Source organism: Monodelphis domestica, chromosome 8 (genome assembly GCF_027887165.1).
Source record: "Monodelphis domestica isolate mMonDom1 chromosome 8, mMonDom1.pri, whole genome shotgun sequence".
In the NCBI taxonomy this organism is placed as follows: Eukaryota; Metazoa; Chordata; class Mammalia; order Didelphimorphia; family Didelphidae; genus Monodelphis; species Monodelphis domestica.
The window spans coordinates 16988766-17132944 of NC_077234.1; the positions used below are offsets into that span (position 1 = coordinate 16988766).

General features: G+C 42.7%; 1 protein-coding gene across 1 annotated transcript; it reads left to right on the plus strand.

The window, feature by feature from the left end:
* Nucleotides 1–32193: 32193 nt before the first annotated feature.
* On the plus strand, nt 32194–109667 carry GMPS (guanine monophosphate synthase). Its single transcript, XM_056807588.1, has 16 exons — nt 32194–32370; nt 58517–58698; nt 75670–75784; nt 81733–81830; nt 83772–83875; nt 85935–86128; nt 87650–87815; nt 90459–90610; nt 91880–92053; nt 95479–95584; nt 96328–96443; nt 96981–97106; nt 99245–99360; nt 102682–102812; nt 104466–104638; nt 104837–109667. Exons 1-16 carry the CDS (start codon nt 32344–32346, stop codon nt 104936–104938), a joined length of 2082 nt encoding a protein of 693 aa, XP_056663566.1. The 5' UTR covers nt 32194–32343; the 3' UTR covers nt 104939–109667.
* The last annotated feature ends 34512 nt before the right edge of the window (nt 109668–144179 follow it).

Sequence of the window (144179 nt, forward strand, 5' to 3'; positions counted from 1 at the left end):
CTTAAATTCTCCATTTTAGTATCATTGTCCCCCATTTTCAATTTCATTATTGTTTAGGCTATATTCTTCATTAATTTCTTTTATCATACATTCATTAGGACTGGCTATTAAATTTATATTACAATGTTCTTTCTCTGTACAATTATTTACACCAACTATATCCTCCTTTGATTCAATTAATTCATTTGTATTACCACCTATATTATTTTCATTACTCCCATTTTCATTTATCCTCAGCTCATTTGCGGTTATATCACACTCATTCCTTGATTCATTCTCATGTGTTCCCTGAGTAAACCTTCATAAGTCACTATTTTATTCTGGTCCTCCTTTACAACCTGGCTATATTTAGGCCTTGCTCCAGCATTTACCCAAGACTGCATAGTATTTAAGTCAGGTGCTTGTTGTCCCTGGCAACAGACATTTTGACATTGATTGGTATACCTAGTTTGATTATTGTTATTATTTACATTCCATCTGTTATTATTATAATTATTACTATTCCAGTTATTGTTTCTATTATATCCATTATATAATTGTCTCCTAACCTGATTCCTAAATAGGCAGTATCTGTGCAGGTGTCCTATACGATCACACAGAAAACACCGTCTGAGTCCTAATCTCCTTTCATTTGGTTTATAAGTATTATTAGTATACCTTGGGCTGTACAGATCTTAATGCAGCCACAGCTTTTATTTCTTTGATTTCACTCTCTCTAGCCTTTGATTCAGCTTCCTTCAATTTTCTCTTTAAGTCCTCAACAATAGTATCCCTATCATCATTCCTTTCCTCCGAGTCTGTAATCAAATATGTGGCCTTCCTCTGTAGATCATCCAACTCTAATTCCTCCCAGTCTGGGTAACTTGTTTTTAAAAATTGCCTGATCTTTGGGACAGTATTTTTAACAAAGACCCTCTTAATATGTGCAATTGAGTTCTCTTCCAAGGGATCCATTCCCAATAAAGTTTCAACCGTCTCCGTTATCCTTTCCAGAAAAATCGCAGGAGCTTCAGAGGCCTTCTGTTTGATTGCTTCAAATTTTGACCATGAATTGGGCCTTTTGGTATACCTTCCCATTATCTCCAGAATTGCCTCTACTAATGTCTCATAACCTCCCCCTTCAGATGTATCTAACTTCAAATCCTCTGGCCAGGATTGCAATAACAGATCTGTTCTAGTCTCCTGAATAAATTTGGTTTTCTCTCTTAGTCAAGAGTCAAGTCTCTTCATCAGTAGGGCAAAATCATTGAAGTCTGGATCGTACAAATCAATTGCCCTATGCATCTCCTTAATCACCCTATTAGGTTCATCATTAAAAAGTGGTGTTCTCTTCATGATGAACTCAAGGTCTTCTGGGGAAAATTTCTTATGTATTTTCACTTTATGGACTTCATTTTGTTTTACCACTGGCATATGTCTTAAGTGGGCACAAAGAAATTATTCCTGCTGCTTCTTCTTTATCTAGTCTATTTACGTTTTTCCCATTGTTGTTTACTCTGTTGGTATCTTATGCAAAGCCTTGAGTTATATTCAGGTTTATTAAGTGCTTGAGGGTATCAAGTTGGAATTTCATTTGCATAACCATCATCTCCGTGTCATCCCTTCTAAACCAGGTCACCAGATATTTTAGATGCTTAACACATAGGCACACAGAGACACGAGACTTTATAGACCACACAGGCACAGATTACAGCCAGGGGTACATAAGCCATAATGTCACATAGCTTAACATCCATTAGGGGTTTCAGACAGTCCATAGTAAACACACAAGGATCTCTTATACAATGGGGAATTCTTACCTAATTCTTACCACTGGACTTGTGTGACTGTGAAAGAAAGAGTGAGATGAAGACTATGCATTTCTTCCTCACTTCAATCTAATTTATCCTCTAGTCACAATATCACCAGTGAAGTAATTGGACACCTTCATAAATAAAGGTTGAACAACAACTATTTCTATGAATTTTTAGTGATAATTTTGAGTAGTCTATAAAAACCAAAGCATCTCTGAACATGCCCGCACTATCTTCCTAGTCTTAATATATTTACTCTCTCATATTTTCCTTCTGCAGCAAATTTATGTTATCTTCTCTTACTATTATGTTTTAGTGGCCTGCAAGAAGTCATGGAACCTCTTTTTTAAGTTGAGAGAGATTATGAGAGGCAAGTTATCTTTTTTCAAGGAAACAAATGAATACCAGGCTTTTCATTGTAGGCTTGAGCTTGCCACCAACAAATTTTATTAATTTTTCATTAATCCAAACATTGTTCTTCTCTGAAAAATATCCAAATGAGTGTCCTCATGCCCTTGGATATCTCCTCGAACAAGTTTTATTCTGAACTTAACAGATATGAACCAAAGTATTAATTTACGTTTCCATAACAGGCCAGAAAAAGAAGGTTGAACATAAAACTATGGATCCCTGTTACATGTAGCTAGTTTTTAAGTACAGAGTGTCCCAAAAGTCTTAGTTCAGTTTTAAGTCATTAGTCACTAAGTCTTTTGGGCCTCTCTGTTTATAAGTTTACATTATAGTTTCCATACTGGAACTATTTATCTACAGTTATTTCTGGCCTTTCTCTTTTCTTCTTTGCATTAAAAAAAAAAGTTGCTTCAATGATCTCTCTTTTCTTATCTCTTTTTCTTGTTTGCTCCTTTATCTCCGCTCACCCCCACATTATAAAGAAAAAAAAACCATTCATTGAACTAAGGCAGTGAAGTGTCATATTTGCATTGTCAAGCAAAATAAATTCCCATATTGGCTAGGTCCAAAAATGTATTTCTCAATTTTTGATGTTTTGAGTCTATCGCCTCTCGGCCAAGAGCTGGAGAGTATGTGTCATTATTAGTCTTCTGGACTCATAGCCAATTGTTTCTTTGATTAAAGTTCTGAAGTCCTTAAAACTTTTTTTAAAAACATAATGTTATTGTTTAGGTTGTTTTGCTTCTACTCACTTCATTGTGCATCAATTGTAATGGTGTTCCCAGGTTTCTCTGAAACTGTCTATTTTATCAGTTCTTAATGGCACAATAATACTCTATTCACATGCCATAATTTGTTTAGTCTTTCCCCAGGACATAAATGCCTTTTTGATTTACAGTTCTTTGCCACTACAAAAAAAGCTGCTATGTTGTAGTCATTCATCTCTTCCCTTTTTCTTTGATCTTCTGTGGCTTAGGCTAGTGGTACTGTTGAGGTGAATCCTGGCGGTTTCAGAAGGGTACCTTTTGCAAGGATGCAAGACAGCTTAAAAATAAAAAGAGAAATGTATTCATTTAGAAGGTAATGTTGAATCTGCCCAGGAGGACAGTATAGGTGGAAGACTGCCTCCTAGGTGGAACAGCATGGGTGGAAAGCTGTTTCCAGATGACATCAATTCTAGGGCCTTTATACTCTTTACAACAGTAAAGATGTGACTCTGTGCCACATTGAAGAAATGACTCTAGAGTGATATGCACTGAGGTATGGGCAGGGGGAAGGTTTGCCTAAAGACATAGGAGGTGACCCTCATAGTTGAGAGGACAGATGGATGTCTGAGATACAACTTGATTATATCAAGGAGGTGCATCTCTCTGTCCATCTATGGATGATCCAAGGAGGATAATTCTCCCTGGGGTCTTTTGGAGTTATCAGATGTTTTGGGTTCGGAGTCACAAGGATAGAAGGGAGCAAAGGAATTTCCCTTATAGTTTGCCTGAAACACTAATATAGTTTTGGGGGTGCAATGCCCATGCCAGTAAAGGCAGGGGTCCCCAAACTTTTTACACAGGGGGCCAGTTCACTGTCCCTCAGACCACTGGAGGGCCGGACTATAAAAACAAAACAAAACTATGAACAAATCTGTATGGCGCTGTCTGGGATAGCGGAAGCTTCAGCACTGGCTGTGACGGGCCTGTCACACCTTGCACAGGCTCATCACTGCCACCACTATATAGGGCAGCAGTATAGACAGTGCGGAATCCCCTCCCCCAGATCGCCGCTCACCAGGCTGACATCTTCCATTGTGCAGCCACATAATCCTTTGTGTGGTGCCTCGTTCTCTTTCAGTTACTCTCAGAACAAGGCGCCATGCAAAGGATGATGTCACCAGAATTAGTGCTGTATGTGAGCGAAGCCATGCTTTGTGGCTCCTTCCCACACAGTACTCCTCTCACTGACCACCACTGAAAGAGGTGCCCTTTCTGGAAGTGCAGGGGGGCCGGATAAATGGCCTCAGGGGGCCTGTGGCTTGCAGGTCGTAGTTTGGGGACCCCTGGTATAAGTATACACACACAGTTTAGTGATTTTGGGGAGTGGGGCATGATTCTAAATTGTTTTCCAGAATGGCTGGACTAATTCACAACTTCACCAACAGTGCATTATTGTGCCTGTTTTCCCATAGACCTTCCAACAATTGACATTTTCCTATTTTGGTCATTTTTACTAATCTTAAGATTCTAAGGTAAAACCTCAGAGTTTCTTTATTTTGCATTTAATTATTTGTGATTTGGAACACTCTCACATTTGATAGTTTGGATTTCTTCCTTTGAAAACTGTCTCTTCATATCCTTTGACCATTAATCTGTTGGAAAATGTCTCTTCGCACAAGTCATTTTCAAGTCCCAATTTATAGGATTCTTGAACAATGAATATTTCATTGTCTAGATTGAGCTAGTGCCCAGAGTTTAAGTAGCAATTCAGTTAACTGTCTGTTGCATTAAACATGGAAGTAGTCATTTGACTTTGAGTTTAGCCTTGGAGAATCATTTCCCTTGTCAACATGGAATCTAGAAACTCCAAACTTGTAGCCTAGTAAGATCTGATGAACCCCAAGTTTTAGGACTAGCTTGTAAGTTGGAGACCCCAGAGCATCCTTGTTCCCTATTCCCCTGAGAATCCACCCTGAAGGGAATCTCAGGCTTTAGTAATTTCAGACTAAATAGTGGACCGTATAGTATTAAGAGACCCTTTCCCAAGAAGACCCTAGCCTGGGCTGGATGATCCTTTTAGTATCTATGGTAAGCAGCCCCTTCCCTTACACCCTAGCCTCTACCTATGATTCTTTCCCCAAGCTGGATTGTATTCTGTCATTATAGTTTGAACATTCTTATTTCCTTGTTATCATGGTAATGCCAATCATCTTTCCCTGCCCCTGATCCCCTAAATGTTATATAGGTTCCCCACATTCTTTTGCTCCTTGCAGTCGTCATCTAATGAGGTGGCACTCCCAGGAATAATGGCCCCAGAGTCCAAGGCGTAGACCCTGTAAAAGTTGTGGCGCCAGACTCAGAGTAAAGGGCCAAATAGTGGACTTATCCCTATCCTGATTAAACAGTGGTTTTTCTGACTACTTTGGTAGTTCTGTGTTATTTCCAAGTTAACACCCTACACCATTCACTCTCTCTTTGACTCTCCCTTTTAGTGATTCTCTTTTTCAGCTTGGTCAACACTACTCTATCTTACTAACTACAGTACTAAAGAAAATTTTTTTCTTCATTAGGTAGATTATTCCTCTAACTCCTAGGCTTGGGAAAAGACACTACAACTCTTAGGTGGATCAGTCAAAGGCCCCTTCTCTTTGTCTGGTCACTACTCTGATAACTTCAAGGGAGAATCCCTTCCTGCCTTGGACAGAGAGGGAAACAGGACATTGATTTGCACAGGTGAGTTTCCTAAAGGTTTCTCTTTGAGTAGTCTAAGGCTTCAGAACCACATAATTTTTAAATGCTTTCTTAATTGTTTTATTCTTTATTTGAGACCAAGTCTCTTCTTGCCTAGGCTAAAAGTGTAGCAGTTTATTCTCCACCAAAGTTTCGACTTATTCTATTACTGACCTGGGCAGATTCTCCTCTCATCGGGAAAGACTCATGATCCCCTGCTGCCAGGGGCCTACTATGTTGGTGACCATTCTCATAACATCTTTACAGTTTCTGTAAACCAGTTACACTGTGGAAAAATGAAGAAATCGGGAACTTCCAGTGGAATGGTATGTAATGGAGAAGTCTGTATTTGAGGTGGCAGTGACTTTGGAAACTCCAGTTCTATATATAAACTGAAATCCACTTTCTTTAGAATGTTATAGACAGTTTATAATAATTTATGCTAACTGACATGTGCTTTGAAGTTAAGAAAGCATTCGAATACATTGTTTTTATTTGAGCTGAACAATAAGCCAATGAGTTACAGGTATTCTCATTTGGCAGATGAGAGCATTCTCATTGAGGTTCAGTGATTTGACCATTGTCACACAGACAAGGCTTAACCCTAGAACTTCCTGACTTCACTTTGCTCCAGGTCATTTTGCTTCTCATTGGTTTAAGAGATGCATTAACCTTTAACATTTTTGACCCCATGTAGGAAAAAAAACCCACAGAAATGAGAAACGTCACATTTCAAAAAACATACTCTTTCCCCAAGGTTTTTAACTTTTGAAAAAAATTACTATGAGAAGAGTGTCTTTTTTTTTTTTTAGAAAGGTGTCTTAAAGAACTCAAAGCTATATATTGCTTACCACTATAGAAAGATGTTTCATATGTAGTGATTTTTAACAAATAATATGAAGGAAAAGACTAAACATTAAACATTTCAGCACTTACTACTTTTAGGATCAGAAATTTAATTGGTTTGGGCACACCTTAACTAAGGTCAGATTATAATCCATCTGTGCCTTGGAGTAGAGTTATGAGTTCATGAGTTATGGCCTCAAAATTAATCACTGGAATGACCAAACTTGTGGTGATCAGTTTCCCCAAATTTAAGTAGACTGATCCTGTGGTGGGAGACATAAGACCTCATCACTGTGCCTGTCTTTGAAACCTTGACAACACCGGGTCACTTTCATGCCACAATAAGATATAAGAATAGGATTCTAGTATCATTTTTTATAATAAAATTATACTATTACTTTGGCTTGAAAGTATCTGGTATTTCATTTGCAGATTGAAAAGCAAAAATATTTTATTGTAATATATAATTACTAAGTTTGTAGCATCCCAGGTATATTCTTAAATTGAAATTTAATTGAATTAAATTTAATTTAATTGAAATTATTGATGCATTGATATTGTAACCTAAGTGCTCATACAACAGATGCATGGTCATGCTACTTATTGATCATTGTATTTCCAAATCTTCCCTCCAAAGGTCAAAAGAATTCCTGGGCAGGGCATTGTTAGCTGCCACAGGGTACTAGCTACCCCATTGTTAGATCACATTCATTAACAAGTCACATGTTTGATTAATCTCTTCGTCTTTGATTACATGATTGTCAATTGAACCAATGTTAAATTCTATATCATGCCATGATCATTAGTTACCTCCCATTCCAAATTCCTAGATTTTACAATAAAAGATTAGGACCATGAGCAGCTCTCTCTCTCACACTATCATCACCTGAAGAGCTGCTAGAGCCCACGTTTTTTAACTCTGTCTCTGAGTCTTTATTTCTTTGTTACGCTTTCTCTCTTTATTTCTCTTCTCCCCTTCCTTTCCTCCATACCCATCATCCTTTAGTTTCTAATCTCCTTTTCAGGTGTCCACCCACAAAAATATTAATTTGTAACTGAAGTTAATGGCAATTAATAATTACTTTTCTTCTTTAAAAGACTGAAAAAAGAAGTTGCTTTCCTGGCAATGGTCACTAAAAAGTACAGTGATAGGAGCAGCTAGTTGGCTCAGTGGATAGAGAGCCAGGCCTAGAGATAGGAGGACCTGGGTTCAAATGTGAATTCAGATGCTTCCTACTTGTGTAATCCTGGGCAAATCACTTAACTTAAACTACTCTTTTGCCATGGAACCAATTCTTAGTGTTGGTTCTAAGAAAGAAGGCAAGGGTTTAAATTTTTTTTAATTCAAATATATATTGAAAGCACAGAGATGCATTCAATATAGTCTAGAGTTTAAGCAGGCGATAAGATCTCTCCTTTCCTGAATATGTCTACAGAGGAAATCTTGTCTCATCACTCCCTATAGCAGTTGCTGTAAGCTCAACTCTAAATTCAGTCCATGTTAGGACAAAAATGAGGCATTCCTGAGTCATTGGACAAGGGAGGTTACTGTATTCAAACACAAGAATGCAGAGGTTTTTAGAATCTGGGGTCCAGAGGCCCCTTTGCCTCTATCTTGAAATGTCTCTGGTTAGGACTCATTGGGAATGATGACTATCAGGTCTGGGAGTCAACAGACCAAGAAGCAGCATCAGAGAAGCTGGGGCCTACAAGGATGCTTGGGAAGAGGTCAGAGAACCTAGAGACTTGAGTTAAGAAAATGCTTGTCCTATCCCAGCCCCAAATAAGATAAAGCCCTATAATTGTGTGACAATGATGCTTCTGCTTAGAAGAAAGCTGTAATAACCCTAGGCATGGTGGCCCCAGATTATCCATCCTTCAGATAGCTTTGCCAAATCCTTCTTTGATGTCAACCAAAAAGTCATTCATTAGGTGCCTTCCCTGGGCCAGGCACTGGGCTAGGCTCAGGACACTATCTCCAGCCTCAAGGATCTTAAGGTCTTGGTGGTCAGGGCAGAAGGATCTGATTTAGCCTGTTCTAAAGAACATGAGTGGAACCAGAGGACAGTAGGTTGTCATACTCTTTGCATTATCATTGATAAGCCTAATTTGATGATTGTTACCCAAACAAGAGGTGGAAAGGGTGGGAAATGTGCAGGTAAGATGGCAAGACAGGTGGCAAAGTGAATATCCTAGTGTCCTCGTGGATGGCTGTGTGAAATAAAGCGTGGTCTGGAGATAGCTTGATAAAAGTAAAGACTGAATTACTCTTTGGTCCCAGAATCACTTCCCCAGGGTGAGCCAATCAGGCAGCAGACATTTATTAAGCCCTTCTGTGTTCCTGGGCTTGGTGCTGGGGACACACAAAGGAAGAAATATTCTCTGCTCTAGAGGAGCATACCTTTTATCAGAGGAGGCAAATATACATGCTGTGGATGAGAGAGTTACAAACTGCATTGCAAGGACTTGGTTTGCAGGAAAACCTCGTGCAGGAAGAGAATGGAATTTTGCTGTCAACAGGGGATGGAGCTAGAACTTCTAGCCAAGAAAAGGAGATGAGCAGTTAGAGGGGGGGTTCTTCATCTTTTGAACCGGAAGAAAGAGGAGCATCTTGCTGAGCTCAACCTGTTGTGATCCCTCATCTATCTGAAGAAATCAGATTAGCCATCCTTCTTCAGTGGTGGTGAATAGAGACTTTTTTCCCTTTTGGGAAGATAGGAGATTATCCACTCAAGAAGATTTTCATTTGATCTCTTCAATAACTGTACATCTCTCTATATCAGGAAAAAACAACCCAACTCCACAGTCTCATCAGGGACTCAGGTCCCCAGGCCTGAGCCCTCAACCCCAGAGGGAAATTTAGGTTAAAATAGAAATTTGGGATTTCCTAATTTTCCCTCCACCCTAAACCTACCATTCCTAAACACTACAAAGAATAAATAGATTTTATTAATCCAGAAGAAATTGAACATCTTATTCTTCTAATGTGCTAAGGGGATCAGGGTAATATCTATCAAGGGAAGAAACCAGAAACTAGAGACTGAAGGGGATTTCCTCCTTACCTTTCATCTCTGGACAGTGATCAAATCCCTCACCTTTTCTTGTGTAGCTCTACCTAAGAGAGGAAGAAGTGCTTCTTTTTATCTGTCCCCTCTCTCTCTTAGGCCTTTCAAACTTTAGTTCCTGACTCCCTGCTAGTATAATGCCTAAGTATAGATAACATATATAGGAAGTAACAACAAGATATTTTTGGAAAGGAGGCATGAGCAGGTTGGGGAACCAGGAAAGTTCCAGGGATAAGGTGCTAATTGATCTGGGATTTGAAGGAAACCAGAGATTCCAAGGAGAGATGAGGAAGAAGTACATCTTAGACTTGGGGACCACAAATAGAATGACTTGTGAAAGGAAAGGCAAGATAGCCAGGTTGTCTGGCCAGTTAGATGAAAAACAATCTTAGATAATAAAGCTGGGTAAAAGCTAGAGTGTGAAGATTTTAAATACCAAACAGTGGATAGAGTGCTGGACATAGTGTCAGGAAGATGTGAGTTCAGATTTGGTCTCAAATACTTGTTGGCTAAGATCACTGGACAAATGACTTAACCCCTGCCTCAGTTTCCTCAGCTGTAAAGTGGGGGATAATAACAGTGGCCACCTCACAGGCTTGTATCAGATGAGATAATACTTATAAAATATATCTATTGAAGTGCCTGGCCTGTAGTAGGCACTTCATAAATGCCTATTCCCTTCCCCTTCCCTTCTCCACCCTAAAGATAATTGGGAGCCTTCAGAGTCTATTGAGCAGGAGAGCAAAAGTCACTTGTATGTTTTAAAAATATAACCTTGGCAGCTGTGTGCAGCGTACACTATAGAGGAGAGAGATAAGAGGCAAAGAGACAAAGTAGAAATCCATTTTCAATCATCCAGTCAAGAAGGGATGAGTCAGGGTGGCAGCCATGTGAGTGGAAAGATGTATGGAGGCAGAATCAACAAGTCATGCCATGACATGTATAACTAATCTCGTATCACTTGCCTTTTCAGTGAGAGGGAAGAAATAAAGTGAGAGAACTAGGAACTAAAATTTTAAAATGCTAAAAATAAAGAAAAATTAAAAACAAAATAAGACAAAGCATGTTATCTATTTGGATAGAGGGGCTGAGGGAAGATTAGGATTCCAAGATAAACTCACAGTTGTAAACTTGGGTGACTAAAACACAGAAATGAAACTGTCCACTTGGACTTTGGGAGTCACTTGTGGAGAGATGATTAAAGCCAAGAGAGCTAATTAGATCACCAAAGGAAAGAAAGTAGAGGATGAAGAGAACCCAGGACAGATCCTGGGGGTATGCTGTGGTTGGGGCCAGCCTTCCCACAGGGTACAGGTCTTTGGTGGTGTGATGGCATCAGCAAAAATGAAGAAGATGGGAGACAGTTAATGTTTTCACCTGCAGCCCGCATCACAAAAAACTTCCCATTTGGCACGGACTGATTCTTATTTTGATACCTTCAATGGTTACACATATACTTGGCACACAGTTTCATTTTTCAACATACTTGCTTCCTTACAGGTAATGGAATAAGTCAAACCTTAACTTTTAAGAAATCATTTGATTGACATAATATAGTTATCCTACATACTTTAATTCCATGGATTCTAACAACAAATGCGAAGCTTTACAGAAGATAGATGTTATCTCGTTATGCGGGTAGCACAGCTAGAGGTCAGTTCCTCATTAGCCTGTGAGGTACCTAGACATGTGGTTAAGCCAAGAGTGATTATTCGTTACACTAATCAACTACATAATCAATCAGATTTCTAAGGATACAATCAACACAACATTGTTGCCAAGTCTGCAGAGTCAAGAGGTACAATCAACATAACCCAGTTTTAAGTATTATTCCAATATCAGGCTTTCTTTTTCTAATGTTTCACTAAGGTATCCAAGACATATTGCCTAGTCAACAGTTAACAAAACAGTCCAGTAAGGTGGGGTGACATGTACCAGCCTCTCCATGAAAGGCAATTAATATACCAGATCAGGGAGGCTTGTTGGCCCTGGCCTATATGGGGGTGGAGAATCCAAATACAGTTTTGTTAGGGGCTTTTATACCTAGAAGGGTCCCATCTACAACCCCTTATCCATATAGGTACATAGGAATCCTTAGGTTTGATATTGTAAGTAGAATCTCTTGGTAATATTCTAGGGGGATAGAGTGGGACATCTATTTTAACCCTGCAGGCATTTTGCTCTCATCTATGTTTTCCTGGGGATGGGTAAGAATAATAATCATAACAATTCCAATAATAAGGGGGTGTTAATAAGAGAAGTCACACAGGGGGCTCTGAGTGGGTGTTTCCATTCTTCCTGAGGGCCACTTTGCAGTCCCCTGGATCATACCTGTGGCAGTGTCAGACAGTGTAGACTTGATGGCTCCAGGCAGGGGTTCCGCTCTTATGAGGAATGAGATATGCATGATCAATAATATCAAAAAGGACAAAATACAACGACAGATTTAATATTTGAAGAATAACTAGCAAATGTCACCTCCAGAGAATGAACTGACAGAAAAAACATAATTGATATATCTATATCTGGCTCCCAGATGACACTTGTAAATAAATTATATTAACAACAATAAAAAAGCAGAGTGGATTAACTTCTCTAGTAGGGTTTGGAGAAAGTCTCCAGAGGTCTGGGGTCATGAGAGGCAGGGAGCAAGTAACAAAGCAGATGATGACACTCCTCTGTCTGGGCCCTGGTTTTCTCTTTGGGAAGAAACATACTCTTGCCAAATAGCAAGAATTATGGATTCAGGAATCATAAATCTTGATGAGTTGTGTTTTAATAAAAGATTTATAGAAGGCAGCTGAACCTGCAAATGCCATATCATGAAGAAATTATAGAAAAAATGGTATCATCAGACTCTTTAGAAAGGTTTTGGTAAAGTGAGGAGATGGAACTGATCCTTTATTTAAATAAATTGACTGTGCAAGGACATCATGTTTTATTTAGTCATGCAACTTAGTATAACCTGGAGCTCAAATGGGTTTAAATGGACTTGGTCCACTCTTGGAGAAGAGGAACTTGGGAATTAGGATCTTAGTCTGCCACTTTGGTGAAAAAAATGAGCATGTTTTCTGATAGCAGAAATCAAACAAGGAGAGGGAACTTTCTCCAAAAATCATTTCTTTGGCTTCTACTCAAATCCCTTACCTTACAGAAGAACTCTAAAGATTTGTCTGTTTTCTGGAAGAAACCCTAATGTGGGATTGTTCAAAAGGCAACAGCCTCTGCCTTTGACCTTGCAGTTTCTTGCCAACCCTTAACTTTGAACTGGTATCCATACTTCATGCCTTGCATGCATGTTCTGTCCCTCAGCCTTGGTTTCCCTTAAGGCTCAGCTCAAATGAGGCTAAAGTGAAGCTTCCTCTCTCACTTAACTTTCATTTACTCTGTCTAATGTGTAACTAGTTATTTGCAAGTAAACTTTTCTATTAGAAGCTTATTCTGCTTGAGGGCAGGAACTGGTTTTTGTCTTTGTTCAGCTCCTCCCTATAGCACAGTATAAACTCTTAATAAATATAAAATTAATAAATTCATAATAAATGTAAACTCTTAAATAAAATTAGACAGCTAGGTGGTGCAGTGAGTAGAGCACAGTGCCTACAGTCAGGAAGATAACAGTTAAAATTCAGTCTCAGACACTGACTAGCTGTGTGATGGGGGTTGGGGGGAGGTCACTTAACAGCTGTTTGCCTCAGTTTCCTCAACTGTAAAATAGGGATCAAATAACAACTGTATCACAGGTTGTAGTAGGGATCAAGTGAGATGTAAAGTGCTTGACACAGTCCTGGCACACGAAAGGTGCTATATAAATACTATCATCATCATCATCATCATTGTCATCATTATAGTTATATTTGTTGGCTAACTGACTTACAGTGTCTAATAACTTATATTAATTGTTGTGCAATCAAATGTTTATGTTTTTGCTTCTTCATATCTTGTCTCAGTTCCATTGCTTCTCTTTAATACTGAGGACATAGGTTCTGTCCTCTTTTGAGAGCTTACTCCCCCTCCTCTATCTAGTAAGGCTGGTTCAAGAAACCCTTCAGGAATTCTTCAGTGTCCAGGAAATCCTTTATCTGGGAAGCTAGGTCCTATGGGTCCATTCTGTTCTGGGATGATGAGGTAGAGGAACTTCCCTCTGGCATCTTTCTGATGCCACTCATACTCTCTGGGTAAGAATATTTCAGGTGCCACAGGCTTGTTGTTACCTCAACCTCTCTGAAAGTCTCAGAGGACAGCTATGTCCTATCTGCATTTCTCCCTCCTCAGCAACTCACATTTACTCTTAGCTCTCTTAAGGTTCTCTCTCTGACCTGCCTTCCCTTTGATCCAGCAATACCATTACTGAGTTTATATCCCAAAGAAATAAAAAAAAAAAAACCTGGACCAGATCCTGTTTGTACTGTAAGAATTAAAATTAATATATAATAACTCAAGTACTATATTTATAAGATTTATTAAAATAAAAACTTGAGTTAAAAGGAGATAACTCAAGCCATGATCTCAAGGATGAAGAGCGAAAGGGAGGAGCCACAGAGAATTATAACCAATCATTGTAACAATGCAAATATAAAGCAGGGAAAGGGATGCTGGGAGATGAAAAAGAATTCTGAGGAATGTAGTCCTGGGGTTTGTAAAAATGGAGATTTGAACCCCAGACTCCAATCCCCAGAAGTCCTTGGCCACTTCCCAGAATGCTTTGTAATCTCACTGAGATCCTCACCTGGGCGAGATCAAAAATTTCTATTTAAACTGGTTGTAAAGCCTACTGGCTCTTATTCCTACTTCTGCTTCCAAGGAGATGCCACTCTCCACCTAGCAGGCAAGATGTGAGTGGTTGTGAATGGGCTCTCTGGGCCTAGGCACGTGCTTTTCTTATTTTGTATTTTCTTTATTTCTTAATCTTTAAATAAACCTCATAAAAATATAATACTTCTAGAGTAAAACTAATTTCTACCTGCCATAGTTTGGCCTAAATTTTAATCTTAACAGGTTCAAGATTTCCCCACTATACATTCACTCCTGTGATCCTCTTGGGAGATCAGTCTCTCCAAAAGGATCATGGAAACATAACTAACTTATAAATTGAAATAATTTGTGGATGAAAGGAACAGAGAATAAAACCAATGACTGCTAGATGTACTGATGAAAAGCCAATTGGGGGGTAGTCCCCTTTGGCATAAGAGTATACATTCAAAATGTTCAAATTTGCCATATCTCAAAGTTCATTCTGGATCTTTTGGTGCAGTGTGTGGTCTCTGTAGTCATTTTCATGATGCCTTCTCCAAGAAGTTCACCTTCTGGATTCTGGGAAATAGCAAGTTTCTTATCCTAAAATTATTCTCAAAAGAATTTAAACTTTGCATTATAGGATAATAATACAGTTCCCCCTGAGGGGGATGGTGACAAACACAGAACTCACTCAGGGATGCATGGCTGAGTTATGAGGTATATGAATCAATTGACAAAAGAAATAAAAAACATCAAAAATTCAAATAAAAGAGAAAAAAATAGCTTGTGGATAAAATATAAAATATTAAAGTCTTATGTCTAAAAAATATAAGCAAAGGAAAAACAAACCTATAACAAGTCCTTGAATCAGGGCCTAATTAAAATGATTTAAGCAGTTATGCACTTACCCAATCAGTAGCCAGGACTATAGAAAGTTTGCCACACTATGAAAGACAGAAAAGGGACTAGATTTCAGTAGCAAATTGGGAAACAGCATTACTTGGTCTGATTTTTACCTTTTCTCTCAAGGATACTTGTAACAATGAAAGTACTTAGCTCTTCCTTGACAGTGAAGATAAAATTGTAATCCCTGGCCTATTTTTAGATTTTAATCCTCTAAAATTTTAACTCAGTATTTAAAGTAGATCTACCCATTTTAACTATAAAAAGGTGTTAACTAACCAAAAGAGGTATTAATTAACTACAAAAAGGTGTTAACTAACTACAAAAGGTGTGACACCCATTTCATACATTGAGTGGGCAGTTCTGGAGAGGATCATCTGCTGTGATTGGTAGGCGTAAAATTTAGGGGAGGTGACGCAAGAGAAAAAGATCTTTAAATAGAGGAAACAGAGGCACAAAAAGGATGGTTAGATCAAGTTTCAGTCACTCAGAGTTGAACTGGATCAGTCACTTGAGCTTGGAGCAAAGAAGAGTCACTTGGAGGAGAGACTGGAAGAAGTCACTTCGAGTTGGACTGGAAGACAGACACTTGAGGAGAGACTGGAAGATAGACACTCAGACTTGGAGTAAAGACACTTAGCTATGGAACTGGACCCCTGGAGGAGCTCGTGCCAGAGACCTCAGACTGTTTTCCTTTTAGATGGTCACTGTGGTGAGCCTGACTTAGTTTCTTTGCCTTTCTGGAGGTGCAAACCTCCAGAACCTCTGGGAGGTTCATACCTCCAGAAAGGCCCATCATCTTAAGACTCCCTTTCCCTGGCTGTGGCCTTAGAATTTCTAACTGGCTCTGAGGAAGCTAGAGCTTTCTCTCTCTCTCTTTCTCCTTTTCTCTCTTCCGTAATATCTTCCCTCTATTGTAAAATAAACTACCATAAATTCCATTTACTTGAGTAATTCATTTTGGGAATTTAGTAATTAAAATCACTGGAGACAACCAATTAATATATTCAGTCAAAACATAAAAATTAACATACTGAAGCTAGAACAATTGATGTTATGTACTTGATATAAGTGTGTGGTACAAGGAAGTCCTGCATTAAACAGCTGTAGCCTCACATGATCTCTTTTTTCTGATCCAGCTCAGGCTGGATCAGAAAATTCCCTTTCCTCTCTTTCTCTCACTCTTATTTTCTTCCTCCTATCGTAAATAAATCACCATAAAATTCCATTCTGACTTGAGTGCTTCATTGGGATTTAGAAATAAAAATCCCTGGCAACCAACTAAATTTATATTGTCTCAATCCTAAATTTTACTCTTTACACTTTGGACTTGATATTTGGTTCGGGCTCCAGGCACATCTGGGACAAATATCTGGGGCTCAACTTTTGTTTCTTGTGTCCCTCTGTTTCCTTCTTGGGGGGGGGGTCGAGTATTGTGTTGAATTATTCTTTGTTCTTGAGGATTGTAACTGTGAAAATGTGGTTTGCCAAGACTGTGAATTGCCAAAACTGTAAAGATTTCAGCCAAACTGTAAAGATAATTTTTAGTGTCTTGATTTAAAATCTAAAATTAAGTGGTTGCCATGGGAGTCTCACACATGATCAAGTCCTTGTGGAATGGTCAAATGTAATTGACTTTACTCCTAATAGCAATTCAATGATTCAGGAAAATTTTGTGGGACTTCTGAGAAAGAACACTATCCATCTCTAGAAGAAGAACTGTGAGAGTACAAATACAGAAGAAAACATGTGATTTATCACTTGTTTATGTGATTTTGGGTTTTGGATTTTAAAGCTTGCTCTTTTACAAAAATGAATAATATGGAAATAGTTTAAAGTGATAGCATTTATGTATAACCCAGACTCTTGACTTTGTTTTAATATTTCTTTTTATCTTATGAAGTTGTTAGTTTCTTTTTCTTTTCTTTATTTTTTTTAAACCCCTACCTTCCATCTTGGAATCAATACTATGTATTGGTTCCAAGGCAGAAGAGAGGTAAGGGCTAGGCAATGGGGGTTAAGTGACTTACTCAGGGTCACACAGCTGGGAAGTGTCTGAGGCCAGATTTAAACCCACGACCTCCCATCTCTAGTCCTGGCTCTCAATCCACTGAGCCACCCAGCTTCCCCTGAAGTTGTTAGTTTCTAAAAGGATCCATTTAGATTTTGAGGAGTATGTTGCCTGTACAGGTGTTTGTACTTTTTCTGCCAAGCTATTAATTTAATTCAAATTCTTTCATAACCTCCATTTCCTTTTTTATTTTTCCTCTTGTGCTCTCATTTCACTTATAAGGGGAAAAACATTTTAAAGTTCTTAAAAAAAAACAACAACAACCTTTACATCATCTCATCTAGAAATTTAGTTGACTTTGCTCCCAAGCTACATTTTGCTTGAGGATTAGTTTGTTGATATTTTGAACTCATCCTCTTTTTTGCAGGGGTTGGGGTGAGGGTGGGGGATTGTGATTTGAGTATTCTTGTCACCCATTTAATTTTCTTTTTTTTTAAACCTTTACTTTCTATCTTAGAATCAACACTGTATATGGGTACCCAGGCAAAAGAATAGTAAGGACTAGGCAATGGGGATTAAGTGATTTGTCCAGGATCATACACATAGAAATGGTCAGATATCACACTTGAACCCAGGACCTCCCATCTCTAGGTTTGGGGTTCTATCTACCATGCTGCCTTACTGCCTGCCCCCCCCCCCCATCCCCATCTCATTTCTTATGATGGGATTCTCTATTTTGGTTTGCTCATTCTTCCAACCTACTTACTTCCTGACTATTGTGATTTTTAGATTTTCTCCATTTTAGTTAGTCTAGCACCCAGGAATGTACACACCCACACTACACTGGCATATGCTAGCAAGTGACAAATCAGAAATAAGTGACTTTCCCCTGGGCTGTCCTAAGCCAAGCTTGAGCCACTATTGGCATATGTGAGATGCAGGAAGTGATGTAGAGAACTACCTTTGGGGTTCTCAGTGACTTCCTGTGGGGAGGCCTGGGCGAGAGTTGACTCTGGAACTCGAGCCTGGAGGAGCCCCTCAGATAGTTTCCTTGAGATGGTCACGTGGTGAGTAATAAGACTGCCTCCCCTTTCCCTTGGCCTTCTGGGGAGGCCCCCTTGGCCAAGGCCTTTGAACTCCTGCCTGGCTCAGCCTGAGCTGGAGCAATTAAAATTCCCTTTCCTCTCTTTCTCTCACTCTTATTTTCTTCCTCCTATCGTAAATAAATCACCATAAAATTCCATTCTGACTTGAGTGCTTCATTGGGATTTAGAAATAAAAATCCCTGGCAACCAACTAAATTTATATTGTCTCAATCCTAAATTTTACTCTTTACACTTTGGACTTGATATTTGGTTCAGGCTCCAGGCACATCTGGGACAAATATCTGGGGCTCAACTTTTGTTTCTTGTGTCCCTCTGTTTCCTTCTTGGGGGGGGGGGTCGAGTATTGTGTTGAATTATTCTTTGTTCTTGAGGATTGTAACTGTGAAAATGTGGTTTGCCAAGACTGTGAATTGCCAAAACTGTAAAGATTTCAGCCAAACTGTAAAGATAATTTTTAGTGTCTTGATTTAAAATCTAAAATTAAGTGGTTGCCATGGGAAAATTCCCAAACATGAAAATACCCAAGTCAGCTGGGATTTATGGAGATTTTTAATTAATACAAATGAAGGAATTAAGGGAGTGAGAGAGAGAGAGAGAGAGAGAGAGAGAGAGAGAGAGAGAGAGAATTAATTGCTCTGGCTCAGGGTGAGCCAACCAGTATAAAAGGGCATAGGCCAAAATGGCCTAGGCCTGAGCCTAAGGGAGAGCAAGTCAGTCTTTATCACTCACCACAAGATCATCTCTAAGCTGGGTTCAATTGCGAACTCCATTCAAAATGTTCTTATTTCAACTCTGAACTCCAACTCCAATTCAACTTCCAAACTGAACTCACTCCAAACTGAACTGAATTCTCCTTTTAAAGAAATTTTCTCTTACGTCACCTCCCCTAAATTTTCACATCTACCAATCTCAGTAGATGCTTTTTCCCAGGACTGTCCATTCTTAGTTCTCATCTTCTTTAGTTCTTACCTTCTCTGGTTAGATTAAGACTTCACACCTGTTTTGTTAAACTTGCCTTTTGTAAGTTGCTTGACCTTTTAGTGACTAATTTAACCTTTATAGGTACTTAGCACCCTTTTTTATTAGATCTAAAAATAGACCTAGCTTAAGGTTCTAGCTTTACTATAAGTATGAGTTAGGGACTTTTCATTGTTCAATCAGGAGTTTGCAACTTTATCTTCCCCTAAGGCACTGTCTGAGTAGGGTGGAGTAATTTTAAAAGTTCTCAATACATTTCTGATCAAGTACCTCCATTGTTAAGATAGGGGAAAAACTTAACCAAATCTTCTAAGGTATAGTCTGAGCATTTTTAAGATTCACTGGATGTTGCAGGTTGCAAGAAGTAATGTTCCCAGAGTGATGTGACCTGCCACAAAGTTTACTCATTGCCCTCTGATCCCTGCTATCTGAACTCAAAAAATTCCTGAACTAGCTTTGGGAAGATTAGCTTGTCCTTGTTTGGAAATGTCAGTAGATTACTGCTGGACTCAGCTGCTATTACCCTTCTAGAAAGCCCTGTAGGTTCTGAGCTACTGATAGCTTGCTTCCTTTTGTGCTGGGATTCCTTCATTGGCTATTTCTCTATCAGATTCAACCTGGGCCTGGGGTGTGGTGGTGGTAGTGGGGATAGCACTGAGTTGCATCTTTATTTTTTTTAAAGATTTAAAATTTTTTTTAAAGATTTTTTAAAGATTTAAATTATTTCTTCCCAAATTACATGTAAAAACATTTTCCAACATTTAAAAAGAATTTTGAGTCTCAAATTCTCTCCCTTTCTCCCCCAGCCCCTGCTGACATGGTAAACAATCTAATAGATTTTACATGTGCAATCATGTAAAACATTTTTTGCATATTAATGCTTTTGTAGAAGGAAACTCAAACCAAGAAAATTAAGAAGGCGAAAAAAGTTTGTTTCTACTTTAATCTTAGAATTAAATCTTAGAACTGAATCGTTCTTCTCTCAATATACAGCAAGGGTTCTAGTTCCCTCAGTTCACTTGGATCTATGATCTGGAACTGAGGATTAATGAACAAAGCTGCCATATGATACTTGTTCCTGCACCTTGAGCTAGTTCTAGGATTGCCTGGGATTTCTTCCTTCTTCTTTCCTTCTTGCACAGGTGTCCAGTCTCAGCCCTCTTTCAATCCCTGGCTGCCAAAATGCTAAACACATAGCATATTCCTGACCAGACCCTCTGCAATGTCTGAAGACTTCTCTGTTTGTCTTCTGGATATGATCTAGCCTGGAAAAATGACTTGCTGTGATTAAAAAAAAAAACATTTCTGGTGAGAATTCAACTTGGTGCCTTTGTTGGATTTTTATGAAGGAGATATGATGGGAAAGCTAGGCTATCCTTCTTTGCCTGAACCATCTGATTCCATTTCCTAAATGCCCTCCCTAAAAACTACTTCAGGTTGGTATTCTCAACTGACAATCTCAGTGGGGAAGCACACATGGATATTATAATAATGGCATTAGAGAACTATCCCACCTTCTCAGGGATATCCCTAGAACCCTGATGGGGAGGGGTCCACTAGTCCTGGGGTCTCCTCCTCCTCCTCCTCCTCCTCAGTGGAAGTGAGAATTAAGAAAAGGATTCTGAGTGTTTAGAGGGGCTACACCTGGCTGACAATTGATTGGGAAGCTCTTTGAAGGAAGGAAGGTCTTTGTATCTTCAGAGCGTAGCACATAGAAGGGGCTTAGTAAATGCCTATTAACTGACTAAAAGTACATTTGTCCGATGCTCAATGGAGGAATAATTGATGGCATGTAAAAGTAAAGGGATTCTGTTACCCCATTCATCATTGTCTATTCAAATGAATTGCATGTATTAACTGTAATCCCTCAACAATTTGAAAGTCTGGTGGTAAAACAGTGGGGAGGCTAGGTGGTACAGTGGCTAGTGCTCAGGCTTGAAGTCAGGAAGACTCATCATCCTGAGTTCAGATCTGGTCTTAAACACTTCCTAGCTGTGTGACCCTAAGAAGCCATTTCCCCCTGTTTGCCTCTGTTTCCTAATCTGTAAAATGAACTGTAGAAGGAAAAGGTAGACCACCCCAGTGTTTCTGCCAAGAAAGGGGTTACAAAGAGTGGACACAACTGAATAGCCACAAAACATTGTTTTATGTCAACCTGAGCTCCACAGATTTATGTAAATGCTCATGAGAAAGACACTTTTCTATTAATGGAATTTGCCAACAGCTGGAAACAGCCATTTGGAGAGCTACACCAGTAAAATAACAACTTACTGTAATGAGATGGAAAACTTTCAGGTCATCTGCTGCCTCATCCCTGTCCTGCACTTGTCCCTGAAGTGCAGCAGTTGTTGAAGCATATGGTGGGCAGAGGAGTGCCACCCTCTGGCTCTCTTGGGTCCCTTCTGCTGGGTGCTCAATGAGTTAAAAGGGGAAGGCTGCATGAAGAGCGTGCTAAGATTCCTCAGAGGGGTCTGGTAGAAGCTTGCAGTTTGAGTGCTTCATTATTAGGTGTATTTGGAGACCTGCGCGTGTATAAATTTTATGATGTCTATTATCATAGTACCTAATTCACTGACATGGTGTGAAGATAAATGATGTAATGCATATGAAACAGCTTGAGGCCCTAAGAATAAATGTACCATGTAATTTCAAGGTGTTATCATTATTGGAACAAGAATAGAAAAGCAAACTGCATCTCATAAACAGGCATGCTTCATTTCCTTCACGTGAAGTTCATATTCTTTTCTTCTTGTCCGCTCTTTTTAAATATATGGACCAAAGTAGAATCTTTCTCATGAACCTGATTAAAGCAATGCCAAATTCCATCAAAGTCAGATCACCCCCAGAAGTATGGCAACATGGAAATAAACATGACAGTTGTTCATAGGGGCTCTTACCTTGAGACTAAAGATGCCTCGTAAATACACAGAGATCTTTGAAAATCTGGGACAAGAGTTTTGTATAACTCTCTTGGCCATCTTTGGCTCCATCATCACTTAATTCATTGAAAGTACAGATGTATTGAATCCTATCATTAGTTATTTTGTTCCTTAGGTTTCCATTTCTGCTCATACAGTAAAACCATTGACTCACTGACCTCTGTAGTCCAGGGAGATCCAGTCTATAAGTTGTCGGTTATTGAATCATCTTTTGTACCTCACCAACTGAATTTCATATTTACTTAGCACCCAGTACCCACCATCTTTTTTTAAACTCTTACCCTCCATCTTGGAATCAATACTGTGTATTGGAATCAATACTTTGTATTGGTTCCAAGGCAGAAGAGTGGTAAGGGCTAGGTAAGGGGGGTCAAGTGACTTGCCCAGGGTCACACACCTGGGAAGTTTCTGAGGCCACATTTGAACCTAGGACCTCCCATCTCTAAGCCTGACTCTCAATCCACTGAGCCACCCAGCTGCCCCTACAGTACCTACCATCTTAAAGGACTTCAGTTACCCCATCCCACAGCCAATGGAGAAGACTTCATTTTGCAAGCACATGAAGATTCTATACATCCTTTCTCTTCATTGTAGACTGATATTCTGATATAGAGATCACTGAGGGAATGGTGTGATATTGCCCATTTCTCCCTCAGTCTTCATGGGCCTCTCCTCGTTGTGCATCTCTGTGTCCATGCAGCGGACTGTCTCCTCATTCATTTTCTGCCCCTGCTATGACCTAGACAAAATTAGTTGGTGCCCAAATGAAATGTATTCCCCTGGACTTAGAGTACTTATTTGCATGCTTAGTTTGTAAATTCAAGTTTCAGTTATTTGTAAGCTCTTTAGCTTAGGTGGGCAGATGCCTATTTTAAATAAGGATCAAATATTAGAATATTTCACATTTCCCTAGAGGCTACTGAGCTTTGGGAAGTTGGGTGGTGAGCTTCCCATTTCTACTTTTCAGTCTTTCTTGGGGACATGGAGGTACCAGATGGATGTCACAATCTGTTGTCACTTGCCAAAGCAGTAGGGAAAGGAATGAGGGGAAGCAGCTCTTGAAAATCACCTCTATTGTAGGATGTCCTCATTCCCCGCCAAAGTAGAAGCCAAGGGGCCATCGCCTTTACATCCACAAAATATCTGCTTTAAAAACTGGATCTCTCAAAAATTGGAATTTGTTATATAGGAAATTACCTAATGGTGGTTTGCATGATAAAACGTTGCATAACAAAATGATTCATGACTTGTTTACATCATCATTCTTTATTGAATTTGAAAAGATTCAATTGATGAATACTCAATTAGTGCACAACCTAAAGAATGCATTGTTACTATACATAAAGCATAAACCTACCCTTAGCCATCTTGAATTTGGCCATTCTTTTTCAATGCTAACTTAGCATTATAAAGCAGTAAACAAGTCACAGTATTAAATAGGCTAATACATGATGTCTGGAAACTCAAACACTAATATTCTTAGCATCATATTGATTTCTATAGAAATTTATTTTCAATTCTAAAACTTCATTGCATTTTATTAGAAAAATTCCATAAAGATGACTAGCCACCCCTGGTGGAAAAAAATTGGAATTACATGAAAGCCTGAATCCCATCTCTTCACAATTGCTTAGTAGTAGTTTTCTTCATCAATATATTAGACAAATTATATTGTTTATTACAATAATACTTATTTTAAATGATTTATTATGAATACTGTTTTTTACTTTTCTTGATCATTATTAACTAGAAAAGTATTCTATTTTTTGTTCAACATTTTTAGTCATGTCTGACACTTTGTGACCCGATTTGGAGTTTTATTGGCAGAGTTACTGGAATAGTTTCCCATTTCCTTCTACAGCTCATTTTGCATATGAGGAAATGGAGGCAAACAGGGTGAAGTGTCTTCTTCAGGCTCACATAGCTAGGAAGTGTCTCCATCTAGATCTGGACTCAAGAAGATGTCTTCCTGACTTCCCAACTAGGCCCAGCATGATATCCATTGTGCCACATAGCTGCCCATTCTTAGATCAGTATTAACCAAATTAAAAAAAAAAACCCACTAAATAAGGATAAACTTGATTGATTAACTAAATAGCAATGAACTACTTTGAATAAATTAATTTAGTTCAGTTGAATGTGAGTGCCAGGCCAGGGTACATGAAAGGGAATAGGGAGAATTTTGGTCTCTCTCATAAAGTGAGGGGGGTTTTTAGCAGTAGCTTCAGGCCTTCTCCACTCTTCAGTCCTCTTCCCGTCTCCTAGCTCAGGTTTCCTCCTCCTTAAAAAACCCACTCTTGACCCTCTCAAGTTATCCTCCTCCATTTCTTCTCCCTTTCAGAGCCCAACTCCTAGAATATAAGCCTTTCACCTCTATGTGGTTCAGCCACCTCCCAATTCGTTGTGATGGATACTTTTGTCTGGTTTTTCTTGACTGATTTCTCTAGATTCTTTCCAACTGATTGCTCCTCAGCTTCCTTTGGAGCTTTATCATTCATATCATGTTGTCTGTGCTTCTCAAGGCTCCTAGTAGACCATACTGCCTGAGGGTAGGAGGAAGGCCCTAAGGAAGGAAGGAAGGCCCAGCTTACTGCCAGCTCTAAGTCAAGGAGCTCCCTTTTCCCTCAGACTTCAAAGCTGCAAAAAGTCCCAGCTGGTGCTTGGGCTGCCTTATAGATGCCAGCGGGTCAGTGGGAGGTTGTTCCCAGCCATGTGCTAGGTCTATGCAGAAAGTCCTCACGTGCTCCCAGAAGCAGGTCCCTGTCACTTGCTTGGGGATGACGCCATCTTGGCAAGGTGATGCTGTTTGTATGTGCCTCAGACTCCCTTTAGAAACATTTATTAGGCTCCAGTCCTGTGTGTGGCACTGTTCTAAGTGCTGGGATCCAAAGAGCCAAAGCTCATCGAATCCCAGCTGTCGAGAAATGGACATTCTAATAAAGAATGACTTTTTGGGGGAGTGGTGGCCAGGGAGGGAAGTTTGGATTTATAAAGTGAGTGGGCCATTGAGTGGAGCCACTGGCCAGTATGTCCACACGCCTCCTTTCCAGCATAAACGACAGCTAATGGTTTTATGGGGCTCCAGAACTGGAGAGTTGGGGGTGGAGAGTGGGGCAGAGATGGCTTTGGAGTGAAGTGGCCTCATGCAGGCTTGGATGCAGTGGGCAATGGGAGGTGCTCACCCTGAAGAACAAAAGCCACTCCACTGGGAATTTAAAAAGAGTGAGTTTTGTCAAGGAGGCTTCTTTAGAGACTGGGCCCAAGGAGGAAAGGGTAGGGATTATGTCCAGGAGTTCTGAGGTTTGGAGGAAGCTCACTTTGGTTAGCCCTTCTTTTCTCAGTAAATGGGAGGGTTCCTTTGTCCAACAGGAAAGGAGAGAGCATAGTTTGAGGCCTTGAGAAGAGAACGTTTGAATAGCTCTTATTAGAGGACAGCCATATAGCAAGGAGGCTCATTGAGGCCTCCATCCATTTGTAGGGGACCTAGTTGGCAAAGTGCTAGCAAGAACAGAACCAGGGGACAATAGCTTCCTTGGTAATGAGTGATGGGCAGTCACAGAGTCACTGTGGTAAAGGGAACAAGACCAGAGCGGGGAGCACAACTGAGATACTGTTAGGGTCCAGAACGTCGCCCACCACCAAGGAAAAGCCCACGGACGATGCAATCAAGCAGAAAGGGTCCTTTATTCTGGTACGTACCAGGGGAAGCTCAGCACAAGAGTTCTGCCTGCAGTTGTGAGTGCAGAGACTTTTATACCCAATGCCTGACAGCATATCACTAGCCACCATACATGGCCCACAAGTTTCTCCTGGAATCTATGTTTTGGGCGTCAGTACAAGTTTTTCCTGGATTCTACGTTTTTGGGTGTCGGCACATTTAGGTTTCCTGACAGGGGTCTGTTGGTCAGATGTTCTACAGTGATATGTGTTGTACTGAGTAGCTCCCTGCTTGGGGCCCCCTCAATACCAGGGCATGAAGGTGGTGGTGGAGGCAGGCAGGCAGGAAGAAGGGGCATAGGTAGAAGCTGGAGAAGATTGTGATCTGGGTGCTGAAATCTTGGATGAAGAGTGAATGCTCCTGAGACTGACAAGACCTCAGATGAGATAAAATGATGGAAAGAAGCAGTGAACCTCCAAGACAGACAGGCTGCTGCATGATAGGTGACAAGTTCTGATGCTTAGTAGGGTTCTTAACCTGGAAACCGTGAACTGTTTTTAGCATTATTTTGTTATTTGATCAATTTCAGACATTATTCCTTGGATACAAAAATCATTTTCTTCTCCTCCCTCCCCTCCTCTCTCCCCTCCCATAGTCAATATGCAATTCCACCGGGTATTACTTGTGTCCTTGATCTGAAGCCATTTTGTTGGTATTTGCACTAGGAAGTTCAGTTAGAGTCTCCACCCCCAATCATATCCCCCGACCCCTGTAGTCAAGCAGTTGCTTTTCTTCAGTGTTTCTACTCCCACAGTTTTTCCTCTGAATGTGGATAGTGGTTTTTATTGTAGATCCCTCTGAGTTGTTCAGGGACATTGCATTGCCACTAATGGAGAAGTCCATCACCTTCGATTGTACCACAGTGTATCAGTCTCTGTGTACAATGTTCTCCTGGTTCTGCTCCTCTCGCTCTGCATCACTTCCTGGAGGTTGTTCCAGTTCCCATGGAATTCCTCCACTTTATTATTCCTTTGAGCACAATAGTATTGCATCACCAACATATACCACAATTTGCTCAGCCATTCCCCAGTTGAAGGGCATCCCCTCATTTTCCAAGTTTTTGCCACCACAAAGAGCGCAGCTATAAATATTCTTGTACAAGTCTTTTTCCTTATTATCTCTTTGGGGTACAGACCCAGCAGTGCTATGGCTGGGTCAAAAGGTAGACAGTCTAGGAAACTGTAAACTTATTAAAAAGGAGTTTGGGAACAATTTCAATATAATTGGTTTCCTTTATAATCCTATTATTTCATTTTATGCATTTAAAAACATTGGGGGGGGGGCAGCTGAGTGGCTCAGTGGATTGAGAGTCAGGCCCAGAAATGGGAGGTCCTGGGTTCAAAATCTGGCCTCAGACACTTCCTAGCTATGTGACCCTGGACAAGTCACTTAAAACCCCCATTGCCTAGCCCTTATCACTCTTCAGCCTTAGAACCAAAACACAGTATTGACTCCAAGGGAAAGGTAAGGGTTTAAAAAAAACAAAGCAACAACCCAAAAAATCATTCTGAGAATGGGCTTTACCAATCTGCTCAAGGGGTCCAGGACACAAAGAGGATGACATGGTGGGCAATACCTTCTTCTCTAGTATCTTTTTGTTCTCTCCTCCTTTCTTGCAGCCTCTGATGAGGTGCCTCCTTCCTAGCCAAGGAGAACCCCTCCACATGTCTCTTATTGCCTTCTCTGACAGATTGCCTCCTTGGCCATATTCTTCTTTTTCTCTAATCTTCAGCCTCTCTTCATCAACTGGTTCATTCCCCATGTCCTTCAAATATGCCCAAGTGTCCCCATTGTAATGGAAGAAACATCTGCCCTATTTCAAGTGATGGGTAAGTCTGCTGCATGTGAAGACTCCCCCACCCTGCCAAATGGGCTGATGAGAACAATCTGTGCCAGTGGCCATGAAGGTAGCTGAAGCAGGTGCTGGAGAATGCTCAGAGGTTGGTCAGCCATGGAAGATACTAAGGTCAGGGCACCAGCAGTCATCCTGACCTTTGTCCCAACACTGGACCTTGAAGATTCCGGGAGAGCTGGGGGGGCTGACCACTTTGTGCAATTCTGCCTCACTTCAATCCATTCACCCTGTGATGTTGTTGATCCTCTTTGAAAATAAGGGACCATCAGCAGCTGCTGTCCAATTTCTATTTGGCACAAAGTAGATTCTTTAGAGGTAAAAATCTAGGTTTTATGATTATGCCCAAGTATCAATTCAGGTCTCAGAGAAAATGAGAACAATCATGAGGAATCTGGCAGGGCTTCTTACAGGCAAAATGATGTCAGTGTCAGAAAGTTAATTCTTTAATCTGTTGCAATCTTGTGCATTCTTCTTGGGCCATTAAAGAGAAGATAGATCCACAATCCCCTATTTCCTTCAATGTCATCCAAGTCGGAACAGTTTCAGACATCTAAGGAAACAAGTTTTGTCAAACAAACCCTATAGGCAAACTAAGTTTACAGATTAAACTAGATGAGTCACAAATGGGCTGTGCCACCAAGGAGTCAAGATGGTAGAGAATCTTCCTCTGGCTTCTTCTCTAGAAATGCTTAGGGCTCTTAAGTAGATTTCATCCCCTGGGGCAGGTGTTGGTCAGCTGAGGTTAATGCTATCCCAGAGTTGTAGAGAAATAAATGGAAATTTAAAATTCTTATATACCATCCATTAGAAAAAAGAAGAAACCTTCCTGGACCCTGCTGCCTCCTCAGGTTCATTATCTTCCTCCCTAAACTTGACCTTTCCTATTACTGCAGAAAGTAACAACAGCATCCTTCAAGTTCTTCAGGCTCACAAGCCAGGAGTCATCCGGTGTCCAGCATCTCTCAGCCCTCACAACCTAGCTGTGGCCAAGGCCTGTGGTACATCTCCCTTCTCTCCTGACTCGGCCTCCATCCTGGTGCAGCCCTTCAGCCTCTCTGGCCTCTATTGCAATAGCTGCTTGCAGTGCCTGCCTCCAGGCTCTCCCCTCTCGAATCCTTCCCCCTAAAATGCAGATCCAATCCTGTCACACATCTCCCCACCCCAGACTCCAGTGGCTCCCTTTACCTCTGGGAAATATGAAAATGTTCTCTTTGGCCTTCAAAGCCATCCCTAATCTCATGCCCTCCCACTTTTCCAGGGTTCCTCTGCCTTCCCACCTACCATGTCCTCTTCTATCCAGTGACCCCTGCCTCCTGACAGCCCATGAACCACATTCTCCATCTCTCAGCTCCCAGGATTCTCTCTGGCTGTGGTGTGGCCTGTCCCTCAAAGGGCCAGCAGAAACTCCATCTTTTACAGGAAGCCTCCCCCCAAGGCCTCCCACTCCAGGGCCTTCCCAGTTCTTTATCTCAGTTATCTAGTGCATAATTTACCTACCACGCCTCCAGGTTTATTTGCATGTTATCATCTCCTGGCCCATACTTGGTGAGGGCCTGGAGGGCACCCACTGCTTTTGGCCTCTTTGTATCCTCAGCATTTAGCTCAGGGCCTGACACATAGTAGGTGCTTAAGGCAGTCTAACCCTCTAGGCCTGCCTCCACCCACTCCCCTCTCCCTCCTCAGGCATTCCTAGGGACTTCTGACCCCATCCCTGAAATGAAGCTGCCCTTCCCCGCCCCCCCCCCCCTCTTCCCCAATCTCTAGAGACCAGAAGGAAGATTCCCTCCTCACAAACCCAGCTGGCCCTGGCCTGACAGGGCCACTTTCTGCTGAGCTCAACATTGCTCCCCTTTGGTTTGTACCTTCAGCCGCCCCCCCCCCCCCCCATTCCACAAGTCCAGGCACTTCTACCTCTGGCCTTTCATCCTCACCCTTCCCTTTATTCATGGCCAGCACCCTGGGACAAGTGGGCTGCTTTTCCTCTCCCTCTCCTCCACTGTGCTGCCATTAGCCTTTAGGTATTTTTTTGTTTGAACCTGTGATTTTTCTCCCTCTCCCTCTGTTTCTCCCTCTGCCTCTCTCTCTCTTTCCTCCTTGCCCCCTCTGTCTCTCTCTCCCTCTTCTTTTATCTCTCCCTTTGTCTCTCTCTCTCTTTCCTCCTTCCCCCCTCTGCCTCTCTCCGTCTCTCCCTTTGTCTCTCCCTCGGTCTCTCCTTTCGTCTCTCCCTCTGTCCCTCTGTCTCTCTCTCTCTTTCCTCCTTGCCCCCTCTGTCTCTCTCTCCCTCTTCTTTTATCTCTCCCTTTGTCTCTCTCTCTCTTTCCTCCTTCCCCCCTCTGCCTCTCTCCGTCTCTCCCTTTGTCTCTCCCTCTGTCCCTCTGTCTCTCTCTCTCTTTCCTCCTTGCCCCCTCTGTCTCTCTCTCCCTCTTCCTTTATCTCTCCCTCTGTCTCTATCTTTCCTCCTTCCCCCCTCTGCCTCTCTCCGTCTCTCCCTTTGTCTCTCCCTCGGTCTCTCCCTCTGTCCCTCTGTCTCTCTCTCTCTTTCCTCCTTCCCCCCTCTGTCTCTCTCTCCCTCTCCCTTTATCTCTCCCTCCGTCTCTCCTTTCATCTCTCCCTTTGTCTCTCCCTCGGTCTCTCGGTCTTTCCTCCTTCCCCCCTCTGTCTACCTCTCCCTCTCCCTCTCCCTCGGTCTCTCCTTTTGTCTCTCCCTCTGTCTCTCTCTCTTTCCTCCTCCCCCCCTCTGTCTCTCTCTCCCTCTCCCTTTATCTCTCCCTCGGTCTCTCCCTCTGTTTCTCCTTTCGTCTCTCCCTCTGTCTCTCTGTCTCTGTCTCTCTTTCCTCCTTCCCCCCTTTGTCTCCCTCTCCCTCTCCCTCCGTCTCTCCCTCCATCTCTCCCTTTGTTTCTCCCTCTGTCTCTTTCCTCCTTCCCCCCTCTGCCTCTCTCCATCTCTCCCTTTGTCTCTCCCTCTGTCTCTCTGTCTCTCTGTCCCTCTCCCTCTGTCTCTCTCTTTCTCTCTCTCTCCCTCCCTTTCTTTCCTGCACTTTCTGTCTTAGACTCCATCCTAAGTCTCAGCTCCAAGGCAGCAGAGCAGCCGGGGCTCTGCCGTTGGGTTTAAGTGACTAGCACCAGGCCTTTCATGCCGGGTCCGGACTTCCTAGGGTGGAAAGTGTCCGGGCGCGGACAGGCGGCAGTCTTCCCGGGGCGCGTGCTCAGAAGCCGTCCTTTGGGCTCGGCTGTCCCAGGATCTGGAGGCTCAGCAGGCGCTGTCTATTCCCCGCCAAACCGAAATCAGTGGGTCTTCCGCTTTCGGCACAGCGGGAGGCAGGGCAGCTGGGGGCTCCAGAGCCCTGGCCTCCCCTCTCCGGGCACATTTAGTCAGAGCCTCCAGGGGCTAAAGCCGAGCTCCCAAGGGGCGGAGGAGTCCAAGGCCAGGTCTTAGTAGAAGGGAGAGGGGCCTTGGAGGAGGTGGGATTTTAGTTGGGGCTGAGGGAAGCTGAGAGGCTGCTAAGGAGGGAAGGCATTCTGCCATGTCAAGCTGTGCTCCGGGCCAGCGAAAGTGCCCAGAGCGCAGAGAATGAGGATCTGCCCGAGCCTGACCTGGAGTACCGGACAGAGTGCCAGGCCTAGGACGGAGCAGGTCGGGCTGGGGCCGGAAGAGCTCTGAGGCCAAACTAGTTTGTCTTTGATCCTGGAGGTGACAGGGAGCCAGGGGTGGGCCCCTCGCTTACGGAAAACCACTCTGGCTCTGGAAGGGGGACGGATGACGGTGGGAGAGTCGGCAGCAGCTCGTGCTCCAGGGGAGTTGTGTCTAAGTCCCAGGGAGCATGGAGGAGAGAAGCCATTGTGATGGAGGCTGCAGAGGGGAGGCCAGATTCAAGTTCGCCTGCCCTTCATGACCTACTCGGGGTCCCATCCCCAAACTCTTCCACCGAAGACCCAGGTCCAAATTTTGCCTCAGACAATCACTAGCTGTATTACCCTGGGCAGGTCGCTTCCTCTTGTTTGCCTCAGTTTCCTAAGCTGTAAAATGGACTGGAGAAGGCAATAGCAAACCGTCCCGGTGTCTTGGCCAAGAAGACCCGTGGTGGGCTCCAGCAGAGTAGGACACTACTGAAGGACACCAACCTATGCTGAAAACTGGGTGGTACAAAGAAAAAGCAGCCCCTGCCCTCAGGAAGCTTGAGGGTCCCCCCGCGGAGTCCCGCTGGGCTGGAGTAGGGGCCGGGAAGGTGGTCCAGGCTCTCCCGTAGGAGGCCCAAGGTCGGCTGGCCACTTAGGGACCCAGAAAGAGGTCATCCCGTCGAGCCGTCTGGGGGAAGGGGGTGGGGCGGCCGGGCCCGGGCTGAGCTCGGGCTCCTCCCAGCGGCGGCCTAGGCGCGCAGGAAGCTCCGCCCCGGGCCGGGCCCCGCCTCCGCCCCGCCCCGCCCCCTTCCTCCAGCCCGCCCCCTCCCGCCCGGGCCGAGAGAGACGCGGACGGAGCGCCGCCGCTGCTGCCACCGCTATCCGCCTGCTCCTAGCCGTCTCGGCTGCCCGCCCGCCCGTCCGCGTCCATGGCTCTGTGCAACGGAGACTCCAAGGTCAGTGAGCGGAGCCGCCGCCACCCGTCCCCTCCTCGTCCTCCCCATGGCGCGCGGTTCCGGCCCGGGCTCCTTGGGCGGCCGCCCCGGGAGAGTCCCCGGTCGGGGCCTGCCGCACTTCCCGCCGCCGCCGCTTTGTTGGGGCGCCAGTGTGCGCGCAGGTTCGGGTCTGGACGTGGGGGCTCGTGCCTCGTGCGCGCGCCCGGGGCTCTGTAGCGCGCGCGGCGGGGGGGCGGGGGGGAGGGGAGGGCTAGGGCCGCCGCCGGGGCCTCCCCCCAGCCCCCGCCCGCTTTGTCCGAGCGGACCGGGGACCGCGGGCCACGTGCCGAGCACCGCCCCGCCCGGGGCCCCACGTGTCTGCCCAGCCGGGACAGGGCACGTGGGCGGGGGCCGCGACCCTCGAGGGCCCTCTTGGCGCAACCGTGGGCCGAGAGGACGGTCACTCCTCACCCCCAGCTGGGGCCCCTGCCCTCCGTCCGGTCCTCCCCCCCAATCAGAGTCTCGGTTTGAAGGAGGGGAGCCCTGCTCACCCGGTGGTCGGGCTCCCCTCCCCCCATCAGAGCCCCCACGGCCAGCACCTGCCCTCCTGGGGTCACCCCCCCCCCCCAGTCTCCTGCCCACCTCGGTGTTCCGAGCACTCCTCTTCCCTGCGTCTTCCATGGGATCCCCCCCCCCCCCCCTTTACCTCTCCTCTGAACGCCACCCCCCCAATCCGGGCTTGATCTCTTGACTCTCCCTTCGCCCTTGAAACTTCTTTGAAAGAGGCTGGGGCCTCCTCCCCCAGAGCCCAGGCTTCTCTGAGCGTGTTGGGGGCTTGGACTACTCGGGCTCCTGTGGCCTTGCTGTAGCTGGATCCTCAGTTTGCTCATCTATGGAATGGGGTCTTAACCTCAGCTAGTGCCCCCTTAGACTATTTCGTAGAATCCTGCTCTGAGGTTGAGGAGGCCAAACCCTTCCTTTTACAGAGTTGGGATCAGGGGCTCCGGGCTCCCCACTTCCAGAGACTGAATCTGAACCCAGGACTGGCCTCAGACTAGAGATCTAGGGCAGGTAGGGGACAGACCTAGCTTTGCATGTGTTAAACGACATCATTAATGTTTCTGTAGGTTTCTCGAATGAGAATTAGTTTAAGATTCCCATTTCCCCCCAAAAGGGAGCCTGGACGATTCCCCCTCAGCCTGGAGGTGTCTCTGCCTGGGCTGATTGAACTGAGGCCTTCAGGCCAGACCCCCTCCTACAGATTCACAGACTGAGGATTGCTGGGGAAATGGGCAGGGCAGGAAGAAGTGAATACCTGGAGGTTTGGACTGCTATATCCTGCTTCCTGCCCTTCCAGGCAGAATTGGAACCCAGTTCCTCTGCAGACAGCCCTGCCTCAGATCTGAGCCCCCTCCAGAAGGAAGCCATAGGTCCACAGAGCTTTCAGAGATAGAGATGTGGCTTTAAATTTCCCTTTACAGGTTCATTTAAGTAAACTACAGCCATAAAGGAAATGTTTTATTAAGTGCTGACTGGGTGTCAGGTTGGAGGGACAAAGCCAAGGCTAGAGTGGGGCGACTGGAGAGCCCCACTGCCGGAGGAGCTCCCTGGGGTAGGTGGGCATCAGCAGGGCAAGGGGGTCCTGGAGACCCAGCCTTAGATTAAACTAAAGAAAACACTGCACAGATCCTTCCACCTCCCCTTTTTACAGATGAGGAAACTGAGTCCCAGGGTCTCTCCTTTCAAGTTAATGTAGCCATTTGGGGGGAAAGTGCTTGGGGTTCTAAAGGCCCCTGAACTTTTTGTCAGTCACACAGAAGGGGCAGCTCTTACTGGTACATTTCTGTAAGGTCTTCACTTTTTTGATAAATATTTCCAAGAAAAGAGTAGAGGACATCCAGAAGCTCAGTGTGTCAAAGACTAAAAAACAACTGAGAGCCTTTTTAGGAGTGACAGGTTTCTGTAGACAATGGATCCCAGGCTATAGCCAAATAACAAAATGCCTTACAGACTTAACCAAAAACACAGTCACCTTCTGTCTCAGAATCGGCACTAGAAGAAGAAAGTCAGGGCTAGGTAGGCCATGTAGGTGAAGTGACTTGCCCAGGATACTTGCTAGGATGTATCTGTGGCTAGATTTGAACCCAGGACCTTCCATCTCTAGGCCTGGCTCTCTATATCCTGAGCCCCCCAGCTGCCCTCAGGTCTTCATTTTAAATTAGGACCTAGAAGATAAGAATCACAGCTATTCTCTCATTTTACATTCTCAGGCTGTAACTGCGCTTTTGTTTTTTTATAATTTCCACAGAACCTTCCTTGTAGTAGAGAGATCACTGGGCCAGGCTTTAACTGGTCCAGATTCTTTATGTAATGGCCATTCCTCCTTAGTGAAGTTACTTCCAGCACCTCACTGTCTGGGACGTTTTCTTCCCCTTAGAATAATACCATAATTTTGGTATGTAATATGAAAATTCTTGAAGCTCTTTGGATAAAAGGCTTTAAAATGGCCTCTTATTCACTGCCTATGTATTTAAATATCTTTTTATAGAATACAAATATTCTTAAATGTTTAGATGAACTATTTCTTATGTAGAGAGCTTAGAGGGCCCAGTGGCCTGCAAGCTTTTTTGTGAGACTCAGTCTAGAAATGAAAGAGGCAGATAGAAGCTGCTTTTGAGTAAGGAAGAATTGAGTTTTAAGTCCTGTTTCTGAAACATCGGCTGGCTTTGTGTGAAAGTTCCTCACCAGAAGCCTCTTCTTGCATGGTCACAGGTCTGGGTTAAAAAACCCCACGTCTGCAGAGAATCTAGTGGGAACTTTAAATGATGCCCAGTAGCAAAACACACAGCCTAGCACCACTTGAATTCCAATGGTACGCTCATTTATATTGGGATGGTCCCCTGGATGCCAGAGGTAGGGAGGCTGTTATCTGTCACTTTTATAGAGATGAAACTAAAACTTGGAGGTGAAGCCACATTTCTGTGGTGCCTCCTTCAGGCCAAGCACTGGGCTAAGTACTGTTATGGATAGGATCTCACTGGATCCTTGCAATAGCTTTGAAAAGGAGAGACTAGGTGATCTCCATTTTATAGATCAGGACCTGTGCAGGGTCACCCACCTGGGGAAGTGTCTGAACCAGTATTTGAACTCAGGTTTTCCTGACCCCAAACCTAGAACTCTACCCATCATGGTGCTGTAGGGTTGTACTGAGATTTCAGATCATGCCTCAAAGACTTTTTGCTTTAATTTTGCCTTACACTTTGGTTATTCCAAAGGTTCTTGGGCTACATGGTGCCTGGAACATTGCAGGTACATAATAAATGCATATTGAATTCAATGTGTGTTCAAAAGACACAAGGAGCATGTTGCTGTTGGTTTGGTTTTAGTTGTAGAATGTTACAGGAAGTTGGAAACTTTGAAAATTGTCCAGGTAACAGACTCTTATTGAATGATCCAGACACCCATGTTATTTAAGTATGTGTGTGGAGTCTCTGTCTCTTTCTCACTCTTAAAAAGGACATGTTTCCTTTTGTAGGGTTCTCCTTAACAAATACAAAGTAATTCATAATAAAGATTCATGCAGAGAAATGGGAAATCATGATAAAATCTCACCCATCTAATAGTGGATGTAGTAAAATGTTCTTCGGCTCTTTAAAACTATATTGATGTGAATCATACTGGATGATTTGAAGGTGATGCAGGCTTCCTCCCAGGGGGCCGTCTGAGTCTTTGTCCCCCTGCCTTCTCCCCTCCCAAGAAAAGCTGGGTCAGTGTGGTTCTGATGTACTGGAGAGAGCCCTGGATTGGAGCCATGCCTTGGCTGTGGGAAAGTCATTTAACCTCTTGCACTGGAAGCTCCCTCATCTGTAAAAATTGAGAATAATCATCTTGCACTTCCTACCTTGGTTAACTGTCAGGAAAGAGCTTTGTAAATAAAGCCCTCTATGAATGGGAGCTGTTAGCAAGTCAGCAGCATCTATTAAGTGCCTCCTATGAGCCAGGCTCTGTGCTAAGTGCTATTGATGCAAAGAAAGGCAAAAACAGCCCCAAAACAGTTGCTGCCATCCTGGTATACACTAATTCTCTGTCAAACCTCAAACCCCCTTTAAATATGATATTTAATGGAGCCTAATTTGACTAGAATTCAAAATGGGAATATTATTTTAATATGAATACAAATGAGGAACTAGCCCCTCACATTTGGAAACACTCAGCATCTACTCTGAAGCCCCCTCCAGAATGAGCCTCTGGGGTTCATGATGATGAGGTCCCCTTGGTTGAAGACAGTTCTACTTTGTACTCAGGTCTGCTAAATGAAGACCAATAGCTCCAATCACTTCCATTTGTTTTTGTTTGGCTGGATGTTGTGTTACTGGTTTATGGTAAGAGGAAAGCTTGAAGGTAAGTCCGTGATAACTTACTTTTTCTGAGCTACTACGTTTAATGGGATAGTTTGAACTTTGTTTTTAAAATCAAACCATACAGTGCTCTCTATTCCTTGATTGCATTTCTGGCTAGTATTTCCTACCTACCTCAAACTGGAAAGTGTTTAAAATGCTCCATTCATGGCCTTGCTTGCGGGAAGTGACACTTCCTCAAAAGGATTTCCCTTTATGCATGTACAGCCTCAGTTTTGTAGGTTAGAGAATTGAGCTCAAAAAACTTGACATTAGAAGGGATGCTAGAGACCCATCTAATACATCCTTAATCTGAATTTCTGTTGTTCAACAACCTTCAGGACACTCCCTTTCTTCATTGAGTTTGGTGCCTGGTTCACCGTCTTTCTTGGTGTCCCCTTCTCCCCCCAAAAACCTCATCAGATTTAATAATATTTGCACAAACATTCCTCAGTATGCCTTCCACTCCCTGCCATCTCAGCCACATACTAACATGGTCATATCCTTGATCTTTCTATCACTCCCAAATACACTTATTTCCTTGTTTGTGAATTCTGAAATTCCTTGTTCTGATCATGTTCTATTTTTCCTTCTGCCATGCAACCCCAAACTTTGTTTTTCATCTAACCTTGGATTTCTGATCTCTGCAATGCCATCACTTGCACTAGCTACATACATTCCCATTCCTTCTCCATCTTGTCATTTTGGTGAACCAGTTCAATATTATAGTGGTCCTCTGGAATGGAATCCCTTACCTTGCATTGCTTAACTTGACCAGCTAAATATCAGCCTTGGATCACTCCCCCTGTCTTCTACCTTCACTCCTACAGAAATGCTGCTGAATGAAGTTGGAGAAAAATCACTAAACCATGTTGACTGGACCTACTGGAAATATGTATATGACACAACCTCACTTGGTCCCTCACTGTGGCAAGGCAATCCTTGTATACATCTCTGATTAACTTACTATAACCTCCTATGGCCCCCTGTTCCCCCCTTTCCACTGAGAATCTCAATTCATGTTTTACTGGGAAAAAAGGTGAAGCCAATGTCCTGTTTCTTTTCATCTCTTCCTTATCTCATATCAGTTTTCAGCCTTCTGCCACTATTTTGACTTTATCCCCATCTCAAATGAGGTAGCCTTTCTTGTTGCTAAAGCAAATCTTTATGCATAAGGATTCCCCTTCTTGTATCATCCCCATTCTAACTCACCTGGAATCTTTCCCTGTCTGGCCACTGGCTATTTTCCTACTGTGCTTTCCCAATCCTCTAAAAACCCTCACTCCCTCCTTCATCTCTGTTATCCTCCTCTAGCTCTCTGGGATTTTGTAGCTAAACACCTTGGAAAGACGCTTCCACTTTTTCTCACTTTTGGTTTCTAACTTCGTCATTCCACCAAAACTACTCCCTCCAAAATTCTCAATAATCTCTTCATTCCCAAATCCAGTGGCCCTTTCTCAGGTGGCACTCCTTAGTTTCTTTTTGTTCTCTGACACTGTTCCCTCCACTCCTTGATGATATCTTCTCTAGGTTTTGGAGGTATTATTCTCTCCTAGTGCCCTGTCTGTCTGACTGCTCCTTTTCAGGCTCCTTTGTTATATATGGTTGGATCTTGTTTTATGAGACCAGTGTATTTCAAGATCCTTCCCTTCACCTAAACTGAAAATCGAGCATAATAGTGAACTGTTATTTAATACGTATTCTATGAACATACCTGGGCACTTGATGATTTTTATTACACTTATCAGAGCTATCAGCATCATCTGTTATTAATAACCAGATAGTGTTAATGAAACAAAGAGAGGCATTGCCTGATGCAGTAGCCAATGTTTGACACACAACAATGTAATGACTCACACTGAGACTTCTCAGATGGAGAATAAATGTGTGATTGGGTGAACCACTGAGAAACTTTATACTGTTTGGGAAAATGGCTCATATTTATCATATAATGACACCATTTTTTGTGTTTTTCTTTTTCTTTTTCTTTTTGATAATTACCTGTACCTGAATTTGCATGTGTTGAGTTATTCTGAAACAAGGTCCTACCATATATTCATATAAATCATGCCTGCCGACCATGGGTGACCCACAGGGCCCTCTTCCCTTCTCCTGCTATACTATTTTATACTATACTCTCTGACATTTAATTAATGATTTTCATATCTGCTTGTCCAGCTCCAACCTCTCTGCTGACCTAGAACCAGATGTCTAGTAGATGTCTTAAACCCAACAAGTTCAGAGAACATTATATTTCTCCCTAAACCCTCCCCTCTTTTTCTCTACTTTATTTTCTCAGGTAGCCTCCTTGTGACTCTTCACTATCTCTCCCCATATCTGATCTGTTGCCAAGCTCTGTTGGTTTTTCTGTGGGACAAGGCCTGTCTGGCTGTTCCTTCCATCTCAGCTCTGGGCATTTCTCTGGCTGCCCTTCTTCTCCTAGATTAGAATGGACTCCCTTCTTATCCTGATTGTATTGGACTCCTTTCTTATCTCTGCCTCCTTCTACAGGAAACTCTTCCTAATTTCTCTTAATTCTAGATCCTTTCCCCTATTAATTATCTCCTTTCTATCCTGTCCATGGTTTATAAGTATAATGATCCCTCACCTATTATGGGAGTTACCTTGGGATAGCCAATGGTACAGTCACTGAGCCAATCAGTGCCCAGGATATATAGAACATCGTACTGTGGTTGGTCACCTTTCATTCCATCAGCCAGTAGCGTACTGTGTACAATCTCAAGTTAGCATTTCCATTGTTACAGAATTAGATATATTTTTTAAAAACATCCTTGATACAGTGAAGCAGGATAAGGGATAAGTGAATCCCCATATAGCCTGGGAGGACTGTTGGCTTTGAACTCCCTGAGAGCAGGGACATAGGCATGCTTAATCAATGCAAATTGACTGCCTGAAGTCTGGAGAGGAGCAGGTCCAAGCCCCTGGGTACTGATCTTTAGTGGGATTGGATTTCTCAGTGGCTGTTTTATTTCTATCCTGGGTGAGAGAAGGAAACTAGTTTTAAAATGTAGGGTGAGTGCAAGTGAAGAATTGAATCTAGATGGCTGGGAATTCAGTGTTCTAGAGGTGGAGGGGAGAGCGGAGAGTGGAGGGCGAGAGAGAAAGAATTAAGTCTTGGACCAGTTGAATTGGAGTTTGCCAGTGCCTCTGCTAATGAACTATCCTGAAATGGTTAATGAATGATAGAAGAGGAGGAAGAGGGGAGAAAAGGGAGCTCTTAGTGCTTGGCCTCGGTTTTTTCTGTAAAATAAGAGATCTGATCTCTGTTAAGAGGGCACAGGCAATGGCAGCCATAGGAAATGGGAGGAGTCTATGACTAAGGCATTGCCCTGCCCACAGTGGCTTCTTGTCTCTCCTACCATTGAGAGTCCTTCACAGCTTGCTCCAACCTGTCTTTCCTCTCATGGGCTCAAGGGCTGAGCCTCTTGCCTAGCTGCCAGATAGCATACTGTGCTCCATGCCTGGAATGACTTGGGTCCCCCACATCCCTAGGGCCCTTCCCAGCTCAGCTCATTTGCCTGCTCAGAGTATTGGGATAGGAATAGGACCTGTGATTGTATTGATGGATGGATTCTTGATGGATAAACTACTGATAAGGAAACATTCTTGCTGTTATTTTGGCTCAGAAGCCTGGAAGATCCCATGACCTATCCAGGGTCATGCAACCAGGATAGGTCAGTCAGGACATGACTCAAGAGCCCAGTTCTCTAAATTACTTTGTATTTACTTTGTAAAACACTTCACAATCATTTATCTATCTCTTGCTTCTCTGGATAAAATGTAAACTCCTTGAAGATAGTGAATGTTACTTTTTTGTTTTGATATTTTCTGTGGCTAACCACATATAGGGAATTGTTGAGGAATTATTTGAACATGCATTTTCTAATAGAATAGAATGCCAAAAGCTTTTTGTCCCATCCTCTTATGATTCAAATGAAAAAGCTGGAATGCTAAATTGAATCCTTTGTATTTGTCTCTCTTCCTAGTACATAATGGATTAAATAGGGGTGGAGGTCTGGTATAAAATAATTTAAAGAAATATAGTTTTATTATCCATTCAGGTAGTGTATATAATGAAAATTGTTATAGAGGAACAGAAGGAAAAATGAATAAGAACTATAATTCCCAAAAGGGCTAGATTTCTGTTTCGCTGTGTGTATCTCCCTAGTTTGAAGTCTTTTTTTAAAAATGGCATTTAATTGCTGGACTGGTGCATATTGAAGGACGCTTTAATTTGTTAAATGTTTACTTGAAAGAGCAAACTTTTCCCCTTTAGAGTACAGGCAAGTAAATTCTCTGGAGATAAGTGGCTTGATTTTTTTTTTTAAGAACTTAAAGTAGATTTTCTCTGATAGTTTCATGATCTTGAAAAATGATTGACTCTTGTGGGCTCCTAGGTCCTTATTGTGGTGGCCCTTGACCCTTCTTTAGGCAGTGATAGAAGAGGGGACTTAGTATAGTGAGAGCAGCAGTAGACTTTAAAAAGAATACTACACCTGTCCTGATACTGCCTTAACCAACATTGAGAGAATAACTTCTCTCAGGTTATCGCTATAGTAACAAGTTAATATTTCATATAAGTTTATGATGGTTACATGGTCATAAAGCCTTTTAATCAGCAGACCCCATGGGAAGGGGGAAAAGCTTTTGTTGAGAGATCAGTCTAAGGCCCAGGTGTCAAACTCCAATAGAAATAGGTAGGAAACCATAAGTAAGGATCTCTGCAGGCCACAAATTGGCTTAGAATACATGCTAATATTATCTCTGTTTGACTTTATTTTTCCTAATTTTATTCAGTTTTTCCCAGTTACCTTTCAGTCTAGTTCAGGCATCCTTAGAATTGTCAATGGGTCTCACTGAGGGTTTGAAACCTCTGGGTTAGGCCATTCGCCATTGGGGTAGATACCACTACTAAGTGCTGGTTTCTGAAGTGTGAATTCGAACTGGGGGCTGGGGTGGTGGTATGAGACATGATTTTGAATTCAATATGAGGCCCCATTAACTAATTTTTAAAAATGAGTTGGCTTAATATGTGGTGGGAAAGCTAAAAGCTCTATTGAGTTTAATAAAATGACTTTATTAGATTATTGGCTTTCCCAGCAAACAAGCTGTGGTTCAGACCTTGACTATTTGTCTCAATAGCATGAAGATGGTTTATGGAGTTCAGTAGAATCACTTGTAAAAACTGACTCAAAATTTAGAATACTTGTGAGAACTTGACAGATTTCCTGCTTTAACTTCTAAGGTCATTTTTTCTTTCCTTCAGAAGAAATTCATAGGTTACTTTTAAACTGAAATAATGCTTTAAAGTATTTTCAGGAATACTTAAGACCTGAGGCAAGTGGAAATTCAGCAGATTTGGGACAAAAAGGAAATCTTAAAACTTATATTTTCTCTAACTGTAAGTATTGTCCCATTGTATTTAATAGTACACAAATGTATAGGTGTATAATAATAATAATAATAGCTAACATTAGTATAATGCCTACTATGTACCAAGCATTATGCTAAGCACTTTACAAATATGATCTCATTTGAGCCTCATAATAAGCTTGGGAGGGAGGTGTTGTTATTGTCCCCATTTTACAGATGAGGATATTGAGGTTGTGACTACCCAGGGTCACATAGCTAATAAGTATCTGAGGCAGAATTTGAACTAAGGTCTTCCTTACTCTAGACCCAGCTCTATCCACTGTACTGCCTAGCTGATTGTATCTTACTTTGCAGGATAAATATACATGTGAATAATTTGAAAGTGAATTTATTTCAAATCTTGGCTTTCTATTGACTGAAATTATACATTTTAAAGAGAGATTCTTCTCTTTAAAAAAAAACTAACAACAAAATTTGGTTCTCCAATATAATAGAAATGCCATGCAAAAAATGAAAGTCAGATTTGAAGAAGCATTACTTTTTAATAGGAAGCAAATACCCAGAAAAACATTGTAAACATAAAGCAATTACAGATATTTTTATATTTGTCACAATATTTTAATGGTCTAGAGAAAAAACCAGTGACAGCTGCTTAATTGAATGGAACACAGTGGTCTGACAAGAGATTATATTAGTCCTTCTCTCCGATAAGCTCTAGTAGGATAACTGGTCTACTGTGTGCTTTCCAAAGTCTCTTCCAGTTCTGAAGTCTTGGGATGCTCCCACTCTTTTTCGAAGCAATTTATGGAAGCTTGAATGGGTTGATTTGTGCTAAGGGAATAAGATAAAGTTCAGGCAGTAACTCAGAATGCCATGGTGAATGATCAGATGGAAACCTGAGCCCCAGACACACTGAAAACTCAGTAAATAATTCTTAAAAGTACTATATAAAGGTATCTGACGAATCCAGGAAGACTAAATTTTTATATATAGTAAAACCTTAATTAGTTATAATCCATAATTAATGGATTTTTCTCCCACTCAATTTTTTTTGAGAGGTAAGAAACAAAGGTTAAAAGCTAAAGTGGTTTTCTAATTAATCTTTAGTTAACTTGAAATTTTCATTCAACCAAAATATTCTTTTCCTTGGACATTCTGACTATTTAAGGTTTAAAATTTCTTTTTATTGGAGTATCTTGTTATATTCTTGAAGAAATCGATTTGTTAAAAAAGTTGCATTTTAAAGCACACAAAAAGATAAATGGACTGAATTCATTTCTTTCTGATTTGAATGTATGCAGAGTACTCTGTCCTATTAAACTTGGCAAAGAATAAGACTGGCATGTAATTTTAGATGACTCCCACGGTAGGTTGGCACATATTTTTCTATCTCCTATTCTACTCTTATTTCTGCTTTAGCTCTGCTCTCAATAAATAATTATCAATGAAATAATAAATAAAAGATTAAGCCTTCATAAGGAACCATTGCTGGTTTTTGATGAAGGACATGAATGATATGGCTCAATTGCTTTTGGGAAGACAGTCTGTCAGGGATGTGTAGGATGGATTGGAGAAGAGACTAGAATATGGTTGAATTCCTGTACAGGAGTCTGGGAGTGAGGGCTGGTGAGAAAAGTAATGAGAACAGTATGTGTGGGTCAAGGGAAGAACTCTGAATGAGGAAGAGCCCTGGATTGGGCTTTGGGGACCTGAACTCAAATTACCTGGCTACCTAAGCCTTGGTTATCCCTACTGTAAAATGGAACAGTTGGGCTAGAGAAACTCAAGTCCCTTCCAGCTCCAAATCTATGATCCTATAAGTTGGGTTAAAATTAGACTTCTGCGCCATTACTAACTTGGCAAAATCAGGTGACCTCTTTGGGGCGTGGTTTTCTTATCTGTAAATGAGAAGGTTTATGAAAGGCTTTCTAAGGTCTCTTCTAGCTCTAAGGTCTATTATCGATTATAGTTAGAAATCTTTCCTCTGCTTCCCATGTGAGAAGCTTAGAGGCAGCCTCAGGCAGCCACTATTCGCACTCCTGAATGCTTTAGTTAATGTTGAAATTCACATTTTACTATCATTTAATTTCTATTGAAAATACTTTTAGTATCAGGAGTAAATTCTGGGTGCTGCCATGATGACTTAATGTTAGGGTTTGTTAGAATGTTCTTTTAAGGTAATTAATGTCTGAAGGATTGCTGATTCTATGAGGCAAACATTGATACCTGTGAGTTACAATTTGATATTGATTTAAGGTTTCCAGAACAATAAGCTGGAAGTCTTATCAAACATTGATCTTGCTTTGTTGTGCTTGCTTTTTCTTGTTTTTTTTTTTAAACTTGTTTTCATTAAGTCAAAGTTTTAGCAAGAGATAGTTGTGTAAAAGAATTGAAGAGGGATGGTATGACTACCACTTTCAGACCAATCTGGCCTCATTTTCTCCCCCTGTTCTGACATGACTGTTCTCTTCCATAAGGAAAGCAGGGTAAAAGAAAAAGGGAATCTGCTCCATTTTGCACCTTAATAATGATAGTCTTTCCTGTAAGAAGTTGAATAGAGGTTTTAGGTTTGACCTAGATTAAATTAGAGTATCTCCCACTCCCCTGAATGCAGTTGCTTGACGTCCTATGCTGCATCCTCAGTGGCTTTGAAGACTAGAGACTACATGGTTAAAAAGAAATACAGTTTTATTATGTAGAGCAAACATGATGGATAAAAAGATAAACTTTTATCATGATACAAGCAACAACCCTTTGTATACAGCTAGAACAAACAGGAGGTTCTGGATTCAGATGTGATCTCAGACACTTCCTAGCTATAATGTATATACATTCACCATCCCCCTAAAGTCCCCAAAGCATTACATTTACTTAGAAAACAGTAATTCCCCCAAAGTGAAAGGGAGATTGTGTTCAGATTATGAAGAATTCTGAATTTTGAGGTTTAGATGAACCTGCACTGTATAATTAAAGAAGTATTTTGAATCCCACTGAATGGCTCACTTATCTCAAACAATATTGAGTTCCTCCAGTAGAACAGGTTGGGGCTTTTTCACATTCCTCATTCTCCTCTTCTCGGCAGCCTTTGACACTTGTCAGTCACCCTTTTTTCCTTGACATACTCTTCTCTAGGATTTCAGAACCACTGCTCAATCCTGGTTCTTCTCAAACCTATCTGACTGCTCCTTTTCTGCCTTCTTTACTGTATCCTCATCCAGGTTGCACCTGCTAAATGTGGGTGTCCCTCAAGGCGCTCTCAGATCCCTGAAATTCAGTTGTCATCTCTAGGAAGATTAACTTTATGCCCAAAACTGCCTTCTGATCTTCAGACTTATACCTCCAACTTCTTGAACTGGGTTTTTTGGGGGGGATCTCTCTTAGAAGCAAGAAAGTGAGTAAAGCCTGTTTGATTCCTGAGACTCTTCTGATTTTAGCCTTAAAACTCAGCTCCAGACTTTGTTGGCTAAGGGCTCACTGACTGTCATCAGCCAGAGCTAGGTTGGACTGATCTAGGTCCAGATCATTCCATTATTGTTTGGTGATTGATACATGAGGAGGAACTGTAAGAAGCACAATTACATTTTATATCCCTGTAATTCATAACAACAATAGCTTACATTTACTTGGCACCTGCTGCATGCAAGCCACTGTGCAGGGCAGCTTACAAATATTACTTTCTGTGATCCTCACAACATCCTGGGAGGTATATACTATTATTATTACCAATTTACACTTGAGGAAATGGAAGCAAAAAAGTCTAGTCAAGATGACACCACCAGTAAGTGTCTGAAGTGAGATTTGAACTCAGGTTTTCCTCATTCCAGGCCTAGTACTCCAAATAGCATCAGCTTGTTGTTCTATGATTCAAATGGCTGTGCTGGGTTTTTTATGTTTTTAAATTGTTCCTGAGTGAAGATTAAGCAATTAAGTAATAAAAGTAATAAGGCTTACAGGGGGAATGATCATAGAAGGTTAATGAGTCTATGAGGACTTCAATAAAAATTTAAAAATTTTTGGTGTTGGCTTTAGTTTAGTAACAGGCACATTTGTGTATTCTACTGAATCGTACTGGTATGTTGTGTTTATGGTTAATCATTTTTTAGTTTCTATTTTATGCTATAACGTACTCATAGCTTTATATGTTTGCAGACTCTGGTCTGAATTGCATGACTTGGATTGTTGTTGGGCATATTAAAGCGGTTAACTTGCCAAACCAAGGAAATGATTATTTACATTCCTTCATTTGCATAATTTCCTTCCTTTTCCCGTCGTATTACTCTAACATGGAATGAAGCCTTGGATATGAACTCTGGATCCCTGTTTTAACCCCACCTTTATCTTAAATGACAAAGTTCACTATTTAAATGAAGGATTCTTTGGAGATTTGGTGTCTGAAAATGCTTTATGTCTGATAGTATGAACAGTCTATGAAGGGTCAAGCAAGAAGCATCCTCAAGGCAAAACACATGGGTGTGATGTATCAGTCCGTAAGCGTTTAGTAACCATCTGCTGTATACCAGGCTGTGTAATAGGCTCTGGGTATAGCAGGATGAAGAGAGACTGGAGATCTTCCTCATGGTACTCTAGCCCTGGCCACTGGGAGGGAGGTTAAGGATAAAGAGGACGGTAAAGAGAATAGATCTAAATAAAATCAAAGTTAATTTGATCCTCACAACTCCCTGGAAGTTATGTGCTGCTGTTATCCCGGTTCAGTTGAGGAAACACCTAATTTGCAAACTTCTAGTATGAGGGGGAGAGCCCCAGCAATTGAGAAGATCAGGATTTCCAATTTAGGGTGTCCTTTCCTTTTGTATTTCACATTGCTGAAGGGGAAAGTGGCCAGGAGGGTTTCCTGCTTAGCTTTCTTCCCTCTCTTTCTCTGGAGATGCTAAGAGATAGCTCGGGGAAGTAGAAAGAAGAAGAGCAAGTAGAATGATGGAGAGAGGGCTAGGACACTTTGCAGAGGCAGTGCTAGCTGCCTGGCCTCTAGGAAGCAGCATCCTGTGATGTACCCTGTGGTGCTTGGGTTCAAAGTTCTCATAAAGGATTCCATGATGGGGAGAGGGCATCACCTGGGAAACTCAAGAACCTTGATCTGTGCATTGGTCTGAAGGTGCCTGTGTGAGGGTGCTGAGGGCTAGATGAGCAAAGAGGATTTTAGGACAAATTCTTTGGATTTTCTCCTCAGTGGGAGGAGATGAAGAATATGCAAGTGAATACAATGGACTCCTGCTTTGGCATCCCTCAGGGAGGAGTGTTCTGGATAACTGAGGTTTTAAGGAACACTAAAGCTCTAGCACTGATTTGTTTTATTTCAGCCATTTTGTATGGAACCTGTCTAAAATAGAGGATGCATTATCCTGCCTTTGAGTGTGCTGATCTTCATGAAACATTTTCTTTATGGCCCTTAGCCATCCTTGTAAGCACTAATTACTGTACTTGTAGCAATGCCTTCAGGGAATGCTTAGATTCCATGGCTTTGTACCTATTTGACAGGCATCTTAGATTACTGGGATGTTTGTGTCTGCTTTTACCCATTTTCTTTGTCTTTACTCTCAGACTCTTGGCTCAGCTCTCAGGATACTTGTCTGAAGCAGGTCCTCTTCTCTCATTCATTCATTCATTTATTTAAGCAAGCCCTTACCTTTCCTCTTGTAATCAGACTATGTATTGGAATGGTAAGGCCTAGGCAATGGGGGTTAAGTGAGTTGCCCAGGGTCACACAGGTAGGAAATGTCTGAGTTCAGATTTGAACCCAGGACCTCCCATCTCTGGGCCTGGCTCTCAATCTTAAGCCATCCAGCTGCTCCTCCCCCATTTTGCTTGATGTTTGTAACCTGCTCTGAGTGTAGAAGATGTCTGACCAAATAAGCTCTGAAGAAGGGACAGCCTGGGGAGAGCCCAGCTTTGGGCCAGCCCTTGATGTTGAGCCCAGCTGTGGGCTTGAGATTGTCCATAGCTAATTGACTCAAGTTCTTTGGTAACCTTCAATTTGTAAAACTTCAATATGAAGTTTTATTACTAATTTGCTAAAATTGCAGACATTTTAAAAAACTTTTGAAGAGTGATTAGAACTTTAGCAACTGATGCTTGCTTCTGTTTTTTTGTTTTCTACCACCATATTTTCTCAGTTACACTGTTTCCAGTAGTCCTAAGCCTAACCTTCTCCCTAGTAACAAAGAGAGCCCAGGCAGTCAAAACCAGGCAACCAGTGCAGCAACTGACCCTGTGGAAATTCCACCCCTCTGGTCTGCCATCTTTTTTCTTTCAACAGATAGTAGGGAAATGTTTTATAATCTGGTCTTGGGACCATGTTTGGCCTTGACATTTCATCCTTGTCCTCCAGGCTTTTAATAGTTTTTGTCATTGTTTTATCTTCGTGAATATTTATCTTTTGCTCTGCTCTCCTTGCTCTGTGTGACTTAAAGTATTTTCAGGGATCAGAATTCCTCATGTTCATTGGCTATTATAGTGTACGAGTATACCATTACATTCATATGTTTTTTATCTGGAAAATTCCAATGGATAGTTACCGATTTCACCCCCCAGGCTTTTTTTTTTTTGCTAGCATGAAAGGTATTGTTAGGATTTTGGTTTCATATATGTGGACCCCTTCTGTTATTGACCTCCTGGGAGTGTATGCCTACTTAGGAGGTCCCATCATTGGGTCAATTCATGGAGGCAGTTTAACAAGAAATTTTTCTCCAAATTATATTCCATAGTGGTTGGACCCATTCACAGTATACCAAGAGTGTATAAGGGGGCCTGACTTCCTGAAACTCCTCCAACATTGACTAGCTTTATCTTTTGTCAGCTTTGCTAGTTTGTTGACTGTCAGTTGACACTAAAATGTGCATTTCTCTCAATGATTTGGAACACTTTTTTTTCAAATGGCATTAAATTATGTTCTTTTGTCACTTATCAGGGAACTCTACTTAGTCTTATATATTTGTATTCCCTTCATGTCTTTGATTTCAAAGCTTTATTTAAAAAATTTGAAGCAAATGATTTTTCCTTCTCAGCTGCTTCTTATTCTAGGTACATTGTTTTTGTTCCTGCAAAAGTTTTTATTTTTATGTAATTAAAATTGTCTTTGTCTTTTGTCTTTAATTGTTTTGGGTTTTAGATTTTCATCAACAGTTACAATTGCTTTCTTTCCTTATTTTTTAAAAACCAAGTTACCTTCTATCTTAGAGTCAATACTAGAAGAGAGGTAAGGGCTGTGGCAATGGGGGTTAAGTGTCTTGCTGTAAACCTCAAAATTCCTTAGACTTATAAATGTTGGAAATTTCACCATTGGGATATTTCATACTTGGAAAATTTCTTACTGATAGTCTATTGGAATGGGAACTCCATTGGCATGGGAGGTTCCTTCTCTTCCCTTCTTAAGATTACTTTAGGACAGAAACCCTTTGCTGAACAATGGAAAGGACTTTGACCTATGCTTAAGCATAGAACAGGAATTTCTTTGAGTCTTGATTGATTTAGAATTGATACAATGGAGATACTTGGAATAAATCTCCACCCTATTCAGTCCTAATAGGATTGAGTAAGGGCTGCAGCCTAGATCAAAATTTAATTATTCCAATCTCTACCATACTCAAGTTAACAGGATTTAGAAAGGGCTGTAGCAAAGGAGTATAGATTTAATCATTTGAAAATATGACCTTCAACAGACATGTGCAAAAGCCAGAAACCTCTGGGCGGTCCTGGGTTAAGCGAGAGCCTCCATTGACAGGGAAATTGATGAAGAGTGATTGGTAGATGTGAGGACTGAGGGGAGGCAACTTGGATGGTGTCCTTAAAGATAGGAGGGTCTGGAGAAGGAAGGAGGTTGAGTTTGGAGCGGTGTGGTTCCTGGGCTCGGAGGAAGCTTGCTCTGAAGGAAGCTGAAGGTGGGGGCCTCTGAGACTGTTTCTCCATTTTGGACACGTGAGTGAAAGGGACTGATCTCTTTTCTTTGCCCCAGCTATCTAAGGGCTTGGGCCTTTTGGCCCAGCCTAAACAGAAGGGGTATTTAAGCCCTATTCCCTTCTCTCCCCTTTCTCTCTCTATATATATCTCTAATTCCTTTCTTGCTCCTATTGTAATTAAACTCCAAAAAAAGGCTGACGGCTGACTTGAGTTTTTCATTTAGGAATTACATAGCTGATTCCTTGGCGACCTTAAATTAATATATATCAGTCTTTTAAAGTGATTCCCTTGTAACATTGTGGCTGACCACACGGGAGTCTAAAGAATCCTCTCAATAAAACTTTTTCCTTGCCTTTTTACTATACTGTTTCACCACTTAGTCCTTTTTTAAAAAAAAAAAAAAAAACTTGGCTTAAAGACACAGCTGCTAGAACACGTGAGTATAAAAAACTTTTTCTCTTTTCTCCTTAAGTTAAATTGGAATCAGCAGTTTTTTCTTTTTCTTCCCTTTAATCTTAAGGGACAGCTGGGTAGCTCAGCGGATTGAGAGCCAGCCCTAGAGGCAGAAGGTCCTGGGTTCAAATCGGACCTCAGATACTTCCCAGCTGTGTGACTCTGATAGACAGAAAACAGCTGTTTTTAAATCTCAGCAACAGGACTCTAAAGTCCTGGCTGGAAGAACTGTTTCTAAATATCCTTTCCCTTAAGGAACAACTTCCTGGATTAAAAAAAAAAAAAAACCCTGTGGAAAGTTTGTTGCTTTGCCCTGCTCCCCACGTGTTTTGTGAAATTACAAAATATACATATAAAAATGAGTACTACATTCTTTGACAATTATATGGCAGCTGAAGAAGTAGGGGCATTGAGGAATGAAGGATACCTCCAAATTTTTATATTAATAGGTACTGTCATTTTTGTACTCCTCAATACTATATTTAGAGATGAAAAAATAAAAAATATTGAGGGTAAAATAAAACAAAATGAGGATAAAATAAAACAAAATGAGGATAAAATAAAACAAAATGAGGATAAAATAAAACAAAATGAGGATAAAATAAAACAAAATGAGGATAAAATAGAAAATATTGAGGATAAAATAGAAAATGTTGAGGATAAAATAGAAAAAAATGAGGATAAAATAGAAAATATTGAGGATAAAATAGAAAATATTGAGGATAAAATAGAAAAAATTGAGGATACAATAGAAAAAATTGAGGATACAATAGAAAAAATTGAGGATAAAATAGGAAATATTGAGAATAAAATAGAAAAACTTGAGGATAAAATAGGAAATATTGAGAATAAAATAGGAAATATTGAGGATAAAATGGGAGATATGGAAGATAAAATAGGAAAAATTGAGGAAAAAATGCAAGCCCAATTAGAAGATCTAAAATGTTTCTTACAGGATCAATGGGCAAACACCCACTCTACCAGAAACAGACCTGTTTCTGAACCTTTGAATGAGGAAATTTCCTTCCCTGAAATAGAGATGGAAAACACCTTCCCTATAGCCCAGTTAACAGACTGCTTCTCTCGTGCAGTGCAAATCTTGTCTGAATTTAATCCCCAAAACCCTTCCCCTGCAATCCCAGCTTCTCATGTTCCTTCTCCTACAGAAAACCAAATTCCAATGCAAGGGAGATCTTGTCCTCCTAGAGAAACCTGTCCTTGTCAAACTGACCCACAGGTGCAAAATTCAACTAGAGGCCTGTTTCCTCTAAGAGAAGTACCTGAAATAGGACGAAATGGGGATGTGGTGACTTTAAGACATAGAATACCGTTTACTCCCCAAGAAATAAATGAATTTACACGAAATATCCCCACATATGAACAAGATCCTTTTCTAGTAACAAAAAAGATGGGAGACATATTTTTTCAATATAATCCGTCTTACAAGGACGTTGAGAGCTTACTACAGGCTTTTTTAAGTGAACGTGAAAAAAATAAAATAATTGCTCATGTCAACAAAACCCGGGGGCGTAATGCAGCACATTGGCCATCTCAGGATCCCGAATGGGACTATAATAATCCTGAGGACTATCTACAACTATACCGTTGTAGAGAGGCCATCCTCACGGCCATGAAGGAATGTGCGGACAGTACAGATAAGTGGATGGAACTGGAAAAAATTAAGCAAAAGGAAAACGAAACACCCTCCAGATTTATGGACAGAATTATCGAGTTTGGGGACAGATACTTAGATTGGGACTTAAATAAAGAGAATAGTTTAAGACAAGTTAGAAGAATCTTTGTAAATAATTCATGCAAAGTAATTAAAAATTATTTTAAAACACAATGCCCAAGATGGTCAGATATGGACCTTGAAGAATTGCGAAAAACAGCTATATATGTTTTTAAGGGAAACGAAGAAAAGGAGAAAGAGAATAATGATGACATGGAGGAAATGAAGAAAAAAATGAGATGTGTAATAGATAGGATAACTAAATTAGAAAGTGGGCATGATAATGAACCAACGACAATTGCCCCTCTCCAGAAATCCAATTATCAATCCATTACTTGCCACTTCTGTGAGAAGAAGGGCCACAAAATGATGGAATGTAGAACCTTTCTTAAGATGTTTGGAAGGAATACACACTTTAATAATGGTTTTAGAAATAATAACTATAGAAATTATGATAATGGTTATAGAAACCAGAATTCTAGAAATTATAATAATGACTATGGAAATAACTATAATGAATATAGAAATAAGAACTTTAGAAACCAGAATTATAGAAATAGGAATTGGGAATTTAATGACAATGCTCAAATTGAAGAAAATTTTAATGATAATACTCAACAATATATGAGAAATGGCGCTCGTCCAAAAAATACTCGAGGTGCTAATGACCCTCAGAGAGGTGCCCTTCAGGAGAGTGCCCAGGGAACTTCCTAGTATAATAAAGATGATTCTTCTTAGATTGTATTGATTTTGTTGATATTAATTAACCTTTTTCAGTTTTTTTTCTCTCCTCTCCAAATAGTAGGAAAGATGAATAAAGAACTTAAGACTATGATTGGCAAATTATGCACTGAGACCCATTTAAAATGGCCTCAAATTCTCCCTCTGGCCCTATTTTATCTTAGAAGCAGGCCTAGAGGAGACTTACATATTTCACCGTGTGAGATGCTTTTTGGACATCCGCCTATACAGGCTAAACCTTTCTCCCCGGCTTATACATCGCTATTAGGGGGAGATATTACTATTGCTTCCTATATACAGGAGTTACAGCACAAACTACGTGAACTTCATGAATCTGGAGCTGCAGTACAAGCTGGACCATTAGACTTTTCTCTGCATGACCTGAACCCAGGAGATAAAGTTTATATCAAGAATTTCAAGCGAACTGGAGCAACTGAACCTTCATGGGAAGGACCATTCCAAATATTATTAACTACTCCAACATCTATAAAGATTGGAGAAAGAGACTCTTGGATTCACTGCTCACATGTGAAGAAAGCATCTTCTGCTGAGACTGATTAACTCTATCTTATCATATGAATTGTGACTCTATCTTATCATATGAATTGGAGATAATAATCCATAGACAAATGGATGCTGTTTTTTTTTCTCTCAAGAATATATTGAATTACTGATTTTTTTCTTATTTTTTTCTTATTTCTTTTCTTTTATTTTTTATCAGAATATTTGATTTTTTTTCTCATTTTTTGTACTGAAGGTACACATAATTAATATTAATATTTTTTCCCTGCAGTAATACAAGTTAATATATATACTCTTGCTATAATATCAATATATGCCTAAAAGCTTTAAACTATCGGAACCTGCCATTTATTGATAAAATATTATAGGACTGTGATTAATGTTTGTGTCTGATTCCAGGAAAAGGGATAAAAACAAGGAGCACAGACTAAACCTGAATAGTGCCAATAGAGCACACATGAAATATTAAAGTGAGACTCAAGGTTGCGACGCTTAACTTATGTTTAAGTCGTAGGACTTCCTTGTATCTACACTCTTTTCGAAGTACTCAAACAAGTAAAAAGCTTGACTATCATGCTGACTCCCTATATCTCTGAAAAAAAAAAATCAGACAAGGGAATGACATTTCCCCATCAAAATAGAATTCTAATTCTTTTCTTCTTATATTATGGCAACTTCCTGTAGTCTTGGCTACAAATGGCTAAGTGAAATATTACTGCATTCTGTCCTACATACTTGTGGGATAGAAATTACTTTAAACTGGACCTATACAAGGTCTATTTTGAATTTTTCTTATGTTTTTGATTATTTTTCTATTCTTTTGATAATTGACACATACACCCCCATAACTGAAGATTGCATTCTGAGCTAAACTTGATATATATATATATTTTTTAAATACTTACTTCAGGGGGGATTGTATTTTAATTTAAAATCTAAGAATTTTTGAATTTTTTTTGTTTGAGATTTTATTTTTATAAAAATCCAAGACTTTTGTTTAAGATTTTACTTTTATAAAAAATTCAAAGATTTTGATTTTGTTCAAGAAAAGATCTTCAAGAAAGAAGCTTGAAACTTTTATATCCAGAGAATGAACTGTTACAGAAAGATGCCAAAAACCTACACTTCATCAAGAAGATCAAGAATGAACTTTGGATGTGATTGATTGGACTGAACTTTTGATTGAACATTTATTGTAACATTTATGCCAAAAGGGACTGCCCCTAATTTGGCTTTCTGTCAATGCGCCTAGCAAACATTGGTTTTGCTTTCTTTTCTTTTCTATTTCCTCTCTCACTATTCTAATTTCTCCTAGAAAATTGAATATTGTGTATATCTTTAGTTAGAAGTGAATTTAGAACTACAAAATGATTATGTTAAATGATCAATGGGGAGACTAGTCTCCCAATGATCATCAGGGGGGATTGTAAACCTCAAAATTCCTTAGACTTATAAATGTTGGAAATTTCACCATTGGGATATTTCATACTTGGAAAATTTCTTACTGATAGTCTATTGGAATGGGAACTCCATTGGCATGGGAGGTTCCTTCTCTTCCCTTCTTAAGATTACTTTAGGACAGAAACCCTTTGCTGAACAATGGAAAGGACTTTGACCTATGCTTAAGCATAGAACAGGAATTTCTTTGAGTCTTGATTGATTTAGAATTGATACAATGGAGATACTTGGAATAAATCTCCACCCTATTCAGTCCTAATAGGATTGAGTAAGGGCTGCAGCCTAGATCAAAATTTAATTATTCCAATCTCTACCATACTCAAGTTAACAGGATTTAGAAAGGGCTGTAGCAAAGGAGTATAGATTTAATCATTTGAAAATATGACCTTCAACAGACATGTGCAAAAGCCAGAAACCTCTGGGCGGTCCTGGGTTAAGCGAGAGCCTCCATTGACAGGGAAATTGATGAAGAGTGATTGGTAGATGTGAGGACTGAGGGGAGGCAACTTGGATGGTGTCCTTAAAGATAGGAGGGTCTGGAGAAGGAAGGAGGTTGAGTTTGGAGCGGTGTGGTTCCTGGGCTCGGAGGAAGCTTGCTCTGAAGGAAGCTGAAGGTGGGGGCCTCTGAGACTGTTTCTCCATTTTGGACACGTGAGTGAAAGGGACTGATCTCTTTTCTTTGCCCCAGCTATCTAAGGGCTTGGGCCTTTTGGCCCAGCCTAAACAGAAGGGGTATTTAAGCCCTATTCCCTTCTCTCCCCTTTCTCTCTCTATATATATCTCTAATTCCTTTCTTGCTCCTATTGTAATTAAACTCCAAAAAAAGGCTGACGGCTGACTTGAGTTTTTCATTTAGGAATTACATAGCTGATTCCTTGGCGACCTTAAATTAATATATATCAGTCTTTTAAAGTGATTCCCTTGTAACATTGCCCAGGTTCACACAGTCAGAAAGTGTTTGAGGTCAGGTATGAACCCAGGAGCTCCTGTCTATCCACTGAGCAACCTAGCTGCACCCTCCTTTCTCATTTTTAAAATGATGTGACTATATACATTTAGATTACAAGTATTTTTATTCTTATTTTACAGATGAAGAAACTGAGATCCAGTGACTCTTTCATATTGACGTGTCTCATATCAAGAAAATTTCTGGAAATGCTTGAAAATTTCATTAATTGCAATACCAGATTAAAAAAAAAGTATTTTTGTTATTCTTTTAAAACTCTGACCAAGTGGCCCAAGTCTGGAAGGAGTTGTATTTCTTAATTTGTTTTCTCAAAGTACCAGCTTCTAGTCTTATTTATTAGTTCAATAGTTCTTTTACTTTCAATTTTATTTATTTCTCCTTTAATTTTTAGGATTTTCAATTTAGTTTTTATCTAGGGATTTTTAATTTGTTCTTCTAATTTTTTAAGTTGCAAGCTCAATTTGTTGATCTCCTTCCTCTCTATTTTGTTGCTATAGGCACTCAGCAATATAAATTTTCTCCTGAGTACTGCTTTGGCTGAGGAGTTGTACTTCTTAATGGTCTAAAGGCAATAATTGCAGTAAGGCCACTTACATTGTCTTATTTTTGTGGCAGTTTCAGATTTTGGGTAGACATAAGAGATTCAGAAGAAAGCGAAAAACTTTAGTTCTGATTTGGTTGCTTCTATATTCTCCCATGTTTTGGTCCTTAGAACCCAGTCCATCTGGCTCATTCAGTTGAACTGTTGGTGAAATATTGCAACTTTCTCCTTTAATGTTCCCTTTCTTAAACATAAAGTTGTATTTTAAACTCGTTAGTATGTCTCCTAGAATCCCACATTGTGATAGGACAGCAACTCCTTACTACCACTTTGTTGTACCCCTTTCAGTTTTACAAAGGGCTTTCTTCACAAAACCCCTGAATGGGTAGTTGAAGACAAGTCTATATTTTCTCTCTCTCTTGCTTTCCTTCTTTCTTTTTCTTTCAGCACGATAATTATTACTTTATATTCTTATTATATTACATTCTTAAACCATATTTTATTCAGCCATTCTGCTACTGATGGATAGCTCCTTAATTTTTTCTACAACAAAAAAAGCTATAGAAATATTTTTGTGCATATGGGCCCTCCTTCAGTTTTTGAATAGTGAGTTCTTAGTCCAAAATCTGGACTCTTGGGGTTGATCAAACACTAAATTCCTAGTGTAAAAATGGAGATTTGAACCTAGGACTTCAATCCCCAGAAGTCCTTGGTACTTCCCAGAATTCCCTATAATCTTACCTGAGTCTCCATCTGGGCGAGATCACAATTAGTATTTAATAGGCTCTCTGCCTCCCAAGAGCTCTCTTCCTCTACTCGGCCATTGCAACATGTAGTAAGTAGGCTGTGAATGGGCTAATCAGCCCTAGGTACGTGGTTTATTATTTTGTATCCTTGATTTCTAATAATCTTTAATAAACCTCATTAAATATAATATTTCTATTACTAGAGACTAATTTAATTTTTACACTAGGCTCATTTCCATTTTAGTTTTTGTGTACCCCTTCTGTTCTCTTGTTAGGCCTCTCTGTTTTCTTAATTTAGTACCAGATCATTTTCATGATTCTGCTTTGTGTTAGAGGTTGGGATCTAATTTCATGAAATCCTTATGAATGCTTTTTAGAATTGTATGTAAATAGTGTGAAAATTCCTCTCCCTAGCCCTTTCATCGGTTGTTAGACCTACAAATGACTAAGCCCAGAAAAGTGTGAGGTTTTCATTTTATCCCAGGATGTAGTAGTCTGTCTTCTCCTGTGAAGCACAGAACCTGAGTTGGAAAGATCTACAAAAGATCATCTGAATCTGGCCTGGTGTGGAGTATGGAGGGCTTCTGTGACAGAGAAAGGCTGGCTTGTAAGGAAAGAATCCTGGAGCCCAGGCCTGGGGATTGGTTTGAATCTTTCTTCCCATTATTGCTAAGTGAGCTGTGGGTCCGTGGTCAACCCATTTTACCTGTTAGAGCCTTGGTTTTCTCATCTAGAAAATGGGACCAGTTACACTACCAAATTTCATGAGATAATTGATAGCTTTGTAAATCTTAAAATTCTTCATAAATGAATTATTATTTTTCTTGCCCTGGTTAAAGTAATTTGCCTACAGGCTAACGAGAATCCTGACACTGAAAGGAGAGTGCCTTGGAAAGTCCAGATAGTAATTAATCTTTTTATTTTTCCTTCTATATTGGAGTAGACTCCTAGACTCCTTACTTCTCAGCAATACTTATGTTCACAATTAAAAATCTTTTAAAAAAATTTGTTTTTTGCTGCTTTAATTTTTTATTTAATTGATTTATTTAGAATAGTTTTCCATAGTTACATGATTTATGTTCTTTCCCTCCTCTTCTCCCTCCCCCCTCCCAGAGCTGATGAGCAATTCCACTGGGTTTTACATGCATCATTGTTCAAAATCTATTTCTATATTATCATAGTTTGCAGTAGAATGATCATTTAAAGTCAGTATCTCCAATCATATCCCCACCGAACCATGTGATCAATCATATGTTTCTCTAATGCATTTCTACAAAAACCTTTTCCATGTTATGTCCACAGTTGGAAAATGCTGGAGGAGACCTTCAGGATGGCCGACACCATTATGAGGGCGCCGTCGTCATTCTGGATGCTGGTGCCCAGTATGGGAAAGTCATCGACAGGAGAGTGAGGGAGCTCTTCGTACAGTCTGAGATCTTCCCTTTGGAGACACCAGCTTTCGCCATCAAAGAGCAGGGATTCCGGTAGGCCTTGTTCCTGTTCCTATGTGTTGTTCAGGGTCCTTTGGAGATCTTGGGATGTTGGACTAAGCAATTTGTTTGATCTGAGGAGATGTCTTCATGCTGTACTCTGAGGTTTTGTTCTGAACTTGTCTGGGTGCCAAACCCTTACAGGTAAACAAAACTTGGAGCAGCTTTACTAGAAATGCCCCAGAGCTTGGTTATGCTTTTGAAAAAGTGAAAATAATGTGGGCTTATTTAATTCAATTAATTTTTAAAATTTCAGTTTATCTTTAAAAATAAGCTCAGCTTCTATAATCACACATGTAATCTGCTGAGGGCAAGCTGAGTCATGTATCTGGTGACACAGTGAACATGGAATCTGGTGTCGGGAAGACTTAAGTTCAAATCCAGCCTCAGACGCTCAGTGGGGTGACGCTGGGTAAGTCACTTATTCTCTGCTTGCCTCATTTCCTCATCTGCAGAAGGGGGATTCCTCCTAAGGTTGTCATTAGGATCAATTGAGAGAATAATTGTATAGTGCACATAGAGGCACTGTGTAAATGCTTATTAACCCTTCTCATTTACCTAGTGTGTGTTGCAAGTGAAGGAAAGTAGGCAGGAGCTTTGCTAGAATACTTTTCCTTCAAGAGAGAAATTCTTTTAAAATGGGTTTATTCTTACCTCATAGAGAGATTTAATTATAAAAATACAAAAAGGATGTCCTAAATCTAACTTAAAAGATAGTCGCACAGTTTGCTGAGCTCTGAGGACACTTTAGCAAGATCCTCGAGTGTTCTATTTTCTAAGCTTATTTTTTATGAATTTTTATTGATACTTTATATTTCTTACTATAATATCCTACATAGCTCCTCCTAACCCCCCTAGTCCATTCCCAGAAAACCATCCCAAAGGACAAGAAGGATTTCATACAGTGGGTAACGCCTGGACCTCCCCACTCATGAAGGGGCAGGTTGGGGTGGCTTTTCGCCTTTCTTTATTTTAGTCTCACTTGATCTTTATAATTTTGTTACGTTTACTTTTGAATTTGAGGCATGCCATTCTTTCCCATTCCATTCCATTCCACTGTCTATATAGTTTTCTTGACTGCTAACTTCACTTCCCAACTGGTCAGTTGGCTCTTTTCATGCGTCTCTAAATTTATCACATGCATCATCTCTTCCAGCATAGTCATATTCCTCTACATTCACATACTGCAGTTTGTTTAGCTGTGGATGGGCAGCGACTTTGTAATTCTTAGCTGTCATAGAAAGTGCTGCTGAAAATATTTTGGAATACATGTGGACTTTGTTTTTATTGGTGGCTTCCTTGAGCTATAAGTCCAATAATGGAATCTATGGCACAAAGGATATAGACATCCGTTCGAATAATTCTAAATGTTTTCCAAAATGATCGTGCTATTTCACAGCTCCCCTAGCATCAGTATGTCTGCCCTACAACCTCTAACATTGATTGTTGCCAATTTTTAAAAACTAATTTTTAGGGTGTGAGGTAAAACGAGAAATGTTTTTATCCTTTGCCCACTTATCTGTTTGAGGAATGATTTTTAATCACACCCACAAACACACCAACATATTGTTTATATCTTAGATACCAAAACATTAAGAGAAATTTAACACAAAAGATTTTTTTCCCTATCTGACCACTTCTTGAATTAATGTTGTCTGTGCAAAAGCTTTTCAATTCCAAGTAATAACAACTATTTTGTTTTAGTAATTGTCTCAATCTCTTGTTTGCTTAAGAATATATCTTTTAAGGGCAGCTAGGTGGCTCAGTGGATAGAGTAGCAGACATAGGAAGCCCTGTGTTCAAAACTGGCCTGAGGAGGGAAGCTGGGTAGCTCAGTAGATTGAGTGTAAGGCCCAGACAAGGGAGGTCCTGGGTTCAAATGTGACCTCAGATACTTCCCAGCTGTGTGACCCTGGACAAGTCAGTTAACTCCCCCTTACCACTTTTCTGCCTTGGAACCAATACACAGTATTGATTCCAAGATAGAAGGTAAAGGTTAAAAAACAAACAAACAACTGGCCTCAGTTATTTCCTTTTAGCTGTGTGACCCTGGGCAAGTCTTTTAACACCAATTGCCTATGTCTTGGAAAATATTTGAATACTTAGTATTGATTCTATGATAGATGGTAGAGATTTTAATAATTTAGGGGAGAAAAGAAGAATATGTTTTACCCAGAGCTGTGAGAGGTACATGATCTGTTTCTCTTCAATTTTTTTATAGTTTGATCTTTATATATTAAGGTCAGATTCTTTTTAGAATGTATTGTGGAGTGTGGTATAAGCCACTGATCTAAGCCCAATTTCTTCCAGACTACTTTCCAGTTTTCCTGGGAGTTTTTAGCAAATGGAGATTTTTTCCCCCTTGGTAAAGTATGTTTTCCTCTTTATCAAACTTTGGCTTATTGAAATCTGTTGTTTTTGAATTTCTATTTTCTAGTCTTTTCCAATCATCTATCTCCCTATTCTTTAACCAATACCAGATGGTTGTGTTGACTGCTACTTTATTATATAGTTTGAGGTCTGGAAGTGCTTCCACGCCCCCCGCTCCCCCCCCCCCCCCCCCCCCTGCTTCTTTTCATTATTTCCCTGGGTAGTCTAGATCTTTTGGGTTTTTCCCAAATGAGTTTTTTGTTATTGATTTTATTAAGCCCTGTGAAGTATCCTCTTGGTAATTTGATTGCTATAGCATTAAAAATATAAAATAATTTTGGTTAGTATTATAACTTTTATTTAAGACATGTTTTGTAAATTGCATCTACTTGAGTCTTTTGTGTTCTTTGGGAGATGTTAGGTATTTTAAGTATTTTGTAGTTATTTGGAATGGGATTTTCCTTTTTTAAATTGTTTCTTGTTTTGTTAATATTATGAAGATAATGTTGATTTTTGAGGATTTCTTTTGTAATCTGCAGTTTTGTTGAAGCAATTATTTCAGTTAGTGTCTTTGCTGACACCTAGGCTTTTCCAAGTAAACCATTATATCAGCAGATAGAGATTGTTTTAAAATTCCTCTTTGCCTCTCTTTATTCCTTTAATTTCTTTCTCTTGTCTTACTGCTATTGTAAACTTTTCCAGAACTCTTTCAAATAATACTGGAGGCTTTTTTTAAAAGCACCTTTTTGATTCTGTATATTCAAGACCATAGAGGCAATTGAAGTTACCTTGTCTTAGGTACAAAATAGCTGTTTTGGAGAAGTGTGGGAGTTTGTGAGAATTAAAGGAAATGGTTAGTCTGCTATCTTGTTACTCATGTGACCTTGTTCTGTGGCCTATTTTTTTTATTGACACTTGGCTGACATTTTGCTGAATTTTAAAAAACAAAAGCAGCACACTCACAACTTTATTAAACACTTTTTCTTCTCCCCTCTTTTAAAAAGTTGTTTTATTTCTAAGTAACATTTGACCTTTTCTTATATAGATTATGTTCTTTAAGAAAGGTATATTCGGGTAATATAGGAGCATTTATCAGAATTTATGTCCTTGATTAAGTGACTCAAAACATGTGGGCTTCATATATTAGTTGTGAAAAGGCTGTTCCCTTCAGTTTTTGCACAGAAAGGTAAAGAAAGGAATTAATGCAAAATTAGAGTGAAAAAGAGGGTGAGGGAGAGTAAAACCTTCATTTAAAATGGATGCATTTTGTTTTTGCAGAGTCTTAATTCTGGAAGTAGAAAGAATAATACATCAGCAATGCAGAATAGGCATAAATCTCTATTTTGGTCCAGGCATTCAAATAAAGAGAGTGAGCTTTGTCAGATACCTGTGAGAGAATTTTAGATCGAGAACAAGTCCAGGCAGGTAATTCCGTTGTTGAGTCACTAATGAGAACTAGGGGCGTAGACAAGCGAAACATCTTTCTGGGATCCATCCTAGGTGGAGTTAGCTCCAGAGCCAGAGACCAAAACCTCATTTTCTCAGTTCTTGCAGGCCAGTCCTGTCTAATGTCTCCTCCCCAGCCCCCATCATGCATCTCTCAAAGGTGTTGCAGTTTTCTGAGCCTTGAGTATTATACCAAGGAGCCTAGATAAAGCAGCATTTTCCTCTGTTAACCCCTAGTCAAATTTGGGCCTTATCAGGAAGTCATTAATACTTTTGCTAGAGGAGAAGTGAGTATACAATTCTTATGTCCTAAAAAAAGACAATTGGAATTTTTTCTTATTTAGTCACTAAAAAGTCCTAGGTATCTTGCTTTCTTATTTCTTGTTTCCTTTTGATATGCCTAACAGCTTTGTATATCTCATATTTTTACTAAAACTTCTCCGTTGTGGTCAGGGAGATAGGTAGTAAGTAGCAAATTTTATTGTGGTTAATTCAATATCATAATTCATGTTGAATAGTGTCTTTTTATTTTGAAGGTAAAAATCTATTGATTTTGTGTTATCCCTGTTAGAGCTTTTAGAAAGAGAAATCACTAAGTTCCATAAAGGAATTAAATTTATTGCTATTTATTTGTCCTCTCCTTTTTGATTATAGACTAAAGGAATTGAAGGTCCAAGACGTTAGCACTCATTTAGTCTGGACTCTATTTGTAGAATTATAGGGAGTGGCATATGGCTTATCCAGAGTAAATAGTTTGTAGCAGTTAGTTGAAGGCATCCTGATGATTTGGGACAAATAGTTAAGTTTGTTCATGTGTGGTCCTTCCATGATTTAATGCAGTTCCTTGTTTTACAGTTTGGTATTGAGTTCAAAACCGACTCACATTCTTTCAGTCTTCATCTTCAGATGCATTTTATTGCTTTGGATAGTAAACAGACCATTGACAAATTGCCTTTTCCCAAAATAAGCCGTAGTTACAGCCTACTTGTTTTTAGTCCAGTCTAAATCAGGTGGGATCCTGGACATTTAAACTTGTCTATCACCATCTCCATTTTTGGAATTTCTTTCAGGCAATTCTGCTTTTCAGTAGTAATATAGTGCATAGAGTCTTTTGCCCCAAGTCAGGAACCAAATCTAGCCTCAGCATCTACCATTTCTGACCTTGGACAAGTCACTTAAACTCTGTCTCAGTTTCCTCATCTGTAAAATTAGGATAATAATAGCACCTACTTACCCAGATTATAGTGGAGATCAAATGGGATTCTTTTGTAAAGCACTTTGCAAACTGTAAATCACTTTTTCAATACTAGATATCAATGTGTTTATTAGAGTTAATCATTCCTTTGATAAAAAGAAGACTTCTATGTCTCTTGGATGTAAAAGAAGAAAAATCTCTAACAATTTTTTGGCTAGATGTTTTATTATCTTATGGAGGTATCCATGTCTGATAGACTTTCTTGGACTTTAGAGAACTGTTTTAATGTGTTTTTGAATGAAAATAAGTGAATTTTGTCTGTTCAAATGATCTTTTCCCCTCTTTACTCCGCCATTTTTGTCTTGGGGGAGTTTTCTTGCCAGGGACAAATATCTTTTCAGAGCAGATGGTTTTTGATTGTGTCACTATTGTTCTCATTGTGTGACGACTGTGCTATAGTGAAGACAAGCTAGATCAGTAACTCCTCCCATGTCTAATACCGCTGTAAACTTTGGTCAGTCACTAAATTCCAAGCTTCATCCAAGACTTTTTCCCCCCAGTGGTCTAATCATGTTTGCCCTCAACATCTTCCTAACAACTGTAACCGTGAAAATATGGTTTGCCAAGACTGTGAATTGCCAAAACTGTAAAGGTTTTGGCCAAATTGTAAAGATATTTTTTAGTGTCTTGATTTAAATCAAAAATAAGTGGTCGCCATGGGAAAATTCCCAAATATGAAAATACCCAAGTCAACTGGGTTTTATGGAGATTTTAATTAATACAAATGAAGGAGTTAAAGGGAAGGGGGAGAGAGAGAGAAAGAGAAAATAGTAGAAAGGGCCTAGGCCAAATGGCCTAGGCCTGAACCTTAAGGGAGAGAGAGTCAGTCTTTAGCACTCACCACAAGATCGTCCCAAGCAATCTCCAGTTCTTCACTGAACTCCTGAACTGAGTTCAGAGCTCCAATTCGGCTTACAAACTGAACTAAAAACAAACTGAACTGAATTCTCCTTTTAAAGAAATTTTCTCTTATATTCTCTCCCCTAAATTTTCACATCTACCAATCACAGTAGACTCTTTTTCCCAGGACTGTCCATTCTTAGTTCTCACCACTCTTTAGTTCTCACTTTCTCTGGGTAGATTATATCTTCTCACCTCTTTTGTTAAGCTTGCCTTTTGTAAGTTGCTTGACCTTTTAGTGATTACTTTAACCTTTATAGGTACTTAACACCCTTTTGTATTAGATCTAAAAATAGACCACCTAGCTTAGGGTTTTTGCTTCACTATAAGTATGAGTTGGGGACTTTTCATTGTTCATTCAGGAATTTGCAACTTTATCTTCTCCTAAGGTACTGTCTGAGCAGGGTGGAGTAATTTTAAAGTTCTCAATACTTTCCTGACCAAGTACCTCCATTGTAGAAAATGGGGAATAGCTTAATCAAATCTTCTGAAGTAGAGCCTGAGCAGTTTTAAGATTCACACAACTCTATTTTAATTAATACTATTCCCGCCTCTGGATTTCCCTACATGCTCTCTTTGCCCTCCCAATGATTACTGAAACGGAAATAAATAAGTAAATATGTATGTGTATATATATATATATATGTGTGTGTGTGTGTGTGTATATATATATATATAATACACACACACACACACACAGAGTCTTGGGTCTTTCAAAGGGCCTTGACTTACATTCTGATGATGAGTTGGGCCATTTTGCATATGAGCTTGTCAGTTCCCTATATTGTTTTCCATGTATTGACCTTCACATATTCCTTTGTGCTTCTGGGTAACTTGCTCCTTGTGGGCTTGAAGAATCCTGAAAACACTTGCTTAACTTCTCTATGCCAATTGGCACTGTAATAAGGTCACTGAATTGTACCCTTTAAGTGCTACAGCTTTTGCTTGCCTCTTTGTAATAATTCTCATTGATGATGCACTACAAGAGGGCAATGGACTGCATGTATAGGACATTAAATCTAGGCCTCCACTTTCGCTTTGTCAAGATCACACATTTGGGGATAGTCCAGTGTTAGTTAATGCACCCAGGTATGGCATTGGCTGTCACATATTGAAATCGTATCTCAGTCCTAGAACATATTACTGTTTATACCTCCATGTTCACCTTGAGTCACTTATTAGTGGCAGAAGGCAGAAAAATAAGATAAAAGTGGCTATGTTGAGGGTAGAGTATCTAAAATAATAACTATGCACAACTCATGCAAACTTCATTTTACAAATCTTATTTGAACAATTCAAACGTAACTTTACTATGCTAAGACCATATCCTATTATTAATACAGAAAATCAAAACTAACTACATTAAAACTCAAAATCAACTTATGATACTAATAAAATTAAAACTTTTAAATAATTCAATTATATACACATCTATATAAATATACATATCTATACAATTTCTATGTATATGTTATGTATAAACTATTTACATGTTGCAGGATGAAAATAAACTCCCCCCTTAAAATAGTCTAAGCAAAACTTAAAATTTTCTCTAGAAAGTAATATACGTTTTCTTGATTGTATCGCCTAGGAACACATAAAGTCTTCCTGTGAAATAAGATCTTAATGTGTAGAATTATTATTGTTTTCCCAAGGTGATTTATCTGTATTTATTTATTTCTATGGATACTCGTCACCTGGTCATGATGTTGCCGAGTTTGTGAGAAATGTGTCCTGTATGTGTATGTTATTTTGTAGTGAACACTTACCAAATCTTTAAAATCACCTCATCTGCTACTGTCTTCTGTCTTTGTGTTGTTACCATGTAGTGCTTGTTTGCAACTATAATGAAAGTGTGTAATGTTAAAATGTCCATAATCAGTCTGTGTTCCTCTTTGTGTTGATTTTTTTCTGCAATGTTTTTGTTACAGTTCAATTGTCCTTTTTGCTGTCATCTATGTTTCTTCTATTTTGTCTTTTCCTTTGTCTTGGTCTTGATTTCTGTCTTCATTTCATTCTTCTACTTGAATAATTTCTTCTGATATCTTTTTGACTGCAGCCATCTTGTCTGGTGTAATCTCTTCTGCTTTTGCTTTTTTCACATGAGAGCAATGCAGCCATGTTTCTTTCTCTAATACACAAATAACTGATGATGTTGTCAGAATAACACAGAAAGGTCCAATCCATAATGGTTGTGTTGTACTAGTTCTACTAAAGTTTTTTATGGAAATGGAATTCCCAGATTTTATCAAATGGAGTGCATAATCTAATGGACCCCCTTGAGTTAAAATTCCCATTTCTTATAATTCCCTAACCCTGTTTTGTATTCAGCAAGTGCAAGATCCCCTCCAAGCATAGATACACAAGCTGTTTTAAAACTTTTTGCCTACAATGGTGAATGCCCAAATAACATTTCATATGGTGAGATATGCACAGCTCCTCTTGGTCTAGTGCGCAGATAGAACAGCGCTAGAGGCAAAATATCTGGCTCCTTCAAATGAGTTTCCATGCATAATTGATTTCTCTGTTTGGTCTCTCCATATGCTCAGAACTTTGAGAGTGATATAGGACATGAAATTTTGGAATGATACCCAGATTCTCATAAACTTGTTTTAGAACTGAATCTGTAAAATGGCTCCCTTTGTCAGAATCTACTCTTAGTGGTATACCATATCTTGGCTACAAAGCTTGATGTAAAACACTAGATGGAAAAGCTTCTGGCCATCTAGTTAGTTGGTCCACTATTACTAGACAAAATTTAAATTTTCCTGATTTGGGCATGTTGATATAATCTATTTGCAAATGCTCAAATGGTGTGTGAGCTAGTGGACAACCACCAAAAGTCTTTTTCTTAAATATGCTTTTGTTAAATTGTGCACACACAGAGCAAGCTGAGCAGATCTTATTTACCACAGTGCTAATTCCTGAAGCTAACCAAGTTCTTTTAACAGTATCAATTAATGCTTGTGTCCCCAAATGACCCTTTTAATGTATTGCTTGGCAGATATAAGAGTAAATGCTTTTGGAAGAATTGGTTTTCTCACTGACTATCCAAATCTCATTTTCTTTTCTAGCTCCAAAATTTTGCTCCCACTTCTGCACCTCTTTGCCATTGTATGCTTTTTCTAAATCTGCAGTATCTATAACAGAGAGATTCATAATGCAATCTGGAGCATTTTGCGCAGCATATTGTGCAGCCATATCCATCCTATGATTTCCTCTGGCAACTAAGTCTTGTCCTAAAGAATGCCCTTTGCAGTGAATCACTGCAAACTCTTTTGGAGGTTGGAGAGATGGCAGTAATTCTTAAATTATTTCTGCATGAACAATTCTTTTCCCACTAGATGTTAAAAATCCTCTCTGAAGCCAGAGAGAACCAAAGTCATGGTAAATTCCAAAGAATGCATATTTGGAATCAGTGTAAATATTTGCATGTTTGTCTCTCACAAGCTCGCATGCATGTTTTAAAGCAATTAATTCTGCTCCTTGAGCACTTAGATTCCTAGGTAGTGAAGCAAACCATAGGGTCTCAAATTCACTTACTACCACAACACCTGTAAATCTTATTCCATTCTGCATATGTGATAATCCATCTGTGAATAAGATCAGGTCAGGGTTGTCAAGAGGTGTGTCTGAAAAATTTTCTTGGCCTTTCTATTAATTACACTACAGTTTCACAATTGTGCAATGTTCCCCTCCTGTGTTGGTAAATCAGTTAATAATGTAGATGGATTTAAGGTGTTGCATCTTTTTAATGTTATATGTTCATTCCCCAAAAGCACTATATCATATTTAGCCAAGCATTGATCTGAAAATGCTTGCATTCTGAACTTTTGGAGAAGTGCCTTGACTTCATGTGAGCAATAAACTGTCAGTGGGCAGCCTAACACTAAATCTGCAGATTTGGTAACAAGTAATGCAGTTGCTGCCTCCTCTCTTAAGCACGGCGATATTCCTGCACCTATGGGATCTAGTTGACCAGAATAATATGCAATAGGACGTTGGTTTGGTCCTAAGTTTTCCTGAAGCTCTTCCCTTTCGCTCATGGACATAGAGTGATAATGATTTTGAATAATTAGGGATACCAAGAGCAGGAGCTGATAATATTGCCTCTTTAACTTTGCAATTGCTTGCAAATGCTCTGGTTTTAGAAGTGTCATGGTCATGGTCCAGCCTCACTCGCGACTCCAGTGTTCCTGACAGGTGGCGAATGATCAGTCAAAATAAATAACAGATGGAAGAAGCTTAATCATTATGGCCATGGGACTGCTTTGCATCTGACAGCTGTTTTGCCATTCCCAGGCTTGGTTTTTATTTTTATACCCATTTTCTTGGCACGCAGATTACATTACCTAACATACATGTTCAAAGAGAGATAATTGGAAAAGTGATACTTTAACTTTTAACAAATCACTTGATTAACATTCTATATTCTTATATTGTGATTACAGACAGCATACAAGATAAATGATTTCGTCACAGGTGGATTAATTTTCTCATTACCCTGTGAGAGGTCTTGAGCTTACAAATAAGGAAAATTACTTATTGCTTTTAATAAAATGGAATAATTAATCAGAAGTTCTTAAAAGACAATCCAACAATCATATCATTGACGTTGAGTGGTACTTGGAACATAATTCAAATTTAGACTGGTGGCTTCTAGGGAGTTACTGAGTTACTCATTTGTGTAATTGAGTCACTGAGGCATACTGAAGCTTGATGTACTTGTACTTATCGTTTGGGCCTCTATGATTGATTTGTGTGCTGACTTCATGAGAATAGGTTTCTATGAGTGAGGAAGTTTTTTGGGCTTTGCCTGTAGCTGTGGTTTTGCTGGGGATTATGTACCTAAATAAAAGTTAACCCATGATCGTCTTTTTGGGATTAGGTTTAAGGGTCTGATCTTTTGGTGATGTTTTAGAGAATTAGGGTACAGGTGTTTTGCTCTTGCATTATTTCTTTTGAGACTAGGGAGAATAATATTCATGTCAATTCATAGGTAAGGGTCATTGATGAAGGAGGTCATGTAAAGGAGATAGAGTGGTCAATCACATCTCGCCAAGGAGCACTCTGTAGTCTCCTCAGCTATCACGTGTGACTTTGTCAAGGCGTCCTGGCCTGATGGCTCCCAGCACTTCAGTGGATCTTTCTCAGTGCCTTTTATTAAAGCAGTCAGTGGTTTTGTAAGTTCACCATAATTAGGTATCCATTGTCTGCAAAAACCTGTGGTTCCTAAGATAGCTTAGAATTGCCTTTTGGTCTTAGGGGCACTCAGCTTTTGTATGTCTCCTACTCTCTTTTGGGAAATGCTTCTGGACCCCGTAGACAGCACAAATCCTAAATATTCGACATGAGGAAGACACCATTGAAGTTTAGTTTTTGATATTTTGTGTCTCCTCTTGTAGAGCTCACATAGAAGATGTTTACTATCACGTAGGCACACTTTTGCAGATGGTGATGCTAGAAGTAAATCATCTACAAAGTGAATGAGTTTATTGTCCTTAAACTGAATTTTTTTCAAATCTTTAAGATTTGAGAAAACAGCAAAGGACTTTCACAGAATCCCTGTGGCAAACGGGACCATGAATATTTATTTTCCCTGCCATGTGAATGCAAATCTCTTTTGTGAGTCTTCGTGTATAGGTATTGAGAAAAAAGCAGAACATAAATCAATCACAGTAAAATATTTTTCATGACTTGGGATAGATGAAACGATGGTGGCAGGACTTAGTACAACTGGGTTAGATTTTACTACATGATCATTAACAGCTCTTAAATCTTGAATGAATCTATAGACTATTTGTCCTTCAGCATCTAGCTTGGGTTTTTTAACTGGTAAAATTGAGGTGTTATATTCAGAGATGCATGGTATTATTATGCCTTGCTCCAATAATGAATTTATTATCGGGGATAATCCCATCAATGGCTTCTTTGCTAAGGGGGTATTGTGGATTGCATGGTAGTGGACCTCTTTTAGTCAGCACTTTAACAGGGGTTGCTGATTTTAATAAACCATACATCTGTAGAATCTGTAGCCCATAAGCCTTTTGGAATATCACATGTTATATGATAGATGTTATTCCTTTCCCCCTCTGATTCTACTGTATCTAGGAATAATACAGGGAAAAGGTTTAGGGATTCTTCTGGGAGTTTTAAAGAAATATCTCTGGTTGGGGTACATACTATTGTTGCTCTCAATTTACAAAGAAGATCCCTACCCACTAGATTCATTGAGAAATTTGTCATTAAAAAAAGTGTTATACACTTAGTGGTCCAAGTGAAACCATTCTTGGTTCTAGCTTTTTTACTTTTTGAGGTCTTCCTGTCACACCCACAACTTCTATTGAACCCACTGCTTTACACTCCTCAGGGGATTTCTGCAACACAGATTTGGCAGCACCTGTGTCTAAGAGACAATCATAAACTTGTGTTCCTACTTTTAGGGTACATGGGGTTCTGTACTATTTTCTGGAGAATGGACAGGTATCACAGGAGCTAACACACTAGGATCAGGAAAACTCAACACTTGTTCCTGTTTTCTCATTCTCTAATTCTTCATTGATTTCTCCTGCACTAATTTCCCATGTTTTTAAAATCTCTTTGTCATTTTCATTAGTTTTTATTCCATTGCCTATATTTCCTAGTCCATTTTCTCCATAGACTACATTATTAACTGTGCTGGCCTTGGCACACCTTCATAATGAAGTTACACCTTTTTGTATATCAAGTTTTTGGGGATTCCTACCAGCTACTTGGGAATATTTTGGATGAGCACCTGCTTTGTTATATTCTTGTATGGTATTCAGGTCTGCAGCTTGTTGTGAATTATGGTAGCATCTAGTATCAAAAGAATTTGGGTAGTTTGGTCTCCTATACTGGAATGTATTATTAAATACATTATTAAACCCATAATTTCTATATCCATTTTGCCGGAATCCATTAAAGCTATTAAATCTATTGCCTCCATCTCCCCTGAAGCTTTGTCCAAAGAATTGTCCACTAAATCTGCATTCTCTCATGAGATGACTAGGTCTGTTACAAAGAAAACATCTTGGGGTTTGTCTGTATTATCTGGGGTTGTGATTATTTCTGGGTTATCTATAAGTCTTTAGTGTAGCTACTGTGTTTTCCTGCACTTCACTGGATTTCAGTTTTTGTTTAAGCTCTCTGGTTTCTTTGGTTAAGTTATCAGTTATATTGTTTTTCTCTTCTGATTCCCTATCTTTCTCATCTTGGAAAATATAGTTAGCAGTTCTCCTAATTTTGACAAGACCCATGTCAAACCAATTTGGACAGTGACTCCGAAAATAATTTCGGACCACAGGGCATGCATTTTTCACAAACTGCCTGCGAATATAATTTACGTTTTCATCTGTTAAAGTATTCAATACAATCCATTTTTCTGCACAGTCAATAATTCTATCAAGGAAAGTGGAGGGAGTCTCTCACTTCCTGCTTTAGGTACCCAAATATAGATCAGGTTCCTGGGCGTCTGGAATTTTGCCTCATCTCATAGTTTCAGTTATTGCCTCCCTGGCTGTAGTAAGTCTCTGTACCCCATAAAAAAAGTTATATTCCCAATCAGGATCCTGAGTTGGCCAGTCAGCAATTTGGAGGTTATTATTAGTGTCCTGTATAATCTGCTGTTGCTCCCTTTTTGTTAATAATTTATCCATAAGGATGTCAAAGTCCAAAAAGAAGGATTGTAAAGCTTAATTAAACGCTTAAACTACTTTACAACTGCCATGGGTTCTTCTTCATATGATGGAGTATTTTTCTTAAAACTATCTATATTAGCCTGTGTAAACTTTTTGTGGCACATGAGATTCTCTATACCACACTCTGGGGTCACTATGGATACCTCCCTTAAAGGGAACATTTGAGCTGGTTTGCTTTCTAATGCTTCAGTTTCCATTTCTAATTTAGTTCAATTATCTAATTTAGTAGCACCCTCTAATTTAGTTGTGTCATGTTCTTTAGTTTCTGCCATTGTCCCTTTAGCCTTGAGTAATTCCTCATTTTGAGTTTGCATTCTATCTGGCTTAGTCTCTATATAGTTCACTTTTAACATTAGATCACTCTTTGCAGTGGCCTACTTAATGCTTCCTTTTAAATGTTTAAACACGACTGCCAAAGATTTGATCATCATGTAAAGGCACATGATAAACAATAATAGCACAGGGACATTAGTAAGAGATTAGTTGTCGGAGTGTCAATGAGAGTAATGGCATTAGAAAGTCATAGGCAAGTACATTTTGTATATATTTTGGTACAGTAATGAAAAATGAGAGAAGTCATATAATTCACCACCTTTTCTGAGAGTACAGAGTCTTTGTATCAAGTTGACTGGGAGATGGATTTTGTAGCCACCTATAGTTCAGCTCACTATTACCACAGCTCACAGTGAAACTGTTAGTACTAGCTGCTTCCACAGACCCCCTGCTGAGATAACGGTTCCAACTGCCCAAATTGACCGTTAGACCTTTAAAATCAGATTATTAGGTTCTTTGTTCTATTTAGCTTGCCAAAGTATAAAAATAAATGCAAATGGCGAGTTATAAAAATATTTAGATGGAAAAACTGTTCAATTATAGATTCAAATAGGTTCAGATACTTTTGATAGATATAGATATAATCAAAAGTAACCTCAGTGACAAAGTGAAGCTCAAATGTGAACTTCCCTTCAGGGCCATATGTAAGGATGCTAAAGAGGCTCTTATTATAAAAATGAAACATTTATTGAAATATATAAGGATAAATAAAGGATTTCTAATTCTAAGGGATTCTAAATCCACCCAAATTAACTCCCTGGTTCTGCAAGGAACCACTTCTATCTAAATTAAAACTACTGCTATTATCCTTATAATTCTTAATTTTGCCTTCCAATTATAAAATAGCAAAGGCTAGCTGGTTGAGTCTCAACAAGAATCAAGTTAGGACTCTGAACCTTAACAGACTCAGAGTCCAAACCAAAGACCAGGTTTTTCTTTGGTCTTCTCAGAGTTAAACAATCTATAAAAACCACAATAGAGAGTCAATTGTGTTTCCCAAGTTGGGAGAGGAAAACACTGAGCTCCTTCATGTTCCCTCCTCCAGCCCTGAGAGAGAGTCTCTGAGAGTGTGTCACTGCCAACTGCCAGAGAGAGTAATTGACACAGAAAAACACTTATAACTGTCACATCTGAAATTAACGTGCTCTCTCAGCTCTGCTTCAAACTCCAATTCTTGTCTCAAGCAGCCACTTTACTTCTTATCCGTATCCCTAAACTAATAAAACAGTACTTATTTTCTAATATCATCCTTACAGGAGTCTGCCTTATTTATGACTTGCAGTCTGAGTAGATATCTGTGACCAGCAATTTGATGACTGCCCCATGTACTGGACTTCTTTCTCTGATTTACTACACCTGCCCTGGTATTCCTTTTCGTAGATTGTATGTAGCAGTTTCTCTTGTTACTGAGCGTGACAGTCACATATATGGACAGTTTCCTTCTACTCTTCATATATACCTCTTTAGTTTTTCATTTGAACTCTTGATCATATTTGCTAACCTCCAGGGAAATCTGTATTTTATAGACCCTTATCGGGTGAACTCCATTCAAGAGTCAGGATTCCTTAATCTGATTCTCAAATTCTATCTTTTTAATCAGTTATTTCTTAAGTCTATCTTTTTCTTTCTTCATTTGGCATGAATGATAAAATTATCCCAGGGGCCCGAAGGTCTCAAGTTTTTTTTTTTTGCCTAAGACTTCAGGGTCTTTAATAGTGTTAAACGGGTTCCTTTTGTGTTAGTATCATTTGTTCCACAAGACAAGTAGAAGTGGGAAGGGGTTGTCATATTTGCAGGGCTTTGAGAAATTTCTCATTGTGACATGGATATCTGGAGAAGTATCCTAATTCTGTGTACCTGCTAGACCTGAATCAGCCATCACTAATGGTATTAAGTTCTGACTTTTTCAAGGTTTGCCAGTAAAGCCCAACCTAGAAGAGCTTTGAGTGTAGGTCATCCTGCTGGGGTCCTAGAACTAACCTCACCATTTCGAGGCTCCTCACAAGGCTGACTTGAGTGGGAGGTGGGGTGCATTTTGGTTTTATTTATTTCTTAATTAAATTTTATTTTCAGTTATGCATAGAAACAATTTTTGACATTTTTGTGATTCAGATTTTTTCCCTCCTTTCTGCCTTCCCTCCAGGTGGTAAATAGTCTGACATAGGTTATACCAGTGCTTTCATGCAATACATATTTCTATATTCCCTATGCTGTGACAGAAGACACACATCACACATACATTAAAAATTTGTGAAGGAAATAAAGTGAAGGATTGGAAGGATGGCCCACTTTGATCTGTACTAAGACTGCAACAGGTCCTTCTTTGGCTGGGAAGAACATTTTCATCATAGGTTCCTTGTGGTTATCTTGAAGACGCTTTGCTGATAATGATTTAGTCCTTCATTGCTGATCATTGTACATTTTTTCTGTTACTCCATACATTGTGCTCTTGGTTCTGCTCACTTCATTTTGCACCAGTTCATACAAGTCCAGGTTTTTCTTGACTCATCCTATTCATTATTTCTTATTGTGCAATAGTTATCACCATTTACCACAGCTTATTCACATAGGGAATGCATTTTTGCAGTCCTAAGAGTTCTTGAAAGGTGCCGTCTGCATTGGTGGGAGAAATGCTCCCACCAACAGTATCACAGAGTTTAAAAAACTTAAGCCTGTGTGAGACACTGAGTTAGACCCAAGGAATTTAAATGAAAAAACTGAAGTCCTTGCTCTGAAAGGAGTTCTGGGTCTGAACTGGAATGAGAAATGTCCACAAATAAAGAGAATTCTATGAATAAGGTGAGGTCAAGATGCCATAAGAAATCTGACATGAGAAAAATCACTTGTGGCTGTGGTGGTCAGGGAGGGTTTTAAGTTTTATAACTGGGCTAGATAATTAATCATTGATGTTCATAGCTAATGCTCGTTCTCTTTGATTCACAGAGCCATCATCATCTCTGGAGGACCAAACTCCGTGTATGCAGAAGATGCTCCCTGGTTTGATCCAGCAATCTTCACCATTGGCAAGCCAGTTCTTGGAATTTGCTATGGCATGCAGGTAGTTTTAGCATAAATGCCAACTTAGAATTCTCAATTGGTTTTGAGGGTTGGTTTGGATTCCAGCTATACTGGTATTTTTTGTGTTTGGGATACAATATAATTTGGGATCATGATAAGAGAGCATCTTATTTAAGGAGCTGACTAGAGATTACAGCGGTAGAAATAAAATGTCTCTGCAATATTGGAAAACTTGTCAGAATTGAAAGTCTAACCCGTTTCTCTTTGGAAGAGACAAATCACAAGGAAAATAAACCCATGTGAGGAATTGATTTCTAATGTACAGTCACCAAACTCCAACCCCCACAGGTAGTTAGCAAAGATACAGAGCAGGCTCTTTCACCTTCTACAGCTATAGGAAGGGCATGTTTCATTGTTGTGGCTTCTTTGGGGAATTTAGTGGGTTTTGCAAGCTAATTTTCCAAGAATTGCAATTTTCACTTTGAATTTATTCACATTAACATTCTTTCATTTCCTAGTATCTCTCTTTTTTTTTAGATCCCTTTCCTTTATTATACTTTATCCTGGCTATAACTTAAAAAAAAAAATAACCTGTCTCTTCCTTCTTAGAATCAATATATGAAGGTAGAAGAGTGGAAAGGACTAGACAATGGGTGGCAGGGGGTGGAGTGGGGAAGTGGGTCAAGTGACTTACCCAGGGTCACATGGGCCAGTAAGTGAGGTCAGATTTGAACTTGGGATCTTGGGTCTCCAAGCCTGATGCTCAGGCTACCTAGCTGCTTCCCACTGTGATTGTCATTGTTTGACGTTCTTTAGTGCATGTCTGTTCCTGCAGATACTTATTCTCCCCCACCCCCCTCCCCACCTTCTCTTTCCCAAGTTCTTGGATTTTATTTGTTATTAAACCCCCTTTTCTTTCTTTGGTCCCTTTCTTTGTTCTTTCTGTGGCCCTTCTCTTCTCTTAGTTTATCTATCATTGCAAAATCTCTCCCTTTCTCCTCTCCAGCAAGTTTTTATTTGCTTGTTCTTATTATTTAACTTTCTTCTTCCAGTCTTCTGAATTTTATTTTCTGATCTATGGCTAATACATTTGTTCCTTCTTCATTATTTGGGTCCCTCTTGGGGTTAGTTTCAGAGGCACACTGAATTTGAGCTCTTGTTTCTAATGTGTCTCTCTATTATTGTCTCTGTAGACCCCACTTTATATCCTCCTTTAGAAGTAGTCCCAAGTGTTAGAAGTTACCTGGTGTCAGTTGGTCAGTCAACAAACATGTGTTACAAACATGTATTAAGCACCTAATGAGTGCCAGGCACTGTGCTTTCTGCTGGGGAGACAAAGAGACAAGAAAAGATGGTCCCTGCCCTCGAGCTCAGAATAAAACAACAAACTTGTCAGTCTAGACAAAGCAAAGAGAAAGGACAAATGGGATATCAGGACTAGAGAGAAGGCCCTGGAGTGAAGAGGGAGGAGGAGACTTGAAGGAAGCCAGAGAGTCAGTAATTGGAAGAGGAGAGGAGAGTGTTTCAGACATGGAATAATATCTAAGTTCTCTTAATTAGACCACCCGAAATTAGATGAACTGGAATATCACTTTCTGCTAAACTCTTCTGTGTTCTGATCTAAGCCTTGGACAGTATCTTCTAGGTTACAGAGACTTTACTAGGACTGCTCTGCTAAAAGCAGAAAAAATTGAGTCATGTTGTGCTAGGTTTTATAAATGTGAGGGAATGGCCACATTCTGGCTAATCGGAGTGTGAAGTTCTCTGTGGATTATCCTGACCCTGGTTCTCTTCCTTTGACCATTCTCCTAGCTGCTGGCATTGGAGAGATGATGAGAAAGCAGAAATTTGTTGGTGCCAGAGGAAAACCCCAATTATTGGGTGGAAAGTAATGAGCGAAATGAGCAATGTCAAATTTCACATCTGACTTACATATAGAAGCTGTGTTGTGTTCAGTGATTTTTTTTCTCCCTTCTCCCAATTGAGCTGTTTTAAATCCTACTGAGAAAGGGGGTAATTTTACAATTTCTATAAATGACCCAAACAGGTTTATTTTATCAAGATGTGACCTATGTGTGTGGATATGAATGTTTCAGAAAGGAAAGCCGTTAGAAATCTGGAAGTGTACAGATTGATCTCTTTCCCTCTTCTAGCTGGCCTGAGAGCTTTGGAAATAAAGGGAGGAAATAGAAATCAATGCTTCCCATGTGTGAAGAATACAAAATGTATTCATTGTTCCTTTTGTTGATTTGATACCAGTGCATGATAATGGAAAGCACTGGCCTGTGTAACACCTAAATCCAATTTTGTAGGGTTGGTTGCAGATTTTACTTGGATTAATTCTTGGGAGAAAAAAACCCAAATAGAAATGAAGCAGTGTTATTGTGACAAATACAATCTTAATGATCCATCTTCCTTTGAGGTAGCCCTTCAAATACAAAGATTGTCATGTGCTAATCACCTTTCTTTGGCACACCATGAAAACAGATCATTTGATAAGGATTTAATAAATGTACCTCAGCTACTACATTTATTTTCTTCTTCCTGAAATGCTGGGGGCTTATAATAAGCCTTTGCCAACTATATTCTAAATTATGTCAATTGATGGAAATTTTGTTAGGGTTTTTTTTCCCCTGGCTCCTACAAAGTAGTAGAAATTTTGCCTCATATTTAAACTGGCTTTTACAATTGGACACTGCAAGGGGTAAATTTAGGGTTTTTTTTTTTAACTGAATATAAATTTAGTTGGTTGCCAGGGATTAATTCAAATCCCAATAAAAATACTCAAGTCAGTTTGGGAATTTTATGGTGGTTTAATTAATATAGAGGGAAGGAATTAAGAGAGAGAGAAAGAGGTGTACGAATTTTCCGGCCTAGCCTGAGCCAAGGGGAGTTCAGAGACCCCAGCCACGAGGCCTCCTCCGAGAGGACCTCCTAGCAGGATAGCATTTAGGAAAGGTAAGGGGAAAAAAGGAATCAGCCTAAACTCTGAGAGAGTTCAGGGAAGATGCCTCACCTGACCCACGATATTGAGCTTCTCACAGTCACCGCACTAAGGACGCTTATTGCCAAACCCGGACGAGAGATGGAGGCACGCCAAGGTGCCTAGCACGCTGCCACCAGTCGTGTATCTGCTGCGAAAGAGAGAGCTACCTCTCCGCGAAAAGAGGTCAGAGAGAGGAAGTGATGTGATGTAGATAGACAGTTTTTTACATCACTTCCCTGCATCTCACATGTGCCAATGGTAGCTTAAGCTTGACTTGGGACAGCCCAGGGGGTCTGTCAGTTGTTTCTGATTTGTCATTTGCTAGCACATGTCTGTCATAGGCCATCCTCCTCAACACTTAATCCTTAAGTAGGGATGAATACATTCCTGATTGCTAGACTAGGTAGGGTGGAGTAAATCTAAAATTCACAACATTCACTGATGGTCCATTGCCCAGAAAAGCAAGTTGTGTAAATTTATGATTAAGCTAAGAGGCTTCCAGTAGCCTGACCTCTTTTCCTGGAGAATGTTACAGGATCTTTATTCAGAACTTTTTATAGAACAATAAGAATATAGAAATTGTACCCATTTTTGGCACAACAGAGGCATCTGGATAGATTTCATCATGATTGTAGCCTTCTTTATAATTGCATATTTTCATTTCAGAATACTTGGTAGTAGGGTGCCTCAGGGTGATCAAACCAGGTTTATTTGATCAATAATTGACCTATGTATTTGGGTACTGAATGTTTCAGTTCATTAATTTAGCTCTTTTTCACCCATTAGCCTTATCTTTTGGGAGAATGGTCTGCTTGGGCCCCTGTTTAAGCCCCTTCCCAGGACTGATAGTTCACCCCAGAGAGTGATCTAATATGCTTAGGGTGTAGTTCAGGGGCCCCAGATTAGCCAAAATAAGTACTTTGTAAATACCCTCCCCAGCAGATGAATAATAACCTGACATCCATGTTGGGCTGAAGAGACACCAAAGGATCACAGTCAAGACTGGGGTCTGGTGGGAGGAGAGATGGAAATGTCATTATGTTGGTAAATGAGTGAAGTTTGTATGTTCATTTTTGGTTAAGGAGAGGCAAGTACAGTTTAGAGGGCAGAACAGGGAGACCAAATTGATATGAGTATATGTAATAATAATAATAGAGACAAGAGGTCTTGGGTTCAGATTTGGCGTCAGACACTTTCTACCTATATAGCAAGTCATTTAACCCCACTTGTGTAGTCCTTACTGTGCTTATGTCTTGGAACAGATATTTGGTATCAATTCTATAACTGAAGGTAAGGAGTTTTTAAAGTAATACTCATAAGAGAGGCTGTTATTTGTCCCATTTTACAGATGATAAGGAAGCAACTAGGTGGCTCAGTGGGTAATACTTCTTAGTTGAAGTCCCTGGTGTTAAGGGTAAAATTTAGGGTTGAGCTTGAATATATTATTTAGTGGTCGCCAGGGATTTAAATTCTAAATCCCAATGAAATACTCAAATCAGAATGGGATTTTATGGTGGTTTATTTACAATAGAAGGAAGAAATTAAGAAGAAAGAGAAAGTGGGAAAACGGTTAAAGATCTACTCCAGCCTGACCTGAGCCAGGGGGAGTTCAGAGGCCTCTGAGCCAAGGGGCCTTCCCAGAAGATTAAATCTTAACTCTGCTTCCAGCTAGGAGTATTCCTCCAAGATGAAGGGCTTCCTTGGAGGCTGGAACCTTCAGAAGGGTCAAGGGGAAAGGAAGTCAGCCCTAACACTCAACATGTGGTGGCCTAAGGGAATCACAATCCCAGTCCCAGCTAGACCCACAGTTCAGAGCTCCTCTAAGTCAAATTTCACTGCCCAAGTCTGCATATATAAAGGCTGTTCTTTACATCACTTCCTGTGTCTCACATGTACCAATGGTGGCTTAAACTTGGTTTAGGACAGCCCAGGGGGTGAGTCATTTCTTTCTGATTTGCCATTTGTTAGCACAAGCAGGTCACAGACCATCCTCTCCCACTCTTAATCCTTAAGTGGGGGTGTATACATTCCTGATTGCTAGAATTCTAAAGACTAAGCAGGGTGGAGTAAAATCTAAAATTCACACTGGGCAAGTCATTCCACCTGTTTGCCTGTATCCACTGGAGAAGGAAATGGCAAACCACTCCAGTCTCTGTGCCAATAAAAGTTAGGGCGGGCCATGGTGTCATGAAGATTTAGACACAAGTGAACAACAACAACAATTACAGATGAGGACGCTGAGACAGACAGGTTAAATGATTTGCTCAGGATCACACCATTAAGAAGTGTCTGAGAGAGGATTAGAATTAAGGTCTTCCTGATGATCCCAGACCCAACTCCCTCACTCCTTTGCTGCTTATCTTTTCACCTTGAACCTAGACCAGAGCTGCCCTGGCACTGAGCCTCATGGGCAGCCTGGAATTGGAAGAGATCTAAAGTGTTTGTATCCAGCCTCCTGGGCACAGCTCAGAGGGCACAGCCACATCCAAGAATTCTAGAAAAATGTCTTCTCTTTGTGTATTTCCTTGTGAGCCTATTCTGGCGTAATAAAATCCCTGCTATTGATAGAAGACGGCGATGACCAGGCCCCATGTTGAAGTATCTGTCAGGGGAGGGATTGTTCCCAGTCCAGGAATCTGTATTCTAGGTGCATGCCGTGCAAGTGTGTACATGTGTGTGTCCGTGTCCATGCTTGTGCCCATGACCACAATGGCCAGACCGTGGCCAGTGAGACAGACGGTTCAGAGCTTGCTAGTTTCAGATCCCAGAGGAGTCTGATTCTTGCTTCACTTTAACATAAGGGAACAGTTGCCGGAGGAGAGGGCGAGGAGGACATCAGACCTCAGCCACCAGCTGTGTGGCATGGAATCCCTCATGTCTGAGGACTGAGGATGTGCTGTGGCAGCCATGGTACAGGTGGCTGTGGGTATCACCATTTCCCCTGTGCTCCTCGTACCCTCTGCTCTGCTTGGTATAACCATAATCCCCCTCTGTTTTCACAGATGATGAACAAAGTTTTTGGCGGTACTGTGCACAAAAAAAACGTCCGGGAGGATGGAGTCTTCAACATTAATGTGGACAACACCTGCTCATTATTCAGGTATCTTGGAAGATGACACGCCACCAGCACCGTGACAGGAGCTGGTGCTCTCAGAGAATGTGTCTCCAATGTTTAGGAGTGTTAGGCTGAATTGCTGCACAGGAGAGTTTCAGGGCTCCTTATCCCTCCCCAGACAAAGAGGGAAGGTAGGGAGCAGCAATGCTGGAGATGCCAGGGATTTTCTAGCCTTTCTTTGGGTGACATGTCTTGAGTGTGTCAGGGAGCTTTTGGCTGTGGGGTGCTTCTCCCCCATTTCACTCTGCCTGCCTGGCCTTTCTTCCTGGCTGGGTTTTGGGATTCCCTCACCTCAGCTTGACTCATGAGGGTGTTTCCAGTAGAGCTGAGCAGGATGAGGGAAGATGCCCTTTGTCAGCATGACCTATCAGATGTGTCTGGTTTGTTCCTAAGTGTGGAGCCTTTAAGGTTCTGCTCCTTTCCAGACTGATGGTCAAGCTGCTTGGTAGCTTCCTGGGGCCCAGGAACCACAATGTTGCTCAATGTTCATTCCTTTATTCCTGAACCCCAGGAGCTCTGTTTCCTGCTATCTTTCCTTTGTGTGCTTTTTTTCCCTGCTCCATTTTGGGTGGCCCCTTTTAACCATGCTCGTCCTCTGGGCCCTTGTACCTGGCCCCCCTCTTTCCCTTCATCTTTGATTTAAAAACCCCCTTCCTTCCTCCCTTCTTGTGGATGCAAGTCACCCAAAGAGTAGAGCACACCCTGCACTCCTTCATTTGTGTTTCACGTAGGAAGTCTCCAGTGTGCTTTGTGCATGCTTTCACTTCAGACCTTAGAGTTGGCTTCAGATTAGATAGACTTGTTCCTGAAGTTCTTGTCTTCTACCTTGCTCTAACTTCATACTAAGGTGTAATACCATTTTCAGCATCAAGGGGAGGAAAAAACTACCTTTCCAGGCTGAGGCTAATATGACTACAGGTTACTTCAGAAAAGACTAGAGGGGGAGCAGCGAGTTGTGTGGATAAAAGTCAGGAAGCTTCATCTTCCCGAGTTCAAATCTGGTTTCAGACGTTTATTTGTTGTGTGACCTTGGGCAAGTCATTTAGTCCTGATTGCCCAGCCCTGCTACTCCTCTGTCATAGAACCATTACAAAGACAGAAGGTAAAGGTTAAAAAAAAAGAAAAACTCCAGAGTGGTTTGGGGCTTAGAGTGGTCTGGGATGGTGTTGTAGGAGTCTATACTGCAAGAGCCTTCTGATCCCTGAGCCTTGGTTTCCTCATGTGAAAATGGACTAATAACACTGACCCTGCCTACCTGTCAGGGTTCTTGCTAGGAAAGTGCCTTGTGAAGGTCTAGGAAAGTGTAAGCTCTACTCCCAGAAGACTTTTTTTGCAGTTCTCTGTTACTTCATAAGCATTCATTTGAAGTCTGAAGGATGCTTCCCCTCACTCCCTCCTTTACTACAGAGACAGAGTGGCTGATTTCTCCATTCTATAGAATTAGTCACAGGATGGGCTTCGAGCTTGCTTCTGGGGCCAGAGAACTCAAATGGCCTAGATGGAGAGGAGGGCCTGACTCTGCCACCAGAGAGCATCGGGGTATCAGGATGTTCATTTTGTTTCTCTGGCCTCAGTTATTTTTAAAATTAGGGGGTTGGTTAGATGGTCCATTCAGGTCCAAACATTCTGATTCCATGCTGTCTACACTAGGAGAAATTGCTAAATTAGGGCTTTAGAAGATTTTGGAAGTCCGAATTTTAACTAGCCTGAGTCTTGAGAAGATTGGACTCAGTGAGTCTCTTCTGAGCTGGAGGCACTTCTTTTAGCCTCATCAGGAGAGAGTCATTGTTTTCCCACCATGATCTCAGCCGCAGGTGGCTCTTCAAGGCTCCCTTCATTTACAGTTACTATTTCAAGACATGTTTTAAAACTTACATGTATTTTTTTGTTGTGTGTGTTTGACTCTAATTGAAATTTTGTCTTCAGGGGTCTTCAGAAGGAAGAGATTGTGTTGCTCACACATGGAGACAGTGTAGACAAAGTAGCTGAAGGATTCAAGGTTGTGGCCCAGTCTGGGAACATCGTAGCAGGTGCGGCTTTTGAAAACCTTGGGGACTCCATCTCGGGATTGGAGAACCTTGAGCTCTGTAGTTTTCAGTGTTCCATCACTCAGACAACTACTCTAAACGAGAGGAGCCCTTGGGGATCTCAGATAGTGACTGGCTGGCATCTGGGGACAGTGGAAGGAGGAGGAGACTGGGAAGTTGCAGCCTTGAGGTTGAACCCTACTTTGCTACTTCTCTCTGGCTTCCTGTGTGAAATACAGGGGATGCATCCCTCTTCTGGTTCTAAATTAAAGCTCCTTTAACTCAGGGATCACAATGTTGTCAAACATTGAGGCTCGAAGAGGATTGGGTTCTGTGCCCCTGGCTGGGCATTAGCACACGCAGGGTGCTGGTCCAGATGGTGTAGCTGTAAATGGTGGCTTGATTCTGAGCTTCCCGGGCAGGCCCTCATCCCTGTTGTCTCCACATGGCGAGTAAGAGCTGCTCATGCCATGCCATCATTCCTGCTCTCAAATGCCATTCTGCTCACTAGGGAAGGCGGGTGCTGCCATTCCAGCCATGGTTTATGTGCCTCACTGTGACTCAGCCTTCCAGGCAGACTATCCTCTTATCGTTCTGCCTCCCACCTCCTTCTCTTTTCTTATAGAATTCCTAGTTTCCTTCAGAGCTCAGCTCATGGGCCGTCTCCTCCTGGAGGCTTTCCCTCAAGTGTTTGCTCTTAGCCAGCTCACCACTCCTTCCCTGGTTCCTTGGACTACTTTTCATCCAGGTTGTACCCTCACTGAGGTGTGTCCCAAAGCTCTGGCCTGAAGCCTTCTCTGCCCGCTGTCTTATTTCCCTTGAGTTCATCTTCCATGGTGTCAACAGTCTTCTCTCTGCAGAGTCTGCTTGGCCAGTTCTCACCTCCCTGCTGACCTCTGGTCTTCCTTTTTCTAGTGTCCTTTCAGGCATCTCTAACTGGATGTCATCCTATGGACATCTTCAACTCAGCATGTCCAAAAGGGAACTTATCATCTTCTCTTCTTGCCCTCCCCCCTTTCTAGGCTTACCGACCAGGTGGCTATCTTTGACTCCTCACCCTTTTAGCCCATGCTCCATATCCAGTCTCTGATCAGGTCTTGTTTTTACCTCATAGCATCTCTCTTAGATGCCCCTTCCTCCCTTCTGACACCACCCCACCCTGGATGTTGCAATAGCTCCTGGTGGCTCTGCCTGCCTCTGGTCTCCCTACTCCATCCTCCAGTAAGCTGTCATATTGTTATTCTAAAATGCCAGTCTGACTTTGTCTCTCATTAAGCAAACTCCAGGGACTGCCTCTTACCTCCAGGATAAAATCCAAATCCTTTCCTGTCTGGACAGTTTGCTATCCCCTCCACGACTCTTCGATCCAAAGACTCTGGCTTTCTTGCTGTTCTTTGCATGAGACACTCCTGTCTCCTAGCTCAGAGCATTTTCTCTGGAGGTCTCTGCCTCCTGCCTCCCCTGGTTTCTCCGCTACACACTCGTAGAAGTCTTTTTGATCCTCTATAGTCTGTGCTTTCTCTCTGACTTTCTCTTTGTTTTATTCTTTCTTCATCTTGTTTGTATGTAAAGTGTCTACATGTTGCCTCTCCCTGTTAGACTGGGAGCCCCTTGAAGGCAGGACTGGCTTTTGTCTTTCTTTGTAGACCTAGTGTTGGCATAATGCCTGCCTAGAGTAGCCACTTTATGGATGCTGATGGACCAACTGACAGGTTGTGAGTGCTTTCTCCCTCATTGACTCAGCTTTCAGCTCTTCTCTGTTCTATCATCTCCCCCTACCCCCGGTTAAATACTGCTTGAGGAAGACAGAGATTCTTTCCCCTGTCTTTGGATCCCAGCCAAGGCTCAGCACCTTGATTGTAGGAGAAGGCACTTAAGTGACAGTTGGCCTGAATCGGGCCCCCAAAATAAGAAGCCTCATTGCCATGGTATTTTAATTTTTACGTTTTCCTTGCCATCCACTATGGTCTACCTGTTAACAAATTCAGAGAGAGTTTGCAAGGGAAAAAAGTCTTTTCAATTTGAGTAATTTTTAATACCTCTTGATATTATTTCTTTGTAGGCATAGCAAATGAATCTAAAAAGCTTTATGGAGTACAATTCCACCCTGAGGTTGGCCTTACGGAAAATGGGAAAGCAATATTGAAGAATTTCCTTTATGATATTGCTGGCTGCAGTGGGACCTTTACAGTGCAGAACAGAGAACTCGAGTGCATTCGGGAGATTAAGGAACGAGTAGGAACTTCAAAGGTTCTGGTGAGCAATGTGCAATACAGTCGTCCCTCACTATAGCACAATTCACTTATTGTGGCTTCACTATATTGTGGGGTTTTTTTCCTTTTTTTTCCTTTTTTTGGTAAATCTAATTCTTTATTGTGGTATTTTCATTATATTGCGGGATTTTGCAGATGAATACCATACTGTACACAGTGTAGATGCAATATGCCACTGCGCAAGTTTGCCAATGTGAGATTGTACACAGCACACTATTGGCTGATGGAATGAAAGCCAAACCAACCACCGTGCTGTGTTCTGTATCCTGGGCGCTGATTGACTCAGTGTTTTTGAGTGTGGAAAAGGTTTACAGGAGAGTGAAGGGTTTATAAAGCCTAAGTATATATGTATATAGAAATATACCCTGCTACACTGCAGACTTCACCTATCACCGGGGTCATCAGAACACAACTGCAATAAGTGATGGATCACTATAGATGTTTCTTAAAGGAAATGTTGCCTTTTTTTTTTTTAACCAGAGTTGACAAAATGCATTCTTTGCACATGAAATGCATGCATTCCTACTTATTTGTTTAGTTCATTAGTTTTGAAACCATTTTCATCTTGCAGTAAAATTTTTTGAGCACACACCTTCTAAAATTTTATATTCACTTACATATAAATTAAACCCACATGCTACTCTTAATAATTATGTTGGCTCTATAATTTTACACCAAAAAATAAACATTTTAAAAAGTTGAAAAAGTAATTGATGCCATTTGAGCCTAATCAGGAGGGAGCCAATTGAATTTACCAAACAGGCCAGTGATATGGTCAGGTCTGGGCACAGGAAATGTCTGCATTTGGGCAGCTGTGGAGAAGGTGGATTAGAGAGTTGAGGCACTGGAGACTGAGAGACCAGGGATTCCAGCAGTGGTCCAGGTGGGAGATGATTGGCCTGGGGCATGGAAGCTGGCGGAAGTCTGGTAATCCAGGGTTTCTGCGGGCAGCGAGAGGCATCAGAGATAATTAGGGATTACAGACCAGACCCTGGAAGTGTGGCAGTACCTCCGACAGAACTGTGGAGTCTGGGGAGCATGGGTGACAAAAGTAGTGCCCCTCCTTACCTGTTCCTTCTGGGCTGCTTGGTCTTTCCCACCATAAAGGGGGAAGCTGGTAATTTGCTGGCTTCTACCTTGGGGTGCCTGGCCTCAGGGATGGTGAAGGAGAGCTGAGGGCCTAACCAGCTGCTATGGAGGTGGCATGGTCCCCTGGGAAGTTTGCAGGGAGGAACAGGCTAGGGCAGTGTCGAAAAGGCCAGGGGCTGTACGAGCCTAGCTCTGGGGGTGGTGCTCCAGCTCTGACTCAAGCCTGCCAGGCTCCAGGAACACATCCTCTAGCCTGCTTTCTTGGGATTCATTCCGAGTTCTCTTTGGGTGGGCCAGAACTGATTAGCTGTCAGGATGAGAAAGAAGTGACTGGTGCACGCTTACAGTGGTGCTACTCTCCTTTTCCATGCTGGAGCCAGTTCCATTTCCTCACTTCCATGTCCTCCTTCCTTAGGTTTTGCTCAGTGGTGGTGTGGACTCCACAGTGTGCACCGCTTTGTTGAATCGGGCGTTGGACCAAGATCAAGTCATTGCTGTGCATATTGATAATGGTTTCATGAGGAAGAGGGAGAGCCAATCTGTGGAAGAAGCGCTCAGAAAACTTGGGATTCAGGTCAAAGGTATGCCCTCAAAGTGGATGGTGGGCCTTCTGACTTTATTGAACAGTTTCTCCTGGCTTTCTTGCAAGTGCCAGCAGAAACTCCATTTTTACTGGAGGCCTTTGCCCACACTCTGGACTTTGGTGCCTTCTCTTGGTTACGTGTTTCTGATCCTTCTTGTTTAGAGTTTGTATGCAGGAATTTACTGGTGCTTCCATTAGACTGTGAGCTCTTTGAAGATGGGCTGCCTTAAGCCTCTTGTCATATCTCCAGGGTCTCTGAGCACTGGGCCTGGCACATGGGAGGCCCATCATCAAGGCTGACTGATGGGAAGATTGTAGAATCTTGAATTCTATTTCTTAGCATTTTTAACAAAACCTTGGTAGAGGAGAATACTGCAATGATGCTCTCTGATAGGAATAATAGTGACTATATCAGTGACTCAAGAATCCTTATGAGGGCAATACATTTATATTGGTCAGTTCTAATTTAACAGCAGCACATCTTTCTCCTTCCTTATCCTCATCTTTTGTAAATTTTAATTTCCCTTATGTTCTTTTCCCTCTTCTTAACTTTCTGGTGCCATATTAGGAAAGGAGAACCCAAGTTTCAGGGTCCTTTGAAAATTCAAAAAGGTTCTAGATGGTGGGCAGATGGGTAGTTGTGCTTTCTGCCTGTGTTTAGAGGTAGGTTGCCAGCTTGTAGGACCTGGGTGGACAGGCTCTTGACTTTTCTCATGGCTGCCATTTTTTTTTAAACCCTTACCTTCTGTCTTGGAATCAATAACTGTGTATTGTTTCCAAGGCAGAAGAGCAGTAAGGGTTAGGCAATGGGGATTAAGTGACTTGTCCAGCTGGGAAGTGTCTGAGGCCAAATTTGAACCCAGGACTTCCTGCCTCTAGGCCTGACTCTCAGTGCCCTGAGCTACCCAGATGCCCCCTCATTTTGAATTCAAGACAGTCATTAATGACAAGCTGTTTGCTCTTGAGACAGTTGGGGATGAGCACAGTTGCCTCAGTGTGATGAAACTGGGTCTGGGAGACCAGCATTCCTCGCCATTTAGTCTTGGACACTTTAAATTAAGGTCCAGTTGTGTGCCAGTTATGACAGTAGGTCTTAAAAATGCATATGCCTGAAATGCAAGTTGTCCTGCACTCACTCTAGGGTCTTGGCATTCTCTCCTGGGTGACATGAACCAAGAGAAATAATGGGAGAAGAGCACCTCCTTGTCAGGGTAGTTGTGAGGGTGAGGAGCAGAGGAGATGATGTCCCCTCAGCAGCTTTCAAACCTTGAGATGCTATAGGGAAGATGGTAAAATGGAGAAAGCATTTGTTCTGCCTCAGTTTGTGCTTATTCAGTACAAAGCATGCTTCCAAATGCTGGGGTATGAAGAGAGAAGCAAGACAGCCCCCGCGTTCTAGGAGCTCCCATTCAAAGTGGGGAGATAACCCTTGGGAAAGGCTTCAGCCGCAGGGCCGATGGCCAAGGCCCATGGTCCTTGGGGCAACACTATCATTTGAGGGGATGAGCAAGTGGGAGTCAGTGAATCCAGGAAGAAGTTCATTTTGAGTGAGAGGTTTCGTCCATCCAAAGACATGGGAATGGGAGGTAGAAGTTCATGTGTGTGTGGAGTGGCAAGAAGCCCGCCTGGCTGAACTGCCACGTCTAGGAAGGAGAATAATTTATAACAAGATTGGATCGTAGGCTGGGGCCAGCTGCAGCTTTGGGATTGCTCCTGCCACCATCTTTGTACCTTCTCTGGGCTTAATGTCTAGTGCCCAACAGAACAGAGTGGCCACCTAGTGACTGCATCTCTTGACAGTTCTCGACTGGTCTCCACACAGCCAGGTGGTCCTTTACTCTGGAAGTGGAGTCTCCTTACGTGGCCAGTGCCACCCTTCCCCCCTCAGAGGATCCCACTGCTTCCTCAGACAAGAGGCCATTTGCCACGAGCTCTTTCTTCACTACTATTAATAGGCAGGACCAAGAAATAGTTGTCAATAGAACAATTAAATATGTAGTAACAAGAATAGCTGGCAATTCTCTGGTACTGTTTGCCAGATGCTGTGCTAAGTGCTTCAGTTACTATCTCATTTGACTCTCACAACCACCTTGGGAGCTGCTAGATCTATCCTCATTTTACAGATGAGGAAACTGAGCCAAACAGGGATTAAGTAACTTGTCCATTGTCACATATCTAGGAAGTATCTGATACTGGATTTGAATTCAAGGCTTCCTTACTCCAGCCTCAGCACTCATAGAATAATCAAGAGTCAGTTCATGAAAACAGTATTTCAGGTATAAAGGGATAACCCAGGAGTCCATGGATTGATTCATAGTGTTCTCTGGGCTCTCCACTGCTTGATCTCTTTGGAGCCCTGATCATAGCTGCAGTTCTGCTGGTTGCCACAGGGACTGGATTCTAGATAGAAAGGAGAGATGGAGGAGAGGTGGGGAATACCTTGGAATCCTTTCAGAAATTGTCACTGCCCCTTGTTCTTGAGAGCATATTTGACATGATTCATTAATTACTTTAAATGAATACTAGAAGTTCTGGAAAATGTGAATGACCCCAAGAGTTGGGAGGATGATTTAGTTCTTTTAAAAACTGGCTTTGGGGTATCTATTTCATATAATAAAAAAATGGTATTTTTATTACACAGTGGTAAATGCTGCTCATTCTTTCTACAATGGTACAACAACTTTACCAATATCTGATGAGGACAGGACTCCCCGAAAAAGGATCAGCAAGACATTAAACATGACCACAAGTCCAGAGGAAAAAAGAAAAATTATTGGTGACACCTTTGTTAAGGTACTTTTCTTGATATGCCTAAAAATGACCATTTGACGTGGATCTTCATCCTTGGTCATTTCTGTTGTGATTCTCCCCGACACTGGGGTAAAGATGCTTCTTGAAAGTTTGACTGGCCCATTGGAGGCTACTTGGTGTTTGTCACACACCCAGAAAGAGGCAGCTGCAGCCTGAGGCTGGGAAGAAACTTGTAAGAAACAGCCACAGCAGCAGCTGTTGTCTGGAAGGGAGGTGTCTGCCCTCTGTCAGAGGGGGACTCTTATGTAAGCACTGTGTCATTGCCGAGCTCCTAGCCACTTTCCTAATCTCTATGTGTATTTAGTGCCCAGTCAAGTTTGTTTAAAGGGCATTATCAGACTTTTCTGACACAGTTCTGAAAATAGAGGTTTGCTTGATTTTTCTTCAGGTAAATTGATGAGGAACCCCCTAAACTTCCACACCTGCTTACTGAATTTAATATTAGCTCATATTTGTGGTAATTGGAATAATCAAAGAAAAAATGATTGCATTCAAAGTCAGTCTTGGGGTGCTTAAGCTTCATTTGCTTCATGACAGGTGGTGTTGGAAATTCATGACATGGGTGGTTGAGTTTCCCTCTGTCTCTGAAAGGGAAGACAAGCAACAGTATCCCCAAGGCCTGCTAGCTCTGCTGTACAGTGGATTGTCCTGCCTGTTTCACTAGTGGGCTCGGATGCCATCAGTTTCATTGTGTGTGTGATTTTTTGCTTGAATGGGAATAAGAAGAACACTTGTTGAGTTCAGAGAGCTGCCTCTGGGAACAAGAGAGAAAGAGCGAGGGAGGGAAGGAGAGTGACTAGAAGAGATAGAGGGATGGAGGGAGAGAAAGAGAGTGAAAAAGGCATGGATAGAGAGAGGGGCAGAGAAAGAATGTGAGTGTGAGTCAGTCAGCCATCAGTCAGGATGACAGTATGGCTGTCAGTGTCCTTTTCAGTATTTTCCCTTCCTTGGCAGCTTATGTTTGATGCCTATGGGTGCTGGAGCCAGCCTGCCTCTTGTCTTCCTCTCCTGCCTGAGGGGCAGCAGGCTGTGCTGGGGAAGGGGGACCAGAAAGAGGCATTTTGCTCACTGAAGCACTTGTCTACCTTCTTAGTTCTCTGGAGTTCAGTTTCCTGGTGTGACCTGGAAAGCACAAGTGATTGGGGAATTGCATAGGGAAGAAGGTCATTGTTTAGGCCTGTTTTATGGCAGTTGTCACCAGTGGGCAGTCTGCTGTCCTTTGCTCAAGCCTTGTGTCCATCCTGTTCACAGATCGCCAATGAAGTGATTGGAGAAATGAACCTGAGGCCAGAGGAGGTCTTCCTTGCCCAGGGCACACTCAGGCCTGATCTGATTGAAAGCGCATCCCTTGTTGCCAGCGGCAAAGCGGAAGTCATCAAGACTCACCACAACGACACAGAACTCATCCGGAAGCTGAGGGAGGAGGTAGGCAGACAGACCAGGCAGTCTGACCTGGAGGCCATGAGGGAGTGGGGGGTGTTACACATAGATGAAGTATTGGGCGGGTCAGTGCACTTGTGTCCCCTGCCCTGGGAAACGCTATGTCTGCTTGTGGGGGCAGGTGACGGCAGGACCTGCTCTACAAGGCAGACGACTTGGTACTTAGGGTAGTATGTGGGGGCCTGAAGACATTCTGACCTCCCTGCGCCTCAGCTTTCTAGGGGATTAGACCCAGGTGATCTCTGAAACCCCTTTCAGTTCTAACATTATATGATCCTATCATTGCCTATTTTAGACATTTGGTAATGAAAAAAACTACTTGGGGTATAAAAAAAGTTTTAAAAAGTTAATTTTATTTTAAATTCCAAATTCTTTCCTCTTCACATCTATTAAGAAAGCAAGAAAAATAAAACCTTTATCAATATGTGTAATAAAACAAAGCAAATTCCCGTATTTTAAAAAGGTTTCAATCAGCACTCGTGAGTCCATTAATCCTTTCTATCTGGGTATTGTAGTGAGGAAATTAGGATACCTTGCTTGTACCCTCAGAGATCTCTTTATCAAATATCTTATTTTAATCAATATCCTAATTTTCTTTCTACAGTATAGGTAACATGTTTTATCATGAATTGTTTGTCATTATGCTTGGCCAGTTTGGTGATCAAAGTTCTTCAGTCTTTCAAAGCTGTTTTTCTTTACAATATTTTATTTTGTATAAATTGTTCTGGTTCTGTTCACTTTATTTCATCAGTTCATACAAGTCTTCTCAGATTTTTCTGAGAACATCCCTCTTCATCCTTTCTTAGAGTACAGTAGTATTCCATTGTATTCATATATAATAATTTATTCAGCCATTTCTCAATTGATAGTTACCCTCTAATTTTCTAAATCTTTGCTATCACAAAAAGAGCTGCCGTAAATATTTTTGGACATATATGTACAATTTTTGTATAGATATGGGTCTTTTTCCACATTCTTTGATCTTTTGTGGGTCAACCTGCTAGTGTTATCACCCGATCAAAGGATATGCACAGTTTAATAACTTTTGGGCCTATTTCCAAATTGCTTTTTTGAATGATTGGGCCAATCCACAGCTCCACCAAAAATACATTAGTGTACCTATATTCCCATAGTCCCTCCAGCATTCCTACTTTGTCATGTCAGCTTTGTCAATCTAATGGGTAGGAGGTAGTATCTTGGAAGTGTTTTAGTTTTAATTTTTCTAATTTTTAGTGATATCTTAGATTTCTTACTCTGAAAACTGCCTATTCATATCTTTTGACCATTTATCAGTTGAAGAATGACTCTTACTCTATAAATTTGACTCCATTCCCTACATGTCTTAGAAATGAGACCTTTATCAGGAGTACTTTTTGCAAAGATTCCTTTCCCTAATGTCCTGGTTCTGAGTGTTGAGATCATCCTGTCTCCTTAGATCTGGCAGGGGATTTCTTCCATACACATCTAATTTATTTATTATTCTTTTTTAAATTATATTTTTTCCAAGCAGCCAAAATTTGCCTTCTCACTAATTGAGTATAAAAGAAAAACACAATTCCCATTACAAATACATATAATCAAGCAAAAGGAATTTCTATTTTGGTATTTTCGAAATAATATGTGTCATTCTGTGCTCTCTGTCCTTCACCGCTTCTCAGGATGTGGGTAGCATTGATTCATCAGTAATCCTTTAGAATCATTGTTGATCATTATGCTAATCAGTTTATAATTTAATTGTCTCAAAGCTATATTGCTAGCATTATCTTAGTTCTCCTTGCTTCATTCTGCATCAGTTCATACAAATTATCCCAGGTTTCTGCTCTAGGCTTTTATTTTAACTCCTCTGTTTTAAGAGTATTTCATGTAAATAACATTGTATTCTAATCCACTGTTTTTTCCTTACTTTTTATAGATGAGTTCATACCATTCACATTGATTGTCAAAGATTATTAATTGTGTATGTGTTCTTCCCTCCTCTGACCAGTTCAGCGAAGATTGAGATTCAGCTTTCCCTCACTCTCTTTGTATAGACTTTTATTTGTCTCTCCTCCCTCCGCTCCTGTAAGATGATGTTCCTCATTCTTTCTCCCCTTACTAATGGATTTCTCTTTCCTGCCTTTTCCATTTTCCTTTTATGGTCATCAGACATAACAGAATTACTCAGACCCTCTTCTGTCTTGATTTCTAATAGACTCCTGATGATGATAAAAAAGTGATAAAGTTCTATGATATGTATTATATCCCTTTATAAGAAGACAGTTTATCCTTGTTTTGTCATTTAAATGCGATTGGTTACTTATGTTTATAGTTTTATACTTCTCTGACTCCTATGTTTATATGTTGATATTTTTGTCAACTCTGGTCTTTCTATCAGGAATGCTTATAATTCCTCTTTTTTTATTCCAGTTGTTTTTTTTTCCCATAAGATTATATTCAGTTTTGTTGGATAAATTGTTCTCAATTGTAAGCCTAGATCTTTTGCCTTTTGGAATATCTCATTCCAAACTCACTGACTGAAAAATGATATGTTACTGACAATGACTTCTAATACTTGAATTCTTTCTTTCTGGGTAGGCTCAGTATTTTTTGTTTGACTCAGGAACTCAAGAGTGTTTCTAGGAATTTTCAGTTTCAGCTTTGCCCTCTGATTCTAAGAGATCTAGGTGGTTCTCTTACCATTTTGTTGAAATATGTCTACCCTCTTATTTTTGGCCCCCTTGCCTCACTCTTGGACTACTGCTTTAACTTGCTTGGTGGGTCAGCTTCTGTCTGAAATCTCCCCAAAGTGATTTTCCTAAAGCAAAGTTTGGCTATTATCCCATTACTCAGTAACCTCCAGTGACTTCCTCTTGCCTCTAGGATCAAATATAAAATCCTGTTTGGGAGAAATGGGGATAATAATGGCCCCCCCAGCCCACTGGCTTGTGAAGATCAAGTGAAGTCATGTATGTAATGTATTTAGTACAGTATAAAGTTCCATGGGATGATGAGTCCAAAGTCCTAATGACTCTTACGGTTTCCCCTGGACTCTACACTGCTGGTCTTTGACAGGAAGGCATTGGTGTGGCTTGTCTTCCCTCTGGAGGGCCAGCATGTATCAGTTATCTCCCTGTCCCCTCGCACCTTGAATATTGCTGTGCCTAGGGAAGAAGCTTCAGATGGATCAGATTTTTAATGGAATACCTATTAAGCACAAACTGGGTAGGTATTGCAAGACATTAGTTCTTTAAAAAACAAAAGGTTTTGACCTTTTTCTGAAAAGCCGACCCTCTGCTCAGCCCGAGGCCATCTTTTTATTCCTCATCTTACTTTTCCAACTGCAGTTTTGGAGTTGGGCACACCAGGTACCTTGTACATCCTAAAGCCTTAGTAGGTTTGTGTTATATTGAACAACTATGTTTTCTTTTTAGGGAAAAGTAATAGAACCTCTGAAAGACTTCCATAAAGATGAAGTAAGAATTTTAGGCAGAGAACTTGGGCTCCCTGAAGAACTGGTCTCTAGGCATCCTTTCCCAGGTAAACAATGTATTTGGATTTGGCATAAGCTGTCATGAGATGTTTGTGTCCCATGATGGTCACATATCCATTGACCCAACACGTCAGGGCAAGCCAGGGGCAGAGATGGAGCGTCAGGGCCCCTGGGTTTGTGTCCTTTTCCAGAGGCCGGCTGGGCCCCAATTCACATACAGCTCGAGGAAATGGAACTGTCCTGTAGCCGCAAGCTAGGAGAAAGTAAGGGATTCTCTTACTGTAAGGCAGAGCTTGAAGGCTTAGTTTTGTGGGGATAGACTTCATGGCTTTAAATGTAGGTTCCCAACTGTCAAGGAGGATGCCTTTTTTTTTTTCATGATTTTGCAATGTCTTCAGTATTCTCTAAAGTATCATCATTTGACTTGAAAAAGCTGAGTCCAGATTTGGGCACAAATAGGGTATTGCCATGTTTTCGTTAGCTATAATTGGTTTGGCTAGAAAGCATCCTGGGTGCTGGGTCCAGTGGCCAAATAAAAGTGTTTAGATGCACAAGGGAGCATTCTTTCCCCTCAATTCTGTCTTTGGCTACTCATAAGCAGCAAGTTAACAAGTGTACCTTTAGAAGAATTTTTAAAATCCAGAGATTTTTAATTCATCCCCTTTTATTTACTATCATTTTTGAGTGGGCTGTTGAGAAAGCTGGAGTATAAGCAGGTACTTGGATATTGATCTTGGGTGATATTGATGCTGATTGAATATTGAAATTGTAACTTTACCCTGATCTTTAGGTCCAGGACTGGCAATAAGAGTAATATGTGCTGAAGAGCCTTATGTATGTAAAGACTTTCCTGAAACCAACAACATTTTGAAAATAGTTGCTGACTTTTCTGCCAGTGTTAAGAAGGTAAGAACATTTGTATCCTATCTATGTGTTAGGAGTTTTAAAGGAAGAAACTAGTGATCCTAATAGCCAGCACAATTCTTGGCTTGACCTTTTTTTAATTTGATAATAACTTATCAGTTTAGATACCATTGGTTTAGAATTTGTAATCACTTCAAGTGTTCTGAGATACCCGTTTTTTACTCTGATCGAAAAAAGGGTTTGCTTTGGTAAATAGCATTGTATCCAATTATGACAGCCTGTGTGGAGGTAGTTGGAGTGCATTAACTCTTGGAGATCATGCGTGATTCTCCATCAGGAGTGGGACTGACCATTCACCATTTTGTTCCTTATTGGGTGAGGGGAATGTTAACTCCCCATTTTTGCCTTTGTATCCCCAAAGGGTGGGAGTGTCAAATGCTTATTGATGATTGAATTACAACTGGGAAGTGATTGGCCGTTAGATCTTTGGGGTCCTGTCAGGCACACTTTAAACCATCCAGCTCAGGACAAAGAAGATGTGGTCTGATGACAAATGGTATCTTTCTCCCTTGGGCTCAGCCCCACACGCTGTTACAGAGAGTCAAAGCTTGTACGACAGAGGAGGACCAGGAGAAGCTCATGCAGATCACCAGCCTGCACTCTCTGAACGCCTTCCTGCTGCCAATTAAGACTGTCGGTGTGCAGGTGAGTGCCCTGCAGCATGCCCTCGCTCACACATGGCATTGCCCAAGGTTGGGCTTTCTGAGCGTCTGGCCGGTGTGAGGAGAACAGGGAGAAGTGCATAAGCTGGGAAAGTAGAAGCTCCATGCTTGGGGTGGCAGGAGGGAGTGCAGGAGTCATCCTCCAAGAGCACAGGAAGAAAGTTCTTTGTCTTGGACTCATACCTAAGGTTCAGGGCTTGTGGGAGGAGCTTGTTCCCATCTAGCCTGGACATATTTTGAACCCAGATGAATGGGGTGCTGGGCATCTTTGAAAATGGATCTGTTAGCTCAGTCAGGAAGGCCTGATCCCTGAGTCCTTACTTGGCAGCAGGGAGGAGATGTCTTTTAGCCAAAAAATTCAGCCTGCCGTGTTTACATCACATGAGAGTCTGAGACTAAAAATGGACACCACATCAACACCATTTCTATCCTAAATGGGTTAACTTGTATGGAGGAGGTTTTAAAAATAGTTTTTCCCCCAGAAAATGAGTGAAGCCTGCCGATTAGTGTAGAAGGATGATTCTTCACTCAATTACCTTTTAATTAATTTAGGAGTATTTGAGGTATTAAAAAAGCAAGTCTTGGAGTGTGCTAATTGCATTAGTTTAGGTTGAGAACACGGACTATGCCTTTGCTTTATTAGAAGGCTGCACTAGTTTCCCTGCAGGCTGCTCAAGGCTTGCCAAAGAAGAGCTGCTCCTTTGCCTTTCTTCTTCCCCTCCCTGGAGAGGAGCTCATCAGAGCAGGACCTTGGATGGAAGGCTGTGATTGACTTGGACAGCTTCTCCACCCTGAGGTGTCCTTCCTGAATGGCAGAGGGCTGGGGAGGACAGTCCTTTGTGCCTTGGAGCTCCATTTATAGCCACAAACTGAGTTCAGCTCTTAACCAGAGGCTTGGGCATTTTGAGGGACACGAACCTGAAAGGAAGGTTTATAGACTCCCCTGGCCTAGGGGGCGAATTAGAGGAGTGGATAGGACGTTTATTGTGTCCTGGGAGGGGAAGGCTGGGAATGCCTGTTAGTGGGGAGAAAAGGAGAGCTTTTTTTCTGCAGGATTCAGGGAGAGAATCTCCTAGTCTCCTGGGCCTGGACATCCGAAATGGAGTAATTTGAACAAAGGAGTTGTTGGGATTTGAGAAGAGGGAGCTGCTAGTGAGGAAAGATCTCTTTCTAGACTTGGAGGCAGCCAAAACCCACTGCTCTGAAAAGGGATTGTAATATCCTTGTAGGATGTGACTGTAGGGAGAGGCTTTGCCTTTTGAGGTCGAAGTCCAGGAGATATACAAACCCTGGAAGGGAAAGATGAAAGAACCAATGAAGAATTTAAATTGGCGCTAGAAATGGGGCTTCCAGTCCTGGAAATAGAGCTGTTGTTTTTGTATTTCTTTGAAAATCTGTCAACACTTCACAAATAACAGTTTTTGTCCCCCCCCCCCTCCCAAAATACTTTTGATAATAGTCAGAAACTGAAGGCAGCTGTTCCTCCTTATTACAAAAAGAGAAATAAATGGTCTAGGACAATTGTTTGCAAAAGTTGAATCAGAAGCAGATGGATCTCCAGGTTTTTATATACCCCAGGCCAGTGGCGAACCTTTTAGAACTTTTTAGGGACCCTGTGCCAGGCCCTCCTTGCCCAAGACTGCATACAGTGCCTCACCCACCCCTATGTTGGTGGGAGGGGTGCAGCTGGGCTTCCAGCTAGCAAAACCAGGGGCCTCTGTGTGCCATCTTTGGCTCGTGCCATAGGTTCGCCATCACAGCCCTAGGCATATTCCTTAAAAGATTTTTTTTTTAACCTTTATCTTCCATCTTCAAATTAATATTGTTTATTAATTCCAAGGCAGAAGAGTGGTAAGGACTGGGCAAGGGGGGAAGTGACTTGCCCAGGGTCACCCAGCGAGGAAATGTCTGAGACTAGATTGGAACCCAGGACCTAGTGTCTTTAGGCCTGGCTCTCTTTCCATTGAGTCATCCAGCTGGCCCTTCTATTTGTTTTGATGATTATTTTCCAAATACATTTTAATCTGGTTGGAGGGCATGGTGGGGGGGCTGCATGCTTGGGGCTTGCTGCTCCCCAGCCAGACCCCTCAGGTAACCGTCTGCCCTACTGTGTTTTTCCAGGGGGACTGCCGCTCCTACAGCTATGTCTGTGGCATCTCCAGCAAGGAGGACCCGGACTGGGAATCCCTGATGTTTCTCGCGAGGCTGATCCCACGCATGTGTCACAACATCAACAGGTACAGCTGTGTCTGGCTGTTCTGGAGTGCGAGGGGACTGAGGCCTTGTTCCTTAGCATTTTGTCGAAGAATGTCTTGTTAAAGGGGAAAATAGGGAAGAAATATTTGGGAGGGGGGGACCTAGAATGTGGGACTTGGAGATCCTTTTGCTGTCCCTCTATTAGGTGTGCCTAATGCTGAAAGGGAGAAAACTGGGGCCTTGGAGAGTTCCCCGGCCCCTGTCGTTCCACCTCAATGACCATGGGGGGATGGATTTCATCTGCATTTTATTCATTTCTCAAACCTCTGCTTCCTCCTCCTGCCTTCTCACCTTCTACTTTATTGTCCTCTCGAGAAGCTCCTGCCAGGGCGCCCCTTTATTTGGACTTTTGTTAGGATTAAAATTTAGGGGTCAAGCTGTGGAAGGTAAAAATTCGTTTCTCTCTAGAAGTATTATATTTTTAGAGGTTTATTTAAGATTGAGAAAATACAAGTAAGAAAGCACGTGTCTAGGTGGGCCAAGAGGCCCATTCAGTCTCACCTACATCATGATAGACCCCTCTGCTTGCAAGCGGAAACAGGAAAAGAGAGCCCCAGCCATAGGTGGAGACTCTTTAAATAATAATCTGCTCTCAAGTGAGAATTCAGTGAGGTTACAAAGCTTCCTGGGAACGAGAACAAGGTCTTCTGGGGATTGGAGTCCAGGGTTCAAGTCTCCATTTTTAAACTTTGGCTGTGTCCGCTCTAAGCTCTCTCCATCCCTGGACTCCTCGCCTGCTGCCAAGGCACAGAATGCTGACTTCCCCAAGTCCCATGTGCCTTTGGCGTCCTCCTCTCTGTTTCCCTCCCGCTTGGCCTTTTGGCACACTCTCTGCCCTTGGCTGTTCTCCTCTCTGACTTTTTGTCAGGAAAAGCCTCCACCAGGAAGGAGGAAAAGAGAGAGAGTTGTTCAGTCTGGACTGCCCCGAGAGGAGAGAACCAGTGGCAGGGCCAGGCGGCCGGCCATGGCCAGCGGACCAGATAGTTGGGGAAGGCTCTGGGCAGGCGGAGAGCAAACTGTCCCAAGTGGGCGTCGGACCGATCACTGGCCTTGGAGAGAGCAGGCGCCCTTTGTAAAGGGCTGCAGATGGTTAGAGGTGGGGAAATCAGGGCGCTGAGCACGATGGCTTCTTCTGGGAGGAGGGGAAAGGTTGGGGAGCTGGGGCATGTTGGACAGTGAGAGGGACGCAGCTGGGAGCTCGAGCAGGATGCAGGGACGTTGGGAGCTCCGCTGGCTGAAGAAGCTTAGAGGAGACGGGGGACAGGAGGACATGGGGAGACACAGGATATTGGAGAGAGGAGACGGGACATGGGGAGACGCAGGAGATATTGGGGGAGAGAGGAGACAGGGGACATGGGGGACATGGAAGAGGCAAGGGACACGGAGCAGGGCCTCCTCTTTATGAGAGTCTGAGATTGGAGGAGTGGGGCAGGGAGGGGAGGGTGAAGAGTTTCAGGAAGGGAGGCCCTGGCAAACATTCTCTGTGAATGGGGGAAGTGAAGCTCTGAGGAGAGACGAAGGCTGCCTGGCTCCTGTGGGCACGGGGCAGGGCTCTGGGAAGGGTTCTGTTGTGTGGGACCAGCCGGCGGAGTGGAGACAGTGCAGATATGAGGGTTCGTCCTTTTTCTGGTCAGATGCTTTCTATTTTTTGAGCTGATGCTGGAGATGTGTCATAAATGCATTAGCTGTGCGATCCTAGACAAGCGGTTTACCTTTGCTTGGCCTCAGTTTCCTCCTCTGAAATGGGGGTAAGAGGGACCTAGGACCTCAGCAGGCTCTTGCCTTGGTAAAGTGGTCTGCAAAGTGACTGCGCTGACAGTGTCAGACTAGGGAAGCATGTCCACGCAGAGGCACAGTGGATGGAGAGCCAGGCCTAGAGGCAGGAGGTCCTGGGTTCTAATCTGACCTCAGACTCTTCCTAGCCAGTCCTGTAGGTCCACTGCCCAGCCCACACTGCTGTTCTAGTTAACACTTAGGCTGCCAGCAGCTTTATCACTTGAGGACACAGTGGGAGGAGTAAGTCAGACTTTGTCCATCAATCAGCAACTTTTACACCCACTTCAGCAGCCCTACCTGACACTAAGCAAGAGAGCCACAAGTCACTCACTGGGCAGGGCTGAGCCAATCGAAAGACTGTCTTGGGCTTGGGCAAAGTGGGGGAGGGACAGGAAGTGACCGGGAGAAAGTCCTGAACTTCCTGTGGAGGGCCTTTGACCTGCTGGCTCTGGGTCTGCTTCCTGGAGGACTTGGCCTTGCCTGGGGAGCGGCTGGCCTTCCTTTCCCAGCAGCCCTGCGGGTTGAGCCTCCCTCGGAGAGGGGCTGACAAGGCTTGTTAAATCCATCTCTTTAGCTGCTTTCTCCATTCTCGCTCCTTCTACCTCTTTGTCAATCAAGCTGCTAAAAGTCATTTTGGACTTACGTTAGAATGTCTTGAAATTGGTGAGCACAGCATTCCTGTAGAATTCTCCTATTAGCATCAAAACCAGGCAGAGGGTGGCTGAGCCGCCATGATGGAGGGAGGCTCAGCACTGCGAGGGTTCCGTCAGCCTCCTCGCTCCCGCCAGAAGAGCCCGAACGGCCCGGTCTGGCCTTCGAAGCCCTCTTCTCCCCTCCCGCACTCGCACTCTCGCCCCTGTTTCTCGGGGTGCCTGTGGCATCCGCGTCTGCCTGTGGCACTCCTCTGCCTCGCACAGAATGGCGTCTGAGACAGAAGGGAAGCTTCAGAAAGGCTTGGATCTGGCCCCTGCAGCACCCCGTTTGCCTCAGCTTCCTCATCTGGAAAATGAGCTGGAGAAGGGACTGGCAAAGTCCCCCCAGGGGGTCCCAAGGAATCAGGCCTGAAGGATGACGGCACTGGGGCTCCCCACATCCCAACCCGGGTGTCTGTCCAGTCTTTTGTCTAACTGGGATGCTCCACCTCTGGAGAGAGCCGGTCTCTGGTGCGAGCCGGCCTCCTTGGGGCAGAGGCTCTGACCCTGGCACGCTGACCTGATGGTGGAGGGGTCCGGCTTTGTGACTCCTTCCCCTGGCATGGGGCCTTCAGTGGCCCCTGGGCCTGCAGCTCTCTGGCATCCTTGCTGGCGCCGCCCAGCTCTCTTGGGCTCGGCCTTCTCCCTGTGTTGCTGACACCCCTCGAAGGGCCCGTGTCCTGGGGAGCCCCGTGGGGCGGGGTGGTGACCACCGCATGTTTGGGGGGGTCTCACATTCATGGGGGGGGGGTCTGGCTGAGCTTCCCTGGGCCTTCCTGTACTAAAAGAGGGTTCTCTCTGCCCCCCACCCTGCCCCGCCCCCTCATCCTCCAGGGTCGTCTATGTCTTTGGGCCCCCCGTCAAGGAGCCCCCCACGGATGTCACGCCCACCTTCCTGACTACCGGAGTGCTGAGCACGCTGCGGCAGGCTGACTTCGAGGCTCACAGCATCCTCAGGGAGTCTGGTAAGGTTCCGTCCAGCCTGGGAGGGCAGGACCTGGGAAGTGTGTCTGTGGGGAGCTGCTCTTAGATTTTTAGAGCCCCTGAAGGCTTTATGCAAGAACCAGGGGAGGGCACAGACTCCTTCCTGGGTTCAAACCCTGCCTCAGCTGCTCCCTCGCTGGGTGCCCGTGGGCCAGGCTCTTCACCCTCTAAAGTGGGTTGGAGAAGGAAATAGCAAAGCCTGCAGCGTCCTTGCCAAAAACAGAGCAAACAAAAAACCCAGACGGGGTCCTGGTGAGTCAGACACCACTGAGCATCACTGGCCACAGGTGGTGGGGGGTGGGGACCCAGAGCTCAGAAGACCCCCGAGGTGTGCGGAGGGCGCAGTTCTTCCCCGTGGATGTGGCGGGCTCGGGGTGTCTCCTCTCCCTGGCCCTGCTGCTGAGCCTGTCTGTCTCCCTGTGAGGCCCTCGCTGGGCTCCTGGCCATGAAGTTGGGTTCCGTTTGAGGGTGTTGCTGCTTCCCCCCCCCCCCCCCCCCCAATTCAGGTGCAGAAGTGTCCTGTGGAAGTGGAGAGGTGGGAAACACCCCCAGCTTATCTTTCAATCTCCTCCAGGGAGATGAGGCTCCTTCTCTGCTGAGGGAGCTGTCTGGAGCACGAGGGCGTGGCAGAGCCGCCCCTTAGAGCCTCCCCAGCCTCTGCCGGCCCCCCTTTCTTTCCTTCTCTGTCCTCCAGGAGGAGCCCCGGGGCCCTCCCTGGCCCCGCCCCATGCCGCTCCCACGGTTCGGTTTTAGGAGAATGCCAGGGCTTTAGTTTGTCTTTTTGGTATCTGCAAATGTGGCATCTGCTGCAGCCTGTGCATGTGGGCTGGGAGCACACCTGGCTCCCCACGGATTGCTTCCTGGCCTGGCAGGCAGGCCTGAGAGTCCCCCCAGGACCCTCCGGGCCAACCAGCATTTTCTGCCAGACCCTCACCGCCGTCTCTGCCCACGTGGCTTGGCTGAGTCGCAGAAGCCTGGGCCGCCCGTCTCTGGTAGATTTGAGTGCCTGCGGCGGGCAGTGCCACCCGCCTGCTCTTCCCAGCTCTCCCTTGCTTCACCTCTGTGCCCAGCATCCAGCTCTGAAGGGGTCTGGCCTCCCCCTCAGCTTCCTGATGACCACCTCAGCCTGCTGGGCAGTCGGCTGAGGCACCTGCACACCCGGCCGGCCGGTCTCTGCTCCTGACCCTCCCTCTGCCTGGCCCGCCTGCCTCGGGCGCTCTCTAGGCCACCTGGGCTTATCCCTCGCTTACTGCACCCACATTTATTCTGGACAGACGCACGTCCGGCACTGTCTTGGGGGGTGGGGTGGGGGCGGGCTCCTCCGGGGCGCAGAGGCTCCCACCGGCCACCTCGTAGCTCTTTCTCTGGGACGCTCTTGGCATTGCCTTTCGCCAACCCAAGTTTGGTATTTTGCCGGGCCTCTCCTCCTGTCTTGGAATCGACGCTGGGGCTGGACCCAAGGTGGAAGAGCGTCCCAGGCCCGATTTGAACCCAGGACCTCCCGTCCGCCCCCTAGCCGCTCCCTAACTAGAGCTGTTCAGGCCATGGGAAATGTGTCCGTTTTTAGCAAGGGGGGCTCGCGGGGCCTCGTCCGTCCTTCACGGGCGGAGGGTGACGCGCTGCCTCCTCCACAGGCTACGCCGGGAAGATCAGCCAGATGCCCGTGATCCTGACCCCGCTGCATTTTGACCGGGACCCCCTTCAGAAGCAGCCGTCCTGCCAGCGGTCGGTGGTCATCCGGACCTTCATCACGAGCGACTTCATGACGGGAATCGCGGCGACCCCCGGCAATGAGATTCCCGTGGAGGTAACGTGGCTGGGGGCGGCCACAGGATTCTTTGGGGGTCCTGGGGCAGAATCGCGCCCAGGCTCGTCCCGAGGCGGGGAGCTGGGGCCCGGGGTCCGGCCAGGGCCGGTCAGTGAGGGGGCTCCGGGAAGGAGGCAACCCCTCAGGAGAGGGCCCCGGCGAGGCGACGTCACCGCTCTGCCCTCTGTCTCCCCGCAGGCCGTGCTGAAGATGGTCACCGAGATCAAGAAGATCCCGGGCATCTCTCGGGTCATGTACGACTTGACGTCGAAGCCCCCCGGCACGACGGAGTGGGAGTAAGCGGCTTCCTTGGGACCTGAGCGCTGTGTGCCTGCCACTTCCGCGACCAGAGACATTCCCAGGCCGACACACAGCCTCTCCCGGAGCGTCGGCCGCCTGGGGGAGCCGCGGGTGGCCACGGCGGGCTGAGGATCGTACGGGTAACCCGCCGGGCGCCGCGGCCCGCGCTCAGACACACTCATCCGACTCTTGCCTTTGTGTTCACGCATTCGTTCTGTTCCGTGTCTTACTGTTGCCGTCACTGAGCTGCCTCTCTGTCCTCTAAAGGGCCCACACGGGGCCCGTCCGGAGCGTCTGGGACCGACTGACTGATCCTTCGATCCAGGCCGGGGGCGCCGCCCCGCCGTGTTCCCTTCTCCGGCCACTCGCCCATCCAGCCGGCTCGCGCATGGGAGGATTGGGGAGCGGCGGGGGCAGGGGGTCCTGACTCCGGTTGTGGCGGCGTTTCCAGCCTCTGGGCCCTGTCTTCTCCCTCACAGCTTGCCCTTGTCTCCGTTCCACAGGCCAGCATCGGGCCTCTCACTTTTTAATGCTCACTTTTCCCCCTAAGAATAAAAGGAGAAAGCAGTTTGTCTCCCGCTTTCTTGTCTCTGAGTCAGGGATGCGGACAGTGAAGGAGCGAGGCGGGGCCGTGTTCCTGGGCCGGGTCTCCCTCTCTGCGTAGGGCGGAGGCACCAGCCCAGACGGGCCCTCCAGCGTGTCCCCCGATGCAGACTGGGGGAAGCCTAGGCAAGGGTCGCCTGACCTCGGGGAGAGCGGCTTCATGGGGGGTTCTCGGGCTGAGGCCCGCTGACTGCCGGCGGATGATGGAGGACGCCGGACCTGCCCCGTGTACACTTCTCGACAACCCAACGACCTAAAGCTAGGCAAGAGAAATTCGTTAGGACTTCCCTGAATAATGCTAGTGGCCGCCTTGGGGCTCTCGGCGGCGCCCTTTGCTCTACCAAAATACAGCCCAATGGTTTCGCAGGGCCCCGACCAACGGGGTCACAGGCTGAGTTGCCACGTCTTCGATGGCCCAATCGTCGTCCCCAGATGATCGCCACAACTAAAGATGGCGAGGTGTCGCCCAAAGAAGAAACGAAGAATGCTGGAGACGTCGGGGGGCTCCGCTCTTTTCCTCCCCCTCCCCCTCCCCAGTGTCAGCCCTTTTCATTGGTCTCTTCAAGGGAAAGCTGCAGCCTAACCACCAAGAGGACCCCTGAAGGAACCTAGGCTTGATCTTTGGCTTGGCTATGGAGATGGGCCTCATTCCCATCCCTTCGGTCATGGCGAGGGCCACCGTGTCCTTCCACTGGACGTGTAGAGAAGGGATGTTGGCAATGGGAAAGGCTGATGGACTGACATTTCAAGATGGCGAGGGGGCCCCGGGGCAGGAGTGCTCGCTGGCTCTCGAGTCCGAGCATCTCTGTTGGAGGCCTGGCTTGGCTGCGGGATCGTGGGCAGCTCCTCCCTCCGGGCCAAACGTTTGTGAAGCCCATTTTAGCCCTTCCGTTTGATCGCAGTATTGCTTTTAATTTGGTGAAATGAGAAATGGTTGGAGGCCACACAAAAGCTCAGGAGAATCTCCCCATCCCGTCTAGCTCCAACGCCGTACCGTAGGAGAAGCCCTGCCGGTGCTGGGCCCACCTCCAAAGAGTTAGCCCCGAGGCCTGGGGCTCCCTGACGCTGGGTTTATAGGCCCTTGTTCGGAGCGCTGAAAGAAAACGAGCCCAGAGTCCCATCCCTTTGTTTTACAGATGACCAAACAGACCTGGGCTCTGCTTCCTGGGCCTTCTGTCTCCTTCCCTGACCACCGTTGCTCTGCCCTCTTCAGGGTAAGACTTGAATGTTGTCAAGGGTCTGGGGAGTCTCTCTGTTCCCTCAAGCCCCAAGAACTCGGTCCCAAAGCTCTTACCCAGACGCCCCCCGTCATCCGACCCAGGCAGAGTGTGTATGTGGATGCCTTTAGAGACTAGAGGACGCAACGGTAAAGTGTGCTTTTTGTGAGGCGCTTTATTTACATTGACTAAGTCCATTGTTACAGTTTCATAATGGAAAATGGAAAAAAAAATGTGACCAACTGCTTTTGAACAGATTTGTGATAAATAAATATTTTGCCAAATGGAATAGTGTAGTAGATCGTGTCGAATTGTGGAAATACTCTGTATTTGTTGGTTGCGCGCTGTTCATCTGTCCCGTGTTGTTCAGGCAATAATGTTGACATCACAGTAACCTGGCTAAAATAATGTGAAACGACCCTCATCTTTCTCTCGCTGCCTTTTCTCCTCGGTTTCCTGGAATCGGCGCCAGAACCGTTTCTACGTGAGACGTTCGTCCTCTTCCATGAGCTTTGGTGTCTGTGCTCAGGTGGGAGAAAGAAAGCAAAAGCAGGTGCTTGAGCCTGAAAACCCAGGAATCGCGTCATCCCATGGCAGTCCGAGATTCGCTTCAGTTCATCCATCGTGTGCATATGTTCTCTCATCAGATCCTTAAAATGCCCCCACGAGGTAGCCAGCGCCATTGGGCAGCTGGTGGTGGGACTGGGATTGCTCCTTGTCCTGCCCAGGACGATGTTGGCCTTTTCTCCAGAATGTGAATATTGGACCCCAAGTCGGGTGGTTTTTATCCCCATCCATCACCAGCGAAGGACGTCGACTCTTCCTTTCGTTTTTCTTTGACTCCATGAACAAGAAGCCTTCAGATACATATGCAAACCCGCCCTGACCTCTTGCCCATGCCTTTTGCTATTGGGCCAGATTTGGTTTCACAGAAGCATCTCGAAGACGTCTTTGTCTTCATTAATTCGATTTCAAGGTGGCTGTCTTCATGGTTGGTGGTGGTGACCCACCAGAAAGAAGGGTTTTGATGGCGATTCCTCGCTGCCCTGGTCATTACCCAAGTCGATAACGCCATCCGGAAAAGAGCATCATCCGTCCCGGCGGCCACACTCCTCTGGTACGTTTCCTTGAGGCCAAAGGCCCGGTGCCTTCAACTACCCGAGAAGTTTGGGTGTTTGGCCAGAACTGTCCTGGGTGCGGCGTTCGGCTTCACGGGAGTGCTCAGTGCCGAGCAGATATTTGTCCAGTCACCCAACACTTGAAAAAAGGAATTTCTCCCCAGATATCTTGGATCCCTTCATAGGTAGAACTTCTTTCGTCACTCTTCCAGATTTCCCCCCTCAATTCTCGGCCAATTTTGCAAAAAGCCATATTTCCTCTCAGTTGTGTCCCTCCGCTTATGGCAGCTTACTGGTAGGCTCTTGGTTCTGTTGGTTATGTAGCCGATTAGAGGAGAAGCAACTCGGAACCACCATTCCCCGTTTGCTTCATTTTATCGGAAGGATGAATCCGATATTCCCACCTGCCGTGTTCGTGCTTCAATCATGCGGGATTGTGTTAGAAGTGTGTGGAGTAAGTGCCGTGAGAACGATGCCTTTGTGTGATGAGATCCATGATCCTGTGCTGATCCAGGAAGCGCCCCTTCTGGGGCTCCTGGCCCAATTATGCTACAAATAGTCGTATTGGTTTTCAGTAGGAAAAATGTCGAATGGATGTTGAATTTAAAGTGAGTAAGAATTAGAACATGGCAGGATACATGCCTCCCCTGGGTTCTTCGAGGAACCTCTTAGGCTCGACTGTGTCATCAGAGCCCCAGAATGGAAGGCTTTCTATGGTGCTGACCGTTTATTTTTAAACTGGGGACAAACCCCACGTGCCAGGAATTGTTTAGATGCGTGGCTCCCAGAGGGGTACAAACAGGCCTCTGGGATGCTTGATGGTCCTTGGGAAAGACGTGGAATTTTGCCACCACCAATAGCCAGAAGCGATTAGATAAACAGGAGAAGACTTAGGGGGGAGATCGGGGAGAAATTCACTTGAAAAAACCGCAGCGAACACAGTGAGCTTCCTCTTATTGTCAGCTCCCTCTAATGATAAGGAATGAGGGAGAGGCTTAACGCTTCACCACCAAAGGAGGAAAATGTTCTTTAAACTGCTTAATTTCCACGTTGCTTTTAAAGGCCAGTCTTGGAAAGCACTTGATTCATTTGCTTAAGCCTTCTTTCCCCTCTTGAGGCATTACTCAGAAAGCAGCAGAGGGGATCCCAGCAGGAGAGAATGGGTTTTCCCATTAGATTGTAGGGGCGGCGTGATGGCCATCTATAGACACTCTTGGCCACGTGCACGGAATGTGTGTATCCATTCACTCACGTGCCGAGTTGTCCCGATTCCTGTAGAGGTCTGTAGCACGCTCGCGCTTTCTAGAAAGATCTCTGCTAGAGAAGGCCGGCCATCCTTTCTTCTGCTGGGTGTAGAAGCTTCGAGATCTCACGTACAGAACTGTTGCTCTATTTAAAGATCCCCTTGGGGCACGTATGGGAAATCGGCGTGTACTGTACGTCTGGGGAAATGCTGGCCAGCTTTTTAAACCTTTAGTATCCCAGCCCGCCTTGAATGTGTTTCATGGAGTTGACAGTCTCGTTCTTTTTTTGTGCAGAGAGGAAGCCAATGCGTTTACCTGTTCATTTTAAAAGGAATTTAGCTGAAAGTCTACTATAAAGGAGCATAGCTGCCTTGGACACTATGCTCATTTCAAGTCTTCAGTCAAGTCATTTGTCCGCATTATTTAAAACAAATTTGTACTGGGCTTATTCTCATTTTAAAAAATCCTGCTTGTGAAACAATATAAAGTACTGTGAGCCTTAATTTTTATCCACAAATAAAAAAGAAATTAAATTATGTTAACAGAACGAATAATTGTGTGCTTTGTTATTTGTATCATGGACTAGAAAACCAGATCTCAGAATCATTATAGAAAAAAAAATCAAAGTTTTTTTAAAAATTCAAATTAAAAAAATCTGCCTGCATTTGTCAGCTTTAACAAACTTGGGATTTATTTTAATAACCTACTTATTAATATCATTTGGTTCTACAGTTCTGTTAATATTTGAAACTTTTTAATAATTAGCATTTATAGAGTTATTTAGGTTTGTAAAACACTTTACTAACTTTTCTTTAAACACCTGGGAGTGGGGTTTGCTTAATTGCTGTTATTATCCCCAATCTTACAGATAAGAAGCCCGAGGCAAACTTAAGTGTCCAAGACCATATTCAAAGTCCAACCCTCTATTCCTAGTGCCGCAGGAATGTACAACCAGGGAAACCATCTATATCATCTAAAGTTCTCTAATTCACTGCCTTATACCCTTTTCCCTCTCTCTTCTTAATTCCGTCCCTCTATATTAATTAAATCACCATAAAATTCCCAAACTGACGAGTATTTTTATTAGGATTTGAATTCATCCCTGGTGACCAACTAAATTCCTATTTCAGTGGGAAAAAATCCCTAAATTAATACCCCTTACAATCTGGTTATGGGAAGGTGTGGGGGAGATGAGGGAAAGAATGACTCTTGAAAGGAAGGAATAATGTTCTAAATTGCCTAATTAAGTAAAATTCTCCTAAATAAATAAAATACAGTTCTCTGATTCAGGCTTGGGAGGGCACTCCTGGCACTGCCACCTTCCTTTGCCTCCATCGCTGAACAGCCTTGGGATTTCCTTTGATGTCTGCCCTATTCAAGCAATGGTGGTGGTTGTCTCTCCATCCCCAGGGCGCCCTCTTTCCTTAGGAACTTTGGTCCTCTCCTCCCTGCTTCTGCTCTCCTAAAGCTCCTTTGAGAAGGAGAGCTCCCTCCCTGTCTCCCTCCCTTCCCTGCTCCTCAGGCTCCTTCCGTTCTAGCATCTATTCCTTCTGTTCGCCTCGGCTGCATCCAGGATCTCATCGTGTTCCTATTCCTAATTTGACATTTCTCTCTGCCAGGTCCTTCCCTGTCACCCCTCCTGCACCCTCTTCCCCACCATCCTCAGGAACTCCCTTTAGTCCCTGGGATCAAAGACGAAACCCTGGCAAATGCCTGGCATTGGGCAGCCCAGCCTTCTGCTGCCCTGCCAGCCTTCCTCCTCACCGCGTCCTCTTGTGTCCAGGGACACCGGCCTCCTGGCCATCCCAGGAATGAGGCCGTTGGGCTCCGGCCCTTTGCTCTGGCCATTCGCCTGCTTGGAGAGCTTTCTGCACCCCTCCATGTCCCAATGAAAGCCCTTTCTGTCTAGCGTCTTCCCTTCTAGAACGTCCTCTGTCCCTTTGCTTTTTGTCTCCCAGCTGTGTTCTTGCATCCCCAGGGACTGGCAGTACCTCTTCTCCCCTCCAATAGTCTTTATAAGTTCTTTGAATTATCCGTCATCAGGCACCTGGGTGGTTCAGGAGATAGAGAGCCAGGCTAGGGTCAGGAGGTCCTGGGTTCAAATTTGACCTCGGACAATTCCCATCTGTGTGACCCTGAGCAAGTCACTTCACCCCACTGCCCGGTCCTTCCCACTCTTCTGCCTCAAAACTGATTTAGTATTGATTCTAAGATGGAAGATAAGGGTCTAATTTTTTTTTTTATCAGTTATCCATCATCCTTAAAAAACCGGAAAACAGCTCCTCAGCCCTGAAACTTCTGGCCAGATTGGTTTTTTTTTTTTAACCCTTACCTTCCATCTTGGAGTCAATACTGTGTATTGGCTCCAAGGCAGAAGCGTGGTACGGGCCAGGCAATGGGGGTCAAGTGACTTGCCCAGGGTCACACAGCTGGGAAGTGGCTGATGTCAGATTTGAACCTAGGACCTCCCGTCTCTAGGCCTGGCTCTCCATCCACTGAGCCACCCAGCTGCCCCCCCAGATTGGTTTTATCTGAGCTTCGTGGTCCACTTGAAGGATGCACCGTTCGATCGGAATGGAGCTCCGGCTCATTCTCTCTTGGGTACCCCTCCAGCCGCTTTCTCTGCTTCTGCTTTTTCTTCTCAAGCCAGACTCAAGTCCTGGCGAAGAGCTTCCCTTTTCTCCCTTTCTAGGAGCTCTTGGCCAATGGCAGCAGTTCTCTCTGACCAATCAGGGATTGCTCTGCGGAAGCCTTCTTGCAGCTGACCGCTTCTAAGCGCTGCAGCTCAGACACAAGAGCTGCCCCTCCTCTGTGTGCCTTCCTGCTGCTGTTGTCTTCACAGATCTCTCGCCCGGCTGTCCTCTGTTCAGGAGCTTACAGGAGAGCTTCCTTCCTGACTGAACGCCTATTTCAGGCCAGGATTCCTCAGATGCCTCCTCTCCGATCAGGTGACCGCCCGTCAGCCTCCTTTTTTGTTCTACTCTAATTGCAAAATATGCATGTGCAGATGATCTGACATTGGAAGTTCACGGTTTCTCTTTGGTGCCTTGAAACTGGCTCCTTCACGTTCACGTTTCTCCAGCTTCTACTGAAGAAAAGATCTTTCTCTGCCTCTTTATAACATTAAGCCGTTCATACACAAAGGAGAGTTCGCTCCGCATGGCCAACAAAAGCCTGCAAGCCCTCAAATCTACACGACAGGTAATTTTTGTCTCCCAAACGGCAACATCCCATCTGAAAGCTGTATGTAATCAGACGCGTATTTTTAGCAGATTATGTTAGGGCAAATCTCCTTTTCTGCTAGTATTAGGTATCAAAATGTTCATCTGTAACAGCACAATATTTTATGTAAATCATTGAACACAAGCATAAAATACGACAGTGTGGGCCAAATACTGCCCACATTCTTTTACACAAAACACACCTTTTTTGCCCCTTTCATCGGCACCTGCTTCTTAGGAAATGGACCGTAAGAGAAGATGCACGTGACAGTTTCATTCCGTCTCTCCCTGGGCCTCGTCCTTTCTAAATCTACTCATCGCCCTTATCATGACTTGAATCCATCCATTCCTCAGAGCTCTTTCAATACATTCTTGCTCGTACTTCACTTGCTCCTTCTCCTACCCCTTTCCCAGTCTGGACCCTCCAGTAACCAATTCAACTGTACTCTGATCGGCTCTAGAATCCCTTGTCCTCATCCTGTCATCACCCAGGCCTGGACTTCTCCACCATCGACCTCCTCCTCTGGTACTCGTCCTGCCGCATGGAGCTGGAGAGAGTGCTCACTAGGTACGTGATCCATTCATGCTTCCCGATTTCAACCGGACCCTTACTTCGTCAAGGAAATGATTTTCTTCCTCACTCATTGGTTCTCTTCCAGTTTCTGGATGCTGTAATAAATCTCTCCTCAAGGACACCAACCCTCGCAGTTGGAGACCTCATCTATTCTAGAAAAAATTGGGGCATTTTCTGTGAGCTCCCTCTTCTCCTATTCTATTCTCTTAAAACTCCTTGGCATCGTCTCTCTGCCCTTAGTCTCTAATAATGAAGCAATGCTTCTCCTAGTCAGAGTTTTTGATCCCAAATTTCCCATCTCCCATCAGATCTCTCTCAATCTCTCTCTCTCTCTCTCTCTCTCTCCCTCTCTCTCTCTCTCCTTCTCTCTCTCTCCTCTCTCTCTCTCTCCCTCTCTCTCTCTCTCTCTCTCTCTCTCTCTCTCTCTCTCTCTCTCTCTCTCTCTCTCTCTCTCTCTGTCTCTGTCTCTCTCTCTGTCTCTGTCTCTGTCTCTCTCTCTGTCTCTGTCTCTCTCTCTCCTCTCTCTCTCTCTTTCTCTCTCCCTCTCAGTGTCTGTCTGTCTCTCCCTCTCCCTCTCTCTCTCTCCCCCTCTGTCTCTCCCTTTCTCTCTCTTTGTCCCTTTCCCTCCCTTCCTCTCTCTGTCTCTTTCTCTGTTTCTGTCTCTCTTGCCTCTCCCTCTCTGTCTCTCTGTCTCTCTCTCCCCTTTCAAATGTTTAACCTCTTCTTATCCTATAGGTTCCTTCCCTAATGCATACAAGCCCCCTTAAAAACCCTACATCAAACCCTACCAATACTATCAAGCTTTCATTTTCTATCTTTTCCCTTTCTTGGTCAAAATTCCTCCTTTCTCCCTTTCTCAGTCAAATCCAGCCTCTCTACATTCTTTACTTCCACTCTTCCTTCCTTAATCTTTTGAAATTTGGCTTTTACCTTATTTGTTACTCAACCAAAACTTTTCTTTCCTAAGTTATCAATGATCTCTCAATTGCTGATGCACATGGTATTTTCTCAGTCTAATCCTTGTCCACCCTGTGCACTTGACCCTATTGACCACGCTTTTCCCCCTAGTGATTCCCTCTTCTCTACGATTTCATGACATTTCCTCCCGTTTGCCCCCCTACCTCTGACCACTCCTCAATCCTCTTTATTAGCTCTTTCTCCATATTATATACCCCTAACTATAGTTGTTCCTAAAAGTTCTGTCCTGGGCCCTTTTTATTTCTTTGGATTGTTTTTTCCTCCTGATAATCTCATCAATTCCCATGGTTTTAAATATCTATGGGAAGAACTCCTAAAGTTTTGGTCTTTTACCTGAGTTTCAGTCCTATCTTAGTCTCTGACATTTGAGATTGGATGTTTTTAAAAATCTGTTTACGATACCTGTAGTCTGTCAGATGGAATGATATCTCATAGCCAGTCCTCTGTGAGTTGTTTTTTTATTCCATACCTTATCAATTCTAAGGCAGAAGGGTGGCAAGGGCTTGGCAGTCAGGGCTAAGGGTCTGGGAAGTATCTGAGGCCAGATTTGGACCCAGGTTTTCCTGATTCCAGGCCTGACATTCTATCCATCATGTCACCTAGTTGTCCCTGACTTCTGGCTTTTCTTAATAATGTATGAAGCCATTCAAGGAAGGAATGTCACAAAATTTGCCTGCCAGGCAACAGTTCTCTTCAGTTCCTTTTGAAATGAGTTATTAAAGATTAATGACTATTAAAGAATAATGACAATGATCAGCACAAATGTGTCACACGTCAGTATCACAGCGGGGCTCTTTGATTTCTCTGCTTGGACCCTTTCTTTGGTATAAAAATGTTATTCCTTGAAAATTATGGATGGGATTTCTATTCAGCCGCGTTGGGTTGTCAACCTGACATCTTCCTTGCTAAGGAACAGGAGACTTTTCCTTGTGCCCATATGCAATACTGGCCAAACCAAGGAGGGAAAGAGCTCAGGCTAACCCAATTCCTATTAGTGCCCTTGCTTCCAGGTAGCTAATTTTCTCTCCTTTACCCGTCTGTTTGCCTCCTCTCATTTTCCCCTCTAAAAGTCATCTTTCTCATGGCTACAAAGCTGATATTCCTAAGACTCTCCACATCAGAAATTTTCAGTGACTCTCTCTTTCCTCCCTGCCTAGCACAGAATCGAATCCATACTTGTTCATCAATAATTAAACAAATGAAATTCTACATAGCATTTAAGTCACTTTACATACTATTATCTCACTTGGGGTTCATAACAACCCTGTAAGATGTTAGAAGTTGTTTCTAATTTTTAAATTGGGAAACGATGAGGTTTGGAATGATGAAGGGACTTGGCCAGAGACCTGCAAGATGGCCCCATCCTGCCTTTGTGTAGGAAGTCTGCTTAAGAGTTCGCACCAAAGCTGCCAAGTTGGCTAACTTTATTGGGTAGGGTGGGGAAGAAAAAGAGTGGGTGTTTCTTTTTATTAGCACCCATCACAAATGGCAGAAAATGCTGTTTATAGGATTTAGAGCTGATAGGGACCGTAGAGGCCAACAAGTCTTTTCATTTTCTAGATGAGGAAACTGAGTCTTAGAGATACTTCCACAGTCCTGTAGCTATCGAGTACCTGAAGCAGGATTTGGACTTGGGTCTTTCCAACTCCACATCCGACCCTCTCTCAGTGATGCCATCCTGCCTCTCAGTACATCTCAGAGAGCCAAATAAAGTATTTGTTACTGTTTTTTCAGTCATTTTCAGTCTTGTTTGACTTCATGACCCACCTGGGGCTTTATTAGCAAAGATACTGGGACAGTTTGCCATTTCCTTTTCCAAAAGCATTTATTTATCATCTGCTAATAATTGTATCTCCCTCTTTATAGCTCCTTAAGATTTTTGCAAAGCACTTTACAAATATTATAACATACTGTATGTCTCAAGCCCTGTGTTAAACTCTTAGGAATACAAGCAAAAATGGCAGTCTCTTCCTTTAAGGAGCTTCCAGTCCAATAGGAGAAGACAGCTTAAAGGAGAACTGGAGGGCAGATGGGGGAGAAATGAGGGAGGATCTCCATGCAGGGCCAACGTGGCTGGCAAGGAGGTCAAGAAGTCTGAAGAGTCGGTCATTGTTCTTTGGATTTGAAGAGGACCAAAATGGCACCACTGTGTCAGGGTCAATGTAGAGTATGTCTGACTGTGGCTGATCAAGCCAATATGAGCTTGGAAGGCTCATGGGTCAGGCGCAAATAACCCATTGAACATTTGGGGTGGAGATGTCTCTACATTTTTTATGTGTATATGTGTGTATTCCCCTTTTGGAGCAATTTAGAGGTGGATGAGGTTCAAGCATTGGTTCCCCACCACCACCACCACCACCACCACCACTACCACCATTTCTCCATCCCTTGTTAAAGCTACTCCTGAACCTCTTTTACATGACATCATTTCCCTCATTCTCTTCTTTTCCCCTCCTAGGGCATCCCTCTTTCTTGTCTAGTCATTTCTTTATATTATCCTCACAGTCAACTCACTCCCATACCCTCTTTCTAAGTAGAATCCTTCCAGCTGCCCTTATAATAAAGTGTATCAACTTCCCATGCAGAAAGGTAAACAATTTAACCTTATTAAGTCCCTTATGATTTCTTTTTCATATTTACCTTTTTATACTCCTCTTGAGTCTTGTATTTCAAGGTTAATTTTATATTCCGCTTTGACCTTTTCATCAGGAATGCTTGAAAGCCCTTTAATTAAATACCCCCCTCAGAAGGATAATATTTCAATTCTCTGGGTTGGTTTTTCTTGGTTGTAATTCCAGTTCTAGAATATCAAAATTCAAGCCCTCTGCTAGCTGCTAAATCTTATGTGGTCCTGACTGTGGTTCCATGGTATTTGGATTTTTTTTTTTTCTCGCTACTTGAAGTATTCTCTCACTGACCTAGGAGCTCTGAAATTTGGCTATAATAATCCTGGTAGTTTTCACTTGAGGATCTCTTTTAGGGATTATTTTTAGGTTTTTTCAATTTCTATTTTGTCCTCTGGCTCTAGAAAATTAGGGCAGTTATCCTTGATAATTTCTCGAGATAGTATGTCTAGATTCTTTCTTTGATCATTTCAGGTAACCTAATAATTCTTAAATTATCTCTCCCCAATTTATTTTCCAGATCAGTTGTTTTTTCAATGAGATGTTTAACATTTTCTCCCATTTTTTTCATTCTTTTGATTTTAGTTGATTGTTTCTTGATGTTTCATGGAGTCATTAGTTTCCACGTGATCAGTTCTAATTTTTATGAGGTTGCTTTTATTAGTGAGATTTTGTACCTCTTTTTCTTTGTCCAATTCTTTTTTTAGTGTTGTTTTCTTCATTATTTTTTGTGCATCTTCTATCAAACTCTTAATTGTAATTTCATCATTTTCTTTCTTTGCTTTCATTTATTTACCAAAATGTTCTCTTATTTGATTTTGAAAATAAAATTTTAGTGTTTCCAGGAATTCTTGTTGGGCTTGTGTATAATTCACTTTTTTCCTTGAGGTTTTGCTTATAGCTATTTGACTTTATTGTCTTCTGGTTATGATTAAAATTCTCTGTAGACTGTCTATTAGTGCTAGCACAGTGGGCTCCTGTAATCTCTTTCTGACCAGTTGCCAGGTCTCTTGTCCATCTCTGGGTTGAGAGCTCCTGAAGCTGCACCTCCTTTTGTCACCACCACCCCATCCACATGGGCTCTGGGCCAGAGGAAGCTGACTTTTCAAAAGGAAGATCAGAAGGCTCTTTTGGGCAGACTTGGCCCACTCAGTTCTCTTCATAGAGTCAAAGAATCCACTCCTGTGGGTCACCTTTGCTGGCAGAGGCATCTGGGACCTTTGGAGAGTGCAACAGCCTGATGCCAGGTGCTGGAGGGCTGGTTGTGGGAGGGTTTAGGATTTGAGTCTGGAGAGCTGGCAGAGAAGCCCTCGTCTATGGGAATACCAAAAGAGCATCAGTGTTGGGCTTTTGCAGCTTGGCCAGCCAGCTCCCCCAGTCTCCTGGGCATTCTGACTGGCATGAGTTTTATTAGCCTGCTTATGGGACTGTGCCCTGATTGAGTGACCCACACTGCCATGCCCAAGAACAACACACCCTTAGGAAGCCTTCTCTGTGTTGAGACCTCTGTTAGATGCTATGGGAGGGATCATGTCTAAATGTCATCTTCCTTGAACTTGAGAAGCTTATTTAAGAATTTAAGAATCTAGTGGCAGGGGGTGGGGGAGATAAAACAACAATACAAATCGCTAGAACATACGTAATCACCTGGCACAGATGTTAGATTGTAAACTTTCAGAGGGCAAGGATTGTCTTTTGCCTCTTTTTGTGGCATCATCTATAAAGTGGGAACAACCAACTTTATTACATAGTAATACATAATATATTGGAGAGGAATCAGCAAAGTACTAGGTAAATCTTGAAAAAAATGATTATTACCATTGGGGTAATCAGGAAAGGTGTCCTGATTACCTCCAAAATGGTACCCGTCTCTGCCATCTCCACTCAAATTTCTAGTCTTTCCCTGGCGACTTGTTCATTCCCTGATGTCTATCCTCATCTCCTCTGCCCTTTGACTCAAAACACCTCAAAAAAAAATCCCCTGCCTCTCCTTAATCCCTTAAAATCTGGGTTGGACTTTATCCTTCTACTGAAACCTCTTTCTCTTAAGTCACCAATGATGCTTCATGGCCAAATCCACTGACTTTTTCTCAGGTCCATTCTCCTTGACCTCTAGGAGTCTTTTCACTCTGTTGATTGCCTCTTCTGGATATTCTCTTCTCTCTAGGCTTTGGCAATACCACTCCTGTTTTTCCTCCTCCTTCTCTGATGAGTAGACTAGGGGCATTTAGATGGCACAGTGGATAGAACACCAGGCAAGACCTGAGTTCAAATCCAGCCTCAGGGGCAGTCATCTTTATTTTTTGTTCTTCTTTTAAAAATTTTTATTTTGAGTTTATTTTGAATGTTTTTAAAGTTTAAACAATTTTCTCTTGGCAGTCATCTTTATGACTGAGTTTGCTCATTTGTGAAATAATAGCCATCATCCTCTAGGGTTGGTGTGAGCATAAAATGATTAAATAGTTGTAAAGTGCCTTTCAAACCTTAAAGGGATATGTGAATGCTAGGTATTGTTACTTTATTGGGTACTAGAAACTTAATTATAAAGATATTAAAGAATACTATGAAGCAGTATTTCTTAAAATATTGTTGAGATATTTCTGGGGCTTTTCTAGTCCCTTTCACTGGATTCATGAGGTCAAAAGTATTTTCATAATAATTCTAAGACAGTTAAATTTCTAATATGATTAAGTATTGATGGATAGAAACCATTTAGACAAGCGATCTTGGGGAGGGACTCTGAGAACAGAAAGTTTGAGAATTGCTGCTTTAGAGAAACCAGTCTAAGATTTCCAGCTTTTTCAGCTTTCAACACCTACGTGAGCACTTGTTACGTTTAAAACACATTTTTATTGACATTCTATTTCCAGGCACTGGGCTAAGCACTGAAAACAGAAATATAAGTAGAAAGATAGTCCCTGCCTTCAAGAAGCTTACATTCCAATGGGGAGACAGAAGAGGGAGCTAAAAGTGAGGATAGGGAGAAGTGACCTTTGTGAGAGCATCTTAGGAAACTCCAGAGTCCAGAGTGGATCCAGGAAACAAAGGAAGACCGGACTGGTCTGGCCACTTTTCTTAAAATGAAAATAGAGCTTCTTTAACCAGCCAATAAAAGGAAAGGGGTGACATAGGTAGGCAGAGTGAGATGTCTAGGAACAAAGTGACATGCCCTAAGCATGCTAGGGAAAATCTGGAGAGTTTGGGAGGGATCCTAATAGAAAATTTAAGTTTTATATTTATTATTAATGTTTATGTATATCTAGACTATATTATAATATGTCATAATATAAAGAGAAAATTTAAAAGAAACAAATAGCAGGACAGAGGGGCATAAGAGTCTTTCCATGCTTTTCTTGGTCCGCTCAGTACTTATTTGGTAGACCAGAAAGGTAACTGCCATTGTAGTCTCCTGTGAGGGGTTCCAAAGCCCCGGGAAGCTCTGTTTGCTCAGTCACAGGGTCAGGATGAAACCTAAGAACAAACAATAGATGTCAGTTTAAATGGGTGAGTCAGAAGAGCCAATAGGAACAAGTATAACATTTCTATTTCACCTAGCTAGCCACTGGCCAAATATTGATCTTGGTCACCCAGAGCAGGGACAAAGGATTAGGTTTAGTTTTGCTTGGTGAGGGATTCTTGGTTGAAGTCTGAACTCCTTAGCCCTCTGGAATATCCTATTCCAGACCCTCTGATCCTTTCGTGTAGAAGCTGCTAAAAATCTTGTATTATCCTGATTGTGGCTCTACCGTATCTGAATTGTTTCTTTTTGACTGCTTGCAGTATTTTCTACCTGACCTGGGAGTTTTGCAATTTGGCTATAATATTCCTGGGAGTTATCCTTTTGGGACCTCTTTCAGGAGTTGATTTCCTCTTTTAATTTCTATGCTTTGCTTCTTCTCCCCCTGAGATCATACCCCAGAACTGCTTCTAGGATTTGTGTATGGGCCATGCAACAGTAGTCTGGTGTAAACCCAGAGCCAGTAAAGGGACTCCTATAATCTCCTTCTAAACTGTTGTCTGATGCCCCTTTTCTATCTCAGAACTTGGGAAGCCTTTGCTGTTGCTTTTATAGTGCCTAAGGACCTTCCCTGGCATTTGGTAGAGATTAGATGGGTCCTTGTGCCTTCTCTGCCATTTTAGGCTCTGTCCCCCATCACTTCTTCTCAAGGAAGAAAATTCTGGACCTGATCATTCTTATCAGTGTACTGTGATATACCACAATAAAAAGTGAAGCATCCCTTTTTCTAAGAAAACCTGTGCCTTCATCTGTTATAGGCCCAACCTGGGAGCCGCAGAGGCTCGGTGCTATTATCCTCTTGAAAAATCATGATTCCTATTTGGCAGCCATATGGAGTTTGGAAATTGGCAGGTAGGTCTCACCATGTCATTTCAGGATAAATAATACCGTCTTGGCTAGTTCTTACAGATCTATAAAACAGGAGCCTTTCATCCTAAGAAACATGACAGCATGGACCAGATTTTTACTTAAGATATTTATAATGTGAAAATTATCAAGGAGAAAAAAGTTTCTATGACACGGAAGACTTAGAGAATGATCTACATGAGAAAATATATCTTGAAAGAATGTCATGAAATTGGGAATGCATGGAAGATAATCAGTACCAGAGAATGGCTATTACTCTGAACTAACTCAATAACAATGAAATTTGGCAAAGCTTCTAAAATGCAAAAGAAATCTTTTCTGACTTTTTCCCGTTTTCTTTTTGTTGGTATTTTCTTGGTGGGACAACTTTGGATGGATTTTCCTCAAGTAAATCAGCAGTTCACTGCCTTTGGAGTCAGTCCCGATTCGGTGATTTCCTCGACCATCTTAAGCAAGCTTCTCCACCTTTCTCAGCCTCCTACATTTCCTGGTCCATAATAGAGAACTAGGACCACATGCCTCCTACCTCACAGGGTTGTGTGAGGCATGTGAGGAGTGTATTCCCTAATGGCACTGACTCGTGCCCCCATTCTGGCGTGTTCTCCCTAATGTTAATCATCAATGACTAGTGCCGCCATTGTTTAATCAACTTAACGTCACCTTTATAAAGGAATATTTACTGAGGAGCTAATAAATAGCAAGAATTACTGAGGAGCTCTTGTCAGAACAGAAATTATGCACATTTCTCCCCCAAACATGGGGGCCACTTTACACCATCTTGATTCTTAGGGAGAGTTGACTCAAAGTAGTTTCTGTCACCCACTTGCCCCAACAAATTCACTCCCATGTGTCATAGTAGTTCTACCGGTCTCAGACTTCCTCTGGTTTGCTTTAGCTGTGCTGGGTCAGGGTGGTCATTCAGGCCAGCCTCTCTGGTCTGGGCTATCTACCAAATCTGCAAGATTGTGGCCCCGGGCATCTTCTCACCCAGAGGCTTCACTCAAACCAGCCTGGAAGGGAAGAGAAAACTCTTCGTCCTGATCCTTGCATTTGGAACATGCCCCTGTAGTTTTGTTCAGCCATTAATCAGCCCTAGGAGTGTGATGACCATGCTGGAAAGGGCTTGGCTTAGCTAGTCCCTGTTATGATTCTACATTCAAAAATAAATCCTTCCAGGCTTCCTCCCATCTCTCTCCCAGAAAACGGCTCTTCCCTAATGGGAATTAGAGTAAAATTAGTCATTAGAGTAAAAGTTCTCCGTGTTGGCTTCTCGACATTTCAAAGAATAAAGGTAGAGGAGGTGAGAAATGTTTAGCTCCTCTGCTTTGGTTGGAGAGAGTTCCAGAAGCTGCTCTTCCAGGCTTGTGATCTGCTTCCTACATTTCTTTTTTCTTCCTGTTCTGGTATTGTCCACGGATGCACGTCTGGTATCCAGTCTGCTTCCATGACTACCTCGTTTCTATGTTTTCACTTTTATTTATCATCACCTGATTGCTCTCCATCATGCTTCCTCGCCGCCTTTGGTATTTCTTTACCGAATTATATTTCTTTAATATGCAACAATTCTTTACCCAGCTGGTTTCCTTTGAATATGTGTCAGTCATAGTCCAGCTCTGGGTGTTTGTTAGGTGTCAGTTGGCTGATAGAATGCAGGACCTGGAGTCAGAAAGATCCGACTTATGATCCTTGCCCAGACACTTACTAGTTGCGTGATCCTGGGCAACTCACTTAACCACTGCTTGCCTCAGTTTCCCCTTTTGAAAATGGAGAACATAACATTTTTGTCAGGATTGCTGTGAGATCAAATGAAATGATGTATATAAAAAGCTATAGAAACCTATATAATAAATATTAGTTAATATTGTTATTATACTTTTGTGGTCAAATTTGCCTCCATGAGGTAAGATCTCTAGGTCATCAGAATTTTTACTTAAATGCCATGCATTTGTGCATGGATATTTGAGAGCATGAGTTTTACTTCTGGCTCCTTTTTTTACTTTCATATCTCTCCTGTTATCTTTCCTACCCCACAGCTACCTTTCTGGGGTATCTAGCTTTATGGGTAGATGAAGGCAGTTTCCTCTTTTCTCATTCTTGTTCAGTTTGAAGTCCTTTGGATGAAATTTAGACAACTCCAGGCAAAGAGCTTCATTGAGCCCCAAGTTCAAAAGGAATATTTAATCATTTGATGCTCTGCAAAACCTTGTTTCTGAAAAGGTCCAAGCTCGTTTCATACCTCTAAGTTGGAGGAAGGAACCAGGGTATGTCCATTTGATGGGGAGCCTCTTTGGGAGAACTAAGGCAGTGCCTGGCACCTAGTAAATATTCAATAAATGTCTGTTAACATCGATAATGATAAAATTTAGGACTTCCAAGTTAGATGATCAATTCTTTGATCTGTTATAGAATAGTAAATCTCAAACTTTTTGATTTTTGATTTGACCCTTTACCTTCTGAAAAACTGAGGATTCCTTTCTCTCCAGAGCTTCTGATGACATGGATTAGATCTATTCATATTTAGTATATCAGAAAAGAAAACTTCTTGGTAGCATTATGAAAATGGCTTTGATTTCACAGACTGCTTCTCACCCCCAAACCGTCTTAAGGACCTCACTTCATAAACTCTGGGCTGGAGGATAAAGTGATGGACTTGGAGCCAGGCACACCTGGATGACCATGGGCGAGCCACTTAATCACTGAGTCCTTTTTCTCTTGTAAAATAGAGCTAATAAGTCCTCTAGTACTTACCTCACAGGGTTGTTGTGAGGATCCAACGAGATCAAGCAGGGAAATCCCTTTGTGAGCCTTAAAGTGCTAGATCAATGTCAGCGAATATCATTATCCTTATTATCCATACTGTTCCTATGTCTAGAGAACTATTATTTTTCACAATTTCCTTCTACCACTTCCAGTAGGTCAGAGGAAAGCCCCTCATTTCCACAATTACTCCTGCTTCTTTGGGGATTCCAGAGAATAGCACAGTCTTCCTCTAGTGACTTATGAATGTTTATCATTTGATTATTGAATACTCAAGTCAGTATCTGAAAATGGAATGAGGGTGGATCATAAAAAAGAAGTTGTCTGATTGGCTGGAGAGTGTAATATGATCATAGACTGGGATAGAGATAGATAATAGCAGATCATGTGCTTTAGGGTGCTAGTGATGGTTATTTTTAAGTATTTAAAATAATATAATGTGAAATAGGGATTAGACTGATCCCATGTTCAGAGATTGGACCTCCAATTTGGAAGGGCTTCTAGACTGAATCATACTCAAATATCAGTAAATCAATAAACTAATTAAGTGCCTCTTCGGAGCCAGACACTGTGCTAAGTGCTGGGGATACAAAAAGAGACAAAGGACAGTCCTTGTCCCCAAATTGCCTTCAATCTAATGGGGGAGACTCCACATAAATAAGCACAGGATCCCTTTGTGAGAGAGAAAAAAGTCCAGAGACTTTTGAAATGAAAAGCCTGGAGAAACTGCAAGGATTCCAGCAGCAGTGAGGGGACGGGAAGAGAGGGTTTGGAGCCTTGGGGAAAGGAAAGGAAAAACCCAGGGGGCATCCGTGGGGCTGCTCTCTCTGACTGAGACTGCCAAGGAGAAGGTCCACTCTCTGACCAGATCCTGGTATCAGAAACCTTCCTTCCCTGAAATCGGATTCCCGTCCTCCTAGATCAACAAGTGGGCAAAGACCAGAAGGAAGAAGCACGATCTCCCTGTGACCTTGAACTTGGGCCACCTGCTGTGCCAAAAGTCAGGGTTCACTGCTCTGAACCCCTCAGACTCAGGCTGTCAAACTGAGTTACCTCCCTTGGGGGGAAGCTTCTTCCCTCTTTCCCTCCTAACTCCAGTCTACCAGCCATTTTCAATCTTCTCCTTCATCCCTGCTACTTTAGAATAAATCTATTATCAGGCTGCAACTGACTCAAGCCTCAGTGAAGGCAGTTATAGCTGAGGGGGAGAGAAGTGACTCTGTCTCTCCCTACAAGGAAGAAGCTCACTATTTAGGAAGAGCCTGGCAGTGGGGAGTGAAAAGGCCATAACTAGAGAAGACATCCAAAGCAGCATCAACTCCCCCTTTGTCCTTTGCCTTGAGGGAGGGAAGACTCCATTCTCTCCCTCTGTCGCCCCACAAATACCCCTTTATTACACCTTCCACATCATGGCTTCCCGTCATTGTTTCACTATATCATGGATCAGCATAAGAAATTAAATGGGAATTTTACAGAAGCCACAGATGACACTTGAAGGCCAGCAGACCACAGAAGAAACTTAGAAACTCAGAAATGCATATAATAGCCTACAACCCAATCCCTAACCCAAATTTTACAAGAAGGCACTGTAAATACCCCCAAAAGAGAAAAAAAAAACCATCAGACTTCTCTGGTACAAAGGGAGGGTCAACAAGTTTTACCGGGATTTTCCAGATGGAAGGGGTGCCCCATGGAAGGGAAACTATATGTAACAAAGCAAGCTATATAGCTCTTTAAAGCTGCCAGACTCATGGAAATGAGTTCGGTTCAAGGACACATGTGATACCCAGAGGAATCTCGAGTCGCCTATGGGAGGGGTGATGGGGAGGTGGGGGGAAGAAAATGATCTTTGTTTCCAATGAATAACGTTTGAAAATGACCAAATAAAATAATGTTTAAAAGGAAAAAAATATTCATAAAACTGCCAGACTAGGACAGTCAACATCTCTCTCTGTCTGTCTGTCTGTCTATCTGTCTGTCTCCATCTCCCTCCTTCTCCTTCCTCTATTCTTTTTCTTCCCTCCCTTTCTCTCTCTCCCACATCCCTCCCTCCCTCTCTCTTTCTCTCCTTCCCTTCCTCCCTTTCTCTTCCTCTCCCTCTCTCTCTCTCCCTTCCCCTCTCTTTTCTTCTCCCTCTCTTCCCCCCCTCTCCCTTCCCCTATCCCTCTCCCTCTCTCCCTCCCCCCTTTCTTTCTCTCTCTTTCACTCTCTGTCTCTCTTGCCCTCCAGTGGTGTCCATAGAAGGGGAATGTCGTTTTTACCCTCAGTTTAGGTATCATGAACTAATTTTAAGAATCAAAATTATCATACAGAATTCACAAGAGAAAAATAGACTTCAAAGCTACCTTTGCAAAGGAGCAAAGACTTCAACCTAAAGTGACAAGTACTTAGGATAATATGCACTTTTAAACTGAGGTAAATCATTTGTTAACTGAATCTAAGAGCTTTGAGAGGACGGGATTGGGTAAATCAATATAGAAGGCACTTCAGATAATGAAAGAACCCAGGAAGACAGAAGATGGATGGGACGGGGCCAGTATTATAATTAGATGAGAAAAACAAGGACTTTTCTCCTGGGTGGTCCTCTAGCAGGCAGCAGCACCTAGCTAGCAGAGTTCATCAGTTCTCTCTTTGTCTCGGGATGGTAATCTTTTTCATCCATGAACCCCTGGAATTGGATCATTGGACAAACCCGATGGATGTGAGGTGAAATATTAGGGTTTGTAACTGTGTTAAAAGCAGAGATTTTTAGATTTCTGTGAGGCTGGAGGGAAATCTGTGAATTTGGATGGAGAAAAAATAACTTTTTTGTTTTCCCTCCCCTATAACTAAAATTTAGTGTTTCCTTAGTTATTTAAATGTTATTCTGAGAAAAGGGTCCATAGGCTCTATCAGATTGCCAGAGGGGTCCACAAAATGCAGAAAGATAGAGAACCCTAGTTTAAAGAGACATACATGTACACATCAAAATACCTTCCTTATTCATTGGCTCCATTTCTGAGTCCTGAACCTTGGGATCAAAGACATCCACAAAACTGGTATCCCTAAGAACCCTTCTATTACTACAACTTCGTCCCCTGGATAATTATGTACGTTATCCAGACTGGGTCCCTTGCTGGACTGCTTTGTCTCTGAGTGACCTCTGTAGAAGACACGGTGGTCTTCTGTCAGTGGGAATCGATGCTCGAGCGTATGTTCAGAAAGAATATTGTCATTGATGGCCCCTCTTCCTCCTCTTTGAAGAGGTGCAATCATGGAGCAGGATCAAGGATGACCCTGAAGAGCTCAAATGTCAACACACAGCTTCTTGGTAAAAACACTGCTCTGTACTTTTTCTATAAACCCTGAAACATTCCTCCCCAAAGGGAAAAGGACCTATTTGTACAAAAATATTGATATCGGCTTTTTTTTTTTATGTGTGTATGGCAGCAAAGAATTAGAAATGGAAGGCATGTCTGAACAAGTAGTGTATAGGATTGTAACGTGCTGTAAGAAATGATGAGGGGTAGATGGTGGCTCATTGGATAAAGTGTCAGCCCTACAGATGGGAGGTCCTGGGTTCAAAATTGGCCTCAGATACATACTAGTCATATGATCCTGGCAAGGCACTTCACTCCAATTGCCTAGCCCATACCATTCATCTGCTTTAGAATCAGTACTTGGTATGGCTTCTGAGAGAAGGCAAGGGTTTAAAAAGACAACAGGATGTTTTCAGAAAAACCTGGAAAGATTTACATGAACTGATGCAGAGTGAAGTGAGCAGAACCAGGAGAGCACAATACACAATAATAGTAATATTGTAATAATGATCAACTGTGAATGACTTGATTATTCTCATTAATACCACGATCTAAGATAATGCCAAAGGATTTATGATGAAAAATGCTCTTCATCCACAGAGAAAGAACTGCAGGAGTCTGAATGTGGATCTGAGCATACTATTCACTTTTTCTTTTTTTGACATGTCTTCTACATGACCAATATAGAAATATATATTTCATGATATCACATGCATAATATAAAATTGCTTGTCATCTCAGGGAAAGGGGGAGAAGAGAGACAGAGATAGAGAATTTGGAACTCGAAATTTAAAAAAACTGATTTTGAAAAGTTGTTTTTACATGGAATTGGGAAAAAATAAATTACTGAAAGACAGAAGAAAAAAGAAAAAGAGAAAATTCTTCAATGTAAGGATGTACTTTTTGGTTGAGGAACACATTTTGTAGCCTACAATTAAAGACAATCTCACTTTTGAACCTCACAAACCATTTTGGGGTAGGGAGAAAACTTCTAGTGAAGGGAGTGTCCTGTGTGTTCTATCTCTGTTTCATGATATCTTCTTGATTTCTTGCCCCTCTCTTAAAGTCTAAATCAAATGCCACTTCTAACATGAAGCCTTCCTCACACTTCTCAGTAAAACTTCAGATTACCCATAGCCCCTTGCTTTGCATCTCTGGTGCTCTTATCTGGAACAAGGAAGCATAATTAATGATCTGCAATTGCCTCAGACTCACAGGAGCCCAGATCTAGAGCTGGAAAGGGCTCCCATGGCCATCTGGTCCAATCCTCTCCTTTTATAAACGTGCCTGGTCCAGTTCCAGGAGGATAGCGTTATGGCGTCGTTTCCGTGTTGTATGTCCCCAGTACAATGCTCCACGGACAGAGGTGCCTCCCATCCCTCCAGAATCGAGGACTCCTGTAATTCCGAGGAAGAGACGGCTCAAGGCATCGCACCCTCTCCATGGAAGGCAGACAGGGATGAAGGCAACTAAGGAATTGCTAACCAGGCTTCACCTTCATTCAGCACCCAGGAAGACTCTACTAGTTCCTGGCTGTGTGACTGTGCGGAAGTCATTTTACTTGCCTGCACCCAGGTTTAGCCCTTAATGGAAGGAGGGGTTTGGACTGGAGGCGCTCCCCTGCTCTCCTGCTTATGGTGGGGAATTCAGAGAGCTTGAAGATGCCCCCAAACTCACACATTTTTTCAGGTCACTTCACCCCTATTGTCTATGCCTTCCTGCTCTTCTGCCTTGGAACCACTCTTTGCATCACTTCTAAGGCAGGAGGGAAGGCTCGGAACCAAACCAACCAAACCTTAAAGAACTGCACAAATGTTTCTGATTCGTAGTATTATTTAGGCAGGCGCTTCATAGGACATGTGACCGATGGCATGGGGACACGTGACCGATGGCGTGGGGACATGTGACCGATGGCGTGAGGACATGTGACCAATGCATGGAGACTTGCACCATGTAGAAGACAGCACAGAATAGTAGAGACAGAAGACCTGGGTTCAAGTCATAACTCAGACACTATAACCCCTAGAGTAGAATGGGGGACGTGGGGGCAGCAAGCGCCGGCCCATTCCTCGCCCTGTTACTAGTTGTGTGACCCGGGGCCAAGGCACGTGAGCTCTCCGATTCTCATTTTCTCCATCTGTCAGACGAGGGCCAGGGACGGCCTCTCAGGGCTTCGCTTTCCCGCTTGAAGGCGATGATTTCTCGTTCTTCTCAAGTCAGAGAAGAATGTAAAAATCCGTCCAAGGTTGGGAGCAGGGCAGGAAGGAGCGGACGGGCTTGTGGCCGAAGAGGGGAGAGGATAGTACAATGGCCAGTGGTGAAGGAGCGCCTCCCTTTGGGCTACAGCCGAAGCTCTTTCGTTTTGTGCCAGCCCTGAGGCTGGAAGCCATCCCGCCACGCTACTGTGGGCTCCGGCGCCTTCAGCCCAGCCAGTGGGGGTGGCGGAGGGAGACGCGTATTTATCGCTACTTTAAAGAAAGCTCCTCCTCCCGGACCACTTTCTCCCGCCTTTCCGAGGAAGCCGAGAGAAAGCCGAGAGAACACCCTGGCCGGGGGAACAGTCCCCGGGGCTGGAGGGGCAGCGGGAGCTGGGATCCAGGAAGTCCTTCGGCCAGGAGCCCTCTGCTCCCACCGCTGTCTGGGCGGGTACAGCCGAGCCCCGAGGATGCCGGTCAGGAGAGCCCGCCGGCCCGCCCCCCAGCCCGCCTTCCATGAAAGAGGCGGCAGCCCTTCCGCGCTCACATCGATCCGGCCCCCCAGAGCCTCTCAGCCTGGGACCCTCCTGCTGGCTGGCGGGCCGAATTGGCACCCCCGCTACGACGTCCAAACTCTCTGTCTTGGCTTTTTAAAGCCGAGAGGCTCAGCCAAGTGGGGGCAAACCGCTGCAGCCGCCAGCGTGTCACCCGGAGAACAATCGTTACTATAACAACCTGGCATGGTGGCGCAGCTTCTGCCTAGGCTGGCTGCCTTTAGCTGGAATCCCGAGGAATAATACCCGCGTGCACGCGTGCTTGGATAGAGCCAGGCGACCTAAAAATCCTGAATTGGCTGGTTCCTCCAGAGGGTCGTGCCCGCGGCATCACCTTGGCCTGTCCTGCTGTAAGGTCAGCCTCACGGAGGCTCTGCAGGGACATTTGTTCATTTGGGTTTGCTTTCCTGTAGGTAGCTCAAAAGATGGATAGCCAAGAGCTGGGGAGGGGTGGTCCTGGGTTCAAATCCAACCTCTGACTCTTCCTAGCTGGGTAACCCTGGACAAGTCACTTAACCTCCATCGTCTAGCCCTTAGGGCTCTTCTGCCTTGGAACCAAGGCATGGTAGTCGTTCTAAGACAGAAGGTTAAAAAAAATAAATAAAAAGGAAGTAAGGCCTTGGAGACTCGGGACTCTTACTTTCCTTAAGCCAAATCCACTGCATTTATTAAAGCGCGTACAATGTGCCAGGCACTGTGCTAAGCACTGGGGAAACAAAGTCAAAAGACAGTCCCTGATCTCAAGAAGCTCAGAGTCTCATGGAGGAGAGCCGTGGGAGCAGCCCTATACCGAAAACCTGTAGAAAGGATAAAGTGGAAATAATCAGCAGAAGGAAGGCTGCCATGAAGAGGCCATTGGCCCTGTTGCGGCATTTCTCCCAGGTAACAGACAACCCAAGAATAATGATCAAATGATTGGCTTGGCGTCTTCTGTTTGTGACCAGAACTTCCATTTGGAATTTCTGTAAAAATGGAGTCATGTTAGTAAACTCTGGTCTGAACACCAACACAGCATCTGGGATGGATGGGGAAGAAAATTGGGGGAGGGGGGATGGGATTTCACTGGTGTTGGGGCCTCCCCTCCTCCCCCATGTAAATGCTCTCTCCTGCTCTAGATGAATAAATGACTTGTGCACGTTACTTAGAGAGCTTTAGGAAGCGATGAGTGATCGTCCCATCTCATAGCTAGGGCATAAAGAAGAAAAATATCGTCCCTGCCCTGGAAGAGCTTACAACCTAATGGGAAAAGATATCCCAGGAAAGGAACTCAGCTAGGAAATGAATTTGATATAGGAATAAAGGTCATAGTAGCTTTCATTTATAGAGCTAGCACTCAAAGGTTTGTAGAGCACTCGTAGGTATGCCTTCTTTCCTTGGATCCGCCCAACAATTCTGTGGGGCAGGTGCTATTATTATCCTCATAGCAAAGAAGACTGAGGCTGATAGTGACTCGACCAGGATCACACACAGCTAGTAAGTGTCTGGGGCTGGATTTGAACTTGGGTCTCCCTGACTCCAGGTCCCTGGTCTCTAGCTTCTCTGTTATCTTGCCTCCATGTTTTTACTCACACCTTTCCTGCCTTCTTCCTCATTTCCATCCATTGAAACCTGACTCCAAGACAGAATTTGAACTCTTCCTCCTTCGGAAAACCTTTCCTGATTCCCTGCAATGATCTCTCCACCCTGGAAATTCTCCATCTTGTGTGGTAATTATTCAGATCCTTGGGGCCAAAGCCTTCCTTTTGCCTGATCTTTGTTTCTCTCCCAGCACCCAAGACCGTCCCGAGGGTGATTAATCTCATGTAGTCGGGGTCTGAGGAATGTTGGTGGAAAGGGGCTCTGTGCTCTTGGGGAAAGCCCACATGCCCTTTCTGGATTCGGCCAGATCTTGCAGGCTGTCTACAAAACCTCTTTTCTATCCCTGATCCTTCACCCTCCATCTCCTACTGCCTCGCTGCTGATGGCGGGGAGCTGGAGTCATTTTCAGTTCTGTCCTAGCTCGGGTGGGAGGCTTGGCTGAAAGTTCTACCAACGTTTGCTCCATCTGATGATGGCTCTGAGAAGTCTTTACTTCTAACGTTTGCAAATAAAGAGCAGAAAAGGATCTGCCTCAAGAGCCATTGTGGATAGTGTATTACCTACTTGGAAACCAATTTCCTGTGGAACATCTTCCAGGACGAGAGCTGGAAGGGCACACACTTCTGAGCTTGGGAAAGCGTTCACACTGCTGCCCGTGCCAGGCAGGACGGAGAATTGGCTGTCCCGCTGGGTTAAGGTAGAATCGATTGTCTGGAATCTCTCTCCGAGAACAGTTGCTTCGATGTTCTCCTGAAATGCTTTCGGGGTTTGTAAAGGATGCTTTAGAGTCCAGAAGTAGGGAGTGTCTGTCCTCGTCTGGAGAACTCCTTTTGTTTTGTTTGAGCGCAAATGGGGTTAGGGTTAGAGACTTCCCAGACTGGTGCTCCATTGGTGCAAGCTGGACTTGGTTTCAGATGCTCCTTCTCTGAGTTTATGAGTAAGAAGCCACTTTGGCCACCATAGTCTCAGGAGCCACATAAGTAAAATGGAGGCTAATTATTCTTTAGAATCTGCCTCACCCACTGGGTTGTAGATTGACTTTGTGTCCAGGTCGTTGTGGGCAACCTTGGGCAAATGATGTCACATGCCTCAGTTTCCTCATATGACGTCTGAGGACCCTTCCAGCCCACATGCTAATGTTCTAGGATCCTGTAAGTATTCTCGTATCACTTTCCTGGTCTAGGTGCTAGCTTTCTCGAAACCATGACCCCTGAGATAATAGGCAGCACCTCTGAAAATGCCAACCTCCTTTCTAAATGCATGAAAATGGCAGCCAAGTACCACCATGTTAGATGAGAACTTCACGGCAGAATATTATTAGGATGAGGAGGTTAGGTGACAGAAATAGCACTTCAGAAAACAACCAAAAGCAGTTGGGAAAAAAACAAGCCGGCACTGATTGTGGTCAGAGCTTCGGCTAAGTCAGACCATCCCTGGAGCATTTGAAATGGAACAAATCTGGCAGCATTCTTGGATGGACATATTTTCATTAGTGATGGCAATAGAAGCCAATATTTGGAATCCGCTTTGTCAGTGTCCTCAGTACTTTGTGCAGTGGGAAAAGAGAGGTGGATTTTGAGTTCGAGGAACACGCTACAAAGCCTGGTTATACCAGTTATGGATGACCTTAAGCAACTCACTTCACCACTATCAACCTGAGTTCCTTATCTGCAAAATGAAAAATAAGGGAGTAAGAACCGATGATCACTAAGGTCTTTTTCAGATTTAAATCTCTTATTGTATTAAGGAGTTGAAGTTGAGAAAAGCATCTGAAACTGATGTCAAAATCCATGAGAAAGAAGAACTGCACCAAGTAACATAATTTAATTTAATTAATTTATTTTTAAACCCTTACCTTCCATCTTGGAGTCAATATCGTGTACTGGCTCCAGGGCAGAAGAGTGGTAAGGGCTAGGCAATGGGGGTTAAGTGACTTGCCCAGGGTCACACAGCTGGGAAGTGTCTGAGGCCAGATTTGAACCCAGGATCTCTCATCTCTGGGCCTGGCTCTCAATCCACTGAGATACCCAGCTACCCTCCCCCCCCCCCAAGTAACATAATTTTAAAAGCATGTATGAATCAATTTTCAGGAAATGTCAAAGGGATGAGAAAAAAAATCATTGGCATGTCTTTTCCAGAAAGGGGGCATTGAGGGGGAGACATCAGTAACCACTGACCTAAGTTACCCTGTTTCTAACTCTAAACAATATCTATAAGAATGCTCAATGTACACATTGAGGGTATCCATGACAAAAACACAAGAAGGGATTTGAGATAAGCTTTTTGCAAACAGCTTTCTATGTTGTTGTCCCTTGTGTGGGTCAGTGTCTGAAGCAACAAACCAGTTTGAGGCTGAGGATTTAAAAAACAATCGAAACATTTGATAAAAACATAATCACATGTCCCTATGTGAAAATATTTCCCAAAGCAGTTAAAAATATATTTCATGGGAAGATAAAGAGAAATAAAAGGCTCTGTTGAGGAGGCTACAAGTGATGAAAAAGGAGTATTTTGGGTCTCAAGAATTCTAGAGTTGCTTTTATATCCTCCTTGCCAAAATGGTACACGGTAGCTTTCCGGATCAATCCACCAAAGCCCTAAGTTACTCAGCTGTACTAGATCAGCTCTGTTGTGGAAGAGCTTTGAGGTAAAATCCTGGATCTGGACAGGTTGCCCTTTTCATGAATGATAGACTCCATTAGCTTAAAAATAAGAGATTTATTCATTTGAATGTAAGTCAAATGGCGTGGCTGAGGGAGGCAGAGAGGATGGAATGCTGCCTCCAAGAGAAGTGTTCTGGGCTTTATTTATCCGTTTGACAGCAGGGCTTATGTTACTGGAGATGGGTTGATGATAGCATGTTACTGGGTCTCTGGAACCTGAGATGGATCATGTGTTTATGTCCTATACCTCTAAGTCAAAAGGGGGTGAACTATTCAGTTTAGAGGATAATCAGATATCTGGGATATAAAATAGAGGCTGAGAAGTGCTTAGCTGTGCTCATGAAGAATGTGGGGAGAGGCCCAGAGGGGATCTTCCTCTTAGCTCAAAGTCACCTTCCCTTAGCACTGCTGGAATGCAAGGAAAAATGAGTGGGACATAATCTGGGGTTTGGGGGTGGCTCGGGGAAGCCTGTACCCTCATATCAAGCTCCATAACTTTTTTGGTCACAATAGTTGCTCTTGGTATTGTGAAATACTGGGGGTGAGGGGATTTGACTTAAACCTCCTCAGGTCTACCAGTGTCCCGGTCCACAATAAGTAGACTGTATCTTTACAGTCACAGAATTGATTGAGAAGTTTAGTCTTTTTAAAATAACTTCATTTGATAGAATAAATTGCAGCTCAGAAGGGTCTCCTCAAATGATATACCTCCAAGAAATCCATCAAAACTACAGAAAACAGATAGGATTGATGGTGGAGATAATTTTGTTGTTAACGTCAAGTGAAACATAAAACAACTGGATTATATTTGCTCACCTAGTGAGCACACCAGTGTCATGAAAGATGTCTGTTTTCCTGAGAGTCCGAAAAGAGACTCACTCCTTATTGGTGGCAAGGTTCTGTAAATGTTTCTATTTGCATATGACATTAAAGTAATTGCACAAATCCTACAAAGCCTCCAAAATCCGTGGTAGTATACAAGAGATTGGTCTAACCATCTATAAGGGAAAACAAAATGGATGGAAAATGCAAATTGTCCAAGATATAATTATACCATATAACTAGTCTGGCAGCCTATCAAATTAGTCTGTACACAACTTATCTTGTATGGAAGACAGAGATGGAGCCAGGGGTGTAGGAGGAAGAGGTTGGGTTGGATCACATTTGGGAAACATGAACCAAAAATGTTCATGACCTCAAAAGATCATTTTTCTAACATCAGTGTTCTCAGTCATAGTCTACATCTATGAACCATGGGACACTGCAAAGCTAGAAGAAAGTACAATAGCAAAGGATACAAGTGGGTGGAGCATTTTATTAAACAGGGTAAAAGACATTTTGGGAGATATCCAAGACTAGAAAAGGAGATGGGGTGTCCACAAAGTAAAAATAGAGGGGAAAAAACAGTTTAAGTGCTCCTTGGACGTGTTTAAAATATTAAAAGACTGAAGGAAATAGTCCAGCACATTGGATGTGTTCTCTGTGCTTTAGGTATGGAAGGGCAAGAATAAGATGAACACAGGATGACACGGAATGGGATTGGTAGAGGGAGTACTCATATAGATGAAGCCTAGACCCTTTGTTGTGGGAGAGCTTGATGATCTGGTTCAGGAGGGTGCCCACTTAAGGAATGACCAGGCTCCAATGAATCTTTAAAAATAGAGGAATTTGTTGAATAAAAGCTGGGAGGCAGGGGCAGGTGAAGTCTCTGCTTCCATTGGGAAGAAAGGATCCAGGATTTTTATACCTTTAAGGAATAGAGATTATAGTGATCTGGAAGGATGGTGGGGAGGGGGGTACAAACAAGGGGGACAGAGTGACATTCCTGTGTGAGGTGCCTGGTGTCTGGGGGATCAGCATAGGTATAGAATCTAGTGGTGTTTGAGATGCAGATGGAAGATATTTATCAGTGCTAAAACTAAGGGCTAAAGCAGAAGAAAATGCATCTCTTAGAGCTGTGATGGGGAACCTATGGCATACATATGGGCATGTAAATTGTTGCCTGCCAGAGTTTGTTTCTAGAAAGGCAGAGGGACTTGGAAGAGCTGCTCCTTTCCCCTCTGTACTTCTCTGAGGTAATTTTTTTTTTCTATTTCACCCATCCCTCTGTCTAGGGAGCATTTACTCCCTTCCCTATCTTAGGTTAGGGGTGGTGTGCTGGGGTCTGAGGGGTCAGGGCATGTGGGCTCTCAAAGGTTGGCCATCACTGCCTTAGAGAATCTTTTGTTTATAGAATTGTCTCTTTGGCTGCACCAGGGTCGATTTTCTTCTGCCACCTGCATTCCTGGAATCTGGGATCCAAGAATTCCTCATATACTCTTTTTGGTCTGGGATTTCTCTAGAGTCTTCCACCATCAGCATCAACAATTATTAAAAACAAACAAACAAACAAAAACTCTTGCTTTCTGCCTTAGAATGAATACTAAGCATTGGTTCCAAGGCAGATGGGTGGTAAGGACTAGGCAATTGAGGTTAAGTGACTTATCCAGGGTCACACAGCTAGGAAGGGTCTAAGGTCATATTTGAACCCAGGACCTAGCTGTCTCTAGGTCTGGCTCTCCATCCATTGAACCCCCTAGCTGCCCCTTCAACAAGCATTATTAAAGTATGTGCTTACTCTGTGCCAGGCACAGTTGCGCATACAAGGAAAGTTTAAAAAAATGATCTCTGTTCTCAAGGTGCTCACACTCTACACAAATAACTCTGTACATATGTGTTTCTGCCTCTGTCTCTGTCTGCCTCCTTCTTTCCCTCCCTATACATCTATATATCTCCCTCCCTATACATAGAAATGGGAGGTGATCTCCAAGGGAGGCACCAGGAGGAGAAAGGGGGAAGCTCTTCCAGAGAGTGTGTTGGAAGCTGGGAGACAAAGGTGAAGGCATCCAAGGAGGCAGCCCCATAGAGACAGCCTCCCACTCTGGGCAGGCTTTCCCGGGCCACAGAGAAAGAAGGAACATGAGTGGTGAGAGGTTTCTCGGTCTGTGATGATCACAATTCCACTGAATTTCTAGGCTGCCTCTGTTGAGGGTGTCTTGGCAGAGTTGTTATCCCCTAAGCCTGGCATTGGCAGAGGCAGACGAATGAGGAATGGAGCTAACTTCAAACAATGAGCATTTGTCTAACAAGGAGAGCCCATCACTTCGGGCTTCACCTCTGCTCCTGGCTACCCAGGAGTACCCAGGACTTGTCCATTCCATGCCCTGCTCGGTCTCTTTTCCTTCCTTTCCTAAGCTTGTGCAGGTTGGCGCGACACCAGAGCTCCTCCCCCCAGCATGGCTAGCACTAAGGGCAACCCGCCTCTCTTAGACCCAAGAGACAATATTACGGATGAAGAATAATGTGCCCCCCTTCCCCCCCCCCCCCCAAAGAGCCAAGCACTGTGTATGGGCCAAGGGGGAGGCCAGCGCTGGCTTTGAGGCTTGTCTTCTGTGATCATTTGGGGATCTATATGACCTTAGAACGGTCATCAAAGGTGGCAGCTGGGTGGCTCAGTGGATGGAGAGCCAGGCGCAGAGACGGGAGGTCCTGGGTTCAAATGTGATCTCCGACACTTCCTCGCTGGGTGACCCTCACCCCCATGGCCCAGCCCTTGCAGCTCTTCTGCCTTGAAGCCAATCCACAGTATTAATCCGAAGATGTAAGGTAAGGGTTTTACCAAAAAGTCATTGAATTTCTCTGGGTCACAGATGGCCCCTTTGCAAACCATAATGAAGCCCCTTTCACCCCCAGAGGGTGGCGTTCGGTCATTCCAGTCATTCCAGTAGGAACCGGCCCATTCCGTGGGCTCCAAGATTTGTTCTGATGCACGTTCTTCAACCTAACATGAGCTTCTGGGTCCTGATCCGTAAAACGGGGGCAACACGACCTGCCCCACGTGGAAAAATGGATGCCGAGTGCTTTGAAGAACGCCTTCCTCCTGCGCAGTCACAGGGGCTGGTTCGGGGTGAGCCTCTGCAGCGACCCAGAAGCGAGGCGAGGCGAGGCAGCTGCGGTGGGTGCGAGCTGTGTTCCGATCAGGGCAGTCTTGGGGCCGGGCGCGTCCTCCCTGCCACACTCTGGGCCGGACCAGAGAGGAGCTTTTTACTGTCTTTCCCTGTCACTCACCTGCAGACGCTCTTCTGCTCCACAGACCGGCTCCGTTTGGAGAGGTAGCTGGACCCACTCATAGTAAATTGCCGGTACAGGAACAGAGGGACAGTCTGTCTTTGAAAGCAGGTTCTTCCCGGAAAAACAGGGAAATGTTTTAACTTGGGGTCCTGGATAACATCAGAGCGAAGCTCCGCAGCCCTCTGGGGCCCTTTTACCGGGCTGAAAGTCGCCAACGGGGATCCGGGGACAGGCTGGGGAAATCCTCAGCCCACTCAGCGACATCCCCATCCATGTGGCTCTCCCATGGCCGCCCCCTCAGCCCCAATCCGGGATGGTCCCATCACACCCACAAAACCCAGTCCAAAGCATACAAGCTAGCCGCCATGATTTCGCTGCCATGGAAGCACAAATACCAGAGAGGCCACAGGGGGGCGACTGGGGGGCAGCGCTGTGGAAAGATCGAGGCAAACAGTATCCAGTTACGCCAGGATTGTGGGAGACGCTTTACAAGTAAGGAAAGTGAGGCCTCACTGGGGCAAAATTGTGAGATAAAAAAATAAAACCACGATACCCGTCCTTTGCTGTGCCCCTCTCTCCCGTGACCCAGCCTTCACCCTGCGCATCCTTTCTTCCTCTTCTCTCATTCTCAGGCCCTAATATTAGCTCTCCTCTCAACAAAAGCTCCCTCCTCTGTGGCCACCAAGGCTGGTGGCCATGCTTATTGCTTCTCCCTGGTTATTTGGTTTGGGTAGTCTTCAGGCCAATGAGGCTTAGAGAGGAAATAGGGAATAGAAGACCAGCGATGAAAGGAGAAAGATGTGGGTCCTGTGCTCACCCCCAGGGGACATCCTCGGTGGGTCCCAGCCTTCAGGACTCCTGGCAGCCATTTGAGTTAGAGGGGCCGAGTTGGGGCTGAATGAGAAGGCAGGGGGAGGTCCTCACTCATGAGCTTCCTCTCAGGTTCTGGATACGTCAGATCCCCAGAGAAGAAAAGCTGATGGATGATGTTTTTGGAGATCTGCATTATGAATCTTTCAGTGAAAGGAGGACGCCTTCAGAGTTGGGAAAATCTGTAAAGATCATCCAGTCCAAGCCATCCAATTGATGTGATGAGGAAACTGAGGCCAGGAAACATGAAGTGACCTAAGTTCCCCTGGGGAGTAGGTCAGAGAGGGGCTTACACCCTATTTTTTTTTGTATCCTGCAACTTTGCTAAAGTTGTTGATTATTTCAATTAGCTTTTTGGTTGAGTCTCTAGGATTCTTTAAGTAGACCATCATGTCATCTGCAAAGAGTGATAATTTGGTCTCCTCCTTGCCTATTTTGATGCCTTCAATTCCTTTATCTTCTCTAATTGCTACTGCTAGTGTTTCTAATACAATGTCAAATAATAGAGGTGATAATGGGCATCCTTGTTTCACTCCTGATCTTAATGGGAATGGATTTAGTTTATCCCCATTGCAGATGATATTAGCTGATGGTTTTAGATATATACTGTTTATTATTTTTAGGAATGACCCTTCTATTCCTATGCTTTCTAGTGTTTTTAGTAGGAATGGGTGTTGTATTTTTCAAAGGCTTTTTCTGCATCTATTGAGATAATCATGTGGTTCTTGTTGGTTTGCTTGTTGATGTGGTCAATTATGTGGATAGTTTTCCTAATGTTGAACCAGCCCTGCATCCCTGGTATGAATCCTACTTGATCATGGTGGATGACCCTTCTGATCACTTGCTGGAGTCTTTTTGCTAGTATCCTATTTAAGATTTTTGCATCTATATTCATTAGGGAGATTGGCCTATAGTTTTCTTTCTCGGTTTTTGGCCTGCCTGGCTTTGGAATTAGTACCATGCTTGTGTCATAAAAGGAGTTTGGTAGGACTCCCTCTTTGCTTATTATGTCAAATAGTTTGTATAGTATTGGGGTTAACTGTTCTCTGAATGTTTGATAGAATTCGCTGGTGAATCCATCAGGCCCTGGGGATTTTTTCTTAGGAAGTTCTGTGATGGCCTGTTGGATTTCTTTTTCTGATATGGGATTATTTAAGAAAACTATTTCTTCTTCTGTTAGTCTAGGCAATTTATATTTTTGTAAATATTCTTCCATATCACCTAGGTTGGTATATTTATTGCCATATAGTTGGGCAAAGTAGTTTTTAATGATTGCCTTAATTTCCTCTTCATTGGAGGTGAGATCCCCCTTTTCATCCTTGATGCTATTAATTTGCCTTTCTTCTTTCCTTTTTTTAATTATATTAACCAGTACTTTGTCTGTTTTGTCTGTTTTTTCAAAGTACCAGCTTCTAGTCTTGTTTATTAGCTCAATAGTTCTGTCACTTTCTATTTTATTAATTTCTCCCTTAATTTTTAGGATCTCTAGTATGGTTTTCTTCTGGGGGTTTTTAATTTGTTCATTCTCAAGTTTTTTGATTTGCATTTCCAATTCCTTGGTCTCTGTCCTCCCTAATTTGTTAATATATGCACTCAAGGATATGAATTTTCCTCTAAGTACTGCTTTGGCTGCATCCCATAAGGTTTGAAAGGATGTTTCGCCATTGTCATTTTCTTCAACGAAATTGTTAATTGTTTCTATGATTTCTTCTCTAACTATCCGATTTTGGAGTATCATGTTATTTAATTTCCAATTAATTTTTGATTTGGGTCTCCATGTACCCTTGCCGATCAATATTTTAATTGCCTTGTGATCTGAAAAGGCTGCAGTTAATATTTCTGCTTTTCTGCATTTAAGTGCCATGTTTCTATGACCTAGTGTATGATCTATTTTTGTGAATGTGCCATGTGGTGCTGAAAAGAAGGTGTATTCTTTTTTGTCCCTATTTATTTTTCTCCATATGTCTATTAATTCTAATTTTTCTAAGATTTCATTCACCTCTTTTACCTCTTTCTTATTTATTTTTTGATTTGATTTATCTAAATTTGATAGTGGTTGGTTCAAGTCTCCCACTAATATGGTTTTACTGTCTATTTCCTCCTTCAATTCTCCTAGTTTCTCTATTAAAAATTTGGATGCTATACCATTTGGTGCATACATGTTGATTAGTGATATTTCCTCATTGTCTATACTTCCTTTTAGCAGAATATATTTACCTTCCCTATCCCTTTTGATCAGGTCTATTTGTACTTTGGCTTTGTCAGATATCATGATTGCAACTCCTGCCTTCTTTCTATCGGTTGAGGCCCAAAAGGTCTTACTCCAACCTTTAATTCTAACCTTGTGAGTGTCAACCCGTCTCATATGTGTTTCTTGAAGACAACATATGGTAGGGTTTTGGGTTCTAATCCAATCTGCTATTTGTCTGCGTTTTATGGGTGAGTTCATCCCATTCACGTTCAAAGTTATGATTGTTATTTGTGGATTCGCTGGCATTTTGATATCTTCCCCTAGTTCTGACCTTTCTTCTTTAGCTTTCTCCTTTTGAACCAGTGATTTACTTTAGGTCAGTCCCCCTAGTCCCCTCCCTTGAGATGCTTCCCTTTCTAGCCCCTCCCTTTTTATGCTCCCTTCCCCTCCCCCCTCTCCTTCCCTCCCTTTTTGTACTCCCTCCCCCCCCCTCCTTGATTTTCCTTTCTTTCTTGCCCTAATGGATAAGATAGAATTTAGGATCCCACTGGATCTAGATGTTCTTCCCTCTCAGATTTGATTTCACTGAGAGTAAGGTTTAAGTAATTCCACTTCACGCTCTCTTCCTCTCCTTCTCATATGAGAGTTCTTCCCCTCCCCTTCCCATGTGTATCTTTATATGGGAAAGTTTATTCTATTGATTCCCCCCCTAATTCTTGAAGTTAATCTTAGTATTATCACGGTTCCCCCCTCCCTTTTCCTTTTTTTGCCCCAACTTTCCCCAAATCTTCTTAATTCCCCAATCTTTCCCTATGCATGTTTCTTCTAACTACTCTTATGATGATACAATTTATGAGAGTTACACAAAACATTTTCCCCACATATTAATATATATAATTTGATGTAAATGTAGTCCTTATAGAAGAGAGTTTGACTTAAAGAAAAAGATAAGATTTATCTCCTTTTCCCTTTCTTTCATATTTACCTTTTCATGTTTCTCTTGCTTTCTGTGCTTGGATATCGAACTTTCCACAGAGCTCTGGTCTTTTCTTAGCAAATGCTTGGAAATCTTCTATTTTGTTGAATGCCCATACTTTCCCCTGGAAGTATATAGTCAGTTTTGCTGGGTAGTTGATTCTTGGTTGGAGACCCAGCTCTCTTGCCTTTCTAAATATCGTGTTCCATGCTTTGCGGTCTCTTAGTGTATTAGCCGCTAAGTCGTGTGTGATCCTTATGGGAGCCCCCTTATATCTGAAGCTCTTCTTCTTGGCTTCTTGTAGGATTTTCTCCTTTACTTGGAAGCTCTTGAATTTGGCAATTACATTCCTAGGCGTTGTCTTTTGGGGATTTAGTATAGAAGGTGTTCTATGAATCCTTTCTATTTCTATTTTGCCCCCTTGCTCCAGAACGTGAGGGCAATTTTCTTTTATAATCTCCTGTAGAATAATATCCAATTTGTTGTTTACCTCTGGTTTTTCTGGGAGACCGATGATACGGAGATTTTCTCGTCTTCCTCTGTTCTCCAGGTCCGTGACCTTCTCAGTGAGATATTTTATGTTTTCTTCCAATTCATTAATTATTTGGGTTTGCTTTATTGATTCTTGCTGTTTTATCATCTCACTTTCTTCGAGGTGCTTAATTCTGGTCATTAGGGACTGGATTTGCTTTTCAGCCTTGTCTGCCCTTCTATTGGATGCTTCGAGTTCTTTTTGCAATTGAGCAGTCTTATCTGTCAGACAGCTGATCTCTTTCTCCCATTTTTCTTTCCAGAAGGTTTCCATCTTTTGGATAAGTTCCAGTTTGAGATCTTCCAGAGCTTGTTGATAGTTTCCATTTTGGGAGGCGTGTTCTGAATTTTTTTGGATTTCCTCCTCATTCTCCTCTTTTCCTTGGGTACTTCCACCATAAAAGTTTTCAATAGTCACTTTTTTCCCTTTCTTCCTGGAGGCTTGATTTTGGGCCATGTGAGCCATCCCTTTGGTGGTTTTATTCCCCTTTCCTTTTTGGTCTGGGGTCTGGGTTATAAGAGCGGTTTTTCTGTGAATTTAGGTTGCTTCAGACTAGTTCTTCCCAGCCTCCAAGCCCAGGTATTCAGCTCCGCCCAGATAATCAGCGCGCGTTGTTCAGCGCAGCCCGCCCCAAGTACAGTTCCGCTGGATTCTCCAGTGAAAGCGCCCTGAGATGTTTTTTCCTGGCAGTCCCCAGATCCCAAGGACCCTGGAGTGCCCCCCCAGACAGAGATGCTCCCCACTCACTCGCTGTCCCGGTGTGCGCTCAGGTAGCTCACTCTGGTTTAGTGGGGGAGGTGGGGTGGGGGAAGGGCGGCTCAGTTCACTTTTCTGTGCAAGCTTTTCCTTCTTATTTTAGTGTGGAAATGTTCAAGCCCCACGTACCTTTGCCTCTGTGGGGTACTGGGGAGTCCTTCTGTTCCTCCAAAGGTGATTTTATGCTCCTTTGATGTAGTCTATTTCGTTCGGTGCCGGGGAGAGGAAGTGTGTGGCGTCTAGATTGCAGCCATGATTACCCGGAAGTCCCACCCTATTTTTTAAAAATTTTATTTGGTCATTTCCAAACATTATTCATTGGAAACAAAGATCATTTTCTTTTCTTTCCTCCCCCCCCCCTCCCACCACCTCTCCCACAGCTGGTGCAATTCCACTGGGTATCACATGAGTTCTTGATTCAAACCCATTTCCATGTTGTTGGTATTTGCATTAGAGTGTTCATTTAGAGTCTCTCCTCAGTCATGTCCCCTCAACCGCTGTAGTCAAGCAGTTGCTTTTCATCGGTGTTTTTACTCCCACAGTTTATCTTTTGCTTGTGGATAGTGCTTTTTAGATCCCTGCAGATTGTTCAGGGACACTGCATTGCCACTAATGGAGAAGTCCATCACCTTCGATTGTACCACAATGTATCAGTCTCTGTGTACAATGTTCTCCTGGTTCTGCTCCTCTCGCTCTGCATCACTTCCTGGAGCTTGTTCCAGACTCCATGGAATTCCTCCACTTTATTATTCCTTTTAGCACAATAGTATTCCATCACCAACATATGTTCAGCCATT

What these genes read in the sequence shown, in the direction of transcription:
- GMPS (XM_056807588.1), top strand. Translation starts at nt 32,344, where the DNA reads ATGGCTCTGTGCAACGGAGACTCCAAG. An exon ending in ACTTGGGATTCAGGTCAAAG is followed by an intron (nt 87,816 to 90,458) that starts GTATGCCCTCAA and finishes TTTATTACACAG; the next exon opens with TGGTAAATGCTGCTCATTCT. An exon ending in TCCGGAAGCTGAGGGAGGAG is followed by an intron (nt 92,054 to 95,478) that starts GTAGGCAGACAG and finishes TTTTCTTTTTAG; the next exon opens with GGAAAAGTAATAGAACCTCT.